Genomic DNA, 144,179 nt, shown 5'->3' on the forward strand with positions numbered 1-144,179 from the left:
ATAAATATTTTTATACTTTTGAGTGAATTAAGTGTGAAATTTTAACACACACACACACATACAAAAAAGAATATGGATATCAAATGCCTAAGGCTGTCTCTGTAACTTGATCTCAACATTGTTTTTTGATATGATTTGTTATTATCATTCTTGCTTAATGATGTAAGAGGTATTAGTTAATTACCCAGCAGGGAAAGGAATAATGACAGGCCGAACTTTTCTAAAAACCATGGGTAATACTATTTGTAAAGTTTGTCAAGTGGATCAAAGGCATAGTTTTTCACTCCAGGAGGCAACAGTGTCTCTATCTCCACCATACCCACTCTGCCCCTTCCTGCTCGAGCCTAGTCCCTCACCCTTGGCTTGCCTGCTGCTCTTGGCCTTGGAATCCAGCTTTGCCTCTGTAGTCACTCTCTCCTGTCACTGATTTCTGGCCACAAGTCTTGGTTTTCAAACTTTTTATGTATCCTATTTCAGCCCATTCATGAGTCATCCTTGCCCATGTAAAGCTGACATTCCCAGGCACAGGCTTGGCAGGGAAAGATGAATTTGGTGAATTAAGTCAACGAAATCCTTTATGAAAGTCGCAATGGACCTGACAGGGCTGTTTCTACCCTAGATTCAGGGGTATCTTGAGATGATATAATGAGAGCTCCCCAACTGAGGCCATATTTCTCAAAGTATGTGTTACAATAATCAGAATCACCTGGGGCACATGTTAAAAATGCAGATTACTGGATCCATCCAGGGCATTAGAATAGGAGCATGTGCGAATGGGGCCTAGGATTTGGCCTCTCTGTAAAACACTCCTGATGATATCGCTGATGCTCTTTGATTTCCCTGTAAAATTGGTATCAGTGAAGAAACCTGACCTATCAAGTATTGGGTTGATCTAATCATGGACACATCGGATGGTGAGCATATGGGTTTGTCAATGGAAGACATATCACCAACAAAACGATGAGCAGTAACCGAGTCATGTTCGGAGGGGTGGGGTGGAGGGGGGGAGTACAGGTCACACTTTTCTCATATAGCAGTTTACTGCTTAAACACTGTTCAGATTTTACTCACAGTGTTGCTGCTCCAACAGTAGGTAGGGGATCAGCATAGACAGAGCAAAAACAAAGAGAGAATGTCCTCTGCCTTTTAAATTACCTCTCTCCATTCTTATTGGCCCAGTCAGATTTATGGACTGTGTGGAGGAGGCGGGAAGAGTCTCAACAAAATTTTTAAACAAATGTAAAGGGCAGAGGAGACATGTCCACTTCAACAGCTGGCCTGGCTGTATCATCAGTATCAACTGCCTTTCTTCTACAGTAGTTTCATTTAAGATTGAGCCAGAATGGAGTGTGTCTCTATCCATTTTATTTTGGACAAAGACAACAGATGTGATTAGAACCTTATTTTTGCTAGACTTCTCTGTATTAGCTTATATATATATAAGCTAATTAAGGATTATGAAACCTCCAACTTTCCAAAGTGCTTAAAATGTTACTATTGCTTCAAATTTATAAAGAGCGTTCATGACCTCAATATCCCAGTCATGTAAGCATTTGTTCTATTGTTAAAGACCTACTGAGCTGGTATCTGGAAGTTTTGTGTGGATAAATGCACATTCCTGGCATGCAGCATTAACAAAAGTGCACATAAGATAAAAAGCCTTGTCTTGGGAAAATGAACCGCAGACTTAACTAGAAAAATGTTTCAGACCAGTTAAAAATGTAAAATATAGCTACTGTAGAGTTTAATTTTACAGTGGTAGTTTCAACTTCTGTTTCGAGACAATTTTTTTTATTTTTATTTTTTGCATTTTCTTGGGATTGGCCCACAGCTACAGCCATATTGGACAGATGTTTTTAACTATAAATGCAATGTTGAATTACCTATTATTTCTTTGCTATGCAGACTGGATATTTTGCATGAGCATTTAAAAACATGTTTATAGTTTCAACTACTTATGTCTACTGTTTTCTACTACAAAATGTACTGCCTACAGATGGAAAACTCTGTCTTTGATGACTGGTAAGGAACTGCTCAGAACAATCAGTTACACACAGGGACATACTACACATATTGGGAAGGAATAGACTACAGTTATCAAAACATGTACAGGAAAAATCCTTATCTAGGGATTCCAAATGATCATACTCAACAGCTGGCCCTTTATAAGACTTAGTCAATGGAAAATACTGCTCCTTTTCTCTCCCGTATGTTTCCCCACATTCTCTATTGCCATCTTTGTGAAAGAGTGGTATGCTGCCTTACCGTTGCTGCTCCTTTTTAACCTCAACTGACAGCAATGAAAGCAGGCAAGGTGATTAAGCAATGTGGCAGCCCATTTTTATCAGTTTACCTTTAAAGCCAAGAACATTTTAGTGAAGGACTAGAGGTGCTTTATAATGACAGGGAAGTGCTGTGGAGTATTTAAGAGTCAATGACCTCCTTACAAGACAGGTACTATCAATTTTGAAGTTGTTTTGAGTTAAAGGCAATCTGATTTTAGAAAAAGAAAAATCCAATATGCAGAATACACTTAGGGTGGTGACCAACATTTTTAGAGTTGCTTGAATTTGCCATAACTTGAGCTTTTTTTTTTTTTTTTTTTTGAGACGGAGTCTCACTCTGTCGCCCAGGCTGGAGTGCAGCGGCCGGATTTCAGCTCACTGCAAGCTCCGCCTCCTGGGTTACACCATTCTCCTGCCTCAGCCTCCCGAGTAGCTGGGACTACAGGCGCCCACCACCACACCCGGCTAGGTTTTGTATTTTTTAGTAGAGATGGGGTTTCACTGTGTTAGCCAGGATGGTCTCGATCTCCTGACCTCGTGATCCATAACTTGAGCTTTTTACAAAAAAGTGCTGAACTGTATATTTCAATTCCAAAGATTTGATTTTGTGTTAATAATACGAAACTACAAACATGCTTGAAATAACAAGATGGTATACAAAGCAATCATCTTATCTATATGTAGTTTAGTTTTGGGATCTGAAAATGCTATATACAGCTTGATCAACTAGAATCAAATGTTCTGGATAATGGTTAGTATGTATCCACAGATATATGCATATGCAAACACACATATGTATACACATATTCACATAAAATAATTACTAATTTTTAGCCTATTATTGGACACTAAACATCACAATTTAATCTTTGGTGATGCAGAAAGCACTGTTTGGTATTCTGTAGATCCTTGGAGTCAACTTTATAGTTATGAATCAGTAAGCTTACTAAATAATGAAATACAAGAGTGTCTGAGGAATTTCCTCTCCACTGGACTCAGCTTATACAACTGAGTACCAGTACTAGAGCTAGAAGAGGTGGTACTGATCTTTTTGATTGTATCCACACGAAGTACATGCAATATAAAAATTCAAGCTCTATTAGGCAACTGCAATGCCCTGAAATAAATGATCTAGAGACTAGCCCAAAATGTACAACAGACAAAATGTTTTATAGAGTCCAAAATGTGAGGATCTTAGCCGTGAGACATAAAAAAAGCTGCAGCATTAATACCATATTTTGCACAATTTGACACACAGCCATTAAGTTTGGCATTTTAAGGAACAATTTTTTTTTACAAAAAAGAATGGTAACTCATTGAGAAGGTTACATACCTAGTAAATAGTAAAGTTTAGTTTGTCTTGTATTCTTTAAAAAATCAGGCCCAGAATTCTAGTTATTCCAATTACCATCCCAGTCAAATTTGATATATATGTGTGGACTCTAGATAAAAGATAAAGTATTTTGAATAAATGTATGACTCACTGATTGGACTGTTTGCTTAAAATCTGTTTTACTGGGTTTAGATAAGAAGACTGTAATAAAGCTAACTAAATATTGAGTTCCACTGATTAAAAATGCAGTTTTAAAAATCTGCTTTGTGGTAAATTTCTAGATAAATTATAAATGCAAAGCTCAATACTGTAAACACTGTACTGTTCACAGGCACTTTTGGAGAAGTGAAATGCTTGTGTTCAGACTATCAAAATTCTTACCCTTCAAATCAGGTTTTAAAACTTTTTTGAAAATCAGTATTTGCTTTTAAACTCTTAAAATGCAAGTTTCAATTTTTAAAAATACTTGCAGATAAATCTCACTGTTCTTTCAATCTCAATTATTTTTATTTCAATCATATTAAACACAGAATGAGGTTCTGAATAAACATCTAATGAAGAACAGTTTCAATGTAAAATAAAACTAGAGAGTCTAATAATACAACTTACGCAGAAAGTTTCAGTGTGATTTAGCAAAATTCAGAATTTCGATAATTGTGGAAAACTTTTAGCTTAATATTCAAAACCAGCAACTTCGAAAGAAACTAGATAACTGAGAGGATCAAAAAGATTTAAATACTGCCAAACTTCCTCTGAAGTGATGCACTCTTTTATCCTGGAAAAGACAGAAATAGTCCTTTTATTTTACTGAAAATTTCTGATGACTACTATGGATCTGCAAGTTGTCAAAACTTAAACCATTTGTTTAAGATTTGTTTTGAATTTAAATGTTATAAATAATGAGAAAAAAAGATGATTCTTTTCAAGGAGCATATTTGAACACTGGGATAACAAATGTACCAAGATGGCTAGTTTTATTCAACAGTTTAAAAAAGAAATCGATAATAAAAAAATAATCCCAGTAAATTCAGAAATAACAGGACTTAAACTCAGTATCATTTTATGTACTTCTTAGTTAATAATTTTGCAGGAATGTCCCAAAGACAGCTGGTAGAACATGTAATTGTAAAAAATACTGTTTACACTACTGCACTGCACTTAATAGGAACCACAGCTTGTGAACCGCTCTCCAAACTGAAATGTCAGGCTTTTAGGTTAAAATATGTAAGTTTTGGCACTTAAAGACACATCATTAACCTGTGAAGATATATCATTCTTAGAAAGGAAGGTAAAAATGTAAAATACATGCAAAACTTCCTTTCAGTCTATTTGCCTACAGATGTGTAGAGAGAAGTGAGAGAGGCCTTACAAGAAGGAATGGGAAAGAGCGAATGAGTAATAACATAATAGTATTTCCTTTTCTACAAAGCTAACTGTGCCCTTTTTTAAGGACTTCAGTTTCATTTTCATATAAATAAAAGTGGCTTCTGAAAGTTAACTCATCTGTCAAAAGAGTGATATCCTATTTAGGTGAAAATCTAGAAAACTGGTCACTGACACCTATCTTCAGAGGTCACGTAGGAAACAAGATTGTGAAGGGGCTAGAGAATTAAAACAATGAAGAGTGAAATTAGCTATGGAAATTGTAAACATTCAAAAATACCTCAGTTCTAATTCAATGTAACAACATAGAGTCAATCAGAATAGGTCTAGATGTCAGGTAACTACAGGATGCCAACTTTTGATTCCTCTCCCAATTGAGCAGAAAACTCTCTAAGTTTTAAAGGGAGTCTTTTGTCTAACACCAGGTGACAACTCAAGTTTAAAAAAATATATTTTTTAAAAATATTAAATATATAAGTGGCTCACGCCTGTGATTCTAGCACTTTGGGAGGCTGAGGCAGGCAGATCACTTGAGTCCAGGAGTTCAAGATAAGCCAGGACAATATTGTTAAGATTCTTTCTTAAAAAAAAAAAAAAATCTCTTGACCGGGCACGGTGGTTCATGCCTGTAATCCCAGCACTTTGGGAGGCCAAAGAGGCAGATCACAAGGTCAGAAGATCGAGACCATCCTGGCTAACACGATGAACCCTCTTTACTAAAAATAAAAAAAAGTTAACAAAGCATGGTGGCGGTGCCTGTAGTCTCAGCTACTTGGAGGCTGAGGCAGAAGAATGGCATGAACTGGGAAGCAAGCTGACACTGACCTGATCACTCATCACACTCAGCCTTTTGACGAGCAAGACGTTTCTCCAAAAAAAAAAAATCTTTTTTAATATCAAGTGCGGTGGTGCAGGTCCTTAGTCCTAACTATTTGGGAGGCTGAGGCAGAAGATCCCTTGATGTAGGAGTTTTAGGGTTAAGTAAGCTGTGATGTGACACTCCACTTTAGGCTTGATTACCAAAACGAGGTCACCATAAAACAACAAAAAAAGACTGAAACCACGAGCGGACCCTCGGGCAACCTCCTCTTACCCCAGCCCCCAGGCACGTTTCCCCGTATAACCCCCTACGGGCCTCTCGCCCCCCACAAAGATAGGCTCCCTGTGCTACCGTGCCCCCTGCCTCGAGAAAGGACCTGCCGGGCTCGCGCCTCGACACTGCGGGGACACAAAGGGGCCAAGAAGGGGAGCGTCGGAGCCGTGCGGCTGGCACACCCTCACCTTAAGTTTGACAGCGGCCGCGATCCAGCTGAGAAGGAAGCTGATATATTAAGAGCACACAGGAAGGTTCAGATTCAGAGTAAAGCAAGTTTTCCATGAAGAAAGCTTGGACAGAAATAATCTGGTAATCATTCCTCAAAGCTGCTGGAGGAAGTTGTCTCTGTATCAGAAATCCTCCATAAAAAAAACTATTTCTGGCAGTCATGTTAACGTGCAGCCAGAATATGTTTGCAATCATTCTAGCATTGAGGAGAATAATAAATGAAGTCCTCAGATTTCTTTTTGAAATTAGAGACGACTAGGCGGAGCAAGATGGCCGAATAGGAACAGCTCCAGTCTCCAACTCCCAGCGCGAGCGACACAGAAGACCGGTGATTTCTGCATTTTCAACTGAGGTACTGGGGTCATCTCTCTAGGAGTGCCGGACAATCGGTGCTGGTCAGCTGCTGCAGCCTGACCAGCGTGAGCTGAAGCAGGGCGAGGCATCGCCTCACCTGGAAGCGCAAGGGGGAAGGAAATCCGTTTTCCTAGCCAGGGGAACTGAGACACACAACACCTGGAAAATCGGGTAACTCCCACCCCAATACTGCGCTTTAAGGAAACAGGCACACCAGGAGAATATATCCCACACCTGGCCGGGAGGGTCCCACGCCCACGGAGCCTCCCTCACTGCTAACAGCCGTCTGCGGCGATCTATCCGCAAGGCAGCAGCGAGGCTGGGGAGGGGCGCCCGCCATTGCTGAGGCTTAAGTAGGTAAACAAAGCCGCTGGGAAGCTCGAACTGGGTGGAGCTCACAGCAGCTCAAGGAACCTGCCTGTCTCTGTAGACTCCACCTCTGGGGACAGCCCAGCTGAGGTCCAATAGGGAAGCAGCGGGAGCGGTGTGCAGAGGCGAACGACTCTGTCTGACAGCTTTGGGGAGAGCCGTGGATCTCCCAACGCGGAGGTTGAGATCGAGAACGGACAGACTGCCTGCTCAGGTGGGTCCCTGACCCCTGAGTAGCCTAGCTGGGAGACATCCCCCACTAGGGGCAGTCTGACACCCCACACCTCACAGGGTGGAGTCATCCCTGAGAGGAAACTTCCAAAGGAAGAATCAGACAGGTACACTCGCTGTTCAGCAATATTCTATCTTTGGCAACCTCTGCTGCTGATACCCAGGCAAACAGGGTCTGGAGTGGACCTCAAGCAATCTCCAACAGACCAACAGACAGTCCTTCTGACTGTCAGACGGAAAACTATCAAACAGGAAGGACACCTATACCAAAACCCCATCAGTACGTCACCATCATCAAAGACCAGAGACAGATAAAACCACAAAGATGGGGAAAAAGCAGGGCAGAAAAGCTGGAAATTCAAAAAATAAGAGCGCATCTCCCCCTGCAAAGGAGCGCAGCCCATCGCCAGCAACGGATCAAAGCTGGTCAGAGAATGACTTTGACGAGATGAGAGAAGAAGGCTTCAGTCCATCAAACTTCTCAGAGCTAAAGGAGGAATTACGTACCCAGCGCAAAGAAACTAAAAATCTTGAAAAAAAGTGGAAGAATTGACAGCTAGACTAATTAATGCAGAGAAGATCATAAACGAAATGACAGAGATGAAAACCATGACACGAGAAATACGTGACAAATGCACAAGCTTCAGTAACCGACTCGATCAACTGGAAGAAAGAGTATCAGCGATTGAGGATCAAATGAATGAAATGAAGCGAGAAGAGAAACCAAAAGAAAAAAGAAGAAAAAGAAATGAACAAAGCCTGCAAGAAGTATGGGATTATGTAAAAAGACCAAATCTACGTCTGATTGGGGTGCCTGAAAGTGAGGGGGAAAATGGAACCAAGTTGGAAAACACTCTTCAGGATATCATCCAGGAGAACTTCCCCAACCTAGTAGGGCAGGCCAACATTCAAATTCAGGAAATACAGAGAACGCCACAAAGATACTCCTCCAGAAGAGCAACTCCAAGACACATAATTGCCAGATTCACCAAAGTTGAAATGAAGGAAAAAATCTTAAGGGCAGCCAGAGAGAAAGGTCGGGTTACCCACAAAGGGAAGCCCATCAGACTAACAGCAGATCTCTCGGCAGAAACTCTACAAGCCAGAAGAGAGTGGGGGCCAATATTCAACGTTCTTAAAGAAAGAATTTTCAACCCAGAATTTCATATCCAGCCAAACTAAGTTTCATCAGTGAAGGAGAAATAAAATCCTTTACAGATAAGCAAATGCTTAGAGATTTTGTCACCACCAGGCCTGCCTTACAAGAGACCCTGAAGGAAGCCCTAAACATGGAAAGGAACAACGGTACCAGCCATTGCAAAAACATGCCAAAATGTAAAGACCATCGAGGCTAGGAAGAAACTGCATCAACTAATGAGCAAAATAACCAGTTAATATCATAATGACAGGATCAAGTTCACACATAACAATATTAACCTTAAATGTAATGGACTAAATGCTCCAATTAAAAGACACAGACTGGCAAACTGGATAAAGAGTCAAGACCCATCAGTCTGCTGTATTCAGGACCCATCTCACATGCAGAGACATACATAGGCTCAAAATAAAGGGATGGAGAAGATCTACCAAGCAAATGGAGAACAAAAAAAAGCAGGGGTTGCAATCCTAGTCTCTGATAAAACAGACTTTAAACCATCAAAGATCAAAAGAGACAAAGAAGGCCATTACATAATGGTAAAGGGATCAATTCAACAGGAAGAGCTAACTCTCCTAAATATATATGCACCCAATACAGGAGCACCCAGATTCATAAAGCAAGTCCTTAGAGACCTACAAAGAGACTTAGACTCCCATACAATAATAATGGGAGACTTCAACACTCCACTGTCAACATTAGACAGATCAACGAGACAGAAAGTTAACAAGGATATCCAGGAATTGAACTCATCTCTGCACCAAGCGGACCTAATAGACATCTATAGAACTCTCCACCCCAAATCAACAGAATATACATTCTTCTCAGCACCACATCGCACTTATTCCAAAATTGACCACATAATTGGAAGTAAAGCACTCCTCAGCAAATGTACAAGAACAGAAATTATAACAAACTGTCTCTCAGACCACAGTGCAATCAAACTAGAACTCAGGACTAAGAAACTCAATCAAAACCGCTCAACTACATGGAAACTGAACAACCTGCTCCTGAATGACTACTGGGTACATAACGAAATGAAAGCAGAAATAAAGATGTTCTTTGAAACCAATGAGAACAAAGATACAACATACCAGAATCTCTGGGACACATTTAAAGCAGTGTGTAGAGGGAAATTTATAGCACTAAATGCCCACAAGAGAAAGCAGGAAAGATCTAAAATTGACACTTAACATCACAATTAAAAGAACTAGAGAGGCAAGAGCAAACACATTCAAAAGCTAGCAGAAGGCAAGAATAACTAAGATCAGAGCAGAACTGAAGGAGATAGAGACACAAAAAACCCTCCAAAAAATCAATGAATCCAGGAGTTGGTTTTTTGAAAAGATCAACAAAATTGACAGACCGCTAGCAAGACTAATAAAGAAGAAAAGAGAGAGGAATCAAATAGACGCAATAAAAATGATAAAGGGGATATCACCACCGACCCCACAGAAATACAAACAACCATCAGAGAATACTATAAATGCCTCTACGCAAATCAACTAGAAATCTAGAAGAAATGGATAATTTCCTGGACACTTACACTCTCCCAAGACTAAACCAGGAAGAAGTTGAATCCCTGAATAGACCAATAGCAGGCTCTGAAATTGAGGCAACAATTATAGCCTACCACCAAAAAAAGTCCAGGACCAGATGGATTCACAGCTGAATTCTACCAGAGGTACAAGGAGGAGCTGGTACCATTCCTTCTGAAACTATTCCAATCAATAGAAAAAGAGGGAATCCTCCCTAACTCATTTTATGAGGCCAACATCATCCTGATACCAAAGCCTGGCAGAGACACAACAAAAAAGAGAATTTTAGACCAATATCCCTGATGAACATCGATGCAAAAATTCTCAATAAAATACTGGCAAACCGGATTCAGCAGCACATCAAAAAGCTTATCCACCATGATCAAGTGGGCTTCATCCCTGGGATGCAAGGCTGGTTCAACATTCGCAAATCAATAAACGTAATCCAGCATATAAACAGAACCAAAGACAAGAACCACATGATTATCTCAATAGATGCAGAAAAGGCTTTTGACAAAATTCAACAGCCCTTTATGCTAAAAACGCTCAATAAATTCGGTATTGATGGAACGTACCTCAAAATAATAAGAGCTATTTACGACAACCCACAGCTAATATCATACTGAATGGGCAAAAACTGGAAAAATTCCCTTTGAAAACTGGCACAAGACAGGGATGCCCTCTCTCACCACTCCTATTCAACATAGTGTTGGAAGTTCTGGCTAGGGCAATCAGGCAAGAGAAAGAAATCAAGGGTATCCAGTTAGGAAAAGAAGAAGTCAAATTGTCCCTGTTTGCAGATGACATGATTGTATATTTAGAAAAACCCATCGTCTCAGCCCAAAATCTCCTTAAGCTGATAAGCAACTTCAGCAAAGTCTCAGGATACAAAATTAATGTGCAAAAATCACAAGCATTCTTATACACCAGTAACAGACAAGCAGAGAGCCAAATCAGGAATGAACTTCCATTCACAATTGCTTCAAAGAGAATAAAATACCTAGGAATCCAGCTTACAAGGGATGTAAAGGACCTCTTCAAGGAGAACTACAAACCACTGCTCAGTGAAATCAAAGAGGACACAAACAAATGGAAGAACATACCATGCTCATGGATAGGAAGAATCAATATCGTGAAAATGGCCATACTGCCCAAGGTTATTTATAGATTCAATGCCATCCCCATCAAGCTACCAATGAGTTTCTTCACAGAATTGGAAAAAACTGCTTTAAAGTTCATATGGAACCAAAAAAGAGCCCGCATTGCCAAGACAATCCTAAGTCAAAAGGACAAAGCTGGAGGCGTCACGCTACCTGACTTCAAACTATACTACAAGGCTACAGTAACCAAAACAGCATGGTACTGGTACCACAACAGAGAATAGACCAATGGAACAGAACAGAGTCCTCAGAAATAATACCACACATCTACAGCCATCTGATCTTTGACAAACCTGAGAAAACAAGAAATGGGGAAAGGATTCCCTATTTAATAAATGGTGCTGGGAAAATTGGCTAGCCATAAGTAGAAAGCTGAAACTGGATCCTTTCCTTACCCCTTATACGAAAATTAATTCAAGATGGATTAGAGACTTAAATGTTAGACCTAATACCATAAAAAACCTAGAAGAAAATCTAGGTAGTACCATTCAGGACATAGGCATGGGCAAGGACTTCATGTCTAAAACACCAAGCAACGGCAGCAAAAGCCAAAATTGACAAATGGGATCTCATTAAACTAAAGAGCTTTTGCACAGCAAAAGAAACTACCATCAGAGTGAACAGGCAACCTACAGAATGGGAGAAAATTTTTGCAACCTACTCATCTGACAAAGGGCTAATATCCAGAATCTACAAAGAACTCAAACAAATATACAAGAAAAAACAAACAACCCCATCAAAAAGTGGGGAAAGGATATGAACAGACATTTCTCAAAAGAAGACATCCATACAGCCAACAGACACATGAAAAAATGCTCATCATCACTCGCCATCAGAGAAATGCAAATCAAAACCACAATGAGATACCATCTCACACCAGTTAGAATGGCAATCATTAAGAAGTCAGGAAACAACAGTGTTGGAGAGGATGTGGAAATAGGAACACTTTTACACTGTTGGTGGGATTGTAAACTAGTTCAACCATTATGGAAAACAGTATGGCGATTCCTCAAGGATCTAGAACTAGATGTACCATATGACCCAGCCATCCCACTACTGGGTATATACCCAAAGGATTATAAATTACTCTACTACAAAGACACATGCACACGTATGTTTATTGCGGCACTATTCACAATAGCAAAGACTTGGAATCAACCCAAATGTCCATCTGTGACAGACTGGATTAAGAAAATGTGGCACATATACACCATGGAATACTATGCAGCCATCAAAAAGGATGAGTTTGCGTCCTTTGTAGGGACATGGATGCAGCTGGAAACCATCATTCTTAGCAAACTATCACAAGAAGAGAAAACCAAACACCGCATGTTCTCACTCATAGGTGGGAACTGAACGAGATCACTTGGACTCGGGAAGGGGAACATCACACACTGGGGCCTATCATGGGGAGGGGGAGGAGGGAGGGATTGCATTGGGGAGTTATACATGATATAAACGTTATGCACATGTACCCTAGAACTTAAAGTATAATAAAATAAAAAAGAAAAAAAAAAAAAAAAAAAAAAAAAAAAAAACCAAAAAAAAAGCCCCCCGCACACATGACTATCTCGGCTGTGAAAAATCATTTAAGCCCTACGTGACACCAAATGTTAATTCAATCAGGAGACTTTGGGCAAGATAAGCTGATGTAAATTCCAGTTCTTCCTTTGTCTCAATTACACTATCCTATGTAGATATGATCACAAGAGAACAAATGTACATTTTCATATGTTTACTCCCGGTTGCAAAGAGTTATATCTTAATTCTACTATTTTGGGTCCTACTCTTCTAACATTATACAGGAGATCCATAATACACCCGTAAAGGCTTGGCCTCATCTTATATACATTCAAGATGAAAAAAAAAAAAAAAAAAGCCTAGTTCTGTTTTAAGAACCACAAAGTGAATGTTTAAATTAAACTTTCCTTTGATGTAAAGTGTGTCGCCCAGTTTTGACAATCTGCGTTCAACTAAGGTTCAATACGACTTAGCAAGTCCATTCCCAGTATATACCAGAGAAATCAGAACATGTCCCACCATTAACTTGTGCATGAATGTTCATAATCATTATTTCAACAGCTAAAAAAGAAATAACTCCAAATGTCTTAACAGATGAATGGATAAACTGAATAGGTGATATCTATAAATAAAAGAATGAGTTCTGATACGGTGCTAGCAGTTGATGCACCTTAAAAACTTCTGCTGAGTAAAAAATCCATCCCTAAAGGCCACATTATATGATTCCATATACAATGATGTCCAGGACAGGAAAAATCCTTACAGAAAGAAGTAAATTAGTGGTTGCCTAGAGATACACACTTTCCAGGAAAACATCAGTGACTGCTAGGTAGGGGGTTGATTTTTGGGGTATTTAAATACCTAAATTGTGGACATGGTTGAAAACTTTGAATATAAAAAAAACAGGAAGTGCACACTGTAAATAAATTGTATACTAGTATATTTCAATAAAACTATCATTTAAAAACGCCTTCCCTTTATTAATCATATTATTTCTCTCCCATTGGACTGTTAGTTCTTTTTCATATTTATAGACTTAAAACCACAGGGACCCAGAAACCTTTAGTCCTGTACCTTCTCATTTTACACTTGTAGAAACTGGAGCCTTAAGATTTATCTATCCAACATGGATAGAAAGTGGGATAAGAAATCAGATCTTTCTGGAATTCAACTAGTCATATTCTCTTCCATTTCACCAACACTGAATCAACCTTTCTTCTTTTTACTGCTTCACTTTACCCCTTTTCTCCCTTCACACTGTTCAGGTATATCATCTGAATAAACCATTTCTTTTCTTCTCTTTAGTCCGATATGCATGTATTAAGTTCTACTTTTTTTTTTCTCTTTTTTTTTTCAGACAAGGTCTCCCACTCTGTTGCCCAGGCTGGCATACAATAGCACGATCGTGGCTCAGTGCAGCCTCAACTTCCCAGGCTCAAGTGATCCTCCTACTTCAGCCTCCTCTGGAGTAGTTGGGACTACAAACATAAACGATCACAACTGGCTGATTTTTGTAGAGACGTGGTTTTGCCATGTTACTCAGGGTGGTCTTGAACTCCTGAGCTCAAGCAATCCACCCACCTCAGCCCCCAAGTGTTGGAATTACAGGCCTGAGCCACAGCACCTGGCCAAGATCTGCTTTCTATATCTAAAATTTTCTTTTACTATTTGGTCAAGGTAGTCAACTAACTCTCTTCTCTGGTAAACCCTTTCAATTACAAATTTCTGCTGCAAGATTCTTCCCTAAATGTAACTATATTATGTTCAAGGTTCGGCAGCAGAAAATACACTGCCAGGTAAAACCTACTCTGGTTTACTGGGTAACATCAAATGCCAACCATTCAATTAAACGCTCTAGGCTAGGTGCAGTGGCGGCTCACACCTGTAATCCCAGCACTTTGGGAGGCCGAGGTGGGGGGATCTCGAGGTCAGGATATCGAGACCATCCTGGCTAACACAGTGAAACCCCGTCTCTACTAAATATACAAAAAAATTAGCCGGGCATGGTGGCGGGCGTCTGTAGTCCCAGCTACTAAGGTGGCTGCGGTAGGAGAATAGCATTAAGTAAACACAGGAGGTGGAGCTTGCAGTAAGCCTAGATGGCGCCACTGCACTACAGCCTGAGCAACTCACTGTCTCAAAAAAATAAATTTAAAAAAAATGCTCTAAGAAATCTCAAAATACATATACCACAAGGAAAACACCTAACTTAAAAACTAAGAAGTGTGTTTTTTAATTATGATAGCGTTCCTTTCATACCTTGAAGTAGTCATGTTGAGTAACAACAGAACTTCTCAACCTGTTTTCTGAATTAAACAGACAAGATACCCCTGTTTGTATGCTTCGGTCCACAGATTTCTGAAACACAGAAGTTTTCAGTAATGTAAAGACAATTCTTTCTTTCACAAACTTTTAATATGGTTTTTTTTTTTTTTATTGTTTGGTGAACATATTAGTTTACTTCTAAAGAAATGCAAAAAAATGCTAAAAGAGCCTGGGAGCGGTGGCTCACACCTGTAATCCCAGCACTTTGGGAGACCGAGGTGGGCGGATCACCTGAGATCAGGAGTTCAAGACCATCCTGGCCAACATGATGAAATCCCTTCTCTACTAAAAAATACAAAAATTAGCTAGGTGTGGTGGCGGGAGCCTGTAATCCCACCTACTCAAGAGGCTGAGGCAGGGAGAACTGCCTGAACCTAGGAGACGGAAGTTGTAGTGAGCCGAGATCACACACTGCACTTCCAGGCTGGGTGACACCGTAAGACCCCGTCTTAAAAAAATAAAAAATAAAAAAAAAATTAGGCCGGGCGCGGTGGCTCAAGCCTGTAATCCCAGCACTTTGGGAGGCCGAGACGGGCGGATCACAATGTCAGGAGACCGAGACCATCCTGGCTAACACGGTGAAACCCCGTCTCTACGAAAAAATACAAAAACTAGCCGGGCGAGGTGGCGGGTGCCTGTAGTCCCAGCTACCCGGGAGGCTGAGGCAGGAGAATGGTGTGAACCCGGGAGACCGAGCTTGCAGTGAGCCAGGATCCAGCCACTGCACTCCAGCTCGGGCGACAAGAGCGAGACTCCGTCTCAAAAAAAAAAAAAAAAAAAAAAATCATAAAAATGCGACGTAATTCTTACCACGTATCACTCAGTAAGTTTTCTGATAAATCAAAGAATTATTTTAGAACTTTAGTGACAGAACACTGGTTAAAAAGCTGAATTTGTAAATCCCTAAGTGAACTCCAATATTTCAAGAAAAAATACTCAGACAAAACCTGACAATTATACTGTAAGGTTATGTTACCGTAATATTTGCATTTTAAAATCAGGTATCAAATCAAGAAATTTACACTCTGATGGGACTTCTTCGGTATTATACATATTACCAGCACATCAACTACTCCCACACTTCCACCTATTTAACAGAACATATGTGATCTAAGAGTGACAATATTATAGAAATTTGCATTAATGATAAAAGAAACAACCCTGCTTCAGTATCTGAATAATACTACTGAGTTCACCACTGTTGGGAACTTCTGCCACATACAATGTTATGGAGAATGCCATGAACAATATTTTTCACTGCTTAAGACTGAAGTTGTTGTAAAAGAAAAGAGACATATAATTCATACTAATTCTTTTGAGTAGGATTCTAGAGGAAACCCTCCCATAGCATTCTGCTAAATCATATTAATACAGTATTTATTAAAGAATGTTTTTTTTTTAAATTAGTGGAACTGAAATATAGGAAAGGATGGCTGAATTAGAAACTTTATGTATATACTGAAAATTTGGGGTATCTGAAATTTCAATGTTTACATTAACTGCTGAATATCAGTTCATTATTTAAGCTCTGTGATTTATGGCTAACATCTTTAAATTTGGGCAAAAATATTTGCTTCTCAAAAAACCATTATTAAAACTAGAAAAAAATATGAAATATATATTAAGAAAAAAAAAAAAAAAAAACTAGATGTTTGTCTTTTGTGGGCCATTTCCAGAGGGGTGGGGTAACTCCATGAATTGAGCATTCATTTGGCACAGCACCACCTCCTGTATCAAATTCACTACAGTGGTAGTTAAGAGCTGAATAAGCCTATGTTTAAAATAATGAAAGTGTAATTAAACAGATACACACATATGTTTAAAAGCCACTTTTTTATTCCTCAAAAGAGTAAGCTGGTATTGAAAATTTCAACATAGGCTGTATTGAAATTCAATTGTATTACTTCAGAAAACTTGTTTTAAATGAAAAGTTGAAATATTAAAGTAGTCTTTTGTTTTAAAATGTCTTCCAGGCATCAATATAACCAGAAGTAGAAGGACTCTAAGAAACGAACGTAGTAAGGGAGTGTTGAGAATTTTAACACATCATTCAAATATCCAGTGTGATGCAAGACAGCAGCTCTCGTGTATCAGATGTAATACTCTTGTTTACTCCTATTCTTATTTAAGAGTAACAGCAAAATATTTCTATTTCTCTCCAACAAATGTTTTTATGGCTGGTAAAGCCAGGGGTATTCTAGGAAGACACATTCTAATTCTAAAGTCACATTAATACTACCCCATTCTTGGATTAGATCATTTATCAACAAGTAACTGAACACTTATAACTATGTGGACCAGCCACTGTTTCAGCACACAAAAACCTAAGACACAAAAAGGCACTGCTGCCTCCATGGGAGTTTATAATTGAGTTAAAAATAAAGTAACAAAATGTAAAACATTAATATAAAGACTATTTAAAAATATCTACAGACATATATGGCATAGAGAAAAGTAAAGAAAAATGAAAGTATATGTAAAGCTAATTCACTTTATCCCATAACCCCTTTTGCTCCCCAACAGGATACTGCGGTGGCATCTTAAAAAACAACAAAAAAAAGAAAACCAAAACTATTAAAATATTCCCACACATTTTCAAAAACACATGAGATACACAATATTGAAGCACTTATCATGCTGGCTCCTTTGTTATAAAATGAAAGAAGCAGAGTAGAAAAAAGAAGCACTTTATGTTTCTAACCCCTGACGTTCTTGCTACTTCTATATATAAAAACTCACCGTTTTCCCAATTTTCTGGGGTTTAGCATTGCAGAAATCTCAAAGATACTAGTGATGTTTTTGTTATTTCTATATATAAAACCTCACCATTTTCCCAATTTTCTGGAGTTGGCATTGTGTAAATCTCAAAGATAATAGTATTTACAGTTTTTTATTACCAAAGATATGATTATGGGTTATAGATACAGTTATACTGATGAAAAGAGGCTGCGAGAACTACTATCATGAAGCAGCAAACTAAAATGAAAATGTAATTGGAATTCTGTGCTCTAGGAATGGGATACTTTTATTTCACTCTATCTCCCTTAAAAAAAGATGAAAGCCAGCCTGGATGTTTCAGCTATTTGACAGCAAAGATGAAAAAAGTACATGTTGAAATATAAAAGGGGACAACAAATCTTAGAAAACGGTTCTACAGAAAAGTTATTGCTAAGTATATTACTGTCAAAATGTTAATCCATTACTTTTAAATAATACAGAGGGCTTCATTCTAGACCAACTGTAAGTGTTTTCTTAAATTTTAGGTACATTTCATTAGTTTAAAATGACTATTCAGGCTATTTGTATAAACAAGTTAAAGGCCTCAATAATATCTGAAAATAAATGATTTTACTCCCCCTTCAATTACCTGGTAATTATACACAGACAACTGATACCCAGTGGCGACCTGACCTGGTGAATTTGGATAAGTAGGATATGTCTGAAAGTTTACAGAAAGAATGAATGAATATGGTAAAATATTTTTTTTAAATTACAAAGAAACATTACTCCCAATATAAAAATATGAAAATCTTTAAAATATTTATACTTTTCTATATACAACAATGCAGAGTTCTAAATGAATGAAGGGAGGCTGAAATAAATATTATCTGCCAAGTGCTAAGCCCCTTTGGCTAGGGCAGGGAAACAGACGAATGACAAAGTAGTGACTATTTCACCAAAGTTTCCCTTACTTAAACTGTGTACTTATTCCCACCTAGAAGTTATTTATTACACTGCTGATAAGGCTCCATTAAGACAGATTTCAATGTAAGTTAAGTTAATACACTTTTTATTTCTTTGTCGATATATTTCCAGACAGTTTTGTGTCTGAAATAATAGGGCAATATGTAGTTCTTCTAAAGATGTTAAGATTTTTTCTGCACTTTATTTCAAAAAACTAAGGGCAGTATATAATCCAATACTGGAGGACAGTACAATGTCTTGTATGTTTCCATAAATCCTTCTGTTTGAAACATACAGGAAGCAGCATACATGAATACACCCAGATTCAGTAACAGCTTACTGTAAATGTCAGAAACACATAGGGCTTTTTTTCTAGCCATTGTCCAGAGAAGGGAAAAGAAGAAGAAGTATACTCTACACATTTCATGTGCAAGGAACATGTCAATAAATGAGAGACACTGAAAAACGATTTCACTACTATTTTGTTACTTTATTTTCCATAGAATAAAATGTCTTTTAAACTAAGACATTAAATAAAACAGACTATCACCAATAAGTGACACAGTATGTCAAGTCCTGCTTTAAATATCAAAGTAACCAGTATCAGAGAAATTAGATGCCAGAAATTCATAGGATTTACAGGTATAGTAAAACACATCAGAAATCTATCCATTCCAGAAACAGAATATATCCAGCAGTCAGCAGTTTATATGAGGAGTCATCTGTAAATCATTGCAAGTAAAGAAAAGCAAGATTAATTGCTAACCTTAGAGAAGAAAAAACTAGGCAGAAACGTCAGAACAGGTGTTTTCAAATATTTTCAGAACTAGTTCTAAGAGGGGAAAGAAGCTCATGTGTTTTAGAGGTAATACACCTTTTTATTCCTATTCTTACTTAAGAGTTATTAACAGCAAAACATTTCTGTTTCTCTTCCAAAAAAAATTTTGTGGCTGGTAAAGCCAGAGGCAGACTCTAGGCAGATATATGCTAATTCTAAATTAACATTAATACTACCTTTCTTAGATTACACAGTCTATCAACAAGGAACTGAACACTTATTATGTGGACCAGCCACTGAGAGAGAAACAGGCACTGTTGTGCCCATGGGAGATTATAATTGGGTTAAAAAGAAAGTAACAAAATGTAACACATTAATATAAAAAACCATTTAAAAATATTTACAGGCATATATGATATGGAAAATAACTCAAAAAGAACAGAGAGGACATGGTAGGATAATTCACTTTACCCGAGGTACAACTTACCTCCTTTGCTCCCCAACAGGCCACCGTAGTGGCATCTAAAAAAAAAAAGAAACGAAAATTATTCAAATATTTCTAAACATTTTCAAAAACACATGAGGTATATAATATTGAAGTACTTATGCTGACTCCTTTGTTATAATAAAAGAAACAGAATGGATAAAAGTACTTCATAGTTCTAATCCCTGACATTCTTGTGGTTACTTCCACAGATAAAACCTCACCTTTTCTCCAATTTTTTGGATTTGGCATTGTGAAAATCTCAAAAATGTTACTTCTTTGAATTTATTATGATAGATATGATTATTGGTCATCGATACAGTCATATCTATGAAAAGAGAACCACAGAACAACTGTTGTGAAGAGGCCTGCTATAATGAAAACTTAAATTCTGTGTTCTAAGAATTGGGTAATTATTTTACTAACACTATATCCCTAAAAAATTCACGAAAGTCACTCTGGAGGTTTCATTTAGCTATTTGACAGCAAAGATGAAAACTACATCCTCAAATATAGAAGGGCCACATCTCAGAAAACTGTTCTACAGAAAAGTTATTGCCAAGTATATTCCTATCAAATTAATATTCCACTACTTCTGAGTAATACAGACGTCTTCATTCTAGACTAATCCTAAGTGTTTTCTTAAATTTTAGGTAGAATTCACTAGTTTAAAATGACCAACTATTCACGCAATTTGTATAAACAAGTTAAAGGCCTCGATAATACATGAAAGTAAATCATTTTACTCCTTTTTACATTACCAGATAATTACATACAGGCAACTGATATCCAATAGTGACCTCAACTGGTGAATTTGGATAAACACGAAATGCCTGAAAATAAAGGATATAGAAAAAAAGAAAATGGTAAACATTTTTTAAAATTAGAAAGAAATATCATTGCCACCATAAAAATATAAAAAACTTTTAAATATTTAAATACTGTTTTTCTTTTTTTTTTTTTTTGAGGCGGAGTCTCGCTCTGTCGCCCGGACTGGAGTGCAGTGGCCAGATCTCAGCTCACTGCAAGCTCCGCCTCCCGGGTTTACGCCATTCTCCTGCCTCAGCCTCCCGAGTAGCTGGGACTACAGGCGCCCGCCACCTCGCCCGGCTACTTTTTGTATTTTTAGTAGAGACGGGGTTTCACCGTGTTAGCCAGGATGGTCTCGATCTCCTGACCTCGTGATCCGCCCGTCTCGGCCTCCAAAGTGCTAGGATTTAAATACTGTTTTTCTATATAAAACAATGCAGAATTCTAAATGAATGACTATGAAGAAAGAGATATTCTCTGTCAAGTGCTGCATTTTGGGTGTGAGGGGGGAACAAATGACAAAAGAATTGACTATTTCACCAAAGTTTACCTTATTTATACTGTGTACTTATTCACATCCAGAAGTTATTTCTTACATTGCTGATAAGGCTCCATTAAGATAGATTTCACTGTAAGTTAAATTAATACATTTGCTATTTCTCTGTAAAAACACTTCTAGACTGCTTTGTATTAGACAATATTACAGGGTAATATGTAGTTGTACAGATATTATGGCTTCTTCTGTGATGTTATGGCTTTTTCTGTACTTCATTTTGAAAAACTAAGTGCAGTATATAATCCAATACTGGAGAAGAGAAAGTATAATGTCTTATATGTTTCAATAAATACCTACTGTCTGAAAACATAGAGGCAGCAGCATACATGAATACCCCCAGATCCAGTAATGGCTCACATTACTTAATCAGTAAATGACTCACAGTAATGTTAGAAACAAGTGGGCTTTTTTTCTAGCCATTTTACAGAGAAGGAAAAAGAGGTATACCCTACACATTTTAAAGTACACAGAAAATGTCAACAAATGAGACACACTGAAGAACTATTTCATTACTATTTTGTTACTTTATTTTCCATCAAAGAAAATGTCTCTTAAACTAAGACATAAATAAAATGAACTAAGAAGAATATAGACATTATTCATCACCAATAAGTGATAAGAGTATGTCAAATCCTAATTTAAATATCAATGTAACCAGGATCAGAGATGTTAGATGCAAGTTATATAAGGAAGCATCTGGAAATCACTGCAAATAAAGAATAGCCAGATGAACTGCTAAACTTAGAGAAGAACAAAGTAGACAGACACATAAGGAGAGCTGCTTTCATTCTCCTTAGCAACTTGTTATATGGGGAGTGGGGCGGAAAGCAGCTTGGGTGTTTTAGAGGCAATACTCTTTCTTCTTCCTGTTCTTATTTAAGAGTAATTAACAGCAAAACATTTCTATTTCTCTTCAACAAATTTTCTGTTGCTGGTAAAGCCAGATGCAGATTCTAGGCAGATACATGCTAATTCTAAAGCCACACTACCTTTCTTTGATTATATAGTCTATCATTATGTGGACCAGCCATTGCTTAAGAACACAAAAAACTGAGAGAGAAAAAGGCATTGTTGCTCCCATTGGAGTTTATAATCAGGTTAACAAGAAAGGAAAAACATGAATATAAAGAACCATTTAAAAACATTTATAGACATATATAATTTGAAAAAAAAAAAAAGGATGAACAGGAAGTATATGTTTGGCTAATTCACTTAACCTCAAGTACAGAATAACCCCTTTGTTCCTCAACAGGCCACTATGGTATCATTTTCAAAAAACAAAACAAAACAAAACAAAAAACGAAACCAAAACTATTAAAATATTCCTACACATTTTCAAAAACACATGAGAAACACAGTATTGAAGTACTTACCCTGCTGTGTCCTTTTTATTATAATAAAAGTAACAGAATGGAAAACGTAACTACTTTGTTTCTAGTCTCAGATGTTATCATAACTTTTATACATAAAACTTCATCTTTTTCCAAATTTTCCGGAGTTGGCATCGTGGAAATCTCAAAGTTACTATATCTTTCAGTTTATTACCATAGATATAATTATGGGTCACAGATATAGTCACATATATGAAAAGGGATCCAGAGAACTATTACCATGAAACAGCCAGTTAAAATAAAAATATAATTGGAATTCTGTGCTCTAAAAAGTGGGTAATAATTTCATTTCACTCTAAAAAAATTTATGAAAATCAGTGTGGGTGTTTCTTTCGGCTATTTGACAGCAAAGATGAAAACTACATCCTGAAATAGAAGGGAACACCAAATCTCAAAAAAATGTTCTACAGAAATGTTATTGTCAAGTATATTCCTGTCAAAATATTACTCCATTACTTCTAAATAATACACAGGTCTTTATTCTAGACTAATTCTAAGTGTTTTCTTAAATTTTAGGTACACTTCACTAGTTTAAAATGACCAACTATTCAGGCAATTTGTATAAACAAGTTAAAGGTCTCGATAATATGTGACAGCAAAAGCAAATCATTTCACTCCTTCTTACATTACCTGATAATTACATACAGGCAACTGATACCCAGTAGTGACCTGAGCTGGTGAATCTGGATAAACACGAAATGACTGAAAATAAAGGGTACAGAGAAACAGAAAATGGTAAACCATTTTTTAAAATTAGAAAGAAATATCATTCCCAACATAACAAAAATATAAAAAAAAACATTAAGTATTGTTTTCCTATATAAAACAATGCAGAATTCTAAATGAATGATTTTAAGAAGAAAAAATATTCTCTGTCAAGTGCTACATTTTGGTGTGAAGGGGGAAAAAATGACAAAAGAATGGACTATTTCTCCAGGCAAAGCTTACCTTACTTACACGGTGTGCTTATTCACACCTGGAAGTTATTTCCTACACTGCTGATAAGGGTCCATAAAAACAGATTTCACTGTAAGTTAAATTAACACCTTTGCTATTTCACTGTAAAAATACTTCTAGACTGTTTTGTATTAGACAATATTATAGAGTAATACGTAGTTGTACAGATGTTATGGCTTCTTCTGTGATGTAATGGCTTTCTCTGTACTTCATTTTGAAAATCTCAGTGCAGTATATAATCCAATACTGGAGGAGAGAAAATACAATGTCTTATATGTTTCAATAACTACTTATTGTTTGAAAACCTATAGGTAGCAGCATACATGAATACACCCAGATTCAGTAATGGCTCACAGTACATGTTACAACTAAGTAGGGCTTTTTTTCTAGCACCGTTCAGAGAAGGCAAAAGAAGAAGAGGTATACCTACACGTTTCAAGTACACGGAAAAATGTCAACAAAGGATAGCCACTGAAGAAACATTTCATCACTATTTTGTTACTTTATTTTCCATCAAAGAAAATATCTTTTAAACTAAGACATAAATAAAATGAACTAAGAAGAATGTAGACGTTATTTATCACCAATAAGTGATAGAGTGTGTCAAATCCTACTTTAAATATCAACGTTACCAGGATGAGAGACGTTAGATGTCAGAAACTCATGGGATTTATATACACAGAGTAAAATACATCAGAAATTTACCCATTCCAGAACCAGAAATATCCAGAAGGCAGCAAGTTATATGAGGAGGCATCTGGAAATCATTGCAAATAAAAATAGCTAGATGAACTGCTAAACTTAGAGAAGAATAAAGTAGACAGATACATTAGGAGAGCTGCTTTCATTCTCTTTAGCAACTTGATATATGGGGAGGGGGGCGGAAAGCAGCTTGGGTGTTTTAGAGGCAATACTCTTTCTTCTTCCTGTTCTTATTTAGAGTAATTAACAGCAAAATATTCTGTTCTCTTCAACAAATTTTCTGTTGCTGGTAAAGCCAGATGCAGATTCTGAGGAAGATACACGCTAATTCTAAAGCCACACTAACACTACCTTTCTTTGATTATATAGTCTATCATTATGTGCATCAGCCATTACTTAAGAACACAAAAAACTGAGAGGAAAAAGGCACTGTTGCTCCCATTGGAGTTCACAATTGGGTTAACAAGAAAGTAAAAAAAGTAAATAAAACATTAATATAAAGAACCATTAAAAATATTTCTGCGCACATATGACTCGGAAAAGAAAATCAAGAATGAAAAGCAAGTATATGTGTGGCTATTTCACGTAACCTGAAGGACAACATAACCCTCTTTGTTCCCCAACAGGCCACTATGGTGGCATCTTAAAAAAAAAAAAAAAAAAAAACAGGAAACAAAAAACTATTAAAAATTGCCTACATATTTTCAAAAACACATGAGAAACGCAGTATTACAGTATTTATCCAGTTGCATCCTTCTGTATTATAATAAAAGTAACAGAATTGAAAACGTAAGTACTTTATGTTTCTAGTCTCGGATGTTGTCATAACTTTTATATAAAACTTCAACTTTTTCCAAATTTTCTGGAGTTGGCATCGTGGAAATCTCAAAGATACTATCACTTTCAGTTTATTACCATAGATATAACTATGGGTCACAGATACAGTAATATATATGAAAAGGGATCCACAGAAATACTATCGTGAAACAGCCAGCTAAAATAAAAATGTAATTGGAATTCTGTGCTCTTAAAAGTCGGTAATTTGATTTCACTCTACCTCCCTAAATAAACTTATGAAAATCAGTGTGGGTGTTTCTTTTGGCTATTTTGACAGCAAAGATGAAAACTACATCCTGAAATACAGAAGGGGACACCAAATCTCAGAAAACTGTTCTACAGAAATGTTATTGTTAAGTGTACTGCTGTCAAAATATTACTCCATTATTTCTAAATAATACAGAGGTCTTTATTCTAGACTAATTCTAAGTGTCTTCTTAAATTTTAGGTACACTTCACTAGTTTAAAATGACCAACTATTAGGGCAATTTGTATAAACAAGTTAAAAGTCTCAATAATATGTGAAAGCAAAAGCAAATCATTTCATTCCTTCTTACATTACCTGATAAGTATACATAGGCATCTGATATCCAGTAGTGACCTGAACTGGTGAATGTGGATAAACACGAAATACCTGAAAATAAAGGATACAGAAAAAAAGAAAATGGTATACTTTTTTTTTTTTAAATTAGAAAGAAATATTCCCAATATAACAAAAATATAAAACACTAAATATTCTTTTTCTATATAAAACAATGCAGAATTCTAAATGAATGACTTTATTATTGAAGAAATATTCTCTGTCAAGTGATATATTTGGGTGTGAAGTCTGAACAAATGACAAAAAACTGACTGTTTCACCAGGCAAAACTTACCTAACACTGTGCTTATTCACACCCAGAAGTTATTTCCTACATTGCTGATAAGGCTTCATTAAAACGGACTTCATTGTAAGTTAAATTAACACATTTGCTATTTCACTGTAAAAATACTTCTAGACTGTTTTATATTAGACAATATTATAGGGTAATATGTAGTTGTAAAGATGTTATGGCTTCTTCTGTGATGTAATGACATTTTCTGTGCTTCATTCTGAAAATCTAAGTGCAGTATATAACCCAATACTGGAGAAGAGAAAATACAATGTCCTATATGATTCAGTAACTACTTATTGTTTGAAAACCTATAGCTAGCAGCATACATGAATACACCCAAATTCAGTAATGGCTCACAGTAAATGTTACAACCAAGTTGGGCTTTTTTTCTAGCCATTGTTCAGAGAAGGTAAAAGAAGAAGTATACCTATATGTTTCAAGTACATGGAAAAATGTCAACGAAGGAGAGCCACTGAAGAAACATTTCATCACTATTTTGTTACTTCATTTTCCATCAAAGAAAATATCTTTTAAACTAAGACATAAATAAAATGAACTAAGAATATAGATGTTATTTATCACCAATAAGTGATATAGTATGTCAAATCCTACTTTACATATCAATGTAACGGGGACGAGAGACGTTAGATGTCAGAAACGCACGGAATTTATATACAGAGTAAAACACATCAGAAATCTACTCATTCCGGAATCAGAATACACCCAGAAGTCACCATGTTATATGAGGAGGCATGTAGAAATCACTGCAAACAAAGAATAGCTAGACGAACTGCTAAACTTAGAGAAGAACAAAGTAGACAGACACATAAGGAGAGCTGTTTTCATTCTCTTTAGCAACTTGTTATATGGGGAGGGGGGCGGAAAGCAGCTTGGGTGTTTTAGAGGCAATACTCTTTCTTCTTCCTGTTCTTATTTAAGAGTAATTAACAGCAAAACATTTCTGTTTCTCTTCAACAAATTTTCTGTTGCTGGTAAAGCCAGATGCGGATTCTAGGAAGATACACGCTAATTCTAAAGCCACACTAACACTACCATTCTTTGATTACATAGTCTGTCATTATGTGGACCAGCCATTACTTAAGAACACAAAAAACTGAGAGAGAAATAGGCACTGTTGCTCCCATTAGAGTTTACAACTGGGTTAACAAGTTAAAAAAAAGTAAATAAAATATTAATATAAAGAACAATTTAAAAATATCTATGTGCATATATGACTTGGAAAAAAAATCAAGAATGAACAGCAAGTATATGTGTGGCTATTTCACTTAGCCTGAAGGACAACGTAACCGCTTTGTTCCCCAACAGGCCACTATGGTGGCATCTTAAAGAAAAACAGAAAACCAAAACTAATAAAATATTCCGACACATTTTCAAAAACACATGAGAAACACAATGTTGAAGTACTTATCCTGCTGTGTCCTTTTGTATTAATATAAAAGTAACAGAATGGAAAACGTTAAGTACTTTATGTTTCTAGTCTCAGATATTGTCGTAACTTTTACATAGAAATCTTCACCTTTTTCCAAATTTTCTGGAGTTGGCATTGTGGAAATCTCAGATACTATCTCTTTCAGTTTATTACCATAGTAACTATGGGTCACATATGTAGTCATATATATGAGAAGGGTTCTGGAGAACTACTATTGTGAAACAGCTAGCTAAAATAAAATATAATTGGAATTCTGTGCTCTAAAAAGTGGGTAATAATTTTATTTCAGTCTACCTCCCTAAAAAAAATTTATGAACATCAGTGTGGGTGTTTCTTTCGGCTATTTTGACAGCAAAGATGAAAACTACATCCTGAAATACAGAAGAGGACACCAGATCTCAGAAAACTGTTCTCCAGAAATGTTATTGCTAAGTATATCACTGTCAAAATACTACTCCATTACTTCTAAAAACTACAGAGGTGTTTATTCTAGACTAATTCTAAGGGTTTTCTTAAATTTTAGGTAAATTTCACTAGTTTACAATGATCAACTACTCAGGCAATTTGTATAAACAAGATAAATGTCTCGATAATACGTGAAAGCAAAAGCAAATCATTTCATTCCTTCTCACATTACCTGATAATTATATATAGGCATCTGACATCCAGTAGTGACTTGAACAGGTGAATTTGGATAAACAGGAAATGTCTGAAAATAAAGGGTACAGAAATAAAGAAAATGGTAAACTATTTTTTAAAATTAAAAAGAAATATTCCCAATAACAAAAATATAAAACACTTTTAAATATTGTTTTTCTATATAAAACAAGGCAGAATTCTAAATGAATGACTTTATGAAGAAAGAACTATTCCCTGTCAAGTGCTACATTTTGGATGTGAGGCGGGGAACAAATGACAAAAGAATTGACTATTTCACCAGGCAAACTTTACTTACACCGTATACTTATACACACTAGGAAGATATTTCTTATGCTGCCAATAAGGCTCCATTAAGACAGATTTCACTGTAAGTTAAATGAATAGATTTGCTATTTCCCCGTAAAAATACTGCTACGCTGTTTTGTATTAGACAATAATACAGGGTAATATGTAGTTGTACAGATGTTATGGCTTCTTCTGTGATGTAATGGCTTTCTCTGTACTTCATTCTGAAAATCTCGGTGCAGTATATAATCCAACACTGGAGAAGAGAAAATACAATGTCTTATATGTTTCAATAACTACTTATTGTTTGAAAACCTATAGGTAGCAGCATACATGGATACATCCAGATTCGGTAATGGCTCACAGTAAATGTTAGAACCAAGTAGGGCTTTTTTTCTAGCCATTGTTCAGAGAACATAAAAGAAGAAGAGGTATACATACACGTTTCAAGTACATGGAAAAATGTCAACAAAGGAGACAACAAACTTCTCTAAGTTTTGTAACTTAGAGAAGAATAAAGTAGACAGATACATAAGGAGAGCTGCTTTCATTCTCTTTAGCAACTTGGTATATAGGGAGGGAGGCGGAAAGCAGCTTGGGTGTTTTAGAGGCAATACTCTTTCTTCTTCCTGTTCTTATTTAAGAGTAATTAACAGCAAAATATTTCTGTTTCTCTTCAACAAATTTTCTGTTGCTGGTAAAGCCAGATGCAGATTCTAGGAAGATACACGCTAATTCTAAAGCCACACTAACACTACCTTTCTTTGATTATATAGTCTATCATTATGTGCATCAGCCATTACTTAAGAACACAAAAAACTGAGAGGAAAAAGGCACTGTTGCTCCCATTGGAGTTCACAATTGGGTTAACAAGAAAGTAAAAAAAGTAAATAAAACATTAATATAAAGAACCATTTAAAAATATTTCTGCGCACATATGACTCGGAAAAGAAAATCAAGAATGAAAAGCAAGTATATGTGTGGCTATTTCACGTAACCTGAAGGACAACATAACCCCCTTTGTTCCCCAACAGGCCACTATGGTGGCATCTTAAAAAAAAAAAACAGGAAACAAAAACTATTAAAATATTCCTACACATTTTCAAAAACACATGAGAAACGCAATATTACAGTATTTATCCGGTTGCGTCCTTCTGTATGATAATAAAAGTAACAGAATGGAAAACGTAAGTACTTTTATGTTTCTTGTCTCAGATGTTGTCGTAACTTTTATATATAAACCTTCACCTTTTTCCAGATTTTCTGGAGTTGGTATCGTGGAAATCTCAAAAGTTACCATCTCTTTCAGTTTCTTACCATAGATATAACTATGGGTCACAGATGTAGTCATATATATGAGAAGGGTTCTGGAAAACTACTACCGTGAAACAGCTAGCTAAAATAAAAATGTAATTGGAATTCTGTGCTCTAAAAAGTGGGTAATAATTTGATTTCACTCTACCTCTCTAAATAAATTTATGAAAATCAGTGTGGGTGTTTCTTTCGGCTATTTGACAGCAAAGATGAAAACTACATCCTGAAATACAGAAGGGGACACCAAATCTCAGAAAACTGTTCTACAGAAATGTTATTGCTAAGTATATTGCTATCAAAATATTACTCCATTACTTCCAAATAGTACAGAGTACAGAGGTCTTTATTCTAGACTAATTCTAAGTGTTTTCTTAAATTTTAGGTACACTTCGCTAGTTTAAAATGACCAACTATTCAGGCAATTTGTATAAACAAGTTAAAGGTCTCGATAATATGTGACAGCAAAAGCAAATCATTTCATTCCTTCTTACATTACCTGATAATTATATATAGGCAACTGATATCCAGTAGTGACCTGAACTGGTGAATATGGATAAACAGGAAATGCCTGAAAATAAAGGGTACAGAAAAAAAGAAAGTGGTAAACCATTTTTTAAAATTAGAAAGAAATATCATTCCTAATATAACAAAAATATAAAGCACTTTTAAATATTGTTTTTCTATATAAAGCAATGCAGAGTTCTAAATGAATGACTGACTTTATGAAGAAAGGAATATTCTCTGTCAAATGCTACATTTTGAGTGGTAAGGGGGAACAAATGACAAAAGAATTGACTATTTTGCCAGGCAAAGTTTACCTTACTTATACTGTGCACTTATTCACAGCCGAATTTATTTCCTACACTGCTGATAAGGCTCCATTAACACAAATTGCACTGTAAGTTAAATTAATACATTTGCTTTTTCCTCGTAAAAATGCTTCTAGACTGTTTTGTATTATATAATAATATAGGGTAATATGTAGTTGTACAGATGTTATGGCTTCTTCTGTGATGTAATGGCTTTCTCTGTACTTCATTCTGAAAATCTCAGTGCAGTATATAATCCAACACTGGAGAAGAGAAAATACAATGTCTTATATGTTTCAATAACTACTTATTGTTTGAAAACCTATAGGTAGCAGCATACATGAATACACCAGATTCGGTAATGGCTCACAGTAAATGTTAGAACCAAGTAGGGCTTTTTTTTTCCAGCCATTGCTTAGAGAAGGAAAAAGAAGAAGTATACTCTACATATTTCAATACATGGAAATATGTCAACCAAGAGAGCCACTGAAGAAATATTTCGTGACTATTTTTTACTTTATTTTCCATCAAAGAAAGTATCTTTTAAACTAAGACATAAATAAAACGAACTAAGAAGAATATAGACGTTATTTATCACAAATAAGTGATAGAGTATGTCAAATCCTACTTTAAATAACAATGTAACCATGATCAGAGATGACAGATGCCAAAAACTCATGGGATTTATATACATATAGTAAAACACATCAGAAATCTACCTATTCCAGAACCAGAATACATCCAGAAGTCACCATGCTATAAGAGGAAGCATGTGGAAATCACTGCAAATAAAGAATAGCTAGATGAACTGCTAAACTGAGAGAAAAAATAAGTAGACACATACAGAGAGATGTTTTCTTTCTCTAGCAACTCGTTATATGGGGGAATAGGGTGGAAAGCAGCTTGGGTGTTTTAGAGGCAATATTCTTTCTTCCTCCTATTCTTATTTAAGAGTAATTAACGGTAAAACATTTCTGTTTGCCTTCAAGAAATTTTCTATTGCTGGTAAAGCCAGATGCAGATTCTAGGCAGACACACGCTAATTCTAAAGCCACATTAACACTACCTTTCTTTGATTATATAGTCTATCATTATGTGGACAAGCCATTCCTTAAGAACACAAAAAAACGAGAGAGAAGAAGGTACTGTTGTTCCCATTGGAATTTATAATTGGGTTAACAAGAAAGTAAAAAAAAATAAATAAAATACTTATATAAACAACCATTTAAAAATATTTATAGGCACTCTGACTTGGAAAAAAAATCAAGAATGAACAGGAAGTATGTATGTGACTATTTCACTTAACCTGAAAACCCCTTTGTTCCTCAACAGGCCCCTACAGTGGCATCTTAAAAAAAAAAAAAAAAAAAAAAAAAAAAACAGGAAACCAAAATTATTAAAATATTCCTACACATTTTCAAAAACACATGAGAAACACAGTATTAAAGTACTTATCCTGCTGTGTCTTTTTTACTCTAGTAAAAGTAACAGAATGAAAAACTCAAGTACTTGATGTTTTGAGTCTCTGATGTTAACGTTTCTTTTATGTATAAAACTTCAACTTTTCCAAATTTTCTGGAGTTGGCATTGTGGAAATTTCAAAGATACTATCTCTTTCAGTTTATTACCATAGATATAATTACGGGTCACAGATATAGTCGTATATATGAAAAGGGATGCAGAAAACTACTATCGTGAAACAGCCAGCTAAAATAAAAGTATAATTGGAACTCTGTGCTCTAAAAAGTGGGTAATAATTTGATTTCATTCTACCTCCCTAAAAAAAAATTATGAAAATCAGCGTGGATTTTTCTTTCAGCTTTTTGACCGCAAAGATGCAAACTACATCCTGAAATACAGAAGGCGACACCAAATCTCAGAACACTGTTGTACAGAAATGTTATTGCCAAGTATATCCCTGTCAAAATATTACTCCATTACTTCTAAATAATACACAGGTCTTCATTCTAGACTAATTCTAAGTGTTTTCTTAAATTTTAGGAACACTTTACAAGTTTTAAATGACCAGCTGCTATTTGGGCAATTAGTGTAAACAAGTTAAAAGCCTCGATAATATATGAAAGCAAATCATTTTACTCCTTCTTACACTACCTGATAATTACATACAGGCAACTGATATCCAGTAGTGACTTGAACTGGTGAATTTGGATAAATAGGAAATGCCTGAAAAGAAAGGATACAGAAAAAAAGAAAATGGTAAACTATTTTTTTAAATTAGAAAGAAATATCATTCCCAATATAACAAAATATTAAAAAATTTTAAATATTATTTTTCTATATAAAACAATGCAGAATTGTAAATGACTGACTGACTTTATGAAGAAAGAAATATTCTCTGTCAAATACTACATTTTCGGTGGGAAGGGGGAACAAATGACAAAAGAATTGACTATTTCACCAAGCAAACTTTACTTATAATGTGTACTTATTCACACCCAGAAGTTATTCCTTACGCTGCCAATAAGGCTCCATTAAGACAGATTTCACTGTAAGTTAAATGAATAGATTTGCTATTTCCCCGTAAAAATACTTCTACGCTGTTTAGTATTAGACAATAATATAGGGTAATATGTAGTTGTACAGACGTTATGGCTGCTTCTGTGATGTTATGGCTTTTCCTCTACTTCCTTCTGAAAAACTAGGTGCAGTATATAATCCAATACTGGAGAAGAGAAAATACAATGTCTTATATGTTTCAATAAGTAGCTACTGTTTGAAAACGTATAGGTAGCAGCATACATGAATACACCAGATTCAGTAATCGCCCACAGTAAATGTAGAACCAAGTAGGGCTCTTTTTCTAGCTATTATTCAGAAAGGAAAACCAGAAGAGGTATACCCTACACGTTTCAAGTACATGGAAATGTGTCAATAAAAGAGAGACACCGAAGAACGATTTCACTACTATTTTGTTACCTTATTTTCCATCAAAGAAAGCATCTTTTAAACTAAGACATAAATAAAATGAACTAAGAAGAGTATAGATGTTATTCATCACCAATAAGTTACAGAGTATGTCAAATCCTACTTTTAATATCAATGTAATCATGATCAGAGACATGAGATGCCAGAAACTGAGGGGATTTATATACATATAGTAAAACACATCAGAAATCTATCCATTCCAGAACCAGAATACATCCAGAAATCACCAAGTTGTATGAGGAGGCATCTGGAAATCACTGCAAATAAAGAATAGCTAGACAAACTGCTAAACTTAGAGAAGAATAAAGTAGACAGACACGTAAGGAGAGCTGCTTTCATTCTCTTTAACAACTGGTTATAGGGGGCGGGGTGAAGAAGCTTGGGGTTTTAGAGGTAATACTCTTTCTTCTTCCTATTCTTATTCAAGAGTAATTAACAGCAAAACATTTCTGTTTCTCTTCAACAAATTTTTCATTGCTGGCAAAGCCAGATGCAGATTCTAGGAAGATACACGCTAATTCTAAAGCCACGTTAACACTACCTTCCTTGGATTATATAGTCTATCTTATGTGGACCGCCTATTGCTTAAGCACACAAATACCTGAGAGAAAAAAAGGCACTGCTGCTCCCTTTGGAGCTTACAATTGGGTTAACAAGAAAGTAAAAAAAAAACACATTAATATAAGAACCATTTAAAAATATTTATAGGCATATATGAGTTGGAAAAAGATCAAGAATGAACAGGAAGCATATGTTTGGCTATTTCCCTTAACCTGAATGACAACATAACACCGTTTTTCCCCAACAGGCCACTATGTTGGCATCTCAAAAAAAAAAAAAAAAAGGGAAACCAAATCTATTAAAATATTCCTAGACATTTTCAAAAACACATGACAACACAATTTTGAAGTACTTATCCTGCTGTGTCCTTTTGTATTATAATAAAAGTAACAGAATGGAAAACGTAAGTACTTGATGTTTCTGGTCTCTGACGTTATCATTATTTTATACATAAAACTTCACCTTTTCCAAATTTTCTGGAGTTGACATTGTGGAATTCTCAAAGATACTAGCTCTTACAGTTTATGACCATACATATAATTATGGGTCTTAAATACAGTCCTGTCTACAAAAATATATCCAGAGAACTACTATCATGTAACAGTCAGCTAAAATAAAAATACAATTGGAAGTCTATACTCTAAAAACTGAGTAATAATTTGATTTCACTCTATCTCCCTAAAAAATTTATGAAAATCAGTGTGGATGTTTCTTTCAGCTATTTGACAGCAAAGATGAAAACTACATCCTGAAATACAGAAGGGGACACTAAATATCAGAAAACTGTTCTACAGAAATGTTATTGCTAAGTATATTGCTGTCAAAATATTACTCCATTACTTCTAAATAATACAGAGCTCTTCATTCTAGACTAATTCTAAGTATTTTCTTAAATTTTAGGTACACTTCACTAATTTAAAATGACCAACTATTCGGGCAATTTGTATAAACAAGTTAAAGGCCTTGATAATACGTGAAAGCAAATCATTTTACTCATTCTTACATTACCTGATAATTATGTACAGGCAACTGATATCCAGTAGTGACCTGAACTGGTAAATTTGGATACATAGGCAATGCCTGAAAATAAAGGATACAGAAAAGAAGAAAATGGTAAACCATTTTTTAAAATTAGAAATATCATTCGCAATATAACAGATATATAAAAACTTTTAATATTGTTTTTCTATATAAAACTGCAGATTTCTAAATGACTGACTGACTTTATGAAGAAAGAATTATTCTCTGTCAAGTGCTACATTTTGGGTGTGAAGAGGGAACAAATGACAAAAGAATTGACTATTTCACCAAGCAAATTTTACCTTACTTATATTGTGTACTTAGGCCCACCCAGAAGTTATGTCTTACACTGGTGATAAGGCTGCATTAAGACAGAGTTCAATGTAAGTTAAATTAATACATTTGCTATTTCCCTGTAGAAATACTTCTAGACTGATCTGTATTTGACAATAAGGTATTATGGTAGGTTTACAGATGTTACAGATTTTTCTGTTCTTCACAGTGAAAAAACTAATACAGTATATAATCCACAACTGGAAAAGAGACATTATAATGACTGTTATGTTTCAACAAATACTTATTGTTTGAAAACATATAGATAGCAGCATGCATGAATACCCCCAGATTCAAGTAATGGCTCACAGTTAATGCTAATTAACAAGTCGGGCTTTTTTCTAGCCATTCCCCAGAGAAGGAAAAAAAGAAGACAGGTATACCTTACATGTTTCAAGTACATGGAAAATGTCAACAAATGAGAGGCACTGAAGAACTATTTCACTACTATTTTGTTACTTTACTTTATTTTCTATCCAAGAAAAATGTGTCTTTTAAACTAACACATAGGCCGGGCGCGGTGGCTCAAGCCTGTAATCCCAGCACTTTGGGAGGCCGAGACGGGCGAATCACGAGGTCAGCAGATCGAAACCATCCTGGCTAACACGGTGAAACCCCGTCTCTACTAAAAATACAAAAAAATTATCTGGGCGAGGTGGCGGGCGCCTGTAGTCCCAGCTACTCGGGAGGCTGAGGCAGGAGAATGGCGTGAACCCGGGAGGCGGAGCTTGCAGTGAGCTGAGATCCGGCCACTGCACTCCAGCCTGGGGGCAGAGCAAGACTCTGTCTCAAAAAAAAAAAAAAAAAAAAAAAAAAAAAAAAAAAAATAACACATAAATAGAACGAATGAGAAAATAAACGTTATTTATCACCAATAAATGATACAGTATGTCAAATCCTACATTAAACATCAAAGCAACCAGCATCAGAGAAATTACATGCCAGAAACTCACAAGATTTATAGGTAGAGTAAAACAGATCAGAAATCTACCCATTTCAGAACCAGAATATATCCAGAAGTCATCAATTTATATGAAGAGGTAACTGAAAATCATTTCAAATAAAGAATAGTTAGATAAATTGCTAAACTCAGAGAAGAATAAAGTAGGCAGACATATAAGGAGAGCTGCTTTCAAATATTTTAGGAACTAGTTAAATGGTGGAAAGCAGTTCAGGGGTTATAGAGGTAATACTCTTTTTAATCCTATTCTTATTTAAGAGCAATTAAGAGAAAAACATTTCTGTTTCTCTTTGTCAAATTTTTTACGGTTGGTAAATCCAGATGCAGAGCCTAATCAGATACATGTTATTCTAAAGCAAAATTAATACTACCTTTCTTAGATAAAGCCACATTAGGATGATCTTTCTCAGATTAAATAGTGTATCAACTGAACACTTATCATTATGTGGATAAGCAATTGCTTAAGCATACAAAAACCTGAGAGACAATAAGGCACTGTTGCTCCCATGGGAGATTATAATTGGCTTAAAAAGAAAATAAAAAAACGTACCACAGTAATATAAAGAACCTTCTAAATTTTTTATAGGCATATATGACATGTAAAAATCAAGAAAGAAGAGGGAGTATATGCTTCCCTAATTCACTTTACCAGCGGTACAACATAACTCCTTTACTCCCCAAAAGGCCAGTGTAGTGGAATCTTAACAACAACAAAAAAAAAAGTAACCAAAATTACTTAAATATTTCTACGCATTTTCAAAAACACGAGATACATAATACTGAAGTATTTATCATGATGGCTCCTTTGTTATAATAAAATAAACAGAATAGAAAAAAGACGTACTTTAGGTTTCTATTCCCTGAAGTTCTTGTTGTTACTTCTATACATATAACCTCATTTTTTTCCGAATTTTCTGGAGATGGCATTGTGGAACTCTCAGTGTTCCTTGAATTTATTACCGAAGATATGATTATGAGTCACAGATACAGTCACATAGTTGAAAAAAGACCCAGAAAACTACTACCATGAAGTAGGCAAACTAAAATAAAATTATAATTGGAATTCTGTGCTACAAGAATTAGCTAGTAATTTTATTTTACTCTATCTCCCTTAAAAACTGGAGAAAGTCAGGATGAGTATTTCAGCTCTTTGACAGCAAAGATAAAAAATACATGCTGAAACAAAGAAGGGAACACCAAATCTCAGAAAACTATTCAACAGAAAAGTTCATGCTAACTATATTGCTGTAAAAATATTATTTCACCACTTGTAAGTAATACAGAGGTCTTCATTACACTACTTTGTGTTTTCTTAAATTTTAGGTACGTTTCACTAGTTTAAAATGAAAATTATTCAGGCAATCTGTATAAACAGGTTGAAGGCCTCAATAGTGGCTGAAAGTAAATCATTTGACTCCCCAGGCAATTACCTGATAATTATATACAGCCAACTGATTCCCAGTGATGACTGCACCTGGTGAATTTGGGTAAGTAGGATATGCCTGAAAATAAAGTTTACAGAAATAATGGATTAACATGGTAAAACTTTTTTTAAAAATTAGAAAGAATTATCATTCCCAATATAAAAAAATATGAAAAACTTTAAAATATTATTTTTCTATACACAGCAATGCAGAATTCTAAATGAAGGAATGACTTTATGAAGAAAGAATTTTTCTCTATCAAGTGCTACCATTTAGGTGGGGAGGGGGAACAGACAAACGACAAAATAAGTGATTATTTCACTAGATAAGTTTACTTTATCTATACTGTATACTTATGCCCACCCCGATGTTATTTCTTACACTGCTGATAAAGCTCTATTAAGATAGATTTCAACCTAAATTAAATTAATACCTTTACTATTTGGCAAAATATGTTGACTGATTTGTATTGCATAATATTACAGGGTAATACTGTAGTTCTTCTACAGATGTTATGGCTTTCTCTGTACTTTATTTCAAAAAACTAAGGGCAGTATATAATCCACAACTGGAAAGAGACAGTATAAAGTCTTCAATGTTTCAATAAATACTTACTAATTGAAAACATACAATGAGTAGCATGCATGAATACACCCAGATTCAGTAATGGTTCACAATAAATGTCAGAAACAAGTAGACCTTTTTTTCCAGCCATTGTTCAGCAAAGGAAAAAGAAGAGGTATAACTCACACGTTTAACGTACATGGAAAATAAGAAACTGAAGAACTATTTCACTATTATTTGGTTATCTTATTTTCCATCAAAGAAAATGTCTTTTAACTAAGACATGAAAAATGGACTAAGAAGAAAATAAATATTATTGATCACCAAAAAGTGATGAGTATGTCAAATCCTACTGTAAATATCAAAGCAACCAGCATCAGAGACATTACATGCCAGAAACTCATAGGATTTACAGATAGACTAAAACAGATCAGAAATCTACCCCATTTCAGAACCAGAATATATCCAGAATTTATATGAGGAGGCATCTGGAAATCACTGCAAGTAAACAGTAGCTAGATTAACTGCTAAACTTAGAGAAAAACAAACTAGGCAGACAAGTAAAGAGAGCTGTCTCCAGATACTTTAGGAAAAAGCTATATGGGGTGAAAACGGAAGATACAGGAAGAGATGTGTTCATGTGTCTGCAGAGGTCATTTCTAAGAGAAAGACTTACAAAGTATGTAGAAGATTTTTAGCTCATATAACAAACACTAAGAAGAAGAAATTTCTAACAGAAATAATAAATTTCCCATCACTCAAGGTATTCAAACAGGGATTCTATTGCCACTTACTGGGGAAAGTACAGATACAATTCCACAGAGGGTACGATGACTACGATAAACAAGAGAACAAGAACATAAGCACTTCTCACCTGAACGTACTGAGTTACAGGATTCACTGCTATTGGGGGCGGAAGGTAATTTTCAGCATTTGGATTACTCCAGACATTTCGAAACTGTGGTGGAGGAGAAGGATTAAATACCAAAGGACGTGGCTGCACATGACGAACACCTTATAAAAAGCAAGAATAAAAAGCCTAGTTTTAGTTATTTGAAAAGCTACACGTGTCAAAAAGAATGCCAATTTCTTTTCCTACTCACATAAATTTTGTTTTCTGATTGCAGGGCCCAGCTTCAGTTTTTTACCCTGGATATGGACCTGTGACTGAAAATAAAACAGTAACAAAATAAGAATCAGTTTTCAAGTCTTGACTTGCAAGACCTGGGTAAATACCTAAAGCCTTCTCAAGTTCCTATTATCAGAGAAGATCAGTGACAACTACACACCAAATTAAAATTTGTCATCATGAAGCTACCTTACTTACCCTTACTACTCTAATCAGTGTCAAGAGGCATCAAGTGAATGGTGATCAAAAACTTTTCATCACCCTTTCTACAACTCTTCCTGCCTGTAGTTCATGAACCTAGGTGTCCAGTCAAAAATAAACAGGATCTAACAAGTTATGTGGTTACTCTAAGTTTGGATTTTGAACAGAAAGTGTATCTTTCTCCAAATTTTACACAAGACTTAGTATATCACTAACAGTAAATGTTATATCAATAAAATAAATAATAGATTTTTCTATTAGATTACTTACTTCTACTATCTTCTGGACATCCACGTCATTAAAAAAGGAAACAAATCCATAGCTATAAAGGCAGAGAATAGGTGAAGTATAAAATAACCAGTATACAGTACATGGTCAAGAACTTCTACTATTCTATATACAGAAGGGATCATAACAAAAGCTGAGTAACATATCATGGTAAGATTTGTTAACACGTACATGATAGATCCTCTACAAATACTACCTTTCTTAAGCAGAACTATGTCAAAGTGTGCTAAGGTTAGGGCAGTGTGAAAACTTTATTGATTAACAAAGAATTCTTATCTGTGAACCTGAATTTCACTTACTATCTAAGACAAGGTGGTTAAAATTTAAGATACTGTGCAGCGTATGAAGAAAAGAGTTATCTGAGAAAACTGATAACTCATTTGCATGAAATAAAAATTGGGGACATTTTAAAACAAATATTAGAAAAATGATGAAATAAAAGAGCTGGCAATAACGTTATCCCCTACATGAAAGAAATTAACAATGCAAAAAATTTCATTTAAACAAGTGTCAGAATATCAATTTTTAAGTCTTCTCTGATACTTATAGGTGACTAGAGTTCAGATATTTTTGATAAAACTACTCACCCTTTGGACACACCAGTTCGAGCCACGATTACCTTTACTTCTTTCACTGAACCATATCTACCAAAGTAGCTTCTAATCTCAGTTTCATCCATCTATGGAAAAGAATTGAACTTCAAGAGTAAGACGAGCATTCAAAAATTTCTACTTCACCACAACTTTACTACCATAAGGTGAAAATTTCTCCTCACATTTATCCCCAAATGATGAGTGGTTATTTGTCAAACATATTTTTAGGGTCTGGCACAGTGGCTCACGCCTGTAATCTCAGCACTTTGGGAGGCCGAGATGGGTGGATCACGAAGTCAGGAGATCGAGACCATCCTGGCTAACCTGGTGAAACTCCGTCTCTATTAAAAAATAGAAAAACTAGCTGGGCAAGGTGGCGGGCACCTGTAGGGCCAGCTAATCCGGAGGCTGAGGCAGGAGAATGACGTAAACCCGGGAGGCGGAGCTTGTAGTGAACTGAGATCCAGCCACTGAATTCCAGCCTGGGGACAGAGCGAGACTCTGTCTCAAAAAAAAAAAAAAAAATATCTTTTTAGTATCTATGGGTCAAACGTAAAACCAATTCTAAACCTCTAAGAAATACAAAAAAAAAAAAAAAATACATCAGTAACAGGGCCCAAATCCCATTGCTCATAATGTACTTTAAGGCAAAAATGAGTTATGAATACAATACCCTATCATCAATTCCACCAACAAAAACAGTGTTTGGCATGATTCTGCCTTCTGGTAAAACACAGCCTTGGCTAGCTGCAGCTGATGAAGACTGGGTGTTGGTCTCTCTGGAGATGACCGTGTTTGGAGTCACAGGATTTGCAGCAGACTGTAATTTGGAAAGTAGACATCATAATTAGATATACAGGCAAAACCCATACATAATGTGAAATATAATTTTTGTGTTTTAAGTATAAAATATTTTATATAAATTATTTTCATTGTAAATTAGTCACCACTGCGGCTTAGTTCAGGTTCAGGATTTAAACTAATCAGAGTACATCCGCATGGAATTTTAACCAAACGATATAGTACTTTCTTAAACCCAGTGTTGCCCATCACCGAGTCTTGTACAATGCTGTGAAAGAATACTTATTTAGTATCTGTGAAAATACTATGCAAATTAGTTAAACTAGAAAGTTCAGATTTATATAGTTACTAAAATCATCCTGTTCTATAAAAATAAACTACACTCTACTGAGTAGACTAAGGATAAATCTGAAAACAAAAAAGCCACACCCAAAAGAAAATAAGTCTTAAAAGTTTTAAACCAATTTGTCTTTGTTTGCCTTTTTCACCAAAATTAACATGAGTTTTTATAATGTTAACACTCCCTGTATTCGTATGCCTGCTTTACGTTGGAAATGGATCATGGAAACATTACTTGCTCAGATGTCACAGCTCCTTCTAAAAAAAGGGTTATAATCCTCTTCCCTAACGCCAGGGTGTTCAAAGCACCTTTGAAATCACATTTTTCTTCCTGAGTAACACCAAATCGGTACGATAATTCTAATTTTCACAATGGGCTGACACGTATAAATGATACCATCTTCAGTTTCAGTTAAAAAAACCACATACATATAACTCATTAATTTTCTAGGTTCTGATCAGAACTGTCTTTATACTTTCCACAGTAGACTCTAAGGTTAATGAAAAATTTTCTGAAGTAGTATTCATAAGTACTATCCATGTTGGAGAAAAAATATAGCGTAGTGCAAGAAAAATTAATTTAGCCAGGAGAGCTAAGTTTATATCCCTTACGGGTAAGTGGTTATAATCCACTGACTTGCCAGCTGTGTATCTCTGGGAAAACTGCTTTGAGAATGAAATGAGATAAGATCTGTAAATTCATTTTGTATGTATAAAGTGGTAAAAGTGGTATGTTAGTGTAAGTTAGTGTCTTGTTATTTGAATTAATATTTTCAGCAGATGTTTTCTCAAGTTTCTTTTCAGGCTTTACTATTATAGCTGACTTATTTTGAAGAAATTTTAATTAAGAACTAATTGAAATATCAGGAAATTGTGACACATCATTAATTTAAAAATCATTGGTGAAGTGCCTGTTGACTATAAAAGGTAACTACAAAAAGCTGTAAAAGAGTAAGTTATTACACATATAAGTGTTTGAAAGAAAACAAAAGAAACTGTGTATCCTTTTGAAAAGCACAGTGATGTTACAGAAGTTAATAAGAGTTCCTGCTTTGTTAATTAGATGCTAGAAGTTACTGATTCTACACAGCTTTACTAGAGATGAAATCTCAATTGTCAAATCAACAAATGCCACGTTTACTGCTTTCTCTATTCTTTTGTGCTTGTCCTTGCTATTTTGGGTTTGTAACTATTTCCTAATTCTCTCCTTTAACAGGGCTAGCTCATGACAATGATGTGGAAGAAAAATTTAAAAAATGATTTCTAAATTTCTTTCTAAAAATGTCTTACCTTATCATTTTTCTAAAGGATATTAAACTCTATTATCCTGAACTGCTGGGAACCTGATTAGATTTCCCTTCTCTACAGACAATTTACCAACCCTTTCTCAGTTCATTCAGAAATCCCAAACAGAATAAAAAAAGAAAAAAGAAAAAAGAAAGAAATTCTGAAGTTCTTGTAGTTTCTTTTTCTCCTTTTCATTTCCCCCTGCTTTGTGGATGAACTTTGGATATGTTTGCCTTTGATAAACAAGCTATATTACAGTATTGTCTCTGCACCACAGTGTTTGGACGTATTTTGATAAGTGTAACATGTGGCAGAAAACTGTGTCAGATTATGAGAGGATATGGAAATGTACTGATTCTCAACTGGGGAAGATTTTTGAGCCCCAGGGGCAATTAGCGATGTTTAGAGATTGGTTGTCACAACTGAGATCTATTCCTGGAATCTGTTGGGCTGAAGGGCCAGGAATACTACTACTGCACATCCTATAATGTAAAAACAGCCTCCTACAATAAGGAATTATTTGCTCCAAAATTTGAAAAGGGTGTGGTTAAGAGACCTTGTGACAGTGCCACAAGAATTGAAGAGGAAAATTGTTGTTTGGGAAGGACCTGATTTCCACTGCTTAGTAAAGTAAATCTTTTCATGACCTCAGTTTCAGTTTCCTTGTTTGAAAATGAATGGTTGGAAAAGATCCAGGGTCTCTTCTGATTCTCAAACTCTATACAATTGTAAAATGGATACTGGAAACAACAGTAGTTTGGTAAAGAGCAAAAAAGCATTTGATATTATAAGAAATTTGACTTTAGCTTGGATCTTGCAAACTAGCTGCCTGCTTAACCGGAATTCTACATACAAAATTCACCGAATCACTTTAAAAGCGCCATTAACATTTTCAATTAAGGAAGTCACCATCATGTCCTAGTACTCAGCCAGCAGGCTGCACTCAAAGCTAGCAAAAAATCAATGTACTTCAATTTTTGCAATGTACTTCATTTTTACTATGGTTTTTTGGCAGTAATTGTTCAATTTCTACTGTGTACATATTTATACATACTTATATAATGTGCAATAAAAAATCTACAATCAATAGACTACCTTTGGGTAGTTTTAAACTATGACCAACAATATAAATGAATGCTTAGGATAAACAAAAGTTTCATTTTAAAGACAGTGCTATCGCAACCGTCAACAGCATTCTGAAAACAAACTGCAATAAATAGATAATTTTCTTAATCATATCTTCAAGCGAGTTGAGAAATTTTGAAATGAGAAATGTTGGAGTAGTAAACAGGCATAAGCTTCAAGACTATCATATACACAACTCTCATTGCTATTTATAACAATATATTCCTTGTTATATGTAGACAATCCAGTGACAAAGACAGTTAAAAGCTGGAAAAAAATATCATTTAAACTCCTGGGATGTCCGCTCCTTTGCCAGTATAATCTACTTCAATTACTATGTGAACACGCAAGCAAACTGGTATTTACATAAACTGACCTTGAAAAAGCCTATCATTTGTAGTCATCAAAGTTACACTCACAGCAACAGGAAGAGGAGCAAATAGAGAATGCTAAAGTTAAGAAAACATGACGTGAAAATCAGAATCACTACTTTCAGTAAATCCAAAAGCAGACACTCAGGGAGCGGGGGTGTGGAGGATTAAATTCAAGCAGTAAACAATCCTGGCAAAACTAAGCAAGAAAAAGCAAGAAAGCAAAAGTATATATGAGACCTGCACAATGGGTTGTGGCCACAAATAATAAAAGAAAGCTACGCGCAAACTCCATTTTCAAACAGGAAAACAGTATTTCTCAATGTATTTTACAAAGCTAAAAGCATGTTAAGTAACAAAGCCTCATCCAGATGATCCACCCCTGCCCTCAACACAAACACAAAATTCCAGCAATATATAGAGTGTTAAGTTTATACTGGGAATGCAAGAATACTCCACTCACAGGATACGTTATTTTAATTCATCACTGTAAAAGCATTTGATAAAATACACCACTCATTTTTAAATTTTTTAAAAACCAAAGTAAAACAGAAATAGAGGACTCTTATTTTCCATCAATCTAATTCTACTCTATCATCAAACTTACAAGTGAAATACTAGAGTCAACTCCTTTGAAATCAGGAATAAGGTAAGGGTCCCAGGGAACCTCCTTATTATTACTGAATATTTTTTCCACTATGTACGACAAAACTGAATATTAATACAAAGTTTTTATGAATCAATAAGAAAAATAAAATTTAAAAGGAAATTTAAAAAGCTAACGATCAATGATCAGCTTCATGGATGACTTAAAAAAGCACAGATCAACATAATGTAGTATTTTTCAGCTATTAGGTTGACAATTTTAAAAATCCTAGTAACTTTCCTTAGCATGGGTGTGGAAAAGAAAGCACTCTACACACCATCAGTGAGAAAAATACTGATACATGATTTACCAAGAGTACCTTGGAAAAGGTTTATCATAATCTGATAGGCGGGGATACTCACCACTATACTAATTAGGAGAATTAGTTTAAAAAATTGTTATAAAAGGTGCAAAGTGCTTTCACCCAGCAATTACACTTACAGTAATTAATCTCAAGAAATTAATAGTACAAGCATGCCAAGATATTTACACAAAGATATTCATAGTATTATGTTTTTTATTTTTGAGACTGAGTCTCCTTTTGTTGCCTAGGCTGGAGCGCAGTGGCAGGATCTTAGCTCATGGCAATCTGCTTCCCAGGATCAAGTGATTCTGCTGCCTCAGCCCCCTGAGTAGTTGGGATTACAAGTGCGCGCCACCACGCACCACCCCACTTGGCTAAGTATTGTAGCTTTTAGTAGACAAAGAAAACAAAAATCATTCAAATATTGCTTCACGTTTTCACAAACACATGAGTTACACAGTATTTTTGAAGTATATACACTGGCTCCTTTCATTTTGTATTATAATCAAAGAAAACAGAACAGGAAAAAGAAGTACTTAAGGTTTCCAATCCCTAACGTTCTTGTTGTTAATTCTATATGAAAAACCTCACCTCTTACCCAATTTTCTGGGGCTGGTATTGTGGAAATCTCCAAGATATTTGTTATTTGAATTTATTACCATAGATACGATTATGGGTCATATATACAGTTATACCTATGAAAACAGACTCAGAGAACTACTGTCATGAAGCAGCCAGCTAAAATAAAAATGTAATTCAAAATCTGTGCTCTAAAAATCTGGTAGTAATTTTATTTCACTCCGTCATTCTAAAAAATTGATAAAAGTCAGTCTGGATGTTTCGGCTATTTGACACCAAAGATGAAAATAAACTATGCTACAATACAGAAGGGCACACCAAGTCTCAAAAAACTGTTCTATAGTAAAGTTATTGCTAAGTACATTCCTGTCAAAATATTACTCAATTGCTTCTAAATAATACAGAGGTCTTCATTCTAGATTAATTGAGTGGCTTCTTAAATTTTAGGTACCTTTCACTAGTTTAAAATAGCAAACTATTCAAGTAATTTGTATAAATAAAGGTCTCAATTATATCTGAAAGCAAATCATTTTACTCCCTCTTAACCTACCTGATAACTATATATAGGCAAATGATATCCAGTGATGACCTGAACTGCTGAATGTGGATAAGGAGGCTATGCCTAAAAATAAAAGTTTTCCGGTAGGAACAAATGAATACAGTAAAATAGTTTGTTAATTAGAAATACCATTCCCAAAATTAAAAAATATGAAAAACTTTAAAACATTCATTAGTTTTCTATATACAGCATTGCAGAATTCTAAATGAGTGATTGATTTTATGAAGAAAGAAAGATTCTGTGAATTGCTACCCTTTGGGTGGGGAAGGGGAACAGACAAATGACAAAAGAGACTATTTCACCAGACAAGTTTTCCTTATTTATCCTGTGTACTTTTATGCCCACCCAGAAGTTATTTCTTATGCTGGTGATCAGGCTCTATTTAAGACAGATTTCAATGTAACTCAAATTAATACATTGCTATCTCTTTGTTAAAATACTTCTAAGGAGTTTTGCATTTGACAATACTATAGGGTAATACGAATGTTATGATTCTCCTACAAATGTTATGATTTTTTCTGTACTTCACTTTGAAAAACTAAGTGCAGAATATATCTCAAAACTGGAAGAGAGACACTATAATGTCTTCTATCTTTCCATAAATGCTTACTGATTGAAAACGTATAGGCAGCAGCACACATGAACACAGCCAGATCAAGTTATGGTTCACAGCAAACGTTAGAAACACACTAAATGTTAGAAACAAGCAAGGTTTTTTACCTAGCCATCGTTCAGAGAAAAAAAAAGAAGCAGAGGCATACCCTACATATTTAAAGTACACGGAAAATGTCAACAAATGGAGAGACACTGAAGAACTATTTTACTAATATTTTGTTACTTCATTTTTCCATTAAAGAAAGTGTCTTTTAAACTAAGACATACATAAAAGAAACTAAAAAGAAAATAAACATTACTTATCACCAATAAGTGATAGAGTATGTGAAATCCTACTTTACATATCAGAGTGACCAGGATCAGAGAAATTAGAGGCTAGAAACTCACAGGATTTATAAATATAGTGAAACATATCAGAAATCTACCCATTCCACAACCAGAATATATCCAGAAGTCAGCAATCTATAGGAAGAGGCGTCTGGAAATCACTGCAAGAAAAGAACAGCTGGATGAACTGCTAACCTTAGAGAAAAATAAACTAGGCAGACACATGAAGACAGCTGCTTTCAAACATTTTCGGAACTAGTTCCTATGGGGGGAAAGCAGCTCAGGTGTTTTAGAAGTAATACAGTTTTCTTCCTGTTCTTATTTAAGAGTAATTAACAGCAAAACATTTCTGTTTCTCTTCAACAAATTTCTTTTTTTTTTTTACGGATGGTAAAGCCAGAGACAGATTCCAGGAAGATACATGCTTATTTTAAGGCCACATTAATACCACCTTTCATGGCTTATATAGTCTATTAGCAAGTAAGTGAACTCTTATCATTATGTGGAACAGCCATTGCTTAAGCATGGAAAATCCTGAGAGAGAAAAAGGCACTGATGCTCCCATAGAAGTTTATCATTGGATTAAAAAGAAAGTAACAAAACATATCACACTAATATAAAAGACGATTCAATATTTATAGGCATATGTGACATAGAAAAAAATCCAGAAAAAACAGGGAGTATATGTTTGGCACATTCACTTTATTGGAGGTATAGCATAACTCCTTTGCTCCCCAACAGGCCACTGTGGTGGCATCTTGAAAAAACAAAAATGAAACCAAAATTATTCATATATTGGTTTTCAATACCTACATATTTTCAAAAACACATGAGATAGACAATATTGAAGTACTTCTCATGATGGCTCTTTGGTTAACAAAAAAAAAAAAAAGATCAGAAAAAGAAGTACTTTAGGCTTCTCATGCCTGAAATTCTTGTTGTTACTTCTACATACAAAACCTCATCTCTTCCCTGATTTTCTGCAGATTGTATTGTGGAACTCTCAAAGATATTAATTCTTTAATTTGTTACTGGAGAAATGATTGTGGGTCATAGATACAGTCGTATCGTTGAAAAGAGACCCAGAGAACTACTATCATGAACCAGCAGGCTAAAATAAAAATACAATCGGAGTTGTGTGCTCCAAGAATTGGGTAATGGTTTTAGTTCACTCCTTGTCTCTACAAAATTCATGCAAGTCATTCTGGATGTTTCAGCTCTTTGATAGCAAAGATAAAAAGAAAAAATACATGCTGAAAGAAAGAAGGGAAAACCAAATCTCAGAAAACTGTTCTATAGAAAAGTTACTGCTAAGTATATTGTTGTAAAAATATTATTTCATCACTTCTAAATAACAGAGGTCTTCATTACACTAATTCTAAGTGTTTTCTTAAATTTTAGGTACATTTCACTAGCTTAAAATGATGAATCATTCAAGCAATTTGTATAAGCAAGTTGAAGGTCTCAATAGTATCTGAAAGTAAATCATTTTCCTCCCTCTTCAATCGCCCGATAATTATACACAGGCAATTGATATCCAGTGATGACCGCACCTGGTGAATTTGGATAAGTAGGATATGCCCGATGAAGTTGACAGAAATAATGGGTTAATATGGTAAAATTTTTTTTAAATTAGAAATAAATATCATTCCCAACATAATAAAAACACGAAAAACTTTAAACTATTATTTTTCTATATACAGCAACGCAGAATTCTAAATGAAGGACTGACTTTATGAAGAAAGAAATATTCTCAGTCAAATGCTACCCTTTGGGTCGGAAGGGAGAACAGACAAGTGACAAAAGAAGTGACTACTTCATCAGACAAAGTTCACCTTATTTATACTGTGTACTTACGCCCACCCAGAAGTTATTTCTTACACTGGTGATAAGGCTCCATTAGGATAGATTTCAACTTCAGCTAAATTAATACATTTCCTATCTCTTTGGCAAAATACTTCTCGATGTTGTGTATTTGACAACAGTATAGGGTAACATTGAAGTTCTTCTACAGATATTATGGCTTTCTCTGTACCTCATTACCAAAAACTAATGGCAGTACATAATCCACAACTGGAAAAGCGATAGTATAATGTCTTCTCTTTTTCAATAAACACTTACTAATTGAAAACATACAGGTAACAGCATTAATGAATACATCCAGATTCAGTAATGGCTCACAGTACATGTTAGAAACAAGTAGAGCTTTCTTCCCAGCCATTGTTCAAAGAAAGAAAAAGAAGTGGGGGGGCAGAGCAAGATGGCCGAATAGGAACAGTTCCAGTCTCCAACTCCTAGCACGAGCGACACAGAAGACCGGTGATTTCTGCATTTTCAACTGAGGTACTCGGGTCATCTCACTAGGGAGTGATGGACAATCAGTGCTGGTCAACTGCTGCAGCCTGACCAGCGAGAGCTGAAGCAGGGCGAGGCATCGTCTCACCTGGGAAGCGCAAGGGGGAAGGGAATCCCTTTTACTAGCCAGGGGAACTGAGACACACAACACCTGAAAATCGGGTAACTCCCTCCCCAATACTGCGCTTTAAGCAAATGGGCACACCAGGAGAATATATCCCACACCTGGCCAGGAGGGTCCCACGCCCACGGAGCCTCCCTCACTGCTAACACAGCACTCTGCTGCGATCTATCCGCAAGGCAGCAGCGAGGCTGGGGGAGGGGCATCTGCCATTGCTGAGGCTTAAGTAGGTAAACAAAGCCACTGGGAAGCTAGAACTGGGTGGAGCTCACAGCAGCTCAAGGAAACCTGCCTGTCTCTGTAGACTCCACCTCTGGGGACAGGACACAGCTAAAAAAAACAACAGGGGAAGAAGCAGAGGCCTCTGCAGACACGAACGACTCTGTCTGACAGCTTTGAAGAGAGCAGTGGATCTCCCAACACGGAGGCTGAGATCTGAGAACGGACAGAAAGCCTGCTCAAGTGGGTCCCTGACCCCTGAGTAGCCTAACTGGGAGACATCCCCCACTAGGGGCAGTCTGACACCCCACACCTCACAGGGTGGAGTACACCCCTGAGACGAAGCTTCCAAAGTAAGAATCAGACAGGTACACTCGCTGTTCAGCAATATTCTATCTTCTGCAACCTCTGCTGCTGATACCCAGGCAAACAGGGTCTGGAGTGGACCTCAAACAATCTCCAACAGACCTACAGAAGGAAAACTATCAAACAGGAAGGACACCTATACAAAAACCCCATCAGTACGTCACCATCATCAAAGACCAGAGACAGATAAAACCACAAAGATGGGGGAAAAGCAGGGCAGAAAAGCTGGAAATTCAAAAAAATAAGAGTGCATCTCCCCTTGCAAAAGAGCGCAGCCCATCGCCATCAACGGATCAAAGCTGGTCAGAGAATGACTTTGACGAGATGAGAGAAGAAGGCTGCAGTCCATCAAACTTCTCAGAGCAAAAGGAGGAATTACGTACCCAGCGCAAAGAAACTAAAAACCTTGAAAATAGAGTGGAAGAACTGACAGCTAGATTAATTAATGCAGAGAAGGGCATAAACGAAATGACAGAGATGAAAACCATGACACGAGAAATACGCGACAAATCCACAAGCTTCAGTAACTGACTCGATGAACTGGAAGAAAGTATCAGCGATTGAGGATCAAATGAATGAAATGAAACGAGAAGAGAAACCAAAAGAAAAAAGAAGAAAAAGAAATGAACAAAGCCTGCAAAAAGTATGGGATTATGTAAAAAGACCAAATCTACGTCTGATTGGGGTGCCTGAAAGTGAGGGGGAAAATGGAACCAAGTTGGAAAACACTCTTCAGGATATCATCCAGGAGAACTTCCACAACTTAGTACGGCAGGCCAACATTCAAATTCAGGAAATACAGAGAATACCACAAAGATACTCCTCCAGAAGAGCAACTCCAAGACACATAATTGCCAGATTCAACAAAGTTGAATGAAGGAAAAAATCTTAAGGGCAGCCAGAAAGAAAAGTCGGGTTACCCACAAAGGGAAGCCCATCAGACTAACAGCAGATCTCTCAGCAGAAACTCTACAAGCCAGAAGAGAGTGGGGGCCAATTCAATGTTCTTAAAGAAAAGAATTTTAAACCCAGAATTTCATATCCAGCCAAACTAAGTTTCATAAGTGAAGGAGAAATAAAATTCTTTACAGATAAGCAAATGCTTAGAGACTTTGTCAGCACCAGGCCTGCCTCACAAGAGACCCTGAAGGAAGCCCTAAACATGGAAAGGAACAACCGGTACCAGCCATTGCAAAAACATGCCAAAATGTAAACACCATCAAGGCTAGGAAGAAACTGCATCAACTAACGAGCGAAATAACCAGTTAATATCATAATGGCAGGATCAAGTTCACACATAACAATATTAACCTTAAATGTCAATGGACTAAATGCTCCAATTAAAAGACACAGACTGGCAAACTGGATAAAGAGTCAAGACCCATCAGTCTGCTGTATTCAGGAGACCCATCTCACATGCAGAGACATACATAGGCTCAAAATAAAGGGATGGAGGAAGATCTACCAAGAAAATGGAGAACAAAAAAAAGCAGGGTTTGCAATCCTAGTCTCTGATAAAACAGACTTTAAACCGTCAAAGATCAAAAGAGACAAAGAAGGCCATTACATAACGGTAAATGGTTCAATTCAACAGGAAGAGCTAACTATCCTAAATATATATGCACCCAATACAGGAGCACCCAGATTCATAAAGCAAGTCCTTAGAGACTTACAAAGAGACTTAGACTCCCATACAATAATAATGGGAGACTTCAACACTCCACTGTCAACATTAGACAGATCAACGAGACAGAAAGTTAACAAGGATATCTAGGAATTGAACTCATCTGCGCACCAAGCACACCTAATAGACATCTATAGAACTCTCCACCCCAAATCAACAGAAGATGCATTCTTCTCAGCACCACATCGCACTTATTCCAAAATTGACCACATAATTGGAAGTAAAGCACTCCTCAGCAAATGTACAAGAACAGAAATTATAACAACTGCCTCTCAGACCACAGTGCAATCAACTAGTACTCAGGACTAAGAAACTCAATCAAAACCACTCAACTACATGGAAACTGAACAACCTGCTCCTGAATGACTACTGGGTACATAACGAAATGAAAGCAGAAATAAAGATGTTCTTGGAAACCAATGAGAACAAAGTTACAACATGCCAGAATCTCTGGGACACATTTAAAGCAGTGTGTAGAGGGAAATTTATAGCACTAAATGCCCACAAGAGAAAGCAGCAAAGGTCTAAAATTGACACTCTAACATCACAGTTAAAAGAACTAGAGAGGCAAGAGCAAACACATTCAATAGCTAGCAGAAGGCAAGAAATAACTAAGATCAGAGCAGAACTGAAGGTGATAGAGACAAAAAACTCTACAAAAAATCAATGAATCCAGTAGTTGGTTTTTTGAAAAGATCAACAAAATTGACACACCGCTAGCAAGACTAATACAGAAAAGAGAGAGGAATCAGACGCAACAAAAAATGATAAAGGTGATATCACCACCGACCCCACAGTAATACAAACTACCATCAGAGAATACTATAAACACCTCTATGCAAATCAACTAGAAAATCTAGAAGAAATGGATAATTTCCTGGACACTTACACTCTCCCAAGACTAAACCAGGAAGAAATTGAATCCCTGAATAGACCAATAGCAGCCTCTGAAATTGAGGCAATAATTAATAGCCTACCAACCAAAAAAGTCCAGGACCAGATGGATTCACAGCTGAATTCTACCAGAGGTACAAGGAGGAGCTGGTACCATTCCTTCTGAAACTATTCCAATCAATTGAAAAAGAGGGAATCCTCCCTAACTCATTTTATGAGGCCAACATCATCCTGATACCAAAGCCTGGCAGAGACACAACAAAAAAAGAAAATTTTAGATCAATTTCCCTGAAGAACTTCCATGCAAAAATCCTCAATAAAATACTGACAAACCAGATTCAGCAGTACATCAAAAAGCTTATCCACCATGATCAAGTGGGCTTCATCCCTGGGATGCAAGGCTGGTTCAACATTCGCAAATCAATAAACGTAATCCAGCATATAAACGGAACCAAAGACAAGAACCACATGATTATCTCAATAGATGCAGAAAAGGCTTTTGACAAAATTCAACAGCCCTTCATGCTAAAAACGCTCAATAAATTCGGTATTGATGGAACGTACCTCAAAATAATAAGAGCTATTTATGACAAACCCACAGCTAATATCATACTGAATGGGCAAAAGCTGGAAAAATTCCCTTTGAAAACTGGCACAAGACAGGGATGCCCTCTCTCATCACTCCTATTCAACATAGTGTTGGAAGTTCTGGCTAGGACAATTAGGCAAGAGAAAGAAATAAAGGATATCCAGTTAGGAAAAGAAGAAGTCAAATTATCCCTGTTTGCAGATGACATGATTGTATATTTAGAAAACACCATCGTCTCAGCCCAAAATCTCCTTAAGCTGATAAGCAACTTCAGCAAAGTCTCAGGATACAAAATTAATGTGCAAAAATCACAGGCATTGTTATACACCAGTAACAGACAAGCAGAGAGCCAAATCAGGAATGAACTTCCATTCACAATTGCTTCAAAGAGAATAAAATACCTAGGAATCCAACTTATGAGGGATGTTAAGGACCTCTTCAAGGAGAACTACAAACCACTTCTCAGTGAAATCAAAGAGGACACTAACAAATGGAAGAACATACCATGCTCATGGATAGGAAGAATCAATATCGTGAAAATGGCCATACTGCCCAAGGTTATTTATAGATTCAATGCCATCCCCATCAAGCTACCAATGACTTTCTTCACAGAATTGGAAAAAACTGCTTTAAAGTTCATATGGAACCAAAAAGAGCCTGCATAGCCAAGACAATCCTAAGTCAAAAGGACAACGCTGGAGGCGTCACACTATCTGACTTCAAACTATACTACAACGCTACAGTAACCAGAACAGCATGGTTCTGGTACCAAAACAGAGATTTAGACCAATGGAACAGAACAGAGTCCTCAGAAATAATACCACACATCTACAGCCATCTGATCTTTGACAAACCTGAGAGAAACAAGAAATGGGGAAAGGATTCCCTATTAATAAATGGTGCTGGGAAAATTGGCTAGCCATAAGTAGAAAGCTGAAACTGGATCCTTTCCTTACTCCTTACACGAAGATTAATTCAAGATGGATTAGAGACTTAAATGTTAGACCTAATACCATAAAAACCCTAGAAGAAAATCTGGGTAGTACCATTCAGGACATAGGCATGGGCAAGGACTTCATGTCTAAAACACCAAAAGCAATGGCAGCAAAAGCCAAAATTGACAAATGGGATCTAATTAAACTAAAGAGCTTCTGCACAGCAAAAGAAACTACCATCAGAGTCAACAGGCAACCTACAGAATGGGAGAAAATTTTGCAACCTACTCATCTGACAAAGGGCTAATATCCAGAATCTACAAAGAACTCAAACAAATATACAAGAAAAAACAAAACAACCATCAAAAAGTGGGGAAAGGATATGAACAGACATTTCTCAAAAGAAGACATTCATACAGCCAACAGACACATGAAAAAATGCTCATCATCACTTGCCATCAGAGAAATGCAAATCAAAACCACAATGAGATACCATCTCACACCAGTTAGAATGGCAATCATTAAAAAATCAGGAAACAACAGGTCTTGGAGAGGATGTGGAGAAATAGGAACACTTTTACACTGTTGGTGGGATTGTAAACTAGTTCAACCATTATGGAAAACAGTATAGCATTTCCTCAAGGATCTAGAACTAGATGTACCATATGACCCAGCCATCCCACTACTGGGTATATACCCAAAGAATTATAAAGTATTCTACTACAAAGACACATGCACACGTATGTTTATTGTGGCACTATTCACAATAGCAAAGATTTGGAATCAACCCAAATGTCCATCTGTGACAGACTGGATTAAGAAAATGTGGCACACATACACCGTGGAATACTATGCAGCCATAAAAAAGGATGTATTTGTGTCTTTTGTAGGGACATGGATGCAGCTGGAAACCATCATTCTTAGCAAACTATCAAAAGAAGAGAAAACCAGACACCGCATGTTCTCACTCATAGGTGGGAACTGAACAATGAGGAAACTTGGACTCGGGTAGAGGAACATCACATACTGGGGCCTATCAGGGGAGGGGGGAGGACGGAGGGATTGCATGGGGAGTTATACATGATATAAATGATGACTTGATGGGTGCTGACGAGTTGATGGGTGCAGCACACCAACATGGCACAAGTATACATATGTAACAAACCTGCACGTTATGCACATGTACCCTAGAACTTAAAGTATAATAAAAAAAAAGAAAAAAAAAGAAAAAGAAGTGGTATACTCTACACATTTCAAGTACATGGCAAATTTTCAACAAATGAGACACTCCGAAAAACTATTTCACTACTATTTTGTTACCATATTTTCCATCAATGAAAATGTCTTTTAAACTAACGCATAAATAGAATGAAGAAGAAAATAAACGTTACTGATCACCAATGAATGATAGAGTATGTCAAATCCTACTTTACACATCAAAGCAACCAGCATCAGAAAAATTACATGCCAGAAACTCATGAGATTTACAGATAGAGTAAAACAGGTCAGAAATCTACTCATTCCAGAACCAGAATATACCCAGAAGTCACCAATTTATATGAGGAGGCATCTGGAAATCACTGCAAGTACAGACTAGCTAGATTAACTGCTAAACTTAGAGAACAATGAACTACGTAGACACATAAGGAGAACTGCTTCCAAATTCTACTTCAGGTACTAGTTATAAGGGGTGAAAAAGGAAGACATAAGAAGAGATTTGTTCATGTGTCTACAGAGGTCATTTCTAGAAGAAAGACTTACAAAGTATATTGAAGGTTTTTAGCTCACATAATGTACACTAAGAATAAGAAATTTCTAAAAAAGTAGTAAATTTCCCATTACCCAGAGTATTCAAACAGGGATTCTATTGCCACTTACTAGGGAAAGTGTAGATACAATTCCACAGAGGGTACGATGACTACGATAAACAAGAGAACAGGAACGTAAGCAGTTCTCACCTGAACAGGATTCAGCGTTATTGGGTGCTGCAGGTAATTTTCAGCATTTGGATTACTGCAGACATTCCGAAACTGTGGCGGAGGAGAAGGATTAAATACCAAAGGACGTGGCTGCACATGACGAGCACCTTATAAAAAGCAAGAATAAAAAGCTAGTTTTAGTTACTTGAAAAGCTACACGTGTCAAAAAATAACCATTTCTTTTCCTACTCACCTAATTTTGTTTCCTGATTGCAGGGCCCAGCTTCAGCTTTTTACCATGGAAATGTATCTGTGACTGAAAATGAAATAGTAACAAAATGAGAATCAATTTTCAAGTCTTGATTTCCAAGACCTGGGTAAATACCTAAAGCCTTCTCAAGTTCCTATTATCAAAGAGGATCGGTGACTACTACACACCAAATTAAAATTGGTCACCCTGAAGCTACCTTACTTACCCTTATTACTCTAATCAGTATCAAGAGGCATCAAGTGAAAGTCGATCAGAAACTTTTCATCACCCTATCTCCAACCCTTCCTGTCTGTAGTTCATGAACCTAGGTGTCCAGTCAAAAATAAACAGGATCTAACAAGTTATGTGGTTACTCTAAGTTTGGATTTTGAACAGCAAGTGTATCTTTCTCCAAATTTTACGCAACACTGAGTATTTCACTAAGTCTAAATGTCGTATCAATAAAATAAGAGATTTTCCTATTAGATTACTTACTTCTACTATCTTCCGCACATCCACGTCATTAAAAAAGGAAACAAATCCATAGCTACAGAGGCAGAAGACAGATGAAGTATAAAATCATCATCATACAGCACATGGTCCAGCACTACTACTATTCTATACACAGAAGGGATCATAACAAAAGATGAGTAATATACCACGATAAATATTTGTTAAGATGGACATGACAGATCCAGTATAAATATTACTTTTTCTTAACTGGAACTATGTCAAAGTGTGCTAAGATTAGGGTAGTGTGAAAACTTCACTGATTAACAAAAAATTCATTATCTGTGAACCTGAATTTCACTACCTAAGACAACGTGGTTAAAATTTAAGATATCGTGCAGTGTATGAAGAAAACAATTATTTGAGAAAACTGATAACTCATTTGTATGAAATAGGAATTGGAGACATTTAAAAATAAACATTAGAAAAACGATTAAATAGAAGAGCTGGCAATAACCTTTTATCCCCTGCATGAAAGAAACTAACACAGCAAAAAATTTCATTTAAACATGTGTCAGAGTATCACTTTTGAAGTCTTCTTTGATACCTACAGGTGACTAGAATTCAGATATTTTTGATAAAATTACTCACCCTTTGGACACACCAGCTCGATCCTTGATTATCTTCACTTTTTTCACTGAACCGTATCTACCAAAGTAGCTTCTAATCTCAGTTTCATCCATCTATGGAAAATAATAGAACTTCATGAGTAAAAAAAGAGCATTCAAAAATTTCAATTTCACCACAACTTCACTACCATAAGGCGAAAATTTCTCTCCACATTTATCCCCAAATGAATGAGTGGCTCTTTGTCAAAGATATTTTTAGTACTTATGGGTCAAACATAAAACCAATTCTAAACCTCCATGAAATACAAAATCATTAAATCAATAACAGGCCTCAAATCCCATTGTTCATAATGTATTTTAAGGTAAAAATGAAGTATAAATACAATACCCTATTATCAATTCCACCAACAAAAACAGTGTTTGGCATGATTTTGCCTTCTGGTAAAACATAGCCTTGGCTAGCTGCAGCTGATGCAGACTCGGTGCTGGCCTCTCTGGAGATGGTTGAGTTTGGAGTCTCAGGATTTGCAGCAGACTGTAATTTAGAAAGTAGACATCATAATTACATATATAGGCAAAACCCAAACATGATGTGAAATATAATTTTTGTATTTTAAGTATAAAATGTTTTATATAAATTATTTTCATTGTAAATTAGTCACTAGTGCCGTTTTAAGGCTCAGGATTTAAACTAACCAGAGTACATCAGCATGGAATTTTAACCAAACCATATAGCACTTTCTTAAACCCAGTGCCGTTCATCACCGAGTCTTGTATAATATTGTGGAAGAATACTCATTTAGTATTTGTGAAAATACAATGTGAATTAATTAAACTAGAAAGTTCAGATTTTTAAAATTAGTTACTAAAATCATCCTGTTCTATAAAAATAAACTACACTCTACTGAGTAGACTAAGGATAAATCTGAAAACAAAAAAGCCACACCAAAAGAAAATAAGTCTTAAAGTTTTAAACCAATTTGTCTTGGTTTGCCTTTTTCACCAAAATTAACATGAGTTTTTATAATGTTAACACTCCCTATATTCGTATGCCTGCTTTACGTTGGAAATGGATCATGGAAACATTACTTGCTCAGATGTCACAGCTCCTTCTAAAAAAAGGGTTATAATCCTTTCCCTAACGCCAGGGTGTTCAAAGCACCTTTGAAATCACATTTTTCTTCCTGAGTAACACCAAATCGGTACGATAATTCTAATTTTCACAATGGGCTGACACGTATAAATGATACCATCTTCAGTTTCAGTTAAAAAAACCACATACATATAACTCATTAATTTTCTAGGTTCTGATCAGAACTGTCTTTATACTTTCCACAGTAGACTCTAAGGTTGATGAAAAATTTTCTGAAGTAGTATTCATAAGTACTATCCATGTTGGAGAAAAATATAGCGTAGTGCAAGAAAAATTAATTTAGCCAGGAGAGCTAAGTTTATATCCCTTACGGGTAAGTGGTTATAATCCACTGACTTGCCAGCTGTGTATCTCTGGGAAAACTGCTTTGAGAATGAAATGAGATAAGATCTGTAAATTCATTTTGTACGTATAAAGTGGTAAAAGTGGTATGTTAGTGTAAGTTAGTGTCTCGTTATTTGAATTAATATTTTCAGCAGATGTTTTCTCAAGTTTCTTTTCAGGCTTTACTATTATAGCTGACTTATTTTGAAGAAATTTTAATTAAGAACTAATTGAAACATCAGGAAACTGTGACACATCATTAATTTAAAAATCACTGGTGAAGTGCCTGTTGACTATAAAAGTACAAAAGGCTGTAAAGAGTAAGTTATTGCACATATACCTGTATGAAAGAAAACAAGACAAAAGAAACTGTGTATCCTTTTGAAAAGCACAGTGATGCTACAGAAGTTAGTAAGAAAGAGTTCCTGCATTGTTAATTAGATGCTAGAAGTTACTGATTCTACACAGCTTTACTAGTGATGAAATCTAAATTGTCAAATCAACAAAAGCCAAGTTTATTGCTTTTTTCTATTCTTTTGTGCTTGTACTTGCTATTTTGGGTTTGTAACTAACTCCTAATTCTTTCCTTTAATACGGCTATTTCATGACAACGATGTGAAAGAAAAATTTTAAAAACTATATCTAAAGTTCTTCCTTTCTAAAAATGTTTTACATCGTTGTTTTTCTAGATGACATTAAGCTGCATTATCTTGAACTATTGGGAACCTGATTAGATTTCCCTTCCCTATGGACAATTTACCAATCCCTTCTCAGTTCATTCAGAAATCCCAAACCGAATAATACTGGAAAATAAGCTGCAATTCTGAAATTCTGAAGTTCTTGTAGTTTCTTTTTCTCCTTTTCAATTCCCCCTTGATTTGTGGATGTAATTTCGATATATTTGTCTTTGATAAACAATCTATATTACAGTATTGTCTCTGCACCACAGTGTTTAGATGTATTTTAATTGAGAAGTGTAAGATCTGGCAGAAAACTATGTCAGATTATTAGTGGTTAGGGAAATGCATTGATTCTCAACTGGGGAAGATTTTTGAGCCCCAGCAGCATTTAGTGATGTTTAGAGATGGGCTGTTACAACTGAGATGTATTCCTGGAATCTGATGGGCTGAAGGCCAGGGATACTACTGCACATCCTACAATGTAAAGACAGCCTCCTACAATAAGGAATTATTTGGTCCCAAATTTGAAAAGGGTGTGGGTTAAGAAACCTTGTGACAGTGCCGCAGGAATTGAAGAATACAATTATTGTTTGGGAAGAACCTGACTTCCACTGTTCAGTAAAGTAGATCTTTTCATGACCTCAGTTTCAGTTTCTTTGCTTGAAAATGAACGGTTGGAAAAGATCTCTGGGGTCTCTCATGATTCCCATAGTCTATACAATTGTAAAATGGATACTGGAAAAAACAGTAGTTTGGAAAGAGGAAAAAGGGCATTTGATATTATAAGAAATTTGACTTTAGCCTGGATCTTGCAAATTAGCTGCCTGCTTAACTGAAATCCTACATACAAAATTCACCAAATCACTTTAATAGCGCCATCATGTCCTAGTATTCAGCCAGCAGGTTGAACTCAAAGCTAGCGAAGTAAGCAACGTACTTCAATTTTTGCAATGTACTCCATTTTTACCATGGTTTGATTAGCAGTGATTTTTCAATTCCTACTGTGTGTGTATTCATACCTAATTATGTAAAGTATATAAAAAATCCACTATCAATAGACAGCTGTTGGTTAGTTTTAAACTATGACCAAAAATGTAAATGAATGCTTAGGATAAGCAAAAGTCTCATTTTAAAGACAGTACTATCACAACCGTCAATAGCATCCTGAAAAGAAACTGCATTAAAGAAATAATTCTCTTAATCATATCTTCAAGTGAGTTGGCGAATTTTGAAATGAGAAATGTTGGAATAGTAAACTGGGGTGAGCTTCAAAACTATCATATACACAACTCTCACTGCTTCTTAGAGCAAATACATTTCTTGTCATATGTGGAACAAACAAGTGATAAAGACAGCTAATGTTGGAAAAAATTATCATTATTTAAACTCCTAGGATGTCAGCTCCTTTGCCAGTATTACCTAATTCAGTTACTATGCGAACATGGAAGCAGCAAACTGATATTTAGGCAGACTGACCAGGAAAATGTCTATCATTTGTAGTCATTAAAGTTACACTCACAACAACAGGAAGAGGAGCAAATAAAAAGAATATTAAAATTAAGAAAATAGGACATGAAAATCTGAATCAAAACTTCAAGTAAATCCAAGAGCAGATTCTAGGGAAGTTGTGGGTAGGGAGGATCAAATTCAAGCAATAAATAATCCTAGCAAAACTAAGCAAGAAAACGCAAGAAAGCAAAAGTATATGAGACCTGAAAAATGGGTTGTGGCCACAGATAATAAAAGAATACTACTCACAAACACTATTTTCAAAGAGGAAAAAAGTATTTCTCAACGCATTTTACAAAGATAAAAGCATATAAGTAACAAAGCCTCATCCAGATGATTCATCCCCGCCCTCAACACAAATGCAAAATTCCAGCAGCACATAAAGAGTTAAAAGTTTATATTGGGAATGCAAGAATACTCCATTCGCAGGATACATTACTTTAATTCATCACTGAAAATCATCTGATAAAATACAGCATTCATTTTTAACTTTTTTAAAAACCCAACTGAAAGAGAAATAGAGGAATCTTATTTTCTATCAATCTAATCCTACCCTATCATCAAACTTGCAAGTGAAATAGTTGAGTCAACTCAACTGAAATTAGGAATAAGGTAAGGGTACCAGGGTACCTCCCTTAACTACTATATATTTGTTCCCCTATGTATGACAAAAGTGAATACTAATACAAAGCTTTTATCAATCCATAAAAATAAAATTAAGAAGGTAATTTAAAAAGCTAACAATCAATGGTCAACTTCACTGATGATTTAAAAGAGTGCACATCAACATAATGTAATATTTTCCAGCTATTAGGCTGAGAATTTAATAAATCCTAATAACTTTCACTGGAATGGGTGTGGAAAAGACAGCACTCTAAACACCATCAGTGAGAAAATACTACTACATGATTTACTAAGAGTTCCATGGAAAAGGTGTATTATAATTTGACAGGTGAGGATACCCACCAGTATAATAACGAGAATTTGTTATAAAATTGTTATAAAAGGGGCAAAGTGCTTTCACCTAGCAATTCCACTCATAGCAATTAATCTCAAGTAATTAATAGGACAAGGGTGTCAAGATATTTACACAAAGATATTACACAAAGACTGAGTCTCCCTTTGTTGCCTAGGCTGGAGTGCAGTGGCAGGATCTCAGCTCATGGCAATCTGCTTCCCAGGATCAGATGACTCTGCTGCCTCAGCCCCCCGAATAGCTGGGAATACAAGTGTGCACCACCCCACTTAGCTAAGTATTGTAGTTTCCGGTAGACAAAGAAAACAAAGATCATTCAAATATTCCTTCACGTTTTCAAAAACACAGGAGATACACAACATTCCTGAAGTACATATTCTGGTTCATTTGTTATTGTAACAAAAGAAACAGAACAGGAAAAAAAAACTACTTTAGGTTTCCAATTCCTAACGTTCTCGTTGTTACTTCCACCTCTTCTCCAGTTTTCTGGGTTGGTATTGTGGAAATCTCAAAGATATTTGTTATTCAAATTTATTACCATAGATACGATCATGGGTCATATATACAGTCATACTTATGAGAACACACCCAGAGAACTACTATCATGAAGCAGCAAGCTAAAATAAAAATACAATCGGAACTGTGTGCTCCAAGAATTGGGTAACGGTTTTATTTCACTCTCTATCTCTACAAAATTCATGAAAGTCAGTCTGGATGTTTTAGCTCTTTGACAGCAAAGACAAAAAACAAAACACATGCTGATACAAAGAAGGGAACACTAAATCTCAGAAAACTGTTCTATAGAAAAGTTACTGATTAAGTATATTGTTGTAAAATATTATTTCATCACTTCTAAATAATATAGAGGTCTTCATTACACTAAAATGCTAAGTGTTTTCTTAAATGTTAGGTACATTTCACTAGCTTAAAATGATGAATTGGCCGGGCGCGGTGGCTCAAGCCTGTAATCCCAGCACTTTGGGAGGCCGAGACGGGCGGATCACGAGGTCAGGAGATCGAGACCATCCTGGCTAACACAGTGAAACTCTGTCTCTACTAAAAAAATACAAAAAACAAAACTAGCCAGGCGAGGTGGCAGGCGCCTGTAGTCCCAGCTACTCGGGAGGCTGAGGCAGGAGAATGGCTTAAACCCGGGAGGCAGAGCTTGCAGTGAGCTGAGGTCCCGCCACTGCACTCCAGCCTGGGCGACAGAGCGAGACTCTGTCTCAGAAAAAAAAAAAAAAAAAAAAAGTGATGAATCATTCAAGCAATTTGTATAAGCAAGTTGAAGGTCTCAATGGTATCTGAAAGTAAATCATTTTCCTCCCTCTTCAATTGCCCAATAATTATACACAGGCAACTGATATCCAGTGATGACTGCACCTGGTGAATTTGGATAAGTAGGATATGCCTGAAAATAAAAGTTGAAATAATGGGTTACTATGGTAAAACTTTTTTTAAAATTAGAAAGAAACATCATTCCCAACAGAACAAAAATATGAAAAACTTTAAACTATTATTTTTCTATATACAGCAATGCAGAATTCTAAATGAAGGACTGACTTTATGAAGGAAAAAATATTCTCAGTCAAATGCTACCCTTTGGGTCAGGAGGGAGAACAGACAAATGACAAAAGAAGTGACTATTTCACCAAAGTTTACCTTATTTATACTGTGTACTTATGCCCACCCAGAAGTTACTTCTTACACTGGTGATAAGGCTTCATTAGGATAGATTTCAACTTAAGCTAAATTAATACATTTCCTATCTCTTTGGCAAAATACTTCTAGATGTTGTGTATTTGACAACAGTATAGGGTAATATTACATTTCTTCTACAGATATTATGGCTTTCTCTGTACCTCATTACAAAAACTAATGGCAGTACATAATCCACAACTGGAAAGGAGACAGTAAAATGTCTTCTCTTTTTCAATAAACATTTACTAATTGAAAACATACAGGTAGCAGCATTAGTGAATACACCCAGATTCAGTAATGGCTCATAGTACATGTTAGAAACAAGTAGAGCTTTTTTTCTAGCCATTGTTCAGAGAAGGAAAAAGAAGAAGTGGTATACCCTAAACATTTCAAGTACATGGAAAATATTCTTTTTTTCTTTTTTTTCTTTTTATTATACTTTAAGTTCTAGGGTACATGTGCATAACGTGCAGGTTTGTTACATATGTATACTTGTGCCATGTTGGTGTGCTGCACCCATCAACTCGTCAGCACCCATCAATTCATCATTTATATCAGGTATAACTCCCAATGCAATCCATCCCCCCTCCCCCCTCCCCATGATAGGCCCCGGTGTGTGATTTCCCGTTCCTGAGTCCAAGTGATCACATTGTTCAGTTCCCACCTATGAGTGAGAACATGCGGTGTTTGGTTTTCTCTTCTTGTGATAGTTTGCTAAGAATGATGGTTTCTAGCTGCATCCATGTCCCTACAAAGGACGCAAACTCATCCTTTTTGATGGCTGCATAGTATTCCACGGTGTATATGTGCCACATTTTCTTAATCCAGTCTGTCACAGATGGACATTTGGGTTGATTCCAAGTCTTTGCTATTGTGAATAGTGCTGCAATAAACATACGTGTGCATGTGTCTTTACAGCAGGATGATTTATAATCCTTTGGGTATATACCCAGTAGTGGGATGAAAATTTTCAACAAATGAGAGACTCCAAAAAACTATTTCACTACTATTTGGTTACCATATTTCACATCAATGAAAATGTCTTTTAAACTAACGCATATAAGGATTATAAATTACTCTACTACAAAGACACATGCACACGTATGTTTACTGCGGCACTATTCACAATAGCAAAGAATTGGAATCAACCCAAATGTCCATCTGTGACAGACTGGATTAAGAAAATGTGGCACATATACACCATGGAATACTATGCAGCCATAAAAAAGGATGAGTTTGCGTCCTTTGTAGGGACATGGATGCAGCTGGAAACCATCATTCTTAGCAAACTATCACAAGAACAGAAAACCAAACACCGCATGTTCTCACTCATAGGTGGGAACTGAACAAAGAGATCACTTGGACTCGGGAAGGGGAACATCACACACTGGGGCCTATCATGGGGAGGGGGGAGGAGGGAGGGACTGCTTTGGGGAGTTATACATGACATAAACGTCATGCACATGTACCCTAGAACTTAAAGTATAATAAAAAATAATAATAACGCATAAATAGAATGAAGAAGAAAATAAACGTTACTGATCACCAATGAATGATAGAGTATGTCAAATCCTACTTTACACATCAAAGCAACCAGCATCAGAAAAATTACATGCAAGAAACTCATGAAATTTACAGATAGAGTAAAACAGGTCAGAAATCTACTCATTCCAGAACCGGAATATACCCAGAAGTCACCAATTTATATGAGGAGGCATCTGGAAATCACTGCAAGTACAGACTAGCTAGATTAACTGCTAAACTTAGAGAACAATAAACTACGTAGACACATAAGGAGAGCTGCTTCCAAATACTTTAGGAATTAGTTACGTGGGGTGAAAAAGGAAGAGATAAGAAGAGATTTGTTCATGTGTCTACAGAGGTCATTTCTAGAAGAAAGACTTACAAAGTATATTGAAGGTTTTTAGCTCACATAACGCACACTAAGAATAAGAAATTTCTAACAAAAGTAGTAAATTTCCCATTACCCAGAGTATTCAAACAGGGATTCTATTGCCACTTACTAGGGAAAGTGTAGATACAATTCCACAGAGGGTACGATGACTACGATAAACAAGAGAACAGGAACGTAAGCAGTTCTCACCTGAACAGGATTCAGCGTTATTGGGTGCTGCAGGTAATTTTCAGCATTTGGATTACTGCAGACATTCCGAAACTGTGGCGGAGGAGAAGGATTAAATACCAAAGGACGTGGCTGCACATGACGAGCACCTTATAAAAAGCAAGAATAAAAAGCCTAGTTTTAGTTACTTGAAAAGCTACACGTGTCAAAAAATAACCATTTCTTTTCCTACTCACCTAATTTTTGTTTCCTGATTGCAGGGCCCAGCTTCAGCTTTTTACCATGGAAATGTATCTGTGACTGAAAATGAAATAGTAACAAAATGAGAATCAATTTTCAAGTCTTGATTTCCAAGACCTGGGTAAATACCTAAAGCCTTCTCAAGTTCCTATTATCAAAGAGGATCGGTGACTACTACACACCAAATTAAAATTGGTCACCCTGAAGCTACCTTACTTACCCTTATTACTCTAATCAGTATCAAGAGGCATCAAGTGAAAGTCGATCAAAAACTTTTCATCACCCTTTCTACAACTCTTCCTGTTTGTAGTTCATGAACCTAGGTGACCAGTCAAAAATAAACAGGACCTAACAAGTTATGTTAAGTTACTCTAAGTTTCGGTTTTGAACAGCAAGTGTATCATATCTTTCTCCAAATTTTACGCAACACTGAGTATTTCACTAAGTCTAAATGTCGTATCAATAAAATAAGAGATTTTCCTATTAGATTACTTACTTCTACTATCTTCCGCACATCCACGTCATTAAAAAAGGAAACAAATCCATAGCTACAGAGGCAGAAGACAGATGAAGTATAAAATCATCATCATACAGCACATGGTCCAGCACTACTACTATTCTATACACAGAAGGGATCATAACAAAAGATGAGTAATATACCACGATAAATATTTGTTAAGATGGACATGACAGATCCAGTATAAATATTACTTTTTCTTAACTGGAACTATGTCAAAGTGTGCTAAGATTAGGGTAGTGTGAAAACTTCACTGATTAACAAAAATTCATTATCTGTGAACCTGAATTTCACTATCTAAGACAACGTGGTTCAAATTTAAGATACTGTGCAGTCTAGGATAAAAACAATTATTTGAGAAAACTGATTAACTCACTTGTATGAAATAAAAATTGGAGACATTTAAAAACAAACATTAGAAAAATGATGAAACAAAAGAACTGGCAATAACAATTCATCCCCTAGATGAATTAAATCAACAACGCAAAAATTTTCATTTACAAAAGTGTCAGAATATTAAAAGTTAAAAGACGTTTAAAAACAAACATTAGAAAAAATGATGAAATAGGCTGGGCACGGTGGCTCACACGTGTAATTCCAGCACTCTGAGAACCACAGGTGGTCGGATCATGATGTCAGGAGATCGAGACCACTGTGGCTAACACTGTGACACCCCATCCCTACTAAAAATGCAAAAAAATTAGTAAGAGTGGTGGCAGGTGGCTGTAGTCCCAGCTAGCTGGGAGGTTAAGGCAGAAAAATGGGGTGAACTCATGAGGGGGAGCTTGAAGTGAGCCGAAATGGTGTCACTGCAGTCCAGCCTGGGAGACAGAGTGAGACTCCGTCTCAAAAAAAAAAAAGAAAAGAAAAAGAGAAATGATGAATGAAAAAGAGTTGGCAATATCCTTTTACCCCTACATGAAAGAAATCAACAATACAAAAAATTTAACTTATACAAATGTCAGAATATCAGTTTTCAAGTCGTCTCTGATACCTATAGGTGACTAGAGTTCAGATATTTGTGATAAAATTACTCACCTTTGGACACACCAGTTCTATCCATGATTATCTTCACTTCTTTAACTGACCCATATCTACCAAAGCAGCTTTGAACCTCAGTTTCATCCATCTATGGAAAAGAAATGAACCTCAAGAGTAAAAACGCAGCATTCAAAAATTTCATATTTACCACAACTTTACTACCATAAGGTGAAATTTCTCCCCTCACTCATCCCCAAATGACCAGTAGGTCTTCATCAAAGATATTTTTAGTACCTATGGGTCAAACAGAAAACCAATTGTAAACTTCTGTGAAATACAAAAAAAAACTACGTTTGTAACAGGGCCCAAATCCCTTTGTTTTTATTGTATTTTAAGGTAAAAGTGAGGTATCAATACAATACCCTATCATTAATTCCACCAACAAAAACAGTGTTTGGCATGATTTTGCCTTCTGGTAAAACATGGCCTTGGCTAGCTGCAGCTGATGCAGACTCGGTGCTGGCCTCTCTGGAGATGGTTGAGTTTGGAGTCTCAGGATTTGCAGCAGACTGTAATTTGGAAAGCAGACATTATAATTACATATACAGGCAAAACCCATACATCAGGTGTAACATAATTTTTGTATTTTAAGTATAAAATTATTTTAAATAAATTACTTCCATTGTCAATTAGTCAAAGTGAGGCTAAGTTCAGGTTCAGGATTTAAACTTATCAGAGTACATCGGCATGGAATTTTAACCAAAGCATATAATACTTTCTTAAACCCAGTGCTTCTCATCACCAAGTCTGGTACAAAGATGTGGAAGAATACTCATTTAGTATTTGTGAAAATACTATGTGAATTAGTTAAAAAAAAAAAAAAAAACTAGGAAGTCCAGATTTTTAAAAATAAAATTTATTAAAATCATCCTGTTTTGTACTCATAAACAATTTTGCCCTTTACAGAGTAGACTAAGGATAAATTTTTTAAAAAGAAAGAAAAAAAAATGCCGCACCAAAAAGGAAATAAGCCTCAAAGTTTTAAACCATTTGTCTTGCTTTGCCTTTTTCACCAAAATTAACATGAGTTTTCAAAATGTTAACACTCCCTGTATTTGTATGCCTGCTTTACTTTGGAAAGGGATCACTGAAATACTACTTGCTCACATGTCACAGCTCCTTCTAAAAAAAGGGTTATAATCCTCTTCCCTAAAGGTAGTGTGTTCAAACTATCTTTGAAATCATGTTTTTATTCCTAATATCGAATCAGTCCAACTGATAATTCTAGTTTTCACAATGGGCTGATAGATATAAATGATACCATCTTCATATTCAGATAAAAAACCACATACATGTAACTCATTAATTGTCTAGGTTCTGATCAGAACTGTCTTTATTCTTTCCACAGTAGATTCTAGGATTAACATAAAATTTTCTGAAGTAATATTCATAAGTAATATACATATTGGAGAAACACAGCATAGTGAAACAAAAATTAATTTAGTCAGGAGATCTAAGTTTATGTCCCTTACAGGTAAGTGGTTATAACCTACTGACTTGCCAGCTGTGTATCTCTGGGGAAACTGCTTTGAGGATGAAATGAGATAATATCTGTGAATTCATTTTGTATATATGAAGTGGTCAAAGTGATATGCCAATGTAAGCTGGTGTCGTATTATTTGAATTTATTTTCAGTAGACTTTTTTCAAGTTTCTTTTTAGGCTTTACTATTTTAGCTGACTTATTTTGAAGAAATTTTAATTAAGAACTAATTGAAACATCAGGAAACTATGACATCATTAATTTAAAAATCATTAGTGAAGTGCCTGTTGACTACAAAAGGTTAAGTACAAAAGGCTGCAAAAGAGAAAGCTACTACATATATACCTGTTTGAAAGAAAACAAAAGACAAGAGAAAGAAACTGTACGTCTTTTTGCAAAGCACAGTGATGTCACAGAAGTTAATAAGAAAGTAGAGTTCCTGCTTTGTTAATAAGATGTTAGAAGTTACTGATTCTACACAGCTTTGGTAGAGATGATCTCTAAATTCTCAAATCATCTGAAGCTGAGTTTATTGCTTTTCTCTATTCTTTTGTGCTTATACTTGCTATTTTGGGTTTGTAACTAACTCCTAATTCTTTCCTTTAATAGGAAAGAATAACAATGATGTGGAAGAAACATTTTAAAAAACTGTTTCTAAAGTTCTTCCTTTCTAAAAATGCCTTATGTTTTTTCTAAATGATGTTAAGCTGCATTATGTTGAGCTGCTGGGAACCTGATTAGATTTCCCTTCCCTACAAACAATTTACCAATCCCTTCTCAGTTCATTCAGAAATCCCAAACAGAATAATACTGGAAAATAAGCTGCAATTCTGAAATTCTGAAGTTCTTGTAGTTTCTTTTTCTCCTTTTCAATTCCCCCTTGATTTGCGGATGAACTTCAGATATGTTTTTCTTTGATAAACAAGCTATATTACAGTATCGTCTCTGCATCATAGTGTTGGACACATTTTAATTTAGAGGTGTAAGATCTGGCAGAAAACTATGTCAGATTATGAGCGGTTATGGAAATGCATTGATTCTCAACTGGGAAGATGTTTGAGCACTAGAGGCATTTAGGGATGTTTAGATGACTGTCACAACTGAGATGTATTCCTGGAACCTGATGGGCTGAAGACCAGGGATACTACTGCACATCCTACAATGTCAAGACAGGCTCCTACAATAAGGAATTATTTGCTCCAAAATTTGAAAAGGGTGTGGGTTAAGAAACCTTGTGACAGTGCCACAAGAATTGAAGAGGAAAATTATTGTTTGGGAAGAACCTGATTTTCATTGGTCAGTAAAGTAAATCTTTTCATGACTTCAGTTTCAGTTTCCTTGCTTGAAAACGAATGGTTGGAAAAGATCTCTGGTGTCTCTTCTGATTCTCATACTCTATACGATAGTAAAACGGATACTTGAAACAACAGTAGTTTGGTAAAGAGGAAAAAAGGCATTTGATATTATGAGAAGTTTGACTTTAGCTTGGATCTTACAAACTGGCTGTCTCTGCTTAACTGGAATCATACATACAAAATTCACTGAATCACTTTAATAGTGTCATAACATTTTAAATTAAGGAATTCTACCCTATCATCATGTCCTAGTACTCAGCCAGCAGGTGGCGCTCAAAGCCAACAAAGTAGGCAATGTACTTCACTTTTTGCAATGTACTTCATACTTACCACGCCTTGATTAGCAGTGATTGCTCAATTCCTACTGTGTGTGTATTTATACATAATTATATAATGTACATATAAAAATCCACAATCAATAGACAACATTTGGTTAGTTTCAAACCAAATATATAAATGAGTGCTCAGGATAAGCAAAATTTAATTTTAAAGAAAGTATCATCATAACCATCAATAGCATTCTGCAAACCAACTGCATTAAAGAAGTAATGTTCTTAATCATACCTTCAAGTGAGTTGGTGAATTTTGAAATGAGAAATGCTGGAATAGTAAATAGGGGGAGCTTCAAAACCATCACATACAAAACTCTCGTTGCTACTTATAGCAATATATTCCTTGTTATACGCGGACAACCAGGTGACAAATTCAGCTAAAAGCTGGAAAAAATATTATTTAAACTCCTGGTATGTCAGCTCCTTTTCCAGTATTATCTAATTCAATTACTATGTGAACATGTAAGCAAACCGATATTTGGAAAAACTGACCAGGAAAAAGCCTGTCATCTGCAGTCACCAAAGTTACATTCACAGCAGTAGGAAGAGAAGCAAAAAAAAGATAAGGCTAAAATTAAGAAAACAAGACGTGAAAATCAGAACCAAAACTTTGAGTAAATCCAAGAGCAGGTCATCGGGGAGTGGTGGGTGTGGAGGATGAAATTCAAGCAATACATTATCCTGGCAAAACTAAGCAAGAAAAAGCCAAGAAAGAAAAAGTGTTTATGAGACCTGAAAAATGGGTTGTGGCCAGAGGTCATAAAAGAATGTTATGCACAAACTCTATAGGAATTAATTTGGAAATCCAGCTCATGGTAAACTTGTAGAGAATTTTTAATTTTTACCAAACTGTCTTGAAAAAGAACACCGAATGATATCTGACACAGTTTTCCCTGGAGTTGTTTCAACTTGAAAAGAAACAGGTGACTTGGGTGCATGTGTTGTGTCACAGAGAAGTGCACACACACACCAGGAACCTGAAATAAAGTTATAATACCCAAGAGATTAAGATATTTAAACACTTTTCTTCAGTTTTCAAAGAGGAAGAAAGTACTTTTCAATGCATTTTACAAAGTTAAAAAGCATATAAGCAACAAAGTCTCATCAAGATAGTCCATCCCTCCCCTCAAAACAAATACAAAATTCCAGGAGTAAAGAACATCGTTTTTATTGGCAAAGCAAGAATACTCCATTCTCAGGACATGTTACTTTAATTCACCATTGAGAAAGTATTTAATAAAATACAGCATTCATTTTTAAATTTTTTAAAAACCTAAATAAAATAGAAAGAGAGGAATCTCATTTTCTATCAATCTAATACTGTCCTATCATTAAGCTTAAAGTGAAATACTAGAGCCATCTCCATTGAAAATAGGAATAAGGTAATGGCACTAGGGCACCACCTCATCATTACTACTATATATATTTTTCCACTATGTATGTCAAATGTGAACATTAATACAAAGTTTTTACAAGCCAATAAGAAAAAGAAAATTAAAAAGGAAAATTAAAAAGCTAATGATACATGATTAAACTCACTGATGATTTTTAAAACTGCACATCAACATAGTGTAATATTTTCCAGCTATTAGGTTGACAATTTAAAAAATCTTAATACCTTCCACTGGAAAGGGTGTGGAACAGAGATCACTCTACACACCGTCAGTGGGAAAATACTGATACATGTTTTACCAAGAGTACCTTGGAAAAGGTGTATCATATTTTGATATATGGGGATACTCACCACTATACTAATGAGGAGAATTAGTTATAAAATTGCTATGTACCTTGGAAAAGGAGTATCGTAATTTGATAAGTGAGGATACTCACCACTACACTAATGAGGAGAATTAGTTATAAAATTGCTATAAAAGGGCAAAGCACTTTTACCCAGCAACGCCACTTACAGCAATTCATCTCAAGGAATTAATAGTACAAGCATCCCAAGATATTTACACAAGGATATTCACAGCACTTTTTCTTTTGAGAGTGAGTCTCCCTTTGCTGCCTAGGCTGGAGTGCAGTGGCACCATCTCAGCTCACTGCAATCTGCTTCCCAGGTTCATATGATTCTCCTGCCTCAGCCTGCCAAGTAGCTGGGATTACAAGCGCACACCACCACGCCTCGCTAATTTTTGTATTTTTAGTAGAGATGGGGTTTCACCATGTTAATCAGGCTGTTCTCGAACTCCTGACCTCAAAGTGATCCGCCTGCCTCAGTCTTCCAAAGTGTTGGGATTACAAGCATGAGCCACTGAATCCAGCCAGGATAGTTTTAATACTGAAAAAGTATTCATAAGGGAATTTAGTAAAATAATGGTATAATTTTTAACATGATATATTGAAAATTAAAGTTATCTTCAGAATAATGTCCACATTAATTGAAAGATGTAAGTTGTAAAACAGTATTAAGCAGCATGATGTAACTTTTCTAAAAGTTGGCCTATCTATATGCAATTGTAATACATGAATAAAAATAAGCTGGAAAGGCATTCATGTATCAAAAATTAAGTGTGGTTATATGTGTTGGGATTAAGATGGATTACTATTTTCTTAGTGTGATTGTTTTCAAATGAGTAAATATACTACTTTTATAATCAGAAAAAAATTGATGAAACTATTAGCATTTCTTCCCTTTACTTCTAAAAATGAACAGTATTATTGTAAATAATAACTACTTACAACTCATGGTGTTTTTTTATTAGCACGGATAACTACATGTTATACACTTACTACACATAATAGTTGCTCAATTATATATTTTTATTTTAATGTTTATACTTGGTAATATAAACTGTGTACAAATCTCCTCCTTTTATCTCTAAAAATTTAAAGACTGAGAATTATCAAAGCAGACACACACACATACAGCATGTAATTCGCGTTTGTGACTCAGTGGTTGGTTAGCGTATTCAGAGCCGCATCTGCGGTGGCTGCCAACCAACGCTGGGCATTTACCAAACTCACGGAAATGCACACCCAACATTATCTACCACATGGACATTCTGTCAAAGATTCCTGGTTTATCTAGAGGGGAAAAACTGTGCCTGGTGTTCAGAAATTCTAAAATTCTCCATGGCAACTACTGAAGTCGACCTCATGCCACAAAAATGGCGTCAGGCGAGCTTTTGGGCCTGTCGCCGCAGCAGGAGGGAGCCGCCATCAGCAAGTCCCCAGAAGCTGGCAGGCGCGAAAGGACCAGAGGTACTTCCCGCCCAGCCCCCTCAGCTAGCGCGCCATGCCTTCAGGGCTCTCCCACAAACCACATTCAGGCCCCCACAAACTCCACCCGGTACACGGACCAGGAGGGAACTTCTTTACTTCCTGAAGTTCAGGCCCTCCCAGGCCAAGGAGACAAGTTCCTCAGCCGGCCTGCCGCCATCTTGAGGAGCCACCTGGAGACCCTCAGAAATCAAGTTGGCGGGGTGGGGATGCTCGAGCATGCGGAAGAGGGAAAGGGAAGAGTGCGGGGGAGGGGGCGTGTAGCGGGGGTGGGTCGTGTAGCGGGGGGGGCGTGTAGTGGTGGGGGATGTAGGGGGCGTGTGGGGGGGCATGTAGCGGGGGCGCGGGGGGTGGGGGAGAGGTGGAAGCCGCACCCCAAACCGCTACCAGGTGAGAACCCGGGGCAGGAAATGGATGCCGCACAAAAGCTGTGGCCTTTTCAAGTGGCCTATAAGGCAGCGCGTCCTCAGGGCCCTGCCACACTCGCTGTCCCGCCACTTCCATGCCGGCCTCTATGCAGGCCAGGCCACTGCCAGGCCGCCTCTTCCCACCCTGTGGGCCACAGCTCCTAGTACTTCCAAGCGGGTGTCCCCAAAATGGGAAAACCGAGAGTGAGGCGGAGCCTGGTTTCACCCACCGGTGAAGACCCCACAAGCGTTGCCCCTCAGGCCTCTCTCCCTCAACTCACCATGATGGCGGCAGGCAGCAGTTCCTCACAGGCTCAAGGAGGAACAGACGCTGTGCTTCACGCACCACTTCTGGGTCTGCTGGTGAAGTCCGCTGGAACCCGCTGCGGGGCTTCGAGTGGTCAAAGGCGCCAAAGGCGAAGGTGTAAGTTAAACCAAGGGCAGGCGACAAAGCTAAAGAGCCTCTAAAAGGGAACCCGCCAGGCTGAGGAACGCAGGCGGACTGAGGCGTGGACCGCGGGATTCTGGGAGGTGCCTCCAGGATCGGGTATCGGGGCGCGTGGTATCGGCCTCAGCCAATGGGTGGCAGCGCCCCCGCCCCCTGCTGGCGTTAGGTGGGGGCCTGCGGGGGACGACGGCGTCCCCCACGCTGTGGTTGTGTATGGTACGCAGGGTACGCAGTGCGTGTGTGCAGGGCCGGTGCCTGGGGTCCCAGGGAGGCACCGCCCTCACAGGGACAGATACACGCACACATCATCTCCAAAACTTCCTTGAAATAAGTATGCATACTGAAATATATGGGATGGTTTTGAAAAATGATAATCTAATGTGTCCAGTCTGTAGTTTCAAGTCGGCTTCTGGAATGCACAGGGTTAGCACAGTCACTGTTAAGTTTCACACTCACCCCCAAATCTTTTAAAATACCTACAGAAATAAACCAGCAAGCCTGTGGAAAACGGAAGGAGATATCCATGAGCCAGAAGCTTGGACTACTTTCTGTCAAGTTTGAGATAGAAGGGGTTGGATGGGAGGACATGCCAGTTTTGACATTCAGAATGTTTGTGCTTTCAAGAAATAGTTACGGAGTGCCTGTGATTACAAGGTACTGCAGCTGCAGGTGTGAACAGAATAAAAAAATATCTCTTTGCTCAGGGATTTTACATTTTAATGGGAGAATTCACCTTCTGGGATTCACAGGAAGATGCTAGGCCTCCCTAGAGAATTCTGGAACATTTTCAAGATGAGAGCAAGAGCCTGGAGCAGGAGCAAGCTATGGGATAGATGGTGGAGCCAATCACGTAACTTTGGGGACCACTGCAGCACTTTGTTATACACACAGGGCTAAGTGACTATAACCTTTATCCTCAAACTTCACTCCTGTACTGAGGGAAAGCATTAAAATATTACTTTATGAACTGGCAAAATGGTGGACTTCTATAATGGGAGAAAAGTCTCATTACTAACACCTAGTAATGCGGGATTTATTTGTTTGTTTGTTTGTTTGTTTTGAGACGGAGTCTCGCTCTGTGGCCCAAGCTGGAGTGCAGTGGCCGGATCTCAGCTCACTACAAGCTCCGCCTCTGGGATTTATGCCATTCTCCTGCCTCAGCCTCCCAAGTAGTTGGGACTACAGGTGCCCGCCACCTCGCCCCGCTAGTTTTTTGTATTTTTTCGTAGAGACGGGGTTTCACCGTGTTAGCCAGGATGGTCTCGATCTCCTGACCTTGTGATCTGCCCCTCTCGGCCTCCCAAAGTGCTGGGATTACAGGCTTGAGCCACCGCCCCCGGCGGTAATGCGGGATTTAAAAAAAAAGTAACGTTTTGCTTTCAATAGGCAGATAAACCTATTAAAAAAGAAGGGAGATTGAAAGTACCAAAAATAAACCGAAAACCAGAGCAATGACTTGTGCAACTAATTATTCTCCTGCCCTGGATATGGGGGCTGGGTTGTAGGGCAGCCAGTAATACTAAACCAGAAGGATTGGTCCTCCTCGGTGTGGGCAAAATGTTACTCTCTCTAACTTAAGGTCTGGATGTTTAGGGGCAGGAGCGAAGGGCTCAAAGTAGGAGCTGGAACGAGTACTGTGCAAAAAGCCATTGTCCCTAAAATCCTTAAGAAAAGGATGGAGTAAGAAAAATGTAAATCACCCATGAACGAGCATATGAGGAAGCTTGTCCTATCTCTGGATGAAGAAAATACGTATTTAACTCTGAATAAAATTTGAAACCCTAGATCTGCATGTCATCAAAGTTCGTAGTTTAAATCTATAACAAATTATTGAAATCTGCAAGCCAAGAAATTGATCCTCCTACACCATCACCCTGTCTCCTGCCTGAAGAGATCCTAGACATGGGTCATCTAGAAGGCCTAGGAGAAGCTGATTTGGATGAGTACTTCTACAACCTAGGCTGAAAGCGATTCTCATAAGAAAATGATCCCTTAAGGATACACTCACAATAAAAATTTATACAACAGTGCTTGCTTTGAATTAGAATGGCATACAAAAACGAAAGTTAAAACTTACAGAAGAAGCTTCTCAGTAGCAATAGAAACTAGAAGATAACAGTAGTATGCTCAGAAGAAGACTTATAGAAGAAGCTTCTTTTGGATTGTTTGTACTTTTTTTGTTTTTTTCTCACATTTTTTTCCTCAACTTATTTGGAGTAATGCAGTCTATATTTTTAAGTGACTGTTTTGCTATTTTAAAATGTAAACTGAAAATATAAAGCTAATAAATAGCTCTCCTTTCCTCTTGAATAATACAAATACCTTTAGAATGTTTTAGCTCTACACTCCCTCCCCTCTCTCAGTTTATACGTTATTCACTACTTTACCTCTATCCTGGTTTCATCATATAAATGAGACATCTTTTTTTAGACACACCCACATATGTAATAACATTTTGCTTACCACTTATTTGCATATCTTAGATCTGCCTTCTGAATCATTTTCCTTTTGCCCGTAGCAAATTCTTTATAATTTCCTTGTGTGACAATGTGATGTGGTAAACTCTTGGGTTTTTTTGTACCTAAAATACTTTGATTTTGCCCTGTTATTTCATGATAATTCTACTGAATATATAATTCTAGGTTTGAAAGTGTTTTCCCTCTCAGAATATTGAACATATTACACTGTTATCTTCTAGTTTCTATTGCAACTGAGAAATCTACTGTCAGTCTTTTTGCATGTAAGATCAGGTTTTCTTTGGTGTTCTGAAGTTTCACAATGTAAGTAGGTGTGGAGTTTTAAAAAATTTCTCTTGCTTAGGAGTTCTAACCCTTTCTGGATTTCTCTGTTAGTTCTTAACAATTCTGAACAGTTTCACCCATTTTGTTATTAAAGGTTAGCTGGTTAAGGGATCAAACACTATTTGTATTTTGTATTTCATAAATGATTCTTACAATTTACTTTTCTTTAGATCATGAATTTTTCAAAGGTTGGTGCTGTTTTCTTGAAATCTTATGAAATCTCTTAATAGAAAGAAGTTTAAGATTAAAACTGTATCCATTTCAGTGTGTTAAGATTAGTGACATAGTTCGGATCCGTTCAGAAATAAATCTCTATATTGCTTCCTTTGTGTGGAAGGTGTCTTTGAACGCTGGTGTCTTTGAACACCTCTGCCAGTTCTTCTGTGCTCCTAAAGCCTACGGCTTTGGAAAGAAGGCTACGTTTATATAGGCACACTTGAACTTCACTTCTGCAAATCATTTTCAAGATTTTTGTTATATCTGCCCTGAGCCTCTATTATTATTTACCTGTTTTAAAAATTAACTTCTTGTCCTTAACAATAATATTTGCAATATCAGATGTACTGTTTTAGCTACATTTTGAACAATGACGTTAAAATAAATACAGAACGATTTGAATTTAAAACAATATTTGTTTATGCATCACTTCATACCACATTCTGCCAGGGCAACAGGTAACATAGTTTTGGGAAACACTGGATCTGCAGAACTCTCTGGAGCTTTAGATACCCAAAGTTTGGCCCACGGGACTAAAAAGTAGAGTTTCAAATTGTTCTACCTAATAAATGAGAATAATCAAATTACAAGGGGAGAAACCAAGCAAGGCAGGGAAATTGGAAGTCCTGGAAGCTGGAGAAAAGAAATAACCTTGCAGGTCAGCATATTAGCTCACGCCTGTAATCCTCACACTTTGGGAGGCTGAGCCTGATGGATCGCCTGAGTTCCAGAGTTTGAGACCAGTCTGGGCAATGTGGTGAAACTCCATCTCTACCAAAAATACAAAAAGTTAGCTGGATGTGGCAGTGTGCACCTGTGGTCCCTGCTCCTCGGGAAGCTGAGGTGGGAGGATCATTTGAGCATGGGAGGTGGAGGTTGTAGTGAGCCAAGATTACCCCACTGCATTCCAGCCTGGGTGACACAGTGAGACTCTATCTCAAAAAAATAAAATAAAAAATAACCTTGCAAAGTAACAAGAAATTGGAGCCTGCAGTGAAACGTGTCTGAGTACATTAGAATCATCTGGGGAATTTTAAAAACTTTATATGCCCATGCCTCACCCCAAACCAATTAAATCAGCTAAAAGCAAGGCTTATAAGTCAGTATTTTTTAAAAAATAAATTTTCTCTAGTTACTCCAATATGCAGCCAAATTTGAAAATTGGTGCTATGGAGACTTGCTACTCAAAGTATGATCCTCAGATCAGCAGCTTCACATCACCTGGGTACTGTCAAATCTCAGGTTCCGTGCTAAACCTACTGAATCAGAATCTGCATTTTAACAAGATCTCCAAATGGCTCATGCGCAAAATGAAGGTCAAGAAACATTGCCATAGAAGGCACTTGTCATAAACAATTTGCTCCCCTATATTTGAGAATCTTTCTTTATTTAGAAATAAAGAGTCTACTTTCTCAACCTTTCTTGCAGCTACAGCTTGAGCAGGCAACCTACACAACATCAATGAGATGCATCCATCCTAAATTTTGAATAGAGGACTAATGATGCCATAAAGAAGGGACTGCAGAGAATACTTTCTGGAGAAGAGTATCAACAGCAGCAGCAGCCATGGTATCAGTTAGAGCTGCAATGGCTGCTACTGTCAGTTGTGCAAGCCACGGTGTACTCAGTGCCAGCTGAGGTTTCTTCACTGGACAAGTTCTGTAGCATGATTTTGTGTGTCATTCCTGGAGATAGCCTGGCTCTTTGGTTCATTTTGAGATTCTGTAAGCTAGTTACCCAATAAATTTTAATAAGTTCTTTTCCTGCTTAAACCAGCCAAAACTTCTGTGACTATCACTTGCAACAAAGCTTCTGGACTACATTATGTGATGAGTGAGGTCAGCCAAACTGCTTTTAAAAAGAAGGTTAACAGTTAAAAGATTGATGACTCTTTGCTGTGATTATGTAGCATAATGTCCTGTGATTGTGTCCAATCTTTAGTAAGCTTCCAGTACACACAACAAATGCCTTATGTCAGTGGTGTTTTGCGAGGAGTATCAAGGACACTCTCCATTGCAACATGGGATAGGGACAGCATGCTGATCCACAGCAAGATGACACATAGATGAAATAATTCAGCAGGAACAGTAGCTTATAGCCAAAGTGACCTGGAAAAGCAAAAATCATAAGCTCAGTATTCCCAGCAAGATAGAAAGAAATATGTGCTATTCCCATTGCATGTAAGCAGATGTTTAAACCAATTCCACTAAGTCTCAAGGTATGGTGCCTCGTCTTTTATTGGGCCTGTATTCATGTGGTCCGGCATAGCAACACACATCTCATGTGCACTTGTGCATACTTGCAGAGACATCTATCAACTGAGCAATGTTGCTTAAGACCTGCTTTTTCACCTTTAACTCTAGTACCTGCAATAATAGTTTATTCATTCAAAACTTAAACCTCCTAAGCAGGTTGTCTGAATTTTGGGGTTGGTCTGAAGCAAACTGACATAATCTTCACAATGGCCTCATGTTACTTGCCTAAATATTTAACTGAAAAATGATTGACTTGTTAAAAGTAATAATATTGACACTAATATGGTATGTACTATGTACCAGGCATTATTCTAATTATTTTACTTCTACTAGTAGTTCATCTAATCCTCATAACAATAGTAGGTGCTATTATTATCCCAGTTTTACAGAGAAGGAAGCAGAGGTGCACAGAGGTTGTATAACTTGCCTGAGATGATAGTTGGTAAGTATCGGAGCTGAATTTAAACCCAGTCAGAGTTTAAAGTCTGAGTTCTCAACCATTATGCTATATTAGCAAACTACATGGAGGAAGAAAGGGCTAATATAGTGGGACAAAGTTATGTATTAAATCTCTTGTTCCCATGAGAGTAGCTAAACAAAGAAGCAAAACCCCAAATCTAAACCCCAAACAACACTATGATCTGAATGTTTGCCCCGCTCAACCCCTCACCTATTCATATGTTGAAACTCTAGTCCCTGAGATGATGGTATTAGGAAGTGGAACCTTTGGGATATGATTAGTTCATGAGGGCAGAGCTGTGGTGAATGGGATTGATGCCCTTAGAAAAGAGGACGGTGGGAGGTTAGTTACTCCTTCTATCATGTAAGAATACAGCAAGAAGTTGGCAGTCTGCACCCCAGAAAAGTTCCTCACCAGAACCTCACCATGCTGACACCCTGATCTTGGACTTGCCAGTCTCCAGAACTGTGAGATACAAATGTGTATTGTTTATAAGCCACCCAGGTTCAGATATTTTTATTATAAGAGCCTGAACAGATTAAGAAAGGTGGTACTGGGAGAGGGGTGCTGCTATCATAAATGCCCGAAACTATGAAATCAGCTTTGGAACCGGGTAATGGGTAGAGGCTGGAAGAGTTTTGACATGTATCCTAGAAAAATCCTACATTGCTGTGAACGGACCAGGCCATAACGGGCGATTCTGATGAGGGCTCAGAAGGAGAAAAGGAGAGCTGTAGAGAAAGCTTGACTCTTCTTAGAGAGTATATAAGTAGTTGTGAACAGACTTGGTAGAAATATGGACAGTAAAGGCTATTCTGATGTGAGGAACATGTTATTGGAAACCAGAGGAAAGGCGATCCTTGTTATAAAGTAGCAACAAACTTGGATGAATCATGTTCGTGTACTAGTGTTTTGTGGAGTGTTGCTTTTATTATAGCAGTCTGAACAGATAAGACACCAACCTACACTAATGAATTGCTCCAAAACAATTGGCCCTTGAGGAGCCTATCTGCTTAATAAAAATAAAATTTCCACATGTCCTTCTGAATTTTGCTTAACAAATCTTTCAGAACTTTTTTCGAATGTTGGAATCAATCTTATCTCTACGCCGCTGACTCCCTACTCACATACATACTCCTCCCAATTGCTTAGAAATGGCTTTTTCTGCATCAAGAGGCATCACTACTGACTAAACCCTTGCAAATCAGAGAGGTAGAAGCTGTTGAACACTTGTGGAGGAAGCAGAGAGAAAAAGCTGGTAGAACTCACTCTTTTTCCCTTCCTCATCCCAAATCACTCTCACCTCCATTTCCATAGTTTTATTCTTTCTATGTCAATTTTTTGTTTCCTATCCCTTTTTGACAATACAAGTAATACAGAATATGTGTCCCTTTTTTAAAAAAATTAAAAACATTAAGGTAGGCTTAAGTTACCTTTTGACCACCAGCTCTACATCCCAGATCCATCTCCAGAGATTGATAGTTTGGTGAAAATCCTTTCAGATATTTTTCTAGGTGTTTCCTTTTAACACTTACATAGAACATTTGGTGTTTGAACTTATAGAACATATTGATACCTGAAATATGTGGTATTTTTATTATTCTTGTAATAGATAAATTATATTCATATAATAAGTTATATATATACTTATAGAAAATATATGCTTACACTATATATTTATATGTAAAGGGTATATAGAGGGAATATATATTATTTTGGGGTATATGTTCTTGAACAAAAATGCTATTAAAATATATATAACTTGATTTTTTTCCTCCAACAATGTGACTCAGAAATATTTACATTAATAGGTAGATATATATTTTTCTTTTTTAGAAATAGAGTCTTGCTATGTTGCCCAGGCTGGCCTGGAACTCATGGGCTCAACTGATCCTCCCACATCAGCCTCTGAGTAGCTGGGACTATGGGGGTATAGCTTGCCTGAGACGATAGTTGGTAAGTATCAGAGCTGAATTTAAACCCAGTCAGAGTTTAAAGTCTGAGTTCTCAACCATTATGCTATATTAGCAAACTACATGGAGGAAGAAAGGGCTAATATAGTGGGACAAAGTTATGTATTAAATCTCTTGTTTTAATCGCTTGTAAACCATACCCAGTTACTCAGGAATTTCTAATGTCAGCATATAGATCTACCTAATTCCTTTTAACTTTGGCATAATTTTACATAACATGGATATGCCACAGTTATTAGTCATTCCCTGGTCAATTGACATTTAGGTCATTTGTACTTTGTCATGGTTATAAATAATATACAATGAAACTATCTCATTGTAGCCACGTGAGTATTTTTTTTTCTGGGGTGAACACCAAGAAGTATATCTGCCAGGTCATAGATATGCACATTTCAAATTGTTAACAGATGTCACGAATTTGCCTTTTAAAGTGTTGTACCGATGTATACCCATTTACACTCCACCATCTCTGAGTTAGTCTTCATTTATCTATCCACTTTCCAATATTGACATCACCACTCTTTAATTTGCCAACCTGATGGTCAAGAAATGGCATCTCATTTTCATTTTACTTTGTGTTTCCCTGATTGTTCATGGAATTAAATTTTTTTCTACTGTTTGTTGACTGTTCAGGTTCCTCATCATTGAATGCCCTGTTTACAGCCTCTGGCCACTTTTCCTTTGAGTTGCTTGTCTTTTTCATATTGTTTTATGGGAAACTGGCTTCCTTTTTTTTTTTTTTTTTTTTGAGACGGAGTCTGGCTCTGTCACCCAGGCTGGAGTGCGGTGGCATGATCTCGGCTCACTGCAACCTCCACCTCCTGTGTTCAAACAATTCTCCTGCCTCAGCCTCCTGAGTAGTTGGTACTACAGGCGCGTGTCACCACGCCTGGCTAATTTTTGTAATTTTAGTAGGAGAGACAGGGTTTCACCATATTGGTCAGGCTGGTCTCGAACCCTTGACCTCAGGGGATCCACCCACCTTGGCCTCCCAAAGTGCTGGGATTACAGGTGTGAGCCACCACAGCCAGCCAGCTTCCTTCTTTATTTTCCTCCTCAGTCCCTCAGGCAAAGGTGCAGTGGTATTGGTGCCTCTTTGAAGTTCACAGCAGCACCTCCCACTACAGGCCTGGAGGCCTAGGAGGAAAAAATGGTTTTGTGGACTGGGCCCAGGGCCTTGCTGCTTTGTGCAGTCTTGGGACTTGGTGCCCTGTGTACTAACCATGGCTAAAAGGGGATAACATAGAGTTCAGGCTATTACTTCAGAGGGTGCAAGCCCCAAGCTTTAGCAGCTTCCACGTGGTGTTGAGCCTGTGGGTGCACAGAAGTTGAGAACTGAGGTTTGGGAACCTCTGCCTAGATTTCAAAGGATGTATGGAATTGCCTGGATGCCCAGGAAGAAGTTTGCTGCAGGGGTGGAGCTGTCATGGAGAACCTCTGCCAGGGCAGTGCAGAAGAGAAATGTGGGGTTGAAGCCCCTACATAGTCCCCACTGGGGCACTTCCTAGTAGAGGTGTGAGAAGAGAGCCACTGTCCTCCAGACCCCAGAATGGTAGATCCACCAACAGTTTGCACTGTGTTCCTGAAAAAGACACTCAATGTCAGCCTGTGTAAGCAGCCAGGAGAGGGGTTGTACCCTGCAAAGCCATAGGGGTGGAGCTGCCCAAGGCCATGGGAATCCATCTCTTGCATCAGCATGATCTAGATATGAGACATGGAGTCAAACAAGATCACTTCAGAGCTTAAGATTTGACTGCACTGCAGACTTCAGACTTGCATGGGGTCTGCTGCATCTTCATTTTGGCCAATTTCTCACATTTGGAATTAATGTATTCACTCAATGCTTGTACTCCCATTTTATCTAGGAAGTAACTAACTTGCTTTTGATTTTACAGGCTCATAGGCAAGACTTGCCTTGTCTCAGATGAGACTTTGAACTTGGACTTTTGGGTTAAATGTTGGAATGAATTAAGACTTTGGGGGACTGTTGGGAAAGCATGATTAGTTTTGAAATGTGAAAAGGACATGAGATTTAGGAGGAGCCAGGGACAGAATGATATGGTTAGGCTTTGTGTCTCCACCCAAATCTCATCTTGAATTGTAATCCCCATAATCCCCACATGTCAAGGGAGAGACCAGGTGGAGGTGGTTGAAACATGGGGGGCAGTTTCCCCATGCTGTTCTCATAATAGTGAGTGGGTTCTCATGGTATCTGATGGTTTCACTTGGCACTTCTCCTTCCTGCTGCCTTGTGAAGAAGTTGCCTTGCTTCCCCTTTGCCTTCTGCCATAATTTTAAGTTTTCTGAGGCCTCTCCAGCCATACTGATCCACGAGTCAATTAAACATCTTTCCTTTATAAATTACCCATTCTTGGGCAGTTCTTTATGGCAGTATGAAAATGAACTAATATATGAGATCTCACCGTGTTGCTCAGGTTGGTCTTGAAATCCTGGTCTCAAGCAGTCCTCAACCTTTGCACCCCAAAGTGTTAGGATTATAGGCATAAGCCATCAGAGCCGGGCCAACAAGTTCTTTAAATGGATTCTCTAACAAATCTTCCTTTCCATTTCACCACTTTCTTTTAGACAATAAGACATATCCTTGGTTAAAAGAAAACCAGGTCATGTTCTCTTTATTTTGGAATATTCCAATACCTATATTACTGGTGTTAATGCCACCTTAAAAGTCTGTCAAACACTACTGTCAATATATTGCTTTTCTGCTCTGCTCAGAAACCTTCCAGGGTTCCCTAGTACCATTTTATTATATTGAATGTAAGCTTTAAATTTAAGCTGGCTCTTACAACACTTCAATATATGACCCCATCCTACCTAACCCTCATCAGTCTAACCAGCATTGCCTTCTCATACAGCCTTCCATGTTCTTTCCTTTTAAAATGTCCTTCCTACTTTGCTTTCATTCTCTAAATTCTACCTCTTATTGAAAGTCCAGACAAGTTTTCCCTTCTTTGTGACATTTTCTGTCTTGTACAGTTTATCTTCCCCTCTAGTAGCCATTTCAGTATACACAGTATGTAATGTGCCATTTTGGATGGCAATACTTACGAAAGAGGGGAAAGTGTTTGGATTTGCATTGGGTTAGCATTGTCACTGGCACTGCACTTAATGATACTGGGCAATGTACTTACCCTCTCTGAAGCTCCATTTTCTAATCTATAAGTGAGGACAATATTGTTTTCACTTTAGAGGTAAGCATAGCTTTACCTCTTAGGTAAAAGATGGGATAGCTGGAAAGATAGGTATATGGTACTTAACATCATGCCTGCCACAGGAAAAACTACACGAGAAGTGTCAATAATTTCCTTCTTGTCCTCATATCTCCTTCTGAAAGAACTTATGCCTGCTAGAGCCCCAGAAGAGATACCTACCAGTTTAGATGCTTTTTGGATTTAAGTAACAGAATGCCTAACTAAAAGTAATCAAATAATACTGATTTTAAAAAAACTAAATTAACATGAAGTCTGGATGTACGCTGTTTCAGCACTGGTGTCGAGGCTCAATGATACACAGCTCTGAATTGCAATCTCTGGGAATCAGTTAGTACCACAAAGCATGGCTGACATTCATGCAGCAGAGTCAAGAGTATGGAAGGAAGGAACTTTTTACTACAACTTACTATTTTGGAGGAAACCTTCCCTTGGCTTTCTTTTATGTCTCATTGGCCAGAAATATGTGATATGTCCAAGCTTGGAGGTTCTGAGTAAGTGCATATCTGGCAGAAGGAAAATGCACTTATCATAATTGACCTGAACCAGCTGTGATTCATCTCCTGGGATTGGGTACATTCCTGCCAGAAGTGGTGCTCTATTATCAAAGAAGAAGAGGGAATGGCTATAACATAGGCCCCAATCCTATGTACTCTTTGGGCAACTCAGGATGGCACATGACCTCCTTCTACTGACTACAACTGATTAGATGGAATAAATATTAACCCAAGCTGAATCAATCAGATTCTCTTTCATTAGGATTTTAATTAAGAGCCCAAGAATCAATAGTTCCTGATTCTGGTGTGTTGGTGGTATAACCAAACTTTAAAACTTTACATTCTATGATATATTCCAATAAAGGCTCCATTTAGTGGGGTTTTGTTTCTCGAAATTAGATTAACCCTGATTAAACCACAGACTCACTTATATGGTCTCTGTTAACAATCACTCAAATAACAGCCGGTATAATATTTACTATCCTATTTTGTTTTTTAATTGTTTCATTCATGTTTATCTCATCTTGCACACAGCCTATAAATTGTTTAAGGCATAAATCAATCATATGTTATTTCTCATAGTTCTTAAACAGTATTAACAACAAGGTATATTGAGATCCCTTACTATTTGTTGATTGATTGATTGCCACCCCCCCTTTTTTGTGGGGAAAAGGATTTCACTCTGTTGCCCAGGCTGGAGTGCAGTGGCGTAATCTCAGATCACTGCAACCTCCACCTCCTGGGCTCAAGTAATTCTCCCACCTCAGCCCCCTGAGTAGCTGAGACTACAGACACACGCCTCCACGCCTGGGGCTAATTTTTTGTATTTTTTGTAAAGACGACATTTTGCCATGTTGCCCAGGCTATCCTTGAAATCCTGAGCTCAATCAATCTGCCTGCCTCGGCCTCCCAAAGTGCTGGGATTATAGGGTAAGCCACCGCGCCCAGCTGCAATTGCAATCCTTTTTAGTTAATATTTTAAGCTGTTCCAGAAGCAGTAAAAAGAAACATGATGATATGTTATCTGTCAGATTAGCAAAATGCAATTCTAGATTGCTGGTTTGATAAAGTATTTTAAAATTGATAAAAGAATAAAGAAATATATTCCAAATTGACAAAAGAATAAAGAAATATATTCCAATATACATACAGTGGTTGTGTGATCTGTTAGTGTTAGCATATATAGGTCCTATCTATGGGTCTATCTTCGTAATACTAATCTGAATTTCAGATTTCCACACATGACATGAATTATTTTCAGAATCTGTAAAAAAAAAAAGTTAATTTCAAAAGAGGCAATCAAGAAAAGACAGTTGGCCATTTAGTACATGTTTTTAAATTTTCTTATTTTGTTTGTGAGTAGGCTACAAATGAACTTTAATATTAAGAGACACCAACTTTGGTCTTAATTGAATAGTATACAAATTAGACTTTGATTTCTTTTTACTTTAGAATAATATTAATCTTGTAGGAAAGTTTAACACAATTTTAAGCACATATACTAGCAAATTACAAGTCTTCCCTTAAAGAACTTCAAAAATTCTTATTTAATTTAAAACATGATTTAAAAATGAACAAAAGACTCCTTGGCTATGTTTTAAGTCTAAAATCATTTGAGTTTTCTTGATATTTCTGCTCACTGTTTAAAAGAAATGTTACTCTGTTAATAGCTCATTCAAATGTTTAATGGGCATTTGTGCAAAGTCTGACCGGTAAAAACAAAATTCCTCCAGAAACCCATATCACCAAAGCTTTCATTTCAAGTCACAAATTAGAAAAAAACACAAATTTGTTTTTTTCTAACACTGAACATTTTATATCAATCAGCCTCAGTTTGAGTAAATATCCATCTCTTTAGAAAACAAAATTAATATTAGAAATCTTTTTGTTTGTACAAAGAGATTCAACAAGTTCCAGATGTTGCAACTGGACCACAGATGTATCCAATATAACAAAAAAGGAAATACATTTTTGTTTTGTTTTGTTTTGATTCCATGCAGAAACAATCGCCACTCATGAATTCACATTAGGACCGAAAAAAAATGTACTCTTACACTCCATAAGGAAACACCATTATTTTAGCAAAGTGCTGTAATCCTGATGTTATACAAGTATCACGCCTTCCTATCACAGGATTGGTAGCAGATACCCAGATTTGTCATCTTTAAAAAACCACTGCCATTGATTTTATAAGAGTTGCCAGGGTCGAATATTCACCCATACTACTTTTGGACGTGTGAGCAAAAGGCAGCTTCCTGATACTTGACTTTCATTGACAGTCCCTGTGCGGTATTAGGGGAGGGTGGAAATGGGAGGGAGGCAAGCTCTAATCTGGCTTGTAGGTAACATTACAGGCTCTGCTGGGGTCATCCCTTTAGAGTAATTTAGTTCCTGTGTCTCAGTTTCAGAATAAAGCTTCTTTCCTCAGATTCTCTTGAAAATGGCAGCTGGTAGATAGGCATTTTATAAGACCTTAAGGCGGTGGAGGAAAAGTCTCTGCTCCATGCTGGGCCCTCGCTGGTTGTGGCTGCAGGGTGGCCGGCTCTGCCTGCTCTCTGTTCTGGTGGCCCCTGGGAGAGCAGCCTGGCTTGGGCCTTGTGTGGGCCCCACAAAGGCCCTGGACAGCCTGCAGATCTGCAGGTTGCATAATGGCAGCCATGTGCCCAGCTAGGATGGGGGTTCCTTCACTGTAGGAGAAAGGGAAGGAATATGGTTATTAATAGAAGTCTCTTGCTTGTTAAATTTTCATTATTCCATTCTTACGTTGCAAGAATACGTTCTTGAGCTTGAGTTTCTAACTTAATGTTGATGGAAAAAGAGTGTTTGATTAAAAGTTAAAAAAAACTAAAAAAATGCTATTTGTTCTAGCTTTCCTACTTGTCTACTGTGCAGCTTTAAGGAAGTCTGTACTCCTGACTTTGGTGTCCTTTTCTGCAAAATAAGGGGGTGCACTAGACGTTTCGGAAGGTTCCTTGAAGCTCTGATTGTATGTACATAAATCCAGTAATAATTTTAAAGATCTATGATTCACAACTCTTACTTTGCATACATTTCAGAAGTTTTCGTGACAGGAATATATGGGAGAATAAATTCTTCTATCTAATCTTACCTGCATTCAGAAAACTGTTAATATAACGAAATTGCCCAGTATTGCCAATAGTTCTTACCCTAAGCACTTGAGTATAATTTTATCACTCTGGTTTTTAAATCTGACTTATCTGATGGTAGATACAGACCATATTAACCTAAACGATTGTAATGAGATGAATATATGTATCAGTAACTACATGGTACATTACCGATTGGTAGTGGTTCAAAGCTGCTTTGAATGCATTATGGATAAGTTTATAATAAATAGATTAATAAAGAAAAATGGAAATACTAGTTACATATTCTTAGTATCTGAGATTGAGGTCATGTAGCTTAACTAGACTCCCCCAGAAAAATCCTGCATATTGTCAGAAACAAAATAATTAGCTAATTGGCAGTTAAACCACTGTTTTGGTCATGAATGCCAATTTTTAAATGTTCTTATGAATTAGACCTAAATTTGCCATGGGTTGGCAAATTTAGAAGACTGTATGTGTCATTTGGGATGGGCAGAGTTACAGTCACGGCCTAAGTGTTCCCTCATCTCACCTGCAGATGGAGTTACACAATGATTCCATATCTGTTTTGTCTTCAAGATCTCTATAGAGAATATTTCCTATTTTAGGTGTTTTTTCTGAGAAGATAAGTTCCAAAATCTATTTTTCTACTTCTTACCATGTATTTTTGTTGGAGAGGAAGAAATGGCAGAGAAGATGACAGAAATAAAACCTCAGTTTGTGCTTGCAAATTCTTTGAAATCACGTTTAGCTACAATGTTGAGTCTTCTGGAGTTTCTCAACTCAAAATTAAGTGCACACTTTTGTCTCCTTTCTATTCCTGGGATTTCTTTCCTCCATGAGCAATAGATAGAGGATCTGAGGACAGCAGTCATAAGCCATGGGCTGCTTTGAAGACCAGTAGATGGGAGAGATTGGTGTTCTAAGACATTCTCTCTTTGGTATCCTCAACAGTACTGTCAGTGTGTTTATTGGAAGACATATGATGATGCTGCAGAAAAATCAGGTGAGGACATGTACAGTGCACATAACCCTGTTTACATTGAACAGACTGAACAGTCAAATTTAAATATGTGTGCAGAGTTTGCTTGAGACAGAGGTATTAATCCACTTCTTCTTTCTCCATTATTTTCTGCATCTCTCTAAGCCTAAAGAATAATATTAGTCATATGTACCTTCACAATAATTATATTTGCCTTTGCCTTTTCCCCTTAATCTTTGTTTACTATTGGCTTCAGCACACAGACTATTTAAATTTTTGGGTTCTTATTTGTCCATCCCCTTTTGAAAGTGTGGTAGTGTTTTTACAACTAAATTTTTATTATACCTGTAACTGGAAGATTCTACCAAGAAAGACACAGCAAATTATTTTGAAACAGATTTTTTTATTTAGAGAAGAATTATTTAATTCCCTGCTTATCTAGAGATACCCAAGATAATAAAAATCATCTATGACAGACCCACAGCTAGTATCATACTGAATGGGGAAAAATTGAAAGTCTTTTCTCTTAGATGTGGAACATGACAAGGATGCCCACTTTCAACACTGTTATTTAATGTAGTGCTGGAAATCCTAACTAGAGCAATCAGACAAGAGGAAGGGGCATCCAAATGGGAAAGGAAGTCATCAAATTATCTTTGTTTGGAAATGATATGATCTTATATTTGGAAAAACCTAAAGTCTCCAAATATAAGATCATATGATCTGGTCATATCATTTCGGCCTCTAAGACCAAAAAGCTATTAGAACTGATCAACAAATTCAATAAATTTGCAGGATACAAAAATCAACATATAAAAATTAGTAGCATTTCTACATGCCAATAACAAACAATCTAAAAAAGAAATCGAGAAAGTAACCCTATTTACAGTAGCTACAAATAAAATTAATCTCCTAGGAATAAATTTAACCAAAGAAGTGAAAGATCTCTATAATGAAAACTATAAAACATTGATAAAAGAAATTGAAGAGGGCTAGGTGTGGTGGCTCATGCCTGTAATCCCAGCACTCTTGGAGGCTGAGGTGGGCGGATAATCTGAGGTTGGGAGTTCAAGACCAGCCTGACCAACATGGAGAAACCCCATCTCTACTAAAAATACAAAATTAGCCGGGCATGGTGGTGCATGCCTGTAATCCCAGCTACTCGGGAGGCTGAGGCAGGAGAATCGCTTGAACCTGGGAGGTGGAGGTTGTGGTGAGCCGAGATTGCGCCTTTGCACTCCAGCCTGGGCAACAAGAGTAAAACTCTGTCTTAAAAAAAAAAATAAGAAAGAAATTGAAGAGGACACCAAAAAATGGAAAGATATTACATGTTCATGGATGGGAAGAATCAATATTGTTAAAAATGTCCGTGCTACCCAAAGCAATCTATAGACTTAATGCAATCCCTATCAAAATACCAATGACATTCTTCACAGAAATAGAAAAGGAAATCTTAAAATTTGTATGGAACCACAAAAAGACCCACAATAGCCAAAACTATCCTGGGCAAAAAGGACAAAACTGGAGGAATCACATTACCTGCCTTCACATTATGGTGCAGAGCAATAGTAACCAAAACAGCATTATACTGGCATAAAAACAGACACATAGACCAATGGAACAGAACAGAAAACCCAGAAACAAATCTACACATTTACAGTGAATTCATTTTTGACAAAGGTGCCAAGAACATACGTTGGTGAAAGGACAGTCTCTGCAATAAACGGTGCTGGGAAAACTGGATAACCATATGCCGAAGAATGAAATTGAACCCCTATCTCTCTCCATATATCAAATCAAATCAAAATTGATTAAAGACTTAAATTCAAGACTTCAAACTATAAAATTACTAAAAGAAACCATTGGGGGAAACTCTCCAAGACATTGATCTGGGCAAATATTTCCTGAGTGATACTCTACAAGCACAGGCAACCAAAGCAAAGCAAAAATGAACAAATGGGATCACGTAAGTTAAAAAGCTTCTGCACAGCAAAGGAAAAAAATCAACAAAGTGAAGAGATAATAAACAGAATGGGAGAAAATATTTGCAAATTCCCAATCAGACAGAGGATTAGTAACCAGAATATATAAGGAACTCAAACAACTGTATAAGAAAAATCCAATAATCCAATGAAAATTGGGTAAAAGATTTGAATAGACAGTTCTCAAAAGAAGATATACAAATGGAATTAGGTATGTGCAAATGTGCTCAGCATCACTGACCATCAGAGAAATGCAAATAAAAACTACAGTGAGATACACTTCATCCCAGTTGAAATGGCTTTTATTCAAAAGACAGGCAATAAGAAATGCTGGTGAGGATGTGGAGAAAAGGGAACCCTCTTACACTGTTGATGGCAATGTAAATTGGTACAATCATGATGAAGAACAGTTAGGACATTCTTCAAAAAGCTAAACACAGAGCTACCATTTGATCCAGCAATCCCACTGACAGATACATACCCAAAAGAAAGGAAATCTTTATATGAAAGAGATATCTGCACTCCTATGTTTATTGCAGGACTATTCACAATAGCCAAGATTTAGAAGCAACCTGAGTTTGCGTCAACAGGTGAATGGATAAAGAAAATGTGGGAGGCTAGGCGTGGTGGCTCATGCCTGTAATCTCAGCACTTTGGGAGGCCAAGGCGGGCGGATCACAAGGTCAGGAGTTTGAGACCAGCCTGACCAACATGGTGAAACCCCATCTCTACTAGAAAAAACAAAACAAAACAAAAAACCAAAAAAACCCCACAAAAATTAGCTGGATGTGGTGGCGCACGCCTGTATTCCCAGCTACTCAGGAGGCTGAGGCAGGAAAATCTCTTGAACCCAGGAGACGGAGGTTGCAGTGAGCCGAGACTGTGCCACTGTACTCCAGCCTAGGTGACAGAGCGAGACTCCATCTAAAAAAAAAAAAGAAAATGTGAATGTAGTACATATACACAGTGACAGTGGAGTAGTATTCAGCCATAAAAAGAATGAGATCCTGTCATTTGCAACAACATGGATGGAACTAGAGATCATTGTGTTACGTGAAATAATCCAGGCACAGAAAGACAAACTTCACATGTTTTCATTTATTTGTGGGAGCTAAAAAATTAAAACAATTAAACTCATGGAGATAGAGAGTAGAATGATGGTTACCAGAGGCCGAGAAGGGGAGTAGGGTTGTTTGGCAGAAGTGGGTACAAAAAAATTATTAGAATGAATAAGATCTATATTTGATAGCACAAAAGGGTGGCTATAGTCCATAAAAATTTAATTGTACATTTAAAAATAACTAAGAGTATAATTAGACTGTTTGTAACACAAAGGATATGTGCTTGAGGTGATGGATACCCCGTTTACTCTGATTTGAGTGTTATACATTGTATTCCTAAATCAAAATATCTAATATACTCCATAAATATAAACACCTACTAGATACCCACAAAAATTAAACATTAAAAGAATAAAAGCAGGCCCTTCGTATGCGCTATATTGGTACATGTTAGGAGGTCAAATAGTGAGGAGTAAAACTGAGAATAAACTATTTAAGTGTAATCGGGTTCAATCAGTATTTTAAAAATCAGTAGTCTGAAGAAATGTGAGCTTGAACCAGAAACAGAATAAAAAAATACAAAGGTGGTGAAAATTAGATAGTTTATATTAATACTGACTGGCATCTCTCCAATATAACAGAAAGAAGACATCTAGTTCATTGCATAATTTTGATCACCAAAGAATAATATGGATTACACAAAGTTGGGTGAAACCAATGGCATGAAGCTGTTCACCAAGGAAGGAAGGAAAGGAAGCTTGGTATACTAACCACTTTCCATAGGATAATCATGTGGTTTCAGAAGAAAGTGAATGTAAATGCTTACTTTGGGCACTGAAGTAAGTAATATTGTGGGAATTGTACAAACAAGACAAAGAGATACTGGGTAAAATCCCTCGACAGAGGGATAGTGGCAGATATTGCAGGCTGGCTGACCTAAAATCAACATCTAACTCCTTCTCCCTCACCTGTCTCAACTACAGAGCCTGTAAAAGCTGGACACTTGTTTTTCTAGCCTCTGTTACATCGAGGGGACCAAATGACACACTTGAGATAAATGAGACACAGGCAGAAGCCCTTGGGGGAGCCCCTAGTGTGTCACTTTCTGAATAAAAAGCCAGAGCCTCTTGAAGAGAAAGCCCCTTGCCCGTGGTCCCTTCCTCTTGCCTTCTTGGACATGGTAGTGAGGCTTGGAGGGGCAGCAGCCACTGGAGGACCATGAACTGGCTAATATGGATGTGAAAATCATTACATTAAAGATGGAGAAGTAGAAAAAGAGAAAGAGCCTCGGCCTTTGATAGCATTCTTTCTGTAACAGCTCTGCTTAGGTTAGAACTTCATGTTACATGAAACAAACATCCTGCCTTAACTACCATTTTTGGAGTCTTCTTCATTTGCATGTGAATGCAATGTTAACTGATACAGTGGTGAAAGAAGGGAAAGGTTTTAGATTTAAAATAAATACATAAATGTAAGCATGCATGTTTGAGAGCTTCTTGAGTGCTGTAGACATATCACTTCTGCTGACACTAGTTAAGATCCTATCGTTTTATAATCAAAGGTGTGTCACTTATTCTGTAACTACTCAATATCACTACATGGAGGAAATCATGAACAGGGAAAACATGGCAGCTCAAACATCTGGAGCCCTCCGTGACTTGGCTTGGGATTGGAGCTAGCTATGTAAACTACTACTCAGATGGCTCTCTTTCCCAGACATTGCCTCTGAGCAGGGAGCAGAAAGGGCAGCCAACAGAATGCTGTATACATTGCCAAAAATGAAGGATACCCATTTCGATAAGGAGCCTAGGGTCTTCTCAGAGGGAAGATTCTGAGACTTCAATCCCTGCTCTCTGAGATTCAAAGTTAGGGACACATGATGGGGTAAAACGAGATGGCCTTGACCAGGAGAGATGGTTCCAGTGCAAAAGAACTCAAAAGACATCAAAGAAGAACTCGCTGAAAGGAAGAGAAATTATGACTTGTTGACTTGCCTGCTATACAGGAATCCAAGAATTTGTGGGTTTTGCTGTTTCCTGTCCTGTAGCTGACTTATTTACTGTCCACTCAAATTCAGTGCCCCTCACTGTAGTACTCCTCCTTAAGAGAGGATTAAATATCTCCAGCCTATGAATTTGGACACCACACTGACAAGTAGTATTTGTTTTGGCCAGTGAAATGTAGAAACAGTGATGTGTGTCAGTCACTTCTGGCAAGGCAGAGAGCTAGCTAGTATGTGGTATACTCTGCTCTTTTTCCTCTGACTGGCGATGCTCCAGATGGTGGCTGCTCTGTCAGTTGAAGCTGTGGAGTGAAGATGAGGCAGAGCAGAGCCACAGCAGACCCACATGGGCCACGTGAGAAAGAAACCTTTATGATTATAAGCCAATTTGATGTTGGGATTGTTTGCTTCTGCAACAAAGCCCAGCTATGCTGACTCCTCCAATGGGACTAATGGAGAGCACGTGATACTACACTCAAATGAGATCCTCTGTGCCTACATGCTTTAAGTGCTTCATTTCTCAAGCTGGGTTCTACAGAGGGCTAAAGGTGTGCCAAATATTAATACAATTCAGTGGAAGAAAATTGATACTAGTGAATTTCTTTCTTCTTAAATATCTGAGAAAAATACCAAACCTATAGTTATTCTTAATTGCATGGGATAATTATTAAAAATGGTATGACATTACTGAGAACATGGCTGTGGTAGAATAATGTTGAGAATTAGCAATTGGTGCTCTTCTTACATTTCTCCTTCCACTCTAAAATTGTATATCAAAATAATTTCCTTTACTTGGACATTTCACCTCTTCTTTCCCCTAATCCAGGCACCCTCTCCACCAGGTAGATAGGGGCACAGAACACAAGAAAATAAAGATGGCATACTTGAGTCTTTAACTGGTATATGTTGAAAATTACAGAAGTAGTTAAAGGTAGAACTCATGGGATGCAAAGGTATATGTGGGAAAAAATTGAGAGGAACCATTTGAAAGGGGTGCAGCATACAAATGAGAGACCATAAGCTCCTGCAGAAACAGCACAATGTGATACCGGTCCCAACTTTTGTAAAGGCTTACAAAAGTTAAGTATGGGCCTTCTGTGCTTCCAGTAGTGGTCCAGAGAGGACTGCCAATAGACCCTTGTCAGCACAATTCTCATCAATTGTCCAGCACAAGTGACGAGCATCTTACCATGAGTGGGTAACAGTCAGGATGCTCAGAAGCCTCCCTGAAATGCAGGGTAGGGCATAGGTACCTGGTGGTGATGATGGTGGCTTGAAGGGAAAGCTCCTGCCTGGACCAAGCTGGGATGAAAAAAGTCATCTGAATGTGGGCGGCCAGCCACCCAGGTGCCGAGGCAAGAGATCGAGGGCACGAGCTGTTCCAGTATAATAAAATATATAAAATAAGAATAGTTATACTAGATATAGATAATAGACATGATTATGTATGAATAGTAGCAATTGCTCTTTACTCCAATATTATAATAATCCTTGCTCTACAATTACAACTTAGGAAAAACCAGGCCATACAGAGATAGCAGGTGAGGGGACATAGTGAGAAGTAACCAGAAGACAACAGTGTGAGCCTTCTGTTATGCCCAGGCAGGGCCACCGGAGGGCTCCTCGGACTAGCGGTAACGCCAGCATCTGGGAAGACGCCTGTTGCCAAGCGGGTCGTGGTCTTGCAGTAGCGTCAGTGTCAAAGAAAAACATCCGCTACTTAGCAGACCAGGAAAAGGAGTCTCCCTTTCCCCGGAGGAGTTCAGAGAAGACTCTACTCCTCCACCTCTTGTGGATAACCACCCGCGGTTATCCAGAGGCCTAACCATCTCCCTGTGATGCTGTGCTTCAGTGGTCATGCTCCTAGTCCACCTTCATGTTCCATCCTGTACACCTGGCTCTGCCTTTTAGCTAACAGTAGCAAGTTAGTGAAAGTACTAAAAGTCTGTGATATGCAGAAATAATGGTGTAAGCTGTCTGTCTCTCTCTCCTCTCTTTCTCTCTGCCTCCGTTGCCAGGCAGGGAAGGGCCCCCTGTCCAGTGGACATATGACCCACGTGACTTTACCTATCACTGGAGATGGCTCTCACTCCTTACCCTGCCCCTTTTGCCTTGTATCCAATAAATATCAGCGCAGCCTGGCATTCGGGGCCACTACCAGTCTCTGCGTCTTGGTGGTAGTGGTCCCCCAGGCTCAGCTGTCTTTTCTTTTATCTCTTTGTCTTGTGTCTTTATTCTTACAATCTCTCATCTCTGCACACGGGGAGGAAAACCCACCAAAACTGTGGGGCTGGACCCTACATCTGGCAATTCCCCAGTTCTTCTTGTTCCTCAGGAAGTCAAATCTTGCCTGACACAGAGGCAGGATGTTTAGTCTGCACTTTGCTACATGGACAGCATTTATCTAAGTCTTTGCTAAGTATTTTTCATTAAAACTTATTTTTTGTCTTAAAATTTTACTTCAACCCTCCAAAATTGAAAACATATTTTCACACAAATAGTTGTATGTATTAACAAATTCTCATAGCAGCATATTTCGTAATAGCCAAAAAATGGAAACAACCCAAATGACCATCAACGAATGAATGAACGGAATATATTATATCCTCCATACAATGGGATACTATGCAGCAATAAAAAACAGTGAAGTACTGATTCATGCTATAGCATGGATGAACCTTGAAAACACCAAGTGAAGTGAAATAAACTGGGACTAAAGGACTCATCGTGTATAATTTCATTTATAAGAAATGTCCAGAAAAGGCAAATTCATAGAGACAGAAAAATTAGTGGTTGCCAAAAGTTGGAGAGACAGGTAAATGGGGAGTGACTACTAATGGGAATGGGATTTCTTTCGGGGGTGATACAAATATTCTGAAACTAGTACTGATAGTTGCATGACTTGTGATTATACTGAAAACCACATTAAAAGGTTGTGTTTCAATAAATATCAACTAGTAATATTTAGTTTTCATTGAATGTAAAAATATTTGTAGTACCTGAACTTGACCCTTGTGGATCTGATATTGAAAATTTTAATTAAAAAGCAGAGTCTTGATATTGCACAAACTGTGTCTGTCTTAAACAAGAAAAAGAAATGAATGCTTCAAAATGAAAATAAAAAAAATCACAGATTTGTTTGCTTAAAAAAAAGAAAGTGAGCTATTTAGGATGAAACAATTGAATTTTGGAGAAGCCTGCTTCACTAGTCCCCAGAGTACATTGATCATATTGTTTTACAACTTGGGAGAAATATTGTTTTTTTCAGATTATAACACAGTAAAGATGAACTTTAGGAATAGACTAAATGCTGTCCTTGATCATCAACATTATTTTTAATATTAGGCTCACAATTTCTAAAAGTCACAAAAACATTACTCTCATGAAAAAATTTTGGTGAAGCATAATTTATTCTAAAAAGTAAAACAGATGATCTTGATATAGTTTATTCTTAGCATAAAAATGACTTTTTTTGCTTTGTGCTGTAAAAAATGAGACATGCAAATTAAATGTTGATCACTGGCTCAACAAACTGATCATTGTGACTATTTTTTTCTGTCTTCATTAATCTAATCTAAGTATACATTATACTTCATGGGCTCTCATTAATGTCCTGTTAATAAATTCCACTTTCAAAGTGTTCTGTGGTCAAGCAAGTTTGGGAAATGCTGCTGTGGCATAGTTCTTTGCACATATTTACATCAGAAAGCTTTACCTGGAAGTGTGCTACCTGGCTAAAGGAATTTACAATCCACAAATTTCAATTGCTTATTTTTAAAAAGGAGCTCAGTTTGCATATCTCAGGTGAGTCAGCACCTTAGCATGCTGTCAGCATGACAGCAGTTCTATCTCCACATTCACTTCAGCCATTTCCTTGGAGGGCATTGCAGTGTTGTGTGTGGGCAACTACATACACTGCCCAGAAGCAGCATGCCTCTTCCACTTACATGTCATTAGCCAAAGCAAATTATATGACCACACCTAATTTCAAAGGGGACAGGGACATGCAATCCTATGTGCCTGGAAGGAAGATAACCCAACTAGTGAATGGCCCTAATGTCTATCCTCTAGTCTAGCCATTGTCCAATAGAACTATAATGAGAGTCACAAAGGTAACTTCCAACTTACTAGTATCACTATTAAAACTGTGAAAAAGAAGCAGGCCAGATTAATTTTAACAGTGCATTTTATTTAAGTGAATTGTGGAAAATATTTTAACATATAGTCATACCAAAATTATTTACATATTTTATTCTTTTTCTCTACTAAGTCTTTGAAATCTGGTGTGTATTTTATGCTTACAGCATATCTCAATTTGTACTGGCCATATTTCAGGTGCTCAGTAGCTACATGTGGCTACCATATTGATAGTCGAGCCCCAGTGCTTATGGCTTGGGAACATAGCCCTAAACATGACCACAACTATGAAATTTCCTTAAAGAGATATGTTTTAATTTTAAAAAATTATCATGTATATTTTAGTATAAAAATGATGTTTTAATGAATTTTTACTACCTAAACATTGCTCTGGGAAAAGGTCATGTAAACCCTGTGGCCCTGCTTCTACTGGCATATTACCTTGAACCTCACAAAGACTGGACCAGGACCTGGAGACTTCTGTTCAGTTTCAGGAGATTATTTGGAAGTAAGTCATGTGGACTTGCTGAGCCTCAGTTTCCTCATCTATAAGATGGCATGCTTGGATGATATAATCTCTAAAGCACCTTTTACATTTTCAAATTGTAAGAGTCTCATTAGAATGGCTTTCCCCTTATCATGACTAGGGCTGGGTTTTCTTGTTTGTTTGTTTTATTTTAAGAAAAAAATGGCCTGTTGCACAGTGACCTATAGAGTAACCTGCATGGGGCCACTTTTTTCCAAAGAGGAGAATCACTATGTCCTACCCCAAGAGCTAGCCATCTAAATTCCATCATTACTGGGCACCCATTGGCAAAAGGGGGTCTCTCAAGTTGAGAGACACAGACAGCTTCTAAGATGCTGTCCTGAGCATGTCCCTTAGAAAGAGTAGCCTTAGGTCTAGGGATGTGAAATCAAGACTTGTTGGCAGTGGCTGTCTATAAATGGAGGTTTGATAAACTTCTAGCATTGCCACTGGAATTTCCCTGGGCATTTCACCTCAACGCGGGGGGATAATGTCCAGTGTCTAAATGATTAATCATCCACAGGGTGTTTCAGAGGCCAGGGTAAGATTGGAACAGTAAAGTGGGAGGGGAATGAGAACTTCCTGCTCTCAACCCATGGTCAGTGAACTAGTTGGTTGAGGACAAATGCTAGCGCCTGAGGATGGGATCTCACTTTGGTGACTGCAGTGATGCTGGCTCCCCTTTGGGTGGATTTCCCTCAGGGAGATGTTGGCTTGAAAGGGCCTAAGGGCACAGGCTCTGCACACTCCTAAGGAGCTGCCCAGGCTTTCTTCAGACATGGATGCTTCAGGCACTTGCCTTTTCTCCTGAAGATTTTTAAAGCAACAGCGGTGGAAACGGAAGTGTCTTCCTGTGGCCTGATCTGAATTCACTCACAAAGCAAATTTCAGTTCCTCTAATTACTTGAAATCTCCTCACAGACAAGGCACCAGGGTTAATTAGTAGAGTTCACCTACTGTCAACTGAGCACTTGGGAATAAATAATTTAGAACCCGGTCACTAGGTGAGTGTAATTCACTATGAGTGTGCAGGGCAACGTGGTTTATTTAGAGATATTAATAATGGCTTTTTGTCATATATAGATTGAATATGTACAGTATTTTCTACTCTCTTTCTTCAAACTCATGTAAAAAATACATTGAGTGTTTTTATGAGACTCTTGGGCCAGGCACTGTGGCTCACACCTGTAATCCCAGCACTTTGGGAGGCCGAGGCAGGTGAATCACAAGGTCAGGAGATCCAGACCATCTTGGCTAACATGGTGCAACTCCATCTCTACTAAAAATACAAAAAATTAGGTGGGCATGGTGGCACGTGCTTGTAGTCCCAGCTATTTGGGAGGCTGAGGCAGGAGAATCACTTGAACCTGGGAGGCGGAGGTTGCAGTGAGCCAAGATAGTGCCACTGCACTCCAGCCTGGGCAACAGAGCAACACTTTGTTTCAAAAAAAAAAAAAAAAAAAAGAGAGAGAGAGAGAATCTCTAATTTAAGCTATTAAGATTCCAGAATCTGAGCTAGGATATTGATTTTTGAGACTTTATGCAGGAACTCTCTGACCTTCAACATTTTTCTTACCCCTTTGGGCATAAATTTATACCCAGGCCTTGAGAAATGGCTCTCGTGTCTTAAAGAAAAATGATAAAGAGGAAAAAAGAATGTGCAGTTCAGCTTTCGTTCAACTGAGACGTTTTATCAGTAAATTCCTGCATTCTTGGATCAATTTCTGGTGAGCAGGACAAAATGAAATATGTAATGTGAGTTCAGGTAAGGTGAAGTGAGGCTGTTTACTTGACAAAATACCTGTGTTTTTGTTCTGTTACAGCTGGGTATTTATTTCTGACTCTTTGTGCCAAACAATGTAATTAAGCAGGCTGGTACGAGGTTGAGCATTTGATGCATGGGGACCAGTTCTCATTCTTGCTCCATCCTTCTTTAACAACCCTATGTGGGTGATATGCCAGGACTGCCTCAAACAGAAAGCAGGCTGAGGTCACTGAGGTCACTGAAGGTTTCCACCACCTTCTCCAGGCCTCAGCCCTGGGCTCACAGGCCTGGACCCTCTTGGTTTAGGTGCCTTCTTAGATCATTATGGGCTCCCAACTCCTGTCTTTGCCATCTGTTCTTCTTTAATTTCAGCCACTTCCCACCTTTCACATCCTGAGGTGCCCTGAACATGCTCTGTACTTCCTCACACCCATTGATTGAGTTCTTACCACGTGCCAGGCACTATGCTAAGTAAGGACTTTGCAAGTGTCATATCTACATAGCCCTACGAAGTAGGCACTATTTTTACTCACATTTTACAGATAATAAGGCTGAGGTCCAGAAAGCATAAGAAACTTGTGTAAAGTCACTTGCCACTATGAAACCACATGGTAAGTACTGTACTAGAGAGAGGGAAGTAATCAGTAGGCTCTGAAAGCACAGGAGGAGGTGGCAGCTACTTCAGGCCAGGATAGCAGGGATGGGGGTGGGGGTTTTAGGAGGACATTACAAAAGAGAGAGAAATTCAAGTTGGGTATTGAGGAATGAGTAGAGGTTCATCTAGCAAGCAAGTGAAGAGAGGGTGGAAGGTGATTTCAATCAGAGACAACATCAAGAATGATGCTTGCTAGATGAACCTCTACTCATTCCTCAAGACCCAACTTGAATTTCTCTCTCTTTTGTAATGTCCTCCTAAAACCCCCACCCCCATCCCTGCTATCCTGGCCTGAAGTAGCTGCCACCTCCTCCTGTGCTTTCAGAGCCTACTGATTACTTCCCTCTCTCTAGTACAGTACTTACCATGTGGTTCATAGTGGCAAGTGACTTTACACAAGTTTCTTATGCTTTCTGGACCTCAGCCTTATCATCTGTAAAATGTGAGTAAAAATAGTGCCTACTTCGTAGGGCTATGTAGATATGACACTTGCAAAGTCCTTACTTAGCATAGTGCCTGGCACGTGGTAAGAACTCAATCAATGACTGCTGTCACTATGATTGTAATTATCATTGTAATTACTCACTATATGGGACAGTGTGGAACAGTGGCAAAATACCACTTGCTTGGCAAGGTTTAATGGGGAAGACCAAAGCAGTAGTCTCCCTTTGTTCTACTCTACTCCTTTTTAGAAGTATTTTATTGTGAAAATTTCGAATATTCACAAAAGTAGAAGACATAGTATAATGGACCCCCATTACACATCACCCAGCTTCAATAATTATCAATACACTGTCAAACTTGCTTCATCTATTCCTCCCCTCCCCACCCCTTACAGGTTTTCTTACTACTTTTCTACAGCTTTCTTTCTTACTACTTTTCTACAACTTTATTGAAGGAACTTTATATATCATAAAATTCACACTGTAAATGTATAGTTTAATGATTTTTGATGAATTTATAGGCTCGTGAAATCATCAACTGCAATCCAGTTTTAAAGTCCATTCCTTTTGTATTTAAAGAGAGCAAAAGCAACTCTCTTTCTTTTATTGTTACCATACTTTACATTATTTTTAATAAGGGTCATAATGAGAAGAGACAATGCTCACAGAAGAAGACCAGGCATGTATGGACACTTTTGTCTTTTCCATGTCTGCTATGAAAAAAGTTGTGTTTCTCCCCACTGCAAGAGTCTGTTATGGAAACAAGAGGGTCTTTGGACTTGTTTGTCTAACTCTTTTAATCTTTTCCTCCCACTGCAATAAGAACCATCTGGCATGTTGGAAAGGTGGAAGATAAAGAAGTGGACAAACTATAAAATGCTGCTGGAGGCTGAAGATGCTTGTTTAATATGTGTACAGAAACAAAACAGATGGGGTTAATTACAACAGATGATCAAACTTGAGGCAGTAAGATACGATTCCTTTCTGACTTCAATTCATTATACTGCTTTGGTCAGCTTAGCACATTATATTTGCCATGGAGACTGTAATTATTTGCAGGAACTACGATACAAGCTTTAATTTCTTCTTTCAAGTTGGTCAAAGCAATGATCAACTCTAAGCTATGCAGACAGTCTGGAGAGGACACAACTATGGCTCATTCATTTGCTCTATAATTATTCAGTTCTTCTGATAGTCGGGATCATCCTAGTAGAGGACCCTAAGCAGCTAGGGTAGAAAGAGCAGATGTGAGTTCAAATCATGGCTGTGCTATTTAACTCTAACTGTCAATTACCATTTCTGAAAAATAGAGATAATAGTTCTTACTGCACAGAGTTGTAAGAAGATTAAATGAGATCATGCATATGTGTATGACACATTGCAGACATTTAGTAACTCTTAGTTCCCATCTTTATCTAGGTATTGGTAGGGTCACAGATGTTTTAGGTCAGGTTCACTAGAAGCAGAACCCAAAATAGGAATTACTTTTGTGAAAGTAATTTATTGAGGGAATGCATTTCAATCAAAACCTATAAGGTGCAACCGTCAACACAATCAATTTTAGAACATTTAATTACCCCCCAGAACCCTGAAACTTCTTAGCTACTCTCCCGTTGTCTACCTGGTCTAGGCAACCAGTAATCTACTTTCTGTCTCTATGGATTTGCCTATTCAGGCCATTTCATATAATGTGAAATGTTATGGTGGAATGAAATCATATAGTATGTGATCTTTTGTGAATGGAATTATATATTAGGTGGTGTTTTGAGAATGGCTTCTTTTACTTGGTGTAGTGTTTTCAAGTTTTACCCACATTGTAGTCTGTATCAGTATTTTATTCCTTTTTGTTGCTTAGTAGTGTTCCATTGTGTGACTATACCACTTTTTGTTTATCTACTAGCTAGTTTATGACCATTTATGTTGTTTCCATTTTTTGGCTATTGTAAATAATGCTGCTATAAACAGTTGTGTATTTTTTAAAAACCCAGAAAATAAAAAGAAAAGCCTATAAGGGAGAGAGCAAGACAAGGTAGGGGGAGAAGACAAGGAAGAATGTAGATTCAGGTGAAGTCTAGCCATGGCCCGATTCATGGGGGCTCGGGAGCATCAACAGCCAAAGAGTTGTTCCCCATTGAGACAGAGGGGCCAGCTTTTTGCATCTCATATCATCATTATGGACTGCCTTGGTTGGGATTATGGAGTGTCACTTCCAGGGACAAGGGGGAATCCTGCCAGCTGAGGTCTATTCTCAGGACAGAAGAAGCATCTGTGAGCCCTTTGCAGTCAACCCTCAGAGAAGCTGGGGCATGGTGTACTGGCCTGGTAAAAGGGATCTGGATGGGGCACTACAGCATCTGCTGCAACAGAGGCAAAATAGACCCAGACTCTGCCTTACAAAAGTATTTGGGAGGTTATGAGATGTGTGAATCATTAGAGGAGGGGGCATTCTGCCACTCTTCTAGCTAGAAAGATTTTTTAGAAACAGACTTTGTGGAGAAGGAAGCAATGAGGTGGAAATATAGATGAGAAGATGAAGAAAAGAGTTCACTGGTGTTTCTAGTTAGGAGAATATCATAGGTCAAGACTTGGGAGGAAAATCAAAATTCTTTCGTTGAATGTTTCAGTTCCAGACACTTTGCTAAGTGCTGGGGCAGTATATTATTTGATTTGAATTTGGATAACATTAAAGGGAAACATAAGAGATAAGTTTGAAAAAGCAAATCAAAAGCAGATTGGAGAGGGGATGTGTGAATACTAGCCTAAGGGTTTTAGAGTTTATGCTGGTGGTGGAAGCCACTGAAAGTTTTTGAATAAGGGAGTTACATGATCAGAGCTGATAATGATAACTAGGCTTATAATTCTTAAAGGTGCCTCATTGTTTTAAGGCTGAAGACCACACTCATTGCCCAGACCTGCAATAACCTGCATGATCTCGGCCTGGTCTGCCCCATGGCATCCTGAGACATGTACTTAGCATTGCACAGCCACTCAGGAGAGCTGGATGTTCTGGGCCCCACCACTCACATGCAGTAGCGTCTTGTGTAAGTCACTTAGCCTCTCTGGGCCATTATGGTACTCATTTTATAAACTATTTATTACAGACAATACTTGTTATAATATTAGGGCCTGAAGAAACCCTTAGGGGTCATGGGCATCAGAAGATTCCCTAATGGGAATCACATCATGCATGTGAAGGAAGATTTAACAGCACATCTCAGAGCCATGCATAGGAGCACATAATCATCCAAGACATGAGAGGAGAAGGAATCATCAGCTCTGAGAAGGGAAAATTCCAGAAGGCTTCTAGAGGTGACCTTTGAGCCATGTTAAAGATGGAGAAGGATCATACCTTTGGCAGAAGTAGCAGAGAGGAAGACATCAGCACTTGGAGACCTGGAGAGTGCAAAGACAAGAAGAGAATGCTGAGGTGCTATGCTAATGAGTGGTAAGGATCTTCTCCCATGGGTGGACAGGTTGAAGGGGGCCTTGATGATCAGGCAGAAGTAGATAGGCTTGATAAATCAACAATGAGAAAATAAAAGGTACCCAGGCAAGAGAAACACTGTAAATGTGGTGTTTAAGGTAGCTATTTAGAGAATATTTGTTTTTGGTCTTTGAACAAGTAACTAGGAAAAATATTTAACTTTTTATTTTGAAGTAAACTTAGAGGAAAGTTGCAAACATAGTACAGAGATTTTCCGTTTACCTTTCACGCAGCTTCCCCAATAACATGTCACATACCATAATACTATTATCAAACCCAGCAAATCAGCACTGGTAAAATGTTATTAAATAATTTGCAGATATTATTCAAATTCCTCCAGTTTTCCCACTACTCTGTTGTTTTACTGGTCCAGGATCCAATCCAGGATTCCACTTTGCATGTAGTGATTGTGTCTCCTTAGTCTTCTCCACACTGAGACATTTCCTCAGGTTTTCTTTGTCTTTCATAACCTTGACACTTTTGGAGAGTCCAGGCTAGTTATTTTGTAGAATGTCCCTCAATTTGGGTTTGTCTGGTGTTTTCTTAGGATCAGACTGAGATTATAGATTTTTGGCAAGAATACCACTGAAGTGATGATGTCTTCTAGGCACATCTCATCAATGGATACATGGTGTCAACATGTCTTATTATTGGTAATACTAATTTTGATTACATGGCCAAAATAGGCCTACCAAGTTTCTGCAATGTGAAGTTACTATTAGGAAAAAAAATGGTTTGAAATCACATTTCATGGGATCTTATTAAGTTCTTACAGATTGATCTGATTATATATTTGTCTTTAAAATGGATTGCTCATTCAGTCATTCAGTTATTACTTACTGAGGACTTACTATGTGTCAGGCATTGTGCTGGAAATGGTCATGAACAAGACAGATGGGGTTCCCACCCTTGTGGAATCTAGTGGGAGAAGACATTAAACTGAACATCACCAGGTTGGAGTAGAAACACGTAACAAGGGGCTCTAAGTGGTTTGAGAGTAGGGAAATGCATGGAGGCCGGGTGAGGGGAAGATGGTGAAGCTGAGACCTGAGGGGCAATGAGAATTATTCAGGGGAAGGGGGATTGACTCTTAGGAGGGAGCTCCTTTCTGACTATTTTTTAGCTTCCATTTTTAATCAGAGAAATTTATATTTATTATTAGAAAGCAATGACATTAATAGTGCAGTATTTTTTAGTATCTAAGGTGATCAATAATAAATTAAGATAATTTATTTGACAAGTTTTGTCTTGTAAAACTATTTGTTAAATAAAGGTATTCCGAATGGAGACAATAAAACAATATATGTGAAAAATGTTTGGGCTGAAAGACTTATATATTTGGATTAAAATATTAGACTTGAGACTGTCTTCCATTTAACAGAGTTGACTGTGAATTTACCAGGTACCTCAGCACCAATAGAAAGAATACTTTCTCAATCAAGAATAGTGTAGTATACAGAAAAAAGTCACTGAGGGGGTCAACAATTTTTAAATTATTAACCATAACATAAACCTATGAAGAAGATTACAGGTTATTTTATGTAAAGGATAAGACCACATCAAAATGCATTGAGAAATATCACTGATGGTGTTAGAGACAGTATTGGGAGAACCTGCTCCAATGTTTAACATGGATTCTTTTCTATTTCCTAGGTGTCTGGGCTGGGTTGAGAAATAAAGGGAAAGAGCACAACAGAGAGAAATTTAAAGCTGGGTGTCCGGGGGGAGACATTACATGTTGGCAGGATCCGTGATGTTCCCCGAGTCGTAAAACCAGCAAGTTTTTATTAGTGATTTTCAAAAGGGGAAGGAGTGCACAAATAGGGTGTGGGTCACAGAGATCACATACTTCACAAGGTAATAAAATATCACAAAGCAAATGGAGGCAGGGTGAGATCACAGGACCACCGGATGAGGCGAAATTAAAATTGCTAATGAAGTTTCCGCATGCATTACCATTGATAACATCTTATCAGGAAACAGGGTTTGAGAGCAGATAACCTGTCTGACCAAAATTTATTAGGTGGGAATTTTCCTCCACCTAATAAGCCTGGGAGTGCTACAGGAGACTGGGCTTATTTCATCCCTTTGGCTTCGACCATAAAAGGCGGTCGCCTTAAAGGGGCCAGCTATAAGCCTACCTTCAGGGCGCATTCTCTTTCTCAGGGATGTTCCTTGCTGAGAAAGAGAATTCAGCAATAGTTCTCGTATTTGCTTTTGAAAGAGGAGAAATATAGCTCTGCTCCGTCCGGCTCACCGGTGACCAGTTCAAAGTTACCCGCTCTTGTTCCCTGGACATCGCTGTTATCCTATTCTTTTATTAAGATGCCCAGACTTCGTACTATTCAAACACACACGCTCTACAAACAATGTGTGCACTTGACACAATCACAGGGTCCTGAGGCGACCTTCGTCCTCCTCAGCTTACGGAGAAGATGGGGGGATTAAGAGTTTAAAGTAAAGACAGGCGTAGGAAATCACAAGGATATTGATTGGGGAAGTGATAAGTGTCCATGAAATCTTCACAGTTTATGTTCAGAGATTGCAATAAATACAGGCATAAGAAATTATAAAAGTATTAATTTGAGGAACTAATACATGTTCATGAAATCTTCACAATTTATGTTCTTCTGCCACAGCTTCGGCCGGTCCCCTCCGTTCAGGGTCCCTGACTTCCTGCAACAAGACAGATACAGTTAAGAAACGGATTAAAATGCATGACATGTATCCAAAATAATTATTCTACTTGGGTTATATTTTAATACTCAGATAATCAAAATAAAGCAGTTTTAAATACTGCTTTAATGTACACAGTATATGTTACTTTTATTTTTTGGAAATTATTTTTGAAAATAGTTTTTGAACTGTTTTAAAGATCTATCAATAAAATAAGTCATTTAAAAATATGTCACAGAGTTACCTAATTTGAATTTTTACCCCCTTTTACCCTCAAAAGCAATAAATGGTGTGATCTTTCCACTTATGTCCTCACTAGCAAATCCAGACCCCAACACTGGTAGCACACTAAAGGAAACAGGCTTTTCCCTTTCTAGAAGGCAGGAAAACGTTGTGAATCCTCATTGTTGTCTTCTCACCTATTTTTTTCTTGCAACTGTCAATTTCCTCATAAGGTCACATAAATTGAGCACTACGTGCTCAAAAGCTGTCTGAAGTTCTTTGCATGGATCAACTCATTTAATCATTCAGGTAGCCCTATGATAGATATCGTTATTGTTCCCATTTACAGATAAGGAAACAGAGGCTTTGTTCAAGTTAACTTGCCCAAAAGTACATAGTTTATAAAGGTCAAACCTGAGATTAGGATCATGAACCTCTATCATTAACTACGCTCTATATTGCCCTTTCAAAAACTTCTGCTTCATCTGCCAAATTTCCAGATTTCTTGGAACAATTATAATCATTCAAGGATCTTCTCTCAGCATCTTTATTATTCTAAGTGCCCACACTTCTTACTGGTGCCAGAAAATTATCACTACCACCCCACCAATTGAACTCCAAATGGAGGGACATGCTGTATGTAGTACTTGTACCTATGGGCAAAAGCTCTCGAGAAAACGGCTTAGGTTCATGTAGAGCTGTATTGCCAACTGAGCCTTCATTGCAAACATTTTTCAGTGTCTTGTTGAAGTTGACCAGAACTCCTTTTTTTTTTTCTTTTGAGACGGACTCTTGCTCTGTGGCCCAGGTTAGAGGGCAGCAGTGTGATCTCGGCTCACTGCAAGCTCTGTCTTCCAGGTTTACGCCATTCTCCTGCCTCAGCCTCCAGAGTAGCTGGGACTACAGGCGCCCGCCACCACACCCGGCTAATTTTGTTTTTGTATTTTTAGTAGAGACGGGGTTTCACCATGTTAGCCAGGATGGTCTCGATCTCCTGACCTTGTGATCTGCCCACCTTGGCCTCCCAAAGTGCTGGAATTACAGGTGTTAGCCACTGCGTCTGGCCCAGAATGCCTTTTAAGAGCAGAGTGGAAATACTGCTGATTTGGAGTCAGAAGACCTAATTTTCAAATCGTGACTTTCAATTCCTCACTAACAAGATGAGCACTGTTTTGTATACTTAGCACAACTGTTTTAGTCATCAAATTAAATTGCTTAAAAGTATATTATAAACTGTAAGTGCTATCAGATGTTAATTATTATTCTATAAGTAATCATGGAACAAGACTTTATATTTGTACTATTCTTTGCAGTACTATATTATTTCATTGAAACTCTCAGTAACCCTATGGCTTAGGTATCAATATCCCCATTTTACAAACAGGGAACTGAAGCACAGAGAAGATTAATGCTTTCGTGTATCAGTGAGCTTAGACTGCCATACAAAATATGATAGACTGGGTGGTTTACACAAGATAAATTTATTTTTTCAGAGTTCTGAAGGCTGGAAGTGTATGATCAGGATGTCAGCATGATAGGGTTCTGGTGAATGAGAGAGAGAGAGAGAGAGAGAGAGATATCACAACTTCTCTGATATTTCTTCCTGCAAGTATACTAATCCTATCATGAGGGTCTCGACCTCATGACCTTGTCTGAATCTGAATATCTCTCAAAGGCCCACCTTCAAATACCATTACATTAGGGGTTGAGGCTTCAACATGAGAATTTTGGGAGGTCGTAATTCTGTCCACAGCACTCCTCCTTTGATATGGTTTGGCTGTGTCCCCACCCAAATCTCATCTCAAATTGTAATCCCCATAATCCCTGTGTGTCTCGGGAGAGGCCAGATGGGATGTGATTGGCTCATGGAGACGGTTTCCCCCATGCTTTTCTTGTGATGGTGACTGAGTTCTCATGAGATCTATAAGGGGCTCTTGCCCCTTCACTTTTCCCTCTTCTCTCTCTTGCCTACTGCTGTGTAACACTGCCTCTTCCCCATCTACCATGATTGGAAGTTTCTGGAGGCCTCCCTAGCCATGCAGAACTGTGAGTCAATTAACCCTCTTTTCTTTATAAATTTCCCAGTCTCAATTATGTCTTTATAGCAGTGTGAAAATGGACTAATACATCGTTGTTCCCTTCAAAGTCATGAAGCTCATAAGCGGCAAAGCCAAATATTAAATTAAAGTTTTCCAACTCCAAATCTTGAACTCTTTCCCTAAAACCAGAGGCATCTCACATTATTTTGAAACTGACTTAATAGTCAAGGCTTTCCCCTGTTATATCTGGTACTTCTTATGACAGATGCCATCTTAATAGAGATTGCAGTGTTTTTCTATCCACGTCTCTAATTCAGATTTGAAAACATTCCTCCTCGGTAGTAATTTCTTTATAAAAGGTACTAGCTAAGAGGTCCTGAAATGAGCCCATCTAGAACCTCAGGATTGCCAAAGGACCTTCTGGTTTCAAGATGCACAATAATTTCAGAAATCATTAATATTATAGAAAAGTAAAGTTTATAGGAATGGAAATTTTGATCCTTTAACCTATGTAATATAATATGATTTTTTTAAAAAAACCTCCTTAAGATAATATGTTTTATTCTTGGTGACCAATGAAGTTCAGAACAGTTTTTTTTTTTATTTATAAAAAGCAGGGAAGTGAGCCGGGCAGATTACCTAAAGTCGAGAGTTCGAGACAGCCTGACCAACATGGAGAAACCCCATCTCTACTAAAAATATATTAAAAAATTAGCCGGGCACACGCCTGTGTAATCCCCAGCTACTCAGGAGGCTGAAGCAGGAGAATTGCTTGAACCTGGGAGGCGGAGGTTGCGGTGAGCCAAGATCACGCCATTGCACTCCAGCCTGGGCAACAAGAGCGAAACTCCATCTCAAAACAAAAACAACAACAACAAAAAATAAAAATAAAAAACAGGAAAGTGATGATTTTTGTTTTCCTGGGAACTTTCATCTCTATAAGCTTCCCTTCCTCCAGTTCAACACAGTGATCTGTTGTGATTAGATTTAAAACGGGGGTTGTCTGCTGCTCTTTTTTTCCTCCTATCTATTCTTGTTTCAAATTTTAGAATTTACTATTTTGCTGCTTAATCAGATGTTTTGAAAGTGAAAAATCATTTTGAAGTGTCTATTACACTTGAAGTACTTGCTCTTAATGTTTTTATTTCTGCCTTACTTTATTTCTACCAAGAGAAAGACCAATTTGTTTTTTACTTTAACAAAGCATTCTAGCAGGTCATTGCTGGAATATCCCAGGGAAGGTCTTTGAAGTTGCTGATATAAGCAAACTAGAATATTTCTCAGAAGGCTGAACAACATAACTTCTAAAACAAAGATTTTTTGTGTGGACCAAATTCATCTGAAGTGAATTGTTATTTCCAATTTAGCTTGGAGTTTTTCCACATTAAAAGCCTGTGCTCATTTAACCACTATTAATTGAGTACCTACTATGTGTCAAGCCATTTGCTAGGAGGCAAAGACATAAAACTGAATAAAAGTGGATCTGATAATAGTTGGATGGAGGTGAAAGACAGTGTAAAAAAATCAATAAATGGTATAATAGAGCACACTCAAGGTTCTACAGAAGGTCTGAAGAGAGGGACCATTATTCCAGCTTCTTGAGGTTACTGAAGTACAGCCTAAGAAATGCTTTCAGCAACTTGTTATGGTTAATTTTATGTGTCAATTTGATTGGGCCTCAGGGTGCCCAGATATTTGATGAAACATTATTCTGGTGTGTCTATAAGGGAATCTCTGGGTGAGATTAACACTTGAATAGGAAGACTGAATAAAGCAGATTGCCCTCCCTAATGTGAGTGTGTCTCATCCAATAGAACAAAAAGGCTGAGTAAGAAAGAATTTCTTCTGTCTGACTGCCTTCAAGCTGGGACATTGGTCTTTTCCTGTCTTCAACTCAAATGGAAACATTGGCTCCTTTTGGGTCTTGAGCCTGATGACTTTTGGAATAAAACTTCAACTATTGCCTCTGCTGGTTCTCAGGCCTTCAAACTTGGAAAGGAACTATACCATTGGCTCTTTTGGGTTTCCAGCTTGCTGATTGCAGATCTTGGGACTTGTTAGCCTTCATAATCATATGAGCCAATTTCTTGTAATATACCTTTCTGTCTCTCTCTTTCTCTCTCTCCAAACACACAGACACACACACACACACGCACACACACACACACACCATATATTGCTTCTGTTTCTCTGGAGAACCCCGACTAATACGTAACTCCTCCATGCATAGCCTATGGGTACCTTTATAAAGTGCCAACTTGGCAAGGCTAAACTACATTTTCCACAGATTTCTTCCCTGTTTGTTTAAGATGGGCCACGAGAGATATTTGCCCTAGGATTTGGAAGCAGTGACAATATTGCTTTTATGTGCAGGCGGCAGAGTTAATTGTTTCAGGGGTGATTGTTGTAGAGGCACCAGGTACTGGTTGCAGCTCACACATCTTGTCACTATCTGTTGGCTCACTTTGTTGGTGTGGAACAGCAGCTGGTCTGGCAGCGTTTCCACCTGCCCCTGGATCTTTCTTCAGCTTTTCTGGCTCTAGTGAAGTGCACGGTTAGCTTTTTGACAAAAGGCACCCATGTCTGCTGCAGAACACCTGCACTGTTAAAGCTGGAAGCATTAGGAAGCATTGGTTCTAGTTCATCTTCTTGGGCGCCAGCTTACACTCATAGGTTCCAGTTTGTTCCTCACTTTACGTGAGGGTTTCTCAGACTCATCATTATTGACATTGGGTTGGATAATTCTTTGCTGTGGGGGACTGGCCTATTCATTGTAGGATATTTAGCGGCCTCCCTGGCTTGTACTCACTACATGTTATAGCCTACACCCAGGTTGTGACAAGCCAGAATGTCTCCAAACAGTACCACATGTCTCCTGGGGGTCAAAATAGGCTCTAGTTAAGAACCTCTGCTTTATACACCATATTCCTTTCCCAGCTACTTGCTGAAAACTTCAGGCTCTAACACTAGAGACAGATTCTTACAAAGGCTTTATAACCAAATCTCATAATTATGAAAGGTCACATCCCTGAATAAATCCTTTATTATATAGTCTCTCCTAGTGATTAAATCCAGACTGATATCTTCCTTAGAGATGGCTGAATCTTCCTAAGTCTCCTGGACAGCTGTATTCATTTTCATGATCCCTTTGTATCAACAGTCTCCAGCATCATCCCTACTTTAGCCAGGCCCCTCCTCAATACCGTAGTGAGGTAACTGCCTTTGGAAGAGGGACAATCAGATCCACAAAAAGCATGCTTGAACTAAAATCTCAGTGTAAACCTGCCATGTAGAAATATAGATTGTGTCCTGCCAGTGCTTCCAGGAGCTATCAGAGCTGAGGACAGTGCTGCAGAGACTCAGTGGGGCTTAGAATCACGGGGGAGTTTATTGCTTTGTTAAGGATCTAAGTATTAAAGGAACAGTTATAGGTTTTGTTTTCAAAAACTTGCAACATATTTTTATTCTATTTTTTCAAAGTGATTTCTATAGGAATAAATGGTAAACCGATGAAAATCATTTGCTGTTTAACTACTCTCTAGTTCCAGAGAACCTAAAAGTATATTATGTTTCATTTAGCCAAGTAAAAATCTATCATTAGCTTGGATCAAATACTTCATTTTTTTATAAAGAGCTAAGAAAGTCCTTTTGAACAATTAGCAAAAGTAAGAAGTATGGTAAAATCAGATACATTCAGTTGTAAATGCATGTTATGAGCTGGGCAATGTGTCTGGTATGGGATATCTCGTGACCAGCCAGACAGATACGATTTTTGACCTTATGGAACTTACAGTGGAGTAGGAGAAACATTCATTACACAAATAATCATATAAGGAGAATATGAATTTATACATTAAGTTCTATGAAGGAAAAGTATAGAGTCTTTTTTTTTTTTTTTTTTTTTTTTTTGAGACGGAGTCTCGCTGTGTCGCCCAGGCTGGAGTGCAGTGGCGCAATCTCGGCTCACTGCAAGCTCCGCCTCCCGGGTTCCCGCCATTCTCCCGCCTCAGCCTCCGAGTAGCTGGGACTACAGTCGCCCGTCACCGCGCCCGGCTAGTTTTTTGTATTTTTAGTAGAGACGGGGTTTCACCGTGTTAGCCAGGATGGTCTCGATCTCCTGACCTCGTGATCCGCCCGCCTCGGCCTCCCAAAGTGCTGGGATTACAGGCTTGAGCCACCGCGCCCGGCCTCATAGACTCTTTACAGAGAGAGATCAAACATAGATGGCAGCAGTAGTGAGGAGGGCCATTTCTAAAGAAGTGACTTGGGCTCTGCAACCTAGAAGATTAGTTGGAGCTAGTGAGTGAGAAGTATATGGAAAAGAGTTTCAAGCAGGGACAGGAAGGTACCTTCAAAAGTTATTAAGAGTGCTGCAGTGGCTGGGTCTAGTAAACAGGGAGAAGATAGGAAGGAGATGAGCCTGCAGAGAAGAGAAGCAGTTAGATTGCTCTAGGTCTTGCAGGCCAAGCTTGGGTTTTACTCTTAGGAATGAACCATTGAAAGGCTTAAAGTCAATGTTTCTTTGAGAAAATGATGTTAACAAGGGAGCAAATCATATGGCTGTACATGATGAGGGAATAGTCCAGAGAGGACCATCTCTATCCACTATCCTATGGACATATTAATGATGGAGTAGTCCAGAGAGAGGGAATACCAAATTCAGAACTCTGAGTGGCATTCCTAGTGGGTTCAGAAAACTCCACAGAGGCTAGTGTAGGTAGAGTGGAGCAAGCAAGGGGAGAATATGGAAATAAGTAGGGCCAGAAACTCCAGGTTTTGGTGTGCCATTTGAGGACTTTGACTTTTATCTGGAGGAAAATGGAGAACTACTGTATACACAAGGGACATGACTTGACTTACATTTTACAAGGATCACTCTGGCTGCTGTATTGTAAAAGACGGTGGGTGTGGGGCCAAGAGGGGGAAGAGGAAAGTCTAACTAGAAGGTTATTGTAATAACTGAGGTCAGATAATGGTGTCTTGGAGCAGAATGACAGCCATAGAGCAGGTGAGAAGCCTCTAGATCTCACTGCATTTTGCGATATTCACTTTTCTGAAATAAATTTGTATACCTTTCTCCTGTTTACTTGTCTACTGTCAGTTTATTTCATAGACTCAATTATCAAACTCTCAGAAGAGGGAAAGTTTTTCCTTCCCTAAAGTTCTGGCAGTGAAGGTGGTGCCAAATATTGCTAACTGTGAAGCTGCAGCTGAGAAACCCTGGCATCGGATAAAGGTAAGACTCCTTACCATATTAGTCTCTTGCATATCTGCCTGTAGAGTTCAGTCGAGTGAGGGTGGTATATTAGTTAGGGCTCTCCAGAGGGGCAGAAATAATAGGATATATGTATATATGAAAAGGAGTTTATTAAGGAGTGTAGACTTACACAATCACAAGGTGAAGTCCCATGACAGGCCACCTGTAAGCTGACGAGCAAGACAGCCAGTAGTGGCTCAGTCTGAGTCCCCAAACCTCAAAAGTTGGGAACCTGACAGTGCAGCCTTCAGTCTGTGGCTGAAGGCCTGAGAGCCCCTGGCAAACAATGGTGTAAGTTGTCAAGAGTCCAAAAGCTGAAGAAGTTGGAGTTCTATGTTTGAGGGCAGGAAGCATCAGGAAGCATCAGCACGAGAGAAAGATGAACATGAGAAGCCTCAGCAAGTCAGCTCCTTCCACCTTCTTCTGCCTGTTCACTCTGAAGATAGTTTCTTTTACTGTGCAGAAGCTCTTTAGTTTAATAAATCCCATTTGTCAATTTTGCTTCTCTTGCAATTGCTTTGGTTTTTGGCAATTTCATCATAAAATCTTTGACCACATCTGTGTCCTGAATGCTATTGTCTATATTTTCTTCTAGGGTTTTCATAATTTTGGGCTTTACATTTAAGACTTTAATCCATCTTGGGTTAATTTTTGTATAAGATGTGAAAAATGGGTCCAGTTTCAATTTTCTGTATGTGGCTATCCAGTTATCACAGGACCATTCGTTAAATAGAAAACCCTTTCCCCATTGCTTGTTTTTGTCAAGTTTGTTGAAGATCAGATGGTTGTAGAGGTGTGGTTTTATTATTATTATTATTTTTTTTTTTTTTCAGATGAAGTCTCGCTCTGTCGCCCAGGCTGGAGTGCAGTGGCCGGATCTCAGGTCACTGCAAGCTCTGCCTCCCGGGTTTATGCCATTCTCCTGCCTCAGCCTCCCGAGTAGCTGGGACTACAGGTGCCCGTCATCTTGCCCAGCTAGTTTTTTTGTATTTTTTAGTACAGACGGGGTTTCACCATGTTAGCCAGGATGGTCTGGATCTCCTGACCTCGTGATCTGCCCGTCTCAGCCTCCCAAAGTGCCGGGATTACAGGCTTGAGCTACCGCGCCCAGCATGAGGTATGGTTTTATTTCTAAGTTCTCTGTTCTGTTCCATTGGTCTATGCACCTGTCCAAAGCAAATTCTAAATTATGTTTTTTGACCTTGAATTAACATCAAGATTTTCTAGCTGGCCCCCTGAAAATCTTTGAAGGAGGTATCTTTCACCCTATAAAAGAGAGAAATTAAAATAGACTTATTTGACATGTTAAATTATGAGGGAAACATTGCCAAATAGTAAGTGATGCTAAACTTCTTTAAGTTATATTTATGGGTATGTTATTAATATAAGTATTCTAAAAATTGTATGAAATTCCTAGAAATCTAATATGTTATCAGTCACAATTTTGGTTATTATGTTAAAATGTTGCATACTATATAAATAACCAAATTTTCCTGTCAGTTGTGCCATTATTATAATGAACTCTCATTATATACTTAACTATGGCCATTTAAAGTCTTTTGTAAACCTTAAGGAGTTATTCTTTGGCTTTGATTATTCTTTAAAAGCATTTGCAATCAGACAGTCCAAAATTATTTCTTCTTGAAGAAGATTCATGGAAAAGACTCTGACAAGTACTATCGAATACAGATTGCTGATGAATTTATTTGTATCAGGTAAGAATTTCTAAAATTCTAACGAAGAAACTGATAGCTTTATCAAGCAGAATAATAATTAATTCCATGAGGCTGGGTGAACTGATGAGGATATTTTTTTGTTTGTTTGTTTTCTTTGAGATGGAGTCTCGCTCTGTCGGTCAGGCTGGAGTTCAGTGGTGTGTGTGCAATCTTGGCTCACTGCAAGATCGACCACCCGGGTTCAGGCAATTCTCCTGCCTGAGTAGCTGGGAATACAGGTGCCTGTTACCATGCCCAGCTATTTTTTTTTTTTTTTTTGAATTTTTAGTAGAGACAGGGTTTCACTGCATTAGCCAGGATGGTCTCGATCTCCTGACTTCGTGATCTACCTGCCTCAGCCTTCCAAAGTGCTGGGATTACAGTCATGAGCCACAGCGCCTGGACAATAATGATTTTTATGATTTCAAATTTGTTGGTTTAAAAAAGATTTTATTTTCCAGATTTAAGAAAACTTTTTTGAAACTCCTAATTTATCTATAGCTTACAACAATTTGGTAAATTATACTTTTGTAAACAGCATTGAAACATTTACATTTTCTCCCTACCTGATCTTTCCAGAATTTGGAAATTTGGAAGTAAAATGAGTATTCTCATTTTATGGCATAAGGTTATTTGCTTAAGTCCATAAGAATCTGTTCTCTTTGTAAGAGGATACAGTTGAGATCACTGCTTATAGTACCAAGGCTTTTAATAGTATGTCATATTTTCTATTTGACCAGACAGTTTTAAGGAACTAAGGTTAACTTTATGAAGTCAATAAGGCCTCCCCCACTGGAAAAACTGTATTGGTCGCTTGCATACATGGTTGTTTTACAGGGTTCCTAGCCTTGTGATGAGTAAAGAATGTCAACTCCTGGTAGGTTTAGGAACTTAAAAATATTTAGGGAAGTTAAAGAAGAGAAAAATTAATCCAAGTCTAATGGTATTATAGACCAAATCTTATAGTGAGTCATTAACTTGGCTTCCTAGCCTAGAGAAGCTTTTTAAAAGTCTAATATAAGATTTCCTTAAGCAAAACAGATTTTAAAAGAGCCTATATGGTCAATCGTTATTCTTGCTGCATTTATTTAAATAATCAGGCCAAGTTTAATGATACTAAACTTATTTGCAATCTTACTGTGATTGTCTTTGGTAAAAACAGGAGGTGACTATGGAGAGAAAAAATTATGTTACAGAAGAAAACTATAGCACACCTGTTATTAGATTCCAGCTTATTGTTTTTGAGGGTTTGTTATTTACATACAAACCGGACTGGATCCTGAATTCCTCTAGTTTCCTCCAATATCTGGCTTCAACTTTCCAAACTAATGTTTTCAATTTTTCTTCCACCTGTCTGACTTGGAAATTGTGAAATTAAAACTGCCCTTTTCCCAAAGCTCTGCAAGCTAAAGCTGGATGACTTGATATAAACTTCAGAGAACTCACCGCAACAACTTACATATGGACAACATTTGTGCCTATTGAAGTATGGACTACTCTGAAGGCTCACTGGAACCTCTGATGCGAACTGCAAATCAGGAAAATCTGTCAGATCGCCACTGCCTGCCTGCACTCCAACTGAAGATGCTTCAAGCCCAACATCTAGAAATATTCACAACTGGATAGCCTCCAGACTCTGAAACTAGTTTATAAAACTAGTTTACTAGCTCCAGACAACAAGCTTTTGTTTTTCTTTTGTTTCCATAGAAATGCATCTCATTAAATCCCTACTTGCTTACACCATGAAGAGGCCTAATTTTGATGGGAACCCATCTGCAACACCTCTTCCGGAAATGAGACAAAACTCTTTAATTGGATTGACCTATTCCCATGTCTCTTACCACTCAGTTACTAACCTTGTTTTCCTCTCTGTACCAACTCATGTTTTAGTGTATGAAACGTCTAGAGAAGTTTTAGACAGGAGAAATAAAGGAGTTCAGAATATGCCAAAATATGCCACTTTGGTGTGCTGATTACTTTAGGAACTTCATATACAGACAGAAGCTTTCTGTGAGCTCTCCTTATCTGCCTAAAGATGAATCCTTCAAAAGGAACTCAATCATCATGAATCCCCTCCTAGGAATCTTGTTAACCAGGGAAGGTTGAACTGGATCATAGGAAAGAATTCTCCATGCCCAGACAAATGTTTATTCTTCTGAGGACCCATTCACCTTGCCTCCAAATCATTTACTCTCCCTGCATCCCCACTCTCATGTCTTCTATGAAGAGGGCATATAAGCTTCTAGATCTGACTGGGTTTGGGGATATTCATTTTTCCTTCATATTATGTCACCATGTGTGTAATAGATTTGTATACTTTTTCCCCTGTAAATTTGTCTACTGTCATTTTATTTTATAGACTCAATTATTGAACCCTCAGAGGGTAAAGGGAAAGTTTTTCCTCCATTACATAAGCAACTGGATACAAGTATGGGGTTAGGGGAACTGTTAGGTTTGCATAAAGACATGTGAGTATCATCAACATGTGGATGTATGTAAAGCCACAAAAATGGATGATCTCACAAAGAGTGTATAGATAGAGAAGACATGAGGATTGAGGATCAATCTGGTTCTTCAGTCCAGGAGGAACCATCAAAGGGAGACTGAGAAGTAGCCAGTGAGGTAGGAAGAAAGACAAGAGGGTCTTGAAAATCAAGTGAAGAAAATATTTGAAGGATAATGGAGCAATCAGTGTGTAAAGTAAGACTGGGGCTAAAAATTGACTGTTGGATTTACCTACGTAGCAGTTATTAGTGACCTTAACAAGAGTGGTCTGGTTTGCACGGTGGGATCAGAAGCCTGACTTCAAAAGATTAAGAGAGAATTGAAAGACAGAAGTAGAGGACAGCAAATACAGGTAACTCCTCTGAGGAACTGTTTACTCTAAAGGCTAGGAGACTAATGAAATGTTAGCTGGAAAGATCAGTGGAGTCAACAAAAGGATTTGCTTGTTTGCTTTTAGGAAAAGGGAGATAATGCATGTTTTAGTGCTAATGGGAACGATCCAGTAGAGGGGCTGGAATTTAGACAGAGAGGAGGGACTGGCCTTGGATAGAGATAGTTCACAGGGTATCAGAAGAAAAGGCAGTATACGTGGGAACACATGCTTATGAGTAGGTAAATGTGATGGAGATAATTTGTAGAAGGTTCTCTTCTGATTGATTCTGTTTTCTCAGTGAAATTGGTCATTGGCTGAAAGTGTGGATGGGTAGGTGGTGCTGGAAGTTTGAGGACAGAGAAAGTATGAAACTGTCATGTAAGAGAATGGGAGAATGAATGAACTAGGGAAATGCCATACACCAGATGGGCAGCATTGCAGTCCTATGTGATGGTGGGTTTGCTCTGGCAATATTTCTAGCTGCATGGATGTAGGTTTGTAGTAAGCAGAGAGTCAGCTGTTTTGCCAAGTAAGAACAATGAAGCAAGAGTGGGGAAACAAAGGAGTTAAGGGTTTGTGAAAGACATGATTATAATAATTGACCATGGAATTCAGGCTGGGTAAGGAGGGAAATGAAGATATGAAGAAACACAGCCCTGCCAACATCTCGAGTTTAGCCCTGTGAGTCCCATATCAGGTCAGACTTCTGATCTACAGACTGTAAAATAAATTTGTGTTGTTTAAGCCACTAAGTCTGTGGTGATTTGCTATGACAGCAAGAAAACACTGCAGGTTGAGGATCCCTTTTCTGAAATGCTTGGGACCAGAAGTATTTTGAATTTGGGCTTATTTTGGATCTTGGACTATTAACATATATATAATAAGATATCTTGGGAATGGGATTCAAGTCTAAACACAAAAATTCACTATAGTTTTATATTCACCTTATAAACATAGCCAGAAGGTAATTTTATACAACATGTTAAATAATTTTGTATGTGAAATAAAGTTTTGACTGTGACCCATCACATGAGGTCACATGTGAAATTTCCACTTGTGGCATCATGTTGATGCTCAAAAGTTTTGGAGTTTGTAGCATTTTCGGAGTTTGGTTTTCAGATTAGGGATGCTCACCCGGGAATATAAAATATTACAGGAAATAAGCTAGACATTCAGATACCAAACCTCAAGGCCATACACGGTTTGGTATTAGTTTTGGTGGTAACAAGGTCAAGGATATGGCCACAGGTGTAAGTCTGAAGGAAGGTGGTTAGCTACACTGGTGGAAGATTGTGCCTCATAGAACTACACGGTTTAGCACTAAAATTTTATCATGATTTCTATATATTGGTCAAAATCAAATGGCCAGTTATGGACATATTGGGTTTTTTTGTTTGTTTTTGTACTAGCAGCCATACCCAGCAGCAACGCCATCCCTCGCCTTCCTGCAGCTGATCTTTATTAGTGTTTACTGCTCACTGGTATAAACTGTGTGACTCCAAATTGGATTAGGGGGTGATCTGGTTTCAATTAAAGCTGTGATAAATGAGCACTGTTTACATTTCCTCACACCCTCCCTTCTCCACACACACACATCAAATTATTCTGAAAATGAAATGCAAAATAAAATGAGGAAAGGTTCTGTTCTTCATTAATGTGTAATTATAAAGTGCTGGGGCTCCCCTGCTGGGTGGAAAAGTAAAGCCCATAGCAGGGGCGAGAATGCTTAAGGGGAGGACATTCTTCGTTGCTATTAACTACGGGTGAATTATTATTTTCACATTTTTTACAAAGAGATGAATGAAGTGAGGACTTGGATGAGTTCTGTATGCCCTCGCGGAATCATAATGAGGAGAGAAAAGCGAGTGGGCAGAACTGTTCATGTTGCAAAACCAGAGCCCAGTGGCCTACTCTCTTTTGATTCCCTTGCTCTTACTTTTAAAAAAATAAGCTAAACAATTTAATAAGTGCCTTGTAAGTCAGCTTTAATTCCTGATTTTAAATCACCTAGTCTTTTGTGAAAATGCAGTAGAGGTGATCGAGATGCTGTCTATTTACTTTGATTTGTTTTAAAGATAGATTCTCAGCCCTGGGAGGAGAGGGAGAGAGGGGGCTCAGCACTCTGCTTAGACCCTGGGATCGCGTACACTGTTAGCATCTCAGGTCAGCTGTGTGGGGCAGTCATGCTCTCAGAAGCTCAGTTTCTTCATCTGTTTAATGCAGGTGATAATGGTTCAATGGGTCTCACAGTTATTGGGCAAATTCGATGAGATTATGGATAAAAATGCTTGCATAGTGCCTGCACGGTGCTCAAAGGAGGGTTGCTTTTATCATCCCTATTCTTGGAAGTGAAGGAAGAAAGAAGAGGAAATCTGTGTCCTTCATTCCAGTTTCCCTTCTCTCAACACTGGCCATCTTGGGCTTAATTTAAAACTTTGTATTTGATCTAAAATTTGATTCTCAGTATTTTCTTTCTACACTACTTTCCCAAGTCCAAAATAAGAGGGAATATCAACTGGTTTTTTGTTAATCCCTATAATGATGAATGGGATATTTGTAAGGACATGTTGGTAAAAAGACATGTTTTTCTTCAAAGAGCTTATAAATGCTATTTAAGGATGGAGCTGTACTTTCTAATATGCCAGCCACCAGCCACATGTACCTGTTTAAATGTAAACCAACTAAAATTAAATAAAATTAAAAATTCAACTTCTAGTTTCACTAGGCACATTTTGAGTGCTCAATAGTCACATGTGGCTGGTGGCTACAATACTGGACAGTGAAGATAAAGCACATGTTCATCACTGTTCTGTTGCATTCATGATAACTGGCCTAAATTGGAGTTGGAGAAGCACAGAATAGAAAATAAAAGAGAGGGGGGCACGGTGTTGAAAGACCAAATGGGAAGGTAAAGAAGAGGAATTTTATCAATTTCATAAATTTGTGTAGAACTAGTCCTGCATTTTGCCATAATAAAGTCACAAACACTGTACAAAATTGCCCATAAGTTATCTGTGGATTGTGTGGGAAGGAATACTCAATAAATATTTTTAAGCTGTTGAAAATTTTGCTTCATTTTGTAAACTTGTGTATTTTATTTTGCAGAATGAAATTTCATTCATTCATTATATTTATTGTCTCCCATGTACCATGTGCCAAGTGAGGGAGTGAGATATCTGGAGGAAGAGTGTTCCAGGGTATGGGAAAGAAGTAGATCAAGACAGGAAGGACCAAGAATGTGGAGTGAGAAATGGACTGGAGAAAGAGGGTAGCATTAAATAAATTGGTCAGAGAAGGCAGTCTTAGTAAAGGGGCTTTGAGCAGGTTTTGAAGGAGGGGAGGGAGGGAATGATGTGGTTACCCAGAGGAAGAGTGTCCACAAGGGCACAGGACCGTAAGCAAGGGTGCGCCTGGCATAGTCAATGAACAGCAAAGGGCCAATGTGGCTAAGCAGAGTGAGTGAGGGGGTGAGTGTGGAAATGAGATCTGGGAGGTAACAGGGGAGGAGGGGCAGATTATATTTAGTTTTACAGGGCTTTGGTTTTTTAGTTAGTGTGAAATAGGGAGTTATCAGAGGTTTTTAAAGTAAGACAGGCTGATCCAAATTACGGTTTTAAAAAGAGCCTTCTGGATCCTGAGTGGGCAGAGAATATCTTGGACCAGGCTGGTAGCATGTGTAGGGGAGAATAAATAACTTTTTCTCACCTATCACTACGTTCATAGCTAAGGTCCCTATAAGAAAAGGCAGATTAACAAGAGAAAAGCATATACCTTTATTTAATTGAAGTTCTACCTGACACAGAGCCTATATAAGGAAATGAAGATCCCAAGAAACAGGTAAACTTGTGTATTTTTGTGCTTAGATTTGATGAAAGTTGACAGTTGCTGAGAAATGTGATTGGAGGACAAGGGTATGCTCTAATGACAATAAACTGGAGGGATTTTAGCAAGGTCTGTTTGTTCAGATCTGTCTCTGTATCTTGTGTCTTCAGAGACACTATGGTTTGAATGTTTGTGTCCCCTCCAAATTCATGTTGAAATGTAATCCCAAATGCTACCATATTAAGAGGTGGGGCCTATGGGTGCAGTGGCCCATGCCTGTAATCCCAGCACTTTGGGAGGCTGAGGGAGGAGGATTGCTTGAGACTAGGAGTTTGTGACCAGCCCTGGCAACACAGTGAGACCTTGTCTCTATAGAAAAAATACAAAATTTACCCAGGCATGGTGGTGTATGCCTGTAGTCCCAGCTATTTGAGAGGCTGAGATGGGAAGATTGCTTGAGCGTAGGAGGTTGAGCATTTTGTTTACAACCACTTAACCAGTCTCTAAAATGTTCCAAACTTTCCCTCATCCTCTGTCTTCTTCTGAGCCCTCCAAACTCCTCCAAGCTCTGACCATTAACCAGTTCCAAAGCCACTCCCACATTTTCTGGTATCTTTACAGCAATACCCCACTCTCAGTACCAATTTTCTGTGTTAGGCCATTCTTGCATTGCTATAAAGAAATACCTGAGACTGGTTAATTTATAAAGAAAACAGGTTTAATTGGTCATGGTTCTGCAGGCTGTATAGGAAGTATGGTGCTTGGATCTGCTCAGCTTCTAGGGAGGCCTCAGGAAGCTTATAGTCATGGCAGGAGGTGAAAAGGGAAGAGGCATGTCACATGGTGAAAGCAGGAGCAAGTGAGAGAGAGAGAGCTGGGAGGAGGGGTGGTGCCATATGCTTTGAAATGACCAGATCTCATAAGAACTCACTCACTATCACAAAGACAGTGCCAAGCCACGAGGGATCTGCCCCATGACCCAAATACCTCTCAGCAGGCTTTATCTTCAGCTTTGGAGATTACAATTCAACCTGAGATTTTGTGGGGACACACATCCAAACCATATGAGCCAGAAAACAAATTGACCTTAGACAATGTGGCAGAAGGGTTCCAATTGTTCAAGACTGCTTTCAACTTCTTTTATTACATGACCATTCTATGGTATGGCACTGAAACTAAAGCAAACAGTAGAAGTATTGGTACGCTATGGAAACATTTTTAGAGAAATGAAACAGCAAAAAGTCAGACAGAAATTACAATAAACTTCCATGAAGCTATACCAAGTGTGCCTGCCTCTCCTGCCTCCCCTTCCACCACCTCCATCTATTCATTTCTGCCACCACTGAGACAGCAAGACCAACCCCTCCTCTTCCTTCTCTCCTTAGCCTACTCAATGTGAAGATTACCAGAATAAAGATGGTTGACTTCCACTTAATGAATAGTATCTAAATATATTTTTCTTATGATTTTTTAGCTAATATTTTTATTTTCTCTCATTCACTTTACTGTTAATATTCGGATACAGTATATGATACATATAACACTAAAAATGTGTTAATTACTGTATATGTTACCAAGAAGGCTTCCGGTCAACAGTAGGCTCCTAGTAAGGTTTTGTGGGAGAACAATGTGATAAACAAATTTTCAGATGGGTGGGAGTTTGGCTCTCCTAACCCCTGTGTTGTTCAAGGGTCCATTGGAAAATGCTAAAGTATTATCTCTTCAGCTTAAAAATTTTGAAAACAAATGGCTTTTCTTAGGTAGAAATTTGTTTGTCACATTTCTCCCCAATGTCTTTTCAATTGTTAAGGAGAGGATCCAGAAATCATTACTGGCATAAGCTGTATCCTCCAGGGGGTTTCCCTGCTGCAGCAGATAGCTCTGAAACCTGTCCTAATAAAGAAGCTACATTACAAGGCTTTTGATTGGTGGTTTTTCCCCCAGCTACCCTACTGAAGGCAGTAATTATGTCTGCATTGTCTGATTAAATGCTGCTGGTGTATGCCATTAGAACTGGTTTCAGGCAACTTTTAGAGAGCAGTCTGCTGTCCTCCGGGAAAAGATCATGAAGGTTGGGGCTGACCCCACAGCTCTCCCATGTGACTTGACACCTTCACTTGCAAGATAAGAGAAAAGAATGGTTCTGAGAACCCTTGGAAAGTGGGAGGACCCCTGCTGTTCTCTAAAAGGCATTCTAAGAAAAGACTTCACAGAAAATCAATTGTTATCACTTAAGACCTTTCCTTTAACTCACTATATTCCGTTGTACACTTATTTTTTTTCTTCCAGTGGGACAAAGCAATGTGTAAAAAATTGTACAATGTTCCTGTGGTGTCTTTGAAAGCAAGTTTATAAATTCTTAATATGCATTACTATAAGTCAAGAGTCTCAAAGAGAATAGGGTGTCAATAAAAATTATCCACAGGGCAGATGATGGTTTTTGAAGCAGGGAGAAAGGATAATGTTGGGACTGAATGATATGCATTCAGGAAAGATGACGCGAATTTAAAGAAAGGAAAGTGTTGAGGTGAGACACAAAGCTTCCCACCCCCACCCTGTGAAGTTCTTGAATAAGGTTTCCTGGACATTTCATGCTTTTGCTTCCCTGTGGCTCAAGGCTTCCATTCTCTAGAGGAATTAAGGGAAGATTGCTGCTGAGGACTAGGTCCTGTTGATTCATGGATTTCCTCCTTTTGCTATGTCTGCCCCCAGTACTCCTTATTTTTTAAATCAAATATTTTACATATACAGCCACTTTAACTCCAACTGCTGTGTGGTTAACAGCATAGATTCTGGAAGCAAACAAAGTCTGTGGTCTAACGCTAGGCCTGATAATTCCTAGCTCTGTGAACTTGGGCAGATTGCATAATCTCTCTGAGCCCTCTTTTCTCCCCTATAGATGGGAGCACCGGCCATCTCTGTCTTGTGGGATGGCTGTGGTAGTGAATGTGGCAGTGCATGTATGTTAGGCTGGGGGTCTGGCACATGAGACGTGCTCAGAAATGTTAGCTACTATTATTATAGGGTGAAAAGGTGTTATACCTTCACTCACTGATCATAGGGGTTATGGCAGATATTCCTATAACAAAAGACAGGTTAACAAGAAAAAAACATAACAGATTTATTTAATCAAAGTTTTATGTGACATAAGAGTCTTCAGAAATGAAGACCCAAAGACCAAGGAAAACTGTCATTTTTATGGTTAAATTTGATGACGAATGGACAGCCATATAGAAATATGATTGGACAAAAGTAGAAATCAAAACAAAACCATACTAAGCTGCCCAACTAACTAAATAGACCCTCCTCTTGGCCAAGGACATTCCAAAGTAAACCTGAAAAACTAGTTCATGCCATGGTAGGAAAGGGGGCATGGACATGCCTCATTATACACTCCTCCCTCCTCTAATTCCTTTGGAATTCAGGCACAACTAATCAGCATTCACATTTAAAACAGAGATCTTAAGACTGACAAAACAAACTCTTTGTAGAAATAAGAGACCAGATTCCAACCTGATCCTAGCACAGCATCACATGACAAAAAGCAGAGACTGAGAGAAATCAAATATTTTACCCCAAAATATATTCCTTTGACATATTTTTTTAAATGACCCTGCAAAGCTGTCTCTTATGGGGAAAAACTATATTCTGCAGAGAATCGCCCCTTTTCCAGATATTTTTTTGATCCAGGAAAGATTTAACTAAGAGTGCAGCACCTTTTAAGGCCTGATAAGAGACATTTACTATCTATTCTACATAATCAGAATATTGGTCTCCACAACCCCTTATTTTAGCCCATGTAAGGATATTCCTTTCTTCTGGGTATAGAAAGGGCACCTCTTGATGGTCTTATGACCTGCTTCAGAGGAGAAGAGCAGGGGAAAAGTGAGAGTGCCCTTCCTGCTTTTGCTGTTTTCTCAAAGGCCAAGGTGCCATGTTTTGGAGTAGCATATCCCGAACCCAATCAAAGCCAAGTACCTTGTATAGATTGTCCAGTGCCTTATTCTAAAACAAGACACAATAAGTGATGTGATCTTCTAATATCTGTGAACTACAGAATGCTTATTTTACATATAGTTTGCTCCCCAAATTTGTGCGTAATTTATAATAATGTTAGGGTTCAGAACACAATACTCAAAAGTATGGAATTTTGGCATACTGAGTATTTTGAACTAAAGGAGCTTTCAAGGCCTCAGAACCAAGATCTCTCTGACTTTCTCTTGCCCTCCTGTCTCGTGCCCCTTTTCCTCCCCAAGGTAAGTCATAGAAAGCAGAATTCCTCTTCCACAATGCGGGTCATAGAAACAAGAATCCCTCTCCCTGCAAGCAAGCTATAAAGCTTCTCTCCTTTCTTCTCCCTTGAAGACCCTCATTCTAGGGGGTCTTGCCCCATACCCAGGAGGAAGAAATGCTACACCAAGAGATCAAGAAGAGTCTAAACAGACAGTCCTTGCTGAGTTTTCACCCTCGGTTTATTATTATTAGATCATACCTTTTTATCAATGAAAAAGAGTCAAACTCTATAAAATATTGGAAAGAATTATTCTAAGTGTGAGAACCATGACATGTGACACAGTCCCAGGAGGTCCTGAGAACATGTGCCCAAGGTGATTGGGTTACAGCTTGGTTTTATATGTTTTAGGGATACATAAGACATCAATCATTACATGTAAGGTATGCATTAGTTCTGTCTGGAAAGGCAGGGCAACTGGAAGCAGGGGCTTACAGTTCATAGAATTCAAAGAGTTTCTGATTGGCCGTTGGTTGAAAGAGTTAAGTTGTTATCTAGAGAGCTGGAATCAATAGAAAGGAGTGTCTGGGTTGAGAAAAGAGACTGTGGAGATCAAGATTCTTATGATGTAGAATAGATGGTAAATGTCTCTTATCAGGCCTTAAAAGGCTCCAGACTCGTAGTTAAATCTCTCTTGGATCAGGAAAGTATTTAGAAAGAAGAGTCCTCAAAACCCATTGCAACAAAACTAAAAATTGACAAGTGGAACCTAATTAAACTAAAGACTTTCTGTGCAGCAAAAGAAACTATCAACAGAGTAAATAGACAACATATGGAATGGGAGAAAATATCTACAAACTATGTATCCAACAAAGGACTAATATCCAGAATCTATAAGAAACTTAAATCAACAAGAAAAAAAAAACCTCATTAAAAAGTGGGCAAAGGACATGAACAGACACTTCTCAAAAGAAGACATACGAGTGACCAAAAAAATATGAAAAAAATCCTCCACATCACTAATCATCAAAGTAATGCAAATAAAACCATAAAGAGACATAATCTCATAACAATCAGAATGGCTATTAAAAAGTCAAAAAATAACAGATATTGGTGAGGCTACAGAGAAAAGGGAATGGTTATACATTGTTGGCGGGAATGTAGATTAGTTCAGCCACTGTGGAAAGCAGTTTGGGGATTTCTCAAAGAACTAAATATAGAGCTATCATTTGACCCAGCAATCTCACTGCTGGGTATACACCCAAAGGAAAATAAATCATTCTACCTAAAAGACACATGACCTCATATATTCATTGTAGCACTATCACAATAGCAAAGACATGGAATCAACCTAGGTATCCATAAATGGAGGATTGGATAAAGAAAATGTGGTACATATACATCATGGAATACTACACAGCCATAAAAAAGAATGAAGTTACATCCTTTGTAGCAACATGGATGCAGCTGTACACCATTATCCTAAGTGAATTAATGCAGAAATAGAAAACCCAACCGGTATGGTTTGGCTGTGTCCCCACCCAAATCTCACCTTGAATTGTAGTTCCCATAATCTCCATGTGTTGTGGGAAGGACCCAGTGGAAAGTAATTTAATCATGAGGACAGTTACCCTCATGCTGTTTTCATGATAGTGAGTTCTCACAAGATCCAATGATTTTATAAGGGGTTTTCCCCACTTTTGCTCAGCACTTCTCTTCCTGTTGCCATACGAAGAAGGACATGTTTGCTTCCTTCTACCATGATTATAAGTTTCCTAAGTCTCCCCAGCCATGCTGAACTATGAGTTAATTAAACCTCTTTCCTTTATAAATTATCCAGTCACGGGTATGTCTTTATTAGCAGCTTAAGAACAGGTTAATACACAAATATTGTATGTTCTCACTTATAACTGGGAGCTAAATCTTGCGTACACATGCACATAAAGATGGTAACCACAGACACTGGAAACTCCAAAAGGAGGGAGGAAGAGGGGTAAGGGCTGGAAAACTTCCTATTGAGTACTATGTTCACTATCTGGAGATGGGATCAATAGAAGCCCAAACCTCAGCATCACACAATATACCCTTTTAAAACCTGCATATGTACCCCCTGAATCTATAATAAAAATAGACATTTCAAAAAAGAAATAAATAAAAATAGCTGAATATTAACAGAATAAATCAGCAATTCCCAACATATGCATGTAGTATACAATATAGCCGGATGCTGTCAGTTGGTTCTAAAAAGCATGCCCTCTACAGAGTGTGAGTCAGGGAGAGTTGTATATGTACCCACGCAGAACATGGACCCCTCTGCTTCCTCCTCTGTAAAAGTGCTTTCTAGGGCTGTTATGAGGATTCAAGGGTTAGTGCATAAAAACCTTGGCTCTGTGGCTGGCATGTGTTAGCCATTATTCTTTATATTCTTGCTATTGGAAATTTTTGGCTGATTCTAATTGGTACTTTCAAGGGCCATCAGCTGCATAGAGTCAAGAGACTCTGGAATTAGCACCTTTGGTATTAGGTCATAGTCTTGACCCAAAATCACCCATGGGAAGTTGGGTTTGAAGATTTCATAAAATCTGTACCTATCTCTAGACTCCCAGAATGTTTGCTCTGGCAGAAACCTTAGAACATTTCCTGCGTATCCTCCTCTTTTGTAGAGAAGGAAACCCAGGCTCCCAGAGGTAAAATCATTTGAGATCCCACAACCTGAGCCTGTCAAATTCAGACCTAAAACATGAGGAGTTGGTTAAAATATGCCCATTAATATCTTTGCTTGGACTTTCTAAGGATCTTCCTTGTTGCTGTTCAGTATTTGAGCAGAAAGTCTTGTAACATGGTGGCTGTGCGAGGTGGCTCACAGTGTAACCGCAGCACTTTGGGAGGCTGAGGCTGGCAGATTACTTGAGGTCAGGAGTTTGAGAACAGCCTGGCCAACATGGTAAAACCCCGTTTCTACTAAAAATACAAAAAATTAGCTAGGTGTGGTGCTGGCTACCTGTAGTCCCAGCTACTCAGGAGATTGAGGCAGGAGAATGGCGTGAACCTGGGAGGCGGAGCTTGCAGTGAGTGGAGATTGCACCACAGTACTCCAGCCTGGGCGACAGAGAGAGACTCCGTTTCAAAAAAACAAAACAAAACAAAACACCACAAAAGCGAAAAGAAAGAAGTTTGTAACATGGTACACTAGAACAAAACAAGGCAAAATCTTAAGGCTTTGGCTGGACCACTTTGGATATGAGAGAGAAACACTCTTCAATCCTGTTGGCTTCTACAGAAAGTAAGCAGGTTGGGACTCAGGAGTAAGCTGAGGAGCTGGGGGACCCTTTGCTGCTCAGTGGCAGCTGGCATTGAATAAGAGTGATGATTGGATGAGGTATGCCCTGAGGGAGCAGAAAAGCACATTCTGTGGGATCCAAAGTGAAAGCCCTCTTCTCTCCCGACAAGAGAAGCTCTCCTGACAAGAGAAGCGGTAAACTGAACCCGCTGTTTGAAATGAGGTTTCCCTGGGACTTGTCCGTCTCATTCTAGTTCCCCCAACTGACCCTTCCCTTCCTCAGGAGAACACAGTGGGGGCCAAGAGGAAAAGGGGGCAGGGTGTGGGCAGGGGAGGAGGAGATAGAGGTGTGGCGTTAGGAGATGGATGGATGGTAGTCCCATAGTTAAAGGGAGGAAAGGGGAGGAACCAAGCAAGAGGGAATCAAAACAGACTGGAATAATTGTGACAATTTATTGATATATACTTTGAAGAAAACAATAAATGAAGCATGTCCGATTTATTTTCTCACTCTGCCTGGTGGACAGGTGCATGATTATCCCTGAAGGATACCAAAATATGCCACCCCAGAATATGTCTCTTTGCCACATGGGTTTTTGAGCTACTGAGTATTGAAAATCAGCAGATTCAGGAAAAGCTCTAAAAACAGGCACAAGTTTTCCTTTTGTAAAGGAAATTTACATTTATAAAGGAAATTTCCATTTGAAAAAGTTATCTTCCTCTCGCTTACCTAAAAGAGGAGGACTCTTAACAATTATCATCCATGGAGAAAGCACTGACTTAAATCTGCATTACAAATCTTATTAAACAACTATTGTTTACCCTACTTTTCATGGTCACTTTTTCGTAACTTGCTTCTCTCGCCCTGAAGCCTCAACCTCTTTTCCTTTGTCTAGCTTAAGATGGTACAGAAGCCCAAATCCTAACCACCCCTTTGGGTTACTTATCACTGGATGCTCCCACGTGTATGCCCAATGCATATGTTAATAAAGTGGCTTTTTTCACTTGTTAATCTGTCCTTTGCTACTCTAATTCACAGGGCCTCAGCTGGAGAACCCAAGATGGGTAAAGGAAAAAAAATTTTTTTTTCCTTTCTTACATCCCCATTATCCAGATGAATGTCAGAGATTCAACAAGCTTAAGGAATTTGCCCAGAATCACAGCCTCTCTAGATTGGAAAGCTAGGATTCAAACCAAAGCAAGTAGTCTCCAAAGCCTTCATGAGCTCTCACTCACTGAACCTTAGCTCCCTAACCCTGCAGAGAATTGGAAATATGTCCATTCAAAGCAGACAAACAGTGGGTGAACTAGGCTAGGAAGACAGGAACATGTATCTTGCTTGACAGGAAAAGTTTACTGAGTTTACTGAGAGGTTGAAGAAAGTTCCAGGGAGTAGATGTGGTCATGGATCTGCCTCTTTTTAGACAAAAACGTAAGGGGATCTCTCAAAGCATCCTGTGGGCATCTGCTATGAGAAAAGGAGAAGGGGGTCAGAAGGCAACAAATTCCTTAGGATCCTGGGTCCACACTAGTGGCAGTTGTTTTGTTTTTTCTAAGACCACCAGATCGGGCGCAAGGGAACCAGCGACTAGGCAAGGATAGGAGCAAAACTGCAAGTTTATTTTGGTCACCTAAGGTGTGGGGAAGAGGTCTGTCGGCCTCCAGCAAAGAAGGCCAACAGAGTCCCCCCGTGGGGCTCTCGGACGGTGTTCCTGGAGTCCTGACATCCTGACAGGAGTAAAGGACTGAGGAAGGCCGCGCGTGGCACTCGTCCGGAGCGGCTTTTCTGGGAGTGGGAGGGCGATAGGCGGGGCACCGGCGTGTCCGGGGGCGTTCCGCAGGTGCGACCAGGTAAATCTTGGTCTCTTCAGATTGACGTCACCTGGCGCATGCCCAGTTGGTCTGCACCTTCCCGGGCGTCGGCTGCATTTTCGCGCGCGGGGAAAAGTTGGGGGATGAAGAACCCGGAAGTGCGCCATCTTGCCTCCGTTCGTCCAAACAGCAGTGTTGGACTCTACAGTCAGAGAGCCACAGCTTTCTCTGCAAAACTCTATTGACCAGGACTGTGAGAAAGAGGCCTGACCCCACCAGGAAGTTACAGCCTCCTGCAAGGTAAGGTATTGTAAGCAGACAGGGAGGGTCTCCAGGGACTACAGGAATTTAACCAGTTGAGTAATCAGCCCATTTTACAGCCTCTTGCCCTGCAGCCTGTTTTTTCCAAATACTGTGGAATACGGTCATCTGGTTGCCTGGAACTAGTTCCTGACAACCCTCGGCAACTTATAGAGGAACCTGAGTGAACCTTCCTCATAACCATGCTAAAGTTTCCCCTGTGGGAGGAGGGAAGAGCTGTAGCTTCATGACCATAATGTGCAACCTACGTGCTGGCATGATGACTCACAGTGTCTGTACCATAGGGAACTCTTTTTTTTTTTTTTTTTTTTTAAGACAGAGTTTCTCTCTTGTCACCCAGACTGGAGTGCAGCGGCATGATCTTGGCTCACTGTGACCTCTGCCTCCCGGGTTCAAGTGATTCTCCTGCCTCAGCCTCCTGAGTAGCTGGGATTACAGGCACCCACCACGACATCCGACTACTTTTTGTACTTTTAGTAGAGACAGGGTTTTGCCATGTTGGCCAGGCTGGTCTCGAACACCTGACCTTAGGTGATCCGCCTGCCTCAGCCTCCCAAAGTGTTGGGATTATAGGCGTGAGCCACTGCGCCCGGCCTGAGGACCCTTTCTGTACATACAGTGACGCACCCTATCCCCTCTCTATTCCCCCATAAACCCTTTCCCTCTGGGAGACACTACTTTGGAGAACACTACTGGTGTACCCCTTGCTTGTGACAAGTAATAAAACTCCTGTTGATCAAAACTTGCATTCTTGTGGAGAGTCCTTTGTTACTCACCAGGTAAAGAAATCCCGAGTTTATTCAGTACACACATAAACACTAGTCACACAAGTACCTTAGAACAGAGTCAGATTGAGCTTTATTGTCATTAAAATGAGAGAGAAGTTACTTATGATGGGCTTATAAGGAAAACCTTCACTGATGATATAGTTTCTGAAAAATGTGGGCTCCTTGACCCAAAGAATACAGAGATACTCCAGACGGAGGAAAGGGCTGGAATTTAGAAAGCACGGACGGTGTGTGTTGTGGACTAAATGTTTTTGTCTCCCCAAAATTCATGTATTGATGTGCTAATAACCGATGTGATAGTATTCGGAGATGGGGCCTTGGGAAGTAATTAGGCTTAGAGGAGGTTATGAGGGTAGGGCCTTCATGATGGGATTAGTGCCCTTATAAGAAAAGGAAGAGACGCAAAGTTAGTCTGTCTCCACCATGTGAGGATACAGTGAGAAGGCAGCATCTGTGGACCATGAGGAGAGCCGTCACTGAGAACCATGCCAGCCCTCTCATCTCAGACTTGCAGCCTTCAGACTGTGAAAAATAAATGCTTGTTGTTCATGCCGCCCAGCCTATGGTATCTTGTGATAGCAGCCAGAGGTAAGACAATGTGTAAGGAGAACCGTGAGCAATTTCATTTTGCTTGACTACATCAGTGAGGTGGGAAAAGTGGCAAGAAAGATACAGTGGAGTGAAACTGGAGGGCTTTGAAGGTCACTTTATTTTGAGGCAATAGAGACACATTGAAAACTTTTGAGGATGACGTAAGTCCCTTGCTTAGGAAGATTAATCTTACTCTTCCTATTCTTTTGCGGCATGGACGGTCAGAGCCTGAAGGCAGGGGGAACATCATGCAGGCTCCTGCAATAGTTTTGTAGAAGAGCCGATGAAGTTCAGCCCTAAATATGAGCCAAATATGTGTGTCCTTTTCAGGTGGAAGCATTTAGGAGGTAGAGCAATCTACTCCATATGCTTTTTATATCTGCTGTCATGGCCAGTGATGTTCCAAATAGTGCAGGCATTGCTGACAGGGTCCTGAAGTGGGGATGAGGAGGAGAGCCTCCTGCTAGCGTGCAATGGCCACATAGTGTAAATCAAATAAAACTTTGATGTTTGAAGCCACTGAGATTTGGGAGTTGTTTTCTAGCAGCATAACCTAGTCTATCCTGACTAATATATGAACCACATACTTATGAAGGCATTCGGTCAATTCAGGACTCATTGACTGCATGCTTACTCTGTGCCAGGCACTGTGTTAGATCTGGGAATACCACAGAGAGCAAGACAAATGTGGTTCCAAGGGACTGAGTAGGAAAAGAGAAAAGAGAACAGAAACTGGGGGTGAGAGGACCTACCATTAGGGAACCAGAAGAGGACCCAGATGACACAGGCTCCAGGAAGGCCCTCAAGAACAGGAGAACACAGCATGAGCCAAAAGAGGGACAGCAACCTGTGTCAGTCTCAGACCCTCAAGGGAACTGAAAGAGCCAGAAGAACTGGGAGCTAGACTAAGTTTCCCCAGGCTTGCTTCCCCAATACAGTCATTCTTGAAGTGTGGTCCCAGGTCAGGTGCATCAGCATCACCTGGGAACTTGTTAGTGGTGTAGAATCCCAAGCCTCACTGCAGACTTACTGAATCAGGGCTAGGGCCCAGTGATCTGTGTTTTAACAAACCCTCCAGGCAATTGCAGTTGGATGACCACTGCTCTGCTGCATCCCTCTTAAAGGATGTGACCAACTTCTTTAACAGAGCAGTGAGGAGCTCCTGCAGCCATTAGAGGAACTAGTGGCTATGGTGAGAATTACTGTTAGTAATAAAGTCCCTGTGGTCATCTTAGAAGACAAAGGACTCCAGAGAGGGAACTGAAAGGGCAAGGATGCTGTGCTGGGGTGACAAAGGGCAAGACCTCAAGGAGCAGCTGGTGAGCCGCTGTGGAAATAGGGCTTCTGTTGGGACTCACAGATCATGCATCAGGCTGGGCACCCTGATTGCTTGGAGGTTCCCTGTGTCCGGTGTGGATCAGACCTGGGAAGGAGCAAAGCTGCATTCTGAGAGATATGCAGGTGCTGGCTAAGGGAAGAGAAAGTGGAAGAACAGTCTAGACACAAAGCAGGTGCCTGGGAAGAAGCAAGTGTTGCTTGAAGAATGCCAACTGTTAAACACATCAGTGTGCCTTGAGCACAGCGCATGAGGGAGCATGTGTGACATAAGGTGGGGGCAGTTAGGAAGATGCTAGGTCACACAGGTCCATATAGGACATACGTGGATTGGAGGGGGACACTCAGGGAAAGTGAGTTATCTGGATGACAATCAATATTTCTAACTCAGAGTAGAGGATCTGTTACATTCAGTACATGAGTTCCGTAATTAATTAATTCCCTATGAATGAAACTCCTTCATAACAAAGATATCATGATAAAACTAATAGCAACAACAAAGAAATGGTATAGCCTACCTGCATTAGCAAATAAAAAACCCTGTAGCACATAAAAAGCAATTCTTCAAAGAGATAATTGCTGTCATTTATTGAGAACTTACTCCAAGATGGGCAGCTCTTACTATGTACAGACAATTTACATGTAGTCATTCATTCTTTATAACGAACCTATGCTTTGTAGGTAGAGTAGTCTCTGTATTTTAAAACTGGGAAAGTGAAACTCACTGGCTTAGTTACCCAGCTAGGTAATGCCAAGGAAGGAGGCAAACCTAGTTTCCTGATTCCAGTTTCCAGGCTCTGAGTCACTCAGGCTTTTTTGTCTCTAGTGATCTGTGGAAGCCAACAAATGGCCTTGGGTTTGGAGTTGGCAGGGGCACCAAGAAGGCAGCTGTGGTTCTCTGGCATGGGATGGGATTAGGGAGCTCTGACCCTGAATGTCCATCTGTTTCTTTTTACCTCTAACTTAGATCTGATCAGCCTATGAGAAGTTAGCCCAGGGTCGTCTGTCACGACCTCTTTAATTATGTATCTGTGCTATTTCATAAAAATGAAAGGCCTCGTCAACATCAGATAATTATTTTCACAAATGAGATCAAATATCAGAATTAAATATTTTACAAATTTGAAGACTTCTTAATGCCCTTGGGTTTTCTTGGGTAATATCAACCTCTCATTAAGATCTGGTGTTGCTCAAGAAAAGCTGAGGAACAATCTGCTGTGAAGGACAAGCTAGAATCTTATTTCAATAATGAATGTTGCAGAAATAGACAGCATATGCCATCTCCCACGGATTGCACAGCCTCGGCCTCTGCTTTCGTGCCTTCACTTCTGTGTTCCTGTTCTTCCTTTCTTCCTCCCCCTCTATCAATGGAGTAAAACATTCCTTCCTCTTGTTCCATACAGACCCATTATATCTAAACCCAGTCCCCTCAGAATCTCCCCCTAAACCCTTAATATTCAGCATCAGTCGGGATGGTCTATGTTATACCATGGTAACAAACAACCTGCCAATGTTAGTGGCTCAAAACAACCAAAGTTATTTCTTGCTCATGATATAGTTCATTATAGGCCATCTGGGGCCTTTGTTCTACACCATTCTGTCAAAGCCACAAGCTGATGGATGCCCCACTACCCAAAATGTTGCTGCCAACATGGCAGGTGAAAGGGAACGTGGCTAATTTTCTTACTGACTCATAAGGACTTCCATGTGCCATTTCCACTCACAGGTCCATGCCTAACTTCGAGAGGAATAGTTCATCCCAACATATACCAGGAGGAGGAGAAACAGAAACATCAGTGAACAGCACTCATGACTAGCACATACCCATAAAAGTTTATCAAAATATTTTCTCAAACAAAAGGATAAAATTCTGGCACTAGTATCTGAGAGAATAAAATTTTTCCCATCTCGTTACACATATTATTAAACACCCAAGAGAGATTCTGCTTTTCTTTGTCTCAGAAGTGGCCTGGGCACACAGGGGAACAGAAGAAGAAAAAGAAGGGGAGCACCAATGTATGCCAGACACTGTGGTGGGAACTTTACCTGTGTTGTCTCTCTTAATACTAACAAGACAGCAAGGTAAATATTTTACATTTCAGTTCATAATGAGAAATCTGAGCTGCAGAGAGGATAAGTGTGCAGTGAAGAGTTAGTCTTACCTGAGGAGAGGCCTGGCCTTTGTCTCAGGTCCTGGCAGGGGTTGGAATTTACTGAGTGATAGGAATGTCATTGTTGTTCATGGTGGACCCCTTGGACCACGCATGATAGTTTATGCTAATGAGATGGCTCTGGGTGGGTCTGGCCATGCAAGAATCACATCTAACTGTGTGATTGGATGGTTGGGATATCAGCCACGTGATATCTGCCCAACCTCTGGGAAGGGAGGGGGCTGGAGTTTGAGTTCAACCATATGGACGATGACTCAATTATTGTGGTAATGAAACCCCAATATACCAGTGAGGCTTAGGTGAGTCTCCAGGTGTGAAAGGCAAATAAATCTTTGGGCCCCAAAATCACTAAGCTAAAGGGAAAGGTCAAGCTGGGAACTGCCTAGGACAAACCTGCCTCCCATTCTATTCAAAGTCATCCCTCTGCTCATTGACATAAATGCATATCTGATTGCCCCTTTGGAAAGGCTAATCAGAAACTCAAAAAGAATGCAACCGTTTGCCTTTCACTTACCTATGACCAGGAAGCCCCGCCCCTCTTCAAATCGTCCTGCTTTTCCAGACCAAACCAGTGTTTGTCTTACATATGTTGATTGATGTCTCATGTCTCCCTAAATGTATAAAACCAAACTGTGCTCTGACCATCTTGGGCACATGTCCTCAGGACCACCTGAGGCTGTGTCACGGGCACACGTCCTCAACCTTGGCAAAATAAACTCTCTAAATTAACTGACCTGTCTCAGATTTTGGGGGTTCACATTTTGGTAACCATGAAGGGATTGTGAGTGGAGGTAACCCTGACCTTCGACAAATCTATTGGTGTTTGGCACCAGCATGAGCTGTCTATATAGCTCAAACCAACAGGACAATTTGCTGAGGCCTGGAAGCACCTCCTCCAGAGAATCCCTGATTGCCCACAATTTGATCAAGACCTAAAGTTTATTTTGCTGTATAATTTCCTTTTTTTGGAGTTTACTTGCTTCCAACACGAGGAAGACAAGTTTTTCCTGCTTCCATGACAATGGCAAGCAGGTTACTCCTTTATGGAGTTTGAGCTTGGTTCCAACAGGGAAGATGAATATTTTTTTTCCTGCTTCTAGAATGGTAGAGAACAGTCTTCAGCCTGAGACCCATCCCTAGGTAAGTAACTGAATTCGGGTTTGTCTTGGCTAACGTTAAGATTAACAACCATCTGGTCTTAATTTCTCCTTACCATTAGAGTGCTTAGTAATCATAGAAATTGTGCAATCCTTTGTTTTTTCGCTTAATTGTTTTTTTGTTGTTGTTGTTTGTTTCTGTTTTTGTTGTTGTTTCATCGTTTTCCTATTGAGTTTGACCAACTCTATCCAACTGGATGAAATCTGAAGCAAAGTTCCAAATTATGGGGAACAAAGCTTCTGAAGTGGCTAAATTCCCACACACACAAAAAGGTGGTATGGTTGGGGGAGAAAAGTGGCCGACAAAAAGGAAAAATAAATAAATAAATAAAAGGAAAGATACTTTAGGGGCTTTATTTACATAACAAGACCACCTTTTTGCTAGCCAGGCCAAACTGAAAGAACAATGGCTGTTGCCCCATGCTGCAGTTCCCTTGCTAAGCGTTCTGCCTTTTTTTCCCCCCCACCATGACAGTCTGGGGTTGGTTCCTAAATCAAGCCCTTTCTGGTTTGATACTTGGTACTTCTGAGATAGCAGCAATTTGCCCTAACTGAAATATGGTAATGAGATGTTAAATTATCTTTTTAAAGGAGCTCAATGGCTAAAAGTCAGCTTAATTAAAAGCTAACATTCAAGATGCATGGTGCATGTGTGTGTTGGTATTTAAAAGGCCTCAATGGTTTTTTTTGTTTTTCTTTCCTAGGACTTTGTCTTTTTTTTTAGCAAAAGTTTTTTTCTTCTCTGTTGACTGAATTCTGTTTTCTTCGTTTATTTCTGCTGTCTCTCCTTTCTCTTGCACCTTCTGCTGCTTGAGGGACCTAAAATAGCTTATAATAGCTGGGGTTCCTTAAAGAAAATGGAGAAGGTGCCAGGCTCCCTTTTGGGAAGAAATCTCTGTTTTTCCTTATGGAATCCTAAGAGTGTAAATAGACAAGTTTGTCTCAGCTCTTAAACTGCTTGGCTCTTGTATTGTGTTACCTGATTTTTGACTAAAATAGTTATTGCAACAGAGGCTTTTCTTGGGTTTTTAAGGAAGCATGTAGTTTAGACACTTAGAAATGCCTTTGCTTTAAAAAAATTTTTTTTAAGTGCACTGTAAAAACAACACATGGTCTAACCTCATAATAATTCTCCTCTTTGGAAACCCAGGATTTAGTACGGGCTCTGCCCAGAGTTCAGAGATCCATTTAAAAGACAGGTAGTCCCCATCTAAATAAAATTGGTCTCATTATACAGTTCTATGATAGATTTCCATAATTTTATGTTTGATTTGGCATCCATCTTTAGTCTCCCTCTAGCACAACAGACTTTTTCTTTCCATATCTTATAATGTAAATTTTGCTATTTGATTTTCACCAACCCCTGCAAAGTGACTCTGAAAAAGACGACAAGCCCTGCTCCAGTCACACCCGGAAGCTGACTGGTCCACACATGGCTGAAGCATGAGGAAACTCATCGGAGAACTGATTTTCCTTAAAATTTGGACTTGTACAGTAAGGACTTCAACTGACCTTCCTCAGACTGAGGGCTGTTCCCAGTATATATCCCAGTATATACATTAAGTCACTGAGGTAGGACAAAAGATTGCTACAGTCCTATTATTTTATGGTTATTATAAGTGTACCAGGACTCTAAAAGAAACTTGTTTGTATAATGACACCCAGTACAAGATATATAATCCAGGAAGTGACCAGCCCGGTGTGTGCTATGACCCCTCTGAACCTCCCATGATCACAGTTTTTGAAATAAAATTAAGGACTGGTCCTTTTCTAAGTGACACAAGTAAAGTAATAGCTAAAACAGAAAAAAGAGGGGTCCTCAAAAATGTAACCTTAAAATTTGACACCTGTGCCGCTATGAATAATAAGCAGCATGGGATGGGATGCGGTTCTCTAAATTGGGAAAAAAGTTACACAGCAGAAAGTAAGCATATCTGTCAAAAATCATATTTATGTGAAATGTGCCAATACTGGTCTTGTGTCATTTGGGCTACTTAAAAAAAAAAAGGAAAAAAGATCCTGTTTGGCTCCAAAGAGGAAAAGTCAGCCCCTCCTGCATGAGTGGGAGCTGCAACCCTTTAGAATTGGTAATCACAAACTCCTCAGATCCAAAATGGAATAAAAAAATATGTAACATTAGACATTGATGGAAAAGGACTAGATCCTAGTGTAAGCATCCTAATAAAAGGCGAGGTTCAAAGACAGTCTCCAGAACCAGTATTTCAGACTTTCTATGATGAACTAAATGTGCCAGTACCTGAGATTCCAGGAGAAACTAAAAATTTGGTTTTGCAATTAGCCGAACATGTAGCCCAGTCTCTAAAAGTCACTTCATGTTATGTTTGTGGAGGAACCGTAACAGGAGATCAACGGCCATGGGAAGCTCAAGAATTAGTTCCTATAAACCCAGTTCGTGATGAACTCCCAGCCCAAAAGAACCACCCTGACAATTTTGGGGTTCTAAAAGTCTCAATTATTAGACAATATTGCATAGCTAGAAAAGAAAACGGATTCACTCATCCTGTAGGGCGGCTTAGTTGTCTTAGGCAAAAGCTGTATGATAGTACCGCAAAAACAGCCCCACCCAGAATTCCACCAGGACTAGACTGCCCCCACTGGGTTATACTGGATATGTAGACATAGAGCCTATGCTAAGCTGCCTGACCAGTAGACAGGTGGTTGTGTTATTAAACCATCTTTCTTCTTATTGTCCATAAAAACAGGTGAACGTCTGGGCTTCCCTGTCTATGCTTCCTGTGAAAAATGAAGCGTAGCCATACGTAATTAAAAAGATGATAAATGACCTCCTAAAAAATTATACAATACTATAGGCCTGCCACTTAGACACAAGATCCTCATGGGAATACTGGACCCCCATTTACATGC

The 144,179-nt window shown here is 38.1% G+C and overlaps 1 protein-coding gene across 1 annotated transcript; it reads right to left on the bottom strand.

Moving 5' to 3' along the window:
* Window positions 1–3,489: 3,489 nt before the first annotated feature.
* Window positions 3,490–75,491, bottom strand: LOC117079521 (deleted in azoospermia protein 1-like). The gene is given in 22 exon segments (XM_033203556.1): window positions 3,490–4,393; window positions 14,914–15,012; window positions 16,625–16,750; window positions 19,913–19,963; window positions 30,259–30,302; window positions 37,867–37,894; window positions 39,255–39,394; window positions 39,484–39,547; window positions 39,981–40,032; window positions 40,586–40,677; window positions 41,265–41,411; window positions 56,645–56,793; window positions 56,876–56,942; window positions 57,372–57,423; window positions 57,978–58,069; window positions 58,344–58,490; window positions 66,403–66,530; window positions 66,618–66,681; window positions 67,118–67,169; window positions 68,173–68,267; window positions 68,542–68,688; window positions 75,259–75,491. Coding segments are annotated over 22 exon segments (1,893 nt in total). The 5' UTR covers window positions 75,262–75,491; the 3' UTR covers window positions 3,490–4,339.
* Window positions 75,492–144,179: the final 68,688 nt, after the last annotated feature.

This window comes from Trachypithecus francoisi, unplaced genomic scaffold, assembly GCF_009764315.1.
Source record: "Trachypithecus francoisi isolate TF-2019V2 unplaced genomic scaffold, Tfra_2.0 Contig00224, whole genome shotgun sequence".
Lineage (NCBI taxonomy): Eukaryota > Metazoa > Chordata > Mammalia > Primates > Cercopithecidae > Trachypithecus > Trachypithecus francoisi.